The 121,389-nt window shown below is 34.4% G+C and overlaps 2 protein-coding genes and 3 pseudogenes across 3 annotated transcripts; 3 read left to right on the forward strand and 2 right to left on the reverse strand.

The window, feature by feature from the left end:
• Positions 1–16,399: 16,399 nt before the first annotated feature.
• LOC136030232 (pre-mRNA-splicing factor SYF2-like) lies at positions 16,400–37,257 on the reverse strand. The gene is made up of 5 exons (XM_065709053.1): positions 37,144–37,257; positions 27,519–27,659; positions 25,851–25,975; positions 20,446–20,613; positions 16,400–16,717 (listed from the first exon to the last, which is right to left on the reverse strand). Exons 1-5 carry the CDS (start codon positions 37,201–37,203, stop codon positions 16,552–16,554), a joined length of 660 nt encoding a protein of 219 aa, XP_065565125.1. The 5' UTR covers positions 37,204–37,257; the 3' UTR covers positions 16,400–16,551.
• A 14,659-nt stretch (positions 37,258–51,916) lies between these two features.
• Positions 51,917–119,408, forward strand: LOC136030202 (uncharacterized). Of its 2 annotated transcripts, XM_065708984.1 has the most exons (11): positions 51,917–52,077; positions 67,459–67,681; positions 69,656–69,865; positions 71,955–72,137; positions 79,738–79,886; positions 85,440–85,633; positions 101,388–101,587; positions 105,332–106,074; positions 109,402–109,669; positions 114,652–114,827; positions 118,920–119,408. In XM_065708984.1, the coding sequence occupies exons 1-11, from the start codon at positions 51,944–51,946 to the stop codon at positions 119,152–119,154; spliced, it is 2,715 nt and encodes a 904-aa protein (XP_065565056.1). In that variant the 5' UTR covers positions 51,917–51,943; the 3' UTR covers positions 119,155–119,408. The 2 variants fall into 2 exon arrangements, with proteins under 2 accessions (XP_065565056.1, XP_065565064.1); XM_065708992.1 differs by lacking the exons at positions 105,332–106,074; positions 118,920–119,408 and having other exon boundaries at positions 114,652–114,792.
• Positions 94,201–94,999, forward strand: LOC136030214 (cytochrome c oxidase subunit 1-like; annotated as a pseudogene).
• On the forward strand, positions 96,699–97,523 carry LOC136030210 (ATP synthase subunit a-like; annotated as a pseudogene).
• LOC136042323 (NADH-ubiquinone oxidoreductase chain 5-like) lies at positions 98,864–101,113 on the reverse strand (annotated as a pseudogene).
• Positions 119,409–121,389: the final 1,981 nt, after the last annotated feature.

The following is a 121,389-nucleotide window of genomic DNA, read 5'->3' on the forward strand; positions in this document are numbered from 1 at the left end:
GCCGAAAAAGAAAATCTTTGGCAATCTGTTATCTTTCATCTGCAAAAAGTGCCCTTGCTATCTCAATTTTTCTGTCAGAAATCGGGACTAAACCACACTTTTTGTATAGCCCATTGTTTTAGATACGGTTAGTCAGTCGAGTACAAAAACAATCCGCAGGTAATTTCTTTGGAAAACTTCTAGCAAATTTGCCTCCGTTTGTCGGAGTGCCCATGCTTAACAACTATACTAGACCACTGTCATCACTGTAGCTTCCAATATTTTAATCTCAGTTCGTAGACTTTTCTTCTAAACTTTTTTCATCTGTGAGAAAATACCCTGGGCCTCGGCTATTCTACTTTTAACTCCTTTACTGCACCCACCGTCTTTACTAATAATACTACCTAGGTAAGTGAAGCTCCCCCCTTGCCTGATCTTTTCGTTACCCAGCATTACCTTTTCATCTTCACTTATTCCTAGCCTTCGCGACTTAACATTAATTCTCAAACAAAATCTTGCACCCTGAAAGAGCAAAACCTCTAAAAATTCATTCATTTTGCTAAAACTTTCATCTAAGATGCTTAAGTAATCAGCATAATTTAAGTTAAGCCTCGGCACTGTTACTATTTTTTCAGAATAATAGAAACGGAAAAAAAGCAGATGAAAAACAAAAAAAAAATAAACAGAAGCAGGTCCTTTAAAAACAGAAGGCTTGTTTCTTCTTCCCATTCTTTTTTTGGAAAAACAGCTATTTCCATAAGAATAACAGTTGTTTTTTGTTTTCGCTGATCTTCCTTTTTTAGGATGTCGCACTCTGTCATCTATCCTGGGCAAAATTATGCGCTAAAATTCTCAAGCAAGCGAAAAAAAACCGCCTGGAAACCATCCCAAATCCACTAATCTATCTCTTTTTTTTAATCGACTGCAGCCACATACGGTACGATACGACCCCGACTGTACGTGTGATTCGAAAACCTATTAGAGGACTGGAGCACTGCACGATTTCGGTCTTGCCACTTGATGATGATGAACAACGTAGCATAAAATAAAAGAAACTTGACTAACGTTGCCCGGGCAACATGAAGTGCTGCGGCAACCTTTGTCCGGCTTCGCCGACTAAAGTGTTGCGAGAGCAGCACTTTGGAATTGTTTCTTCGCTATTGATCAGTAATAACATGATCAAAGGCTATTCCTCAGCGTTAAAAAAACAACAACAAAATAGTATCGAAAGAAGGGACTAAATTGACTTTGCAGCCAGTTGAAATTTATTCTTTTCAATCGTAGACATCGTCACGGATGAAAACTCGGAACAATATCTTATATAATCTAGTTGGTATTATAAGGCTATCCCTAACTTTTCAAGATCAAAATACCGTAGATGACACTTTATTAATTATTATGAAACTATCTCATCGTTTGTTCTTGTTTCTTCACTATCGGTTAAATGATTGAGTTGTCAGCCTATCGAAGTTTTTAAAATGGCATGTTCAAACAAGAACGCAATCAGTTATCACATGACCAAAGGCTATTTCTCAGCGTTGAAAAAACAACAACACAAAATAATATCGAAAGAAGGGACTAAATTGACTTTGCAGCCAGTTGAACTTTATCCTTTTCAATCATAGACATCGTGACGGATGAAAACTTGGAACAATATCTTATATAATCTAGTTGGTATTATAAAGCTATCCGTAACTTTTCAGGATTAAAATACCATAGGTGACACTAATTATTACGAAACTACCTCATTGTTTTACGTTATCGTTTGTACCCGTTGCGTAAACACTTAATTCTGTCAGATTTAAAGAGATCGAATACAATGTGCACCAATTTGCACAAATTTCTAGCTCGAAGTGAACAGATTCTTACTTACAAGTCCCTCTCCCGTGATAGACATCAAGTTCACCGGAAACAAATAAATGGGTACACCAACTAGAAAAAGTTGCAAACCCCTCATGGCTGAGGATGATTGTGGCCCAACTGCCGATTATTACTTACAAATTCCTTACTAATCCCCTACTAAAAAGCCCCTACTAAAAGTGGCAAACCCCTCATTGCCGAAGATGATTATGAGATAACAGCAGTTTCTCACCCAAAATGAACCAATTCTTACTTATAAATCCCTCTCCTGTGATAGGCATCAAGTTCACCGGAAACAAATAAACGGGTACACCAACTAGCATACTTGCAAACCCCTCATCGCAGAAGTTGAATGTATTCTAAGAGCAGATTATTACTTACAAGTCCCCAACATGTCTTACCACTGGAACCAAATTGGTTTAACCATCAAATACACTGGAAACAAATAATAGATACACCAACTAGTAAAAGTTGCTAGCCCCTCATTGCCGAGGTGATTATTACCTAATAGCTGACCGTTGCTTACAAATCCTCTATATTTCTCACAATTTGTATCGGCCAAGATTTCGTTTCAGTGTGTATTTTACTTCTGAAGTTGTCAACCCTCTTGAAATTTTCAAACTGGTATACCTCATGAAGAAATTTTTGGACCAAAAAATGGATGTCATATTCTTTGATCAGCTCATCAAGAGCTATCGATTGCCGTCAAAAAAAAAATTCTATCTGTCTTAGTTCAAAAGTTGTTTTTTTTTTGCCGTAGGCCGACTTTCTAACGTCACAACTTAGAAAGGAGCAAAGGATAAGCTCTAATTTCTTTAGCAATGAGAGAACTTTTAAAGTTTATTAGGTACATCTGATACCATTTCTCTACCGCAATCCCAAGTCCGAAAAACCGTATTACAAACTCAGTTGAAATCACGAGCAGAAATGGGTAGAAACAATAGATGGCAGCACTTTCGGATCCGTGGGAAAATGTCACATTTTTGCTTCTGTAAATTTTTCTATTTATCATTCAAAGAAGATATATTTGCTATGGGGCCAGGTAACTGCCAAATATATTTAACGCTTATAGATTTTAGTCCATCTTCAATTTGAAAGTGGTGCCTGCCTGCTTGCCTGCTAGAACGGACCTTTCCACTCGAAAGCAGAAACATGCTTTGATGAAACGAAAGCTTGGCTGCACAACTTCAGATACTCCTCTCTGACATAGGCTATATAACTCCACTTCACTTCGCACACCATAGGCTCTGGCTCGTGGACAAGCAAAAACCATCCTTTTTGGCCCCAGGCAAGAGTTCTGCGGAGCTTTCCAAAATGTAATGTCATATTCATCAATCCGGCCTGAGGTCCACACTTCTCGTAAAAACCACACAGGTTACACCCTTACCAGTTCCCAGGAATAAGCTGAGATCGGCGGCATAGGAAAAAAAAAACGGGACAAAACTAAAGTGTTGCTCTCGCAACACAATTAACTTTTCTTTCAAATACAAAAGCACCGAATTTTTGAATAAAATAGAAAACAAACTCCACTATGATTCACAACTAACTTTCACTTTACACTACGATCAATACATTTTTTATCCATTCAGTTTTGAGATTCAAACTTTTTCCTAATTATCAAGTTCAAACTATGAACTTGTCACTTAGAAATATTCTTTTTTCAAGGGTTCTGTCAGTTGTACTAACACATTGCTTGCGAACAAAGTAGCAAGCCATACTAAATGCCTGGTCACTGGGTAAACTCGCGACAGAGACCACGAGATGATCGAAAGCATATTCTGTGATTCTGGATTTAAAGTCGGGATGTGATTCTGGATTTAAAAGTCAAACGGATCACTCAACTAAAAGAACAACAAGTCTGGTAAGTGGCTGAGCGGAAGTTTAAAAAGAACACTCTAGACTGGGGCTGTTCATCTCAATTTTAAAAAAGGCACTAACTATCAATGAAATTTTTCGAAACAGTCCTCAATTGTTTTCTACGACCATCCAGTGACCTGTGGGCGCTTCAGGGAAACATGGCTAGCACAAATCTGTGCTAATCATGCTAAAGATAAAACATGCTTTGGTTTTTAGGGCAAGGGACTGTATTCCTCCAGATAGATGTTTAAGATCATGGCGATTTCAGTGGTGTTCTTTTTATTTCAATCCAACGCTATTTTACTGAGGTTTCGGGCCTTTTCTCGAAAACAAGGGAAATTTTTTCTCGTGCTCCAGATTTACATTGAAATTTAATGTAGTAATTGTTAGCATTTCTGAATTAGCATCAAATAAGTTTCTGAATATTGTTTTTCTAAAAACACATTTTTTATTTTCATTTACTATAGGCAAAGATTCGCTCATTACTAGGTTGTAGCTACTGCTGTATCCATGATGTCTAAAATTCGTTAAACACGGACACTGATAAATCATTAGAGCCACCTTGTGTACTGACTGGTACTGTAAACCCCTTTTCACTTCTTTGCAAACTCCCTGACCTTACTTATTTTGTTCAAAGATCTCAGTTAATGGTACTGCAAGCTTCTTGCTCAGTTTTGGGCCAACTTTAAAGTAAATATTGAGTCTTAGGCTCTCAATCTCTGAAGGATGTCTTGGAGTTAGACTAGAGCTTCTTCTTAGCTGACAAAGCATTAGTTCCGAGGGCTAACTAAATAAAAAAAGTTAATTACCGACTGGCCATTTTGGTGGCACTCAACAAGATAGACGAGAACTCTCTCTTCATAGGCTTCGACTCTGTTTTTTGGATTCTGACCTGCTGTAATATCTGATCTTTGGGCAGAGGGTGGTAGTCCTGTTTTGTTTAAAACCAAAAATAGTAGTCACCAACTTCACTCAGACTCTTTGGTTCTTCAATATTTCCATGCTTACCTAAACAAGCTAGCTTGGATGAGCTGCTGAGTATGTTTGTGAGTGACTGCCTAGCCGCCACTCTCCCTACCAAATGGATAAAGCTTCAATTGGAATTTAGGATTGTGGACGAAGTACTTCATCAACTTGAATAAGAGCTGATCCTTGAGAGAATTTTTGAACTGGTTAGTCGACCTTACCTTCCAGAAGCTTACCATCCCTTTATCAGCATATAGTCTTTGCTCGATATTGGATGGATAGATCTACTGGCAATTTTAGCTGCCTTTCCAAAATTCATAAATAACTAGATGTGCTCTGAAGAATCTATAATTCCTGCTCTGCCAGTTCCAGTTCTCTGCCTTAATATCTCAAACACTAAGGTCATTAAATTTCTAAAGGGCGAACTTTCTCTAGAGGGAGGAACGAATCACGGTTTGTGTGCTTTTCCAGTGAAACCTCATGACATTAAGTATATGACTACTCAGCCGTATGTCTTCGTAAAAACCTTCAAATATGTCATGATTGACATTCAATATTTTCAGTAACTTCAGGGCTTAAGCAACTTCTACAGCGCAGCATTTATTGACACAGACACTACGTCTGTACTGTTGCCTCCAGAATAAGAGGTAGTTTCAGTCCAATTATCAGGCCCACTTTCTTCATCCGACTCGTCAGGATCATCCATTTCAGGTGTGGTGTTAGCAATATCTTTATCTATGCCATCGAGTAGGTCATCTACAACTGCACCAAGCTCTTGCTCTTAACGAGAGTCTCCATTGTCACCAGATTCAGATTCCACTACTTGCTCTATGTCAATTCCTTCCAAGAGCTTGAGAGCATTGATCACACAAAGATGAAGGCAATGACCAAAGGATGAAGACCTTAAGGTAGCGTGCTTTAACATTTGAATCAGAGTCAGATACTACACAAAATACTTTGTCTTCAATTGCATGTTTTTTCATGGTCATTCTGATAGCTGCAAGTGTATTTTCAGTTGTGTGTCAAACTTCCAAGCACCGGAAGGGTAAAATACAACTCTGGAAGGCCCATTATCTGCTTATTTGCTTAATATACACAGTTGACGCCAGGCACCCCCTTGTGCATATGACCAGCAGTCAAAGGTCAACGAAACTATTCTGGCCTCTCTCATATCTGCTTTAATTTTCAGAAGTTTCTTTTTCTGCCTTGAAGGACGTACCTCTTGATAAGATGCCATTTATGCGTTGTAATACGGTGGTTGCGGCCACTTTTCTTGATTTTCAAGCCAATATATTTTCTTTGTTGTTCAAGCCAATGTAGGTTGCTAGCTACCGCTACAATCCGGATAAAACAGCAAAGTCTATGCCAGAAAAGTTCTTATGGACTAGAGTTCGTTTTTACTATAAACAGCCACGATACCAATAAAAGTTACATAATCCCCTTTATTAATTCTAATGGTTAACCTTATAGTTAAATTACTATAGACTACTAGCTGGGACACATCATTAGAATAATGAGGTATAGATCTGAATACGGATTGTTTTTCCCATGGACAATTATGTGTTGCATGTTCAAGAGTCAGTAAACCTGACAATCTATTTATGTGCACAGACAATGGGACAGCGAAGAATGTTGTATATTCGCATGTTTTACGTAGTTAAAAACATATATATATATATATATATATATATATATATATATATATATATATATATATATATATATATATATATATATATATATATATATATATATATATATATATATATATATATATATATATATATATATATATATATATATATATATATATATATATTGTTTATGGTAAACATGTAGGGGTGGCGCTTCGCACCACCTAACACCTAGTTGGTGGGGGCATATATATATATATATATATATATATATATATATATATATATATATATATATATATATATATATATATATATATATATATATATATGTTTATGGTAAACATGTAGGGGTGGCGCTTCGCACCACCCCAACACCTAGTTGGTGGGGGCATATATATATATATATATATATATATATATATATATGTATATATATATATATATCTATATATGTAAAAATAAGTTGTCTGTCTGTCTGTCTGTGGATAAGGTGACGTCATGTTTCTGTGTCTACATGACTGACGTCATGTTAAAAAACTAAAATAAGGAAACAAAAAGAAAAATAAAGGAGAAAAACAAAACTAAAAAAATAAAAAAAAAACTAAAAAGAAAAAAGAAAAAAAAACTAAAAAAACTAAAAAAATGTAAAAACCAAAAAAAAACTAAAAAGAAAAAAAGGGGAAAAATACAAAATTTATTTCATCATTTACCATTTCAAAAACGAATGTATATACAGACTGGGACACCGGAATACAAATGACGACCGGGACACAGGGACACAACTACAACGGGGACGCCGGGGGGGGGGCACAGGGGGATATATAAATGACGATGGGGACACAGAGAATGTTCGATTAGCAATCACCATCAACAAAGCTCAAGGGCAATCATTAGAATCATGAGGTATAACTAAAAAAAAACTAAAAAAAAGGCAGAAAACTAAAACCTAAAAAAAGACGAATTCAAAAACGAATGTATATACAGACTGGGACACCGGGACACGAATGACGACCGGGACACCGGGACACAAGGAATATCAATGACGCCCGGGACCCTCAAAGAGAATTCACAGACTGGGACACCGGGACATAAATGACGACCGGAACACATGGAATATAAATGACGACCGGGACACCGGGGGGCACACGGGGATATATAAATGACGACGGCGACACAGGGAATCGTCAATTAGCAATCACCATCAACAAAGCTCAAGGGCAATCATTAGAATCATGAGGTATAGATCTGAATACGGATTGTTTTCCCATGGACCATTATATGTTGCATGTTCAAGAGTCGGTAAACCTGACAATCTATTTATATGCACAGACAATGGGACAGCAAAGAATGTTGTATATTCGCAAGTTTTACGTAGTTAAAAACATATATATATATATATATATATATATATATATATATATATATATATATATATATATATATATATATATATATATATATATATATATATATATATATCTATCTATATTCACAGGTGGGACATAGGGACACAACTACAATGGCGCGTAACTAATATGGCGCGTAACGACTTACGCGCGCGGGGGGGCTTGGGGGGGGGGCGCGAAGCGCCCCCACCAACTAGGTGTTGGGGTGGCGCGAAGCGCCACCCCAACAGCTAGTGTATATATATATATATATATATATATATATATATATATATATATATATATATATATATATATATATATATATATATATATATATATATATATACTAGCTGTTGGGGTGGCGCGAAGCGCCACCCCAACACCTAGTTGGTGGGGCGCTTCACGCCCCCCCAAGCCCCCCCCCCCCACGCGCGCAAGTCGTTACGCGCCATATTAGTTACGCGCCATTGTAGTTGTGTCCCATCTGTGAATAGATATATATATATATATATATATATATATATATATATATATATATATATATATATATATATATATATATATATATGTTTTTAACTACGTAAAACATGCGAATATACAACATTCTTCGCTGTCCCATTGTCTGTGCATATAAATAGATTGTCAGGTTTACTTACTCTTGAACATGCAACACATAATTGTCCATGGGAAAAACAATCCGTATTCAGATCTATACCTCATTATTCTAATGATGTGTCCCTGTGTCCTGGTCGTCATTTATATTCCCTGTGTCCCGGTCGTCATTTGTGTCCCGGTATATCAGTTTGTAATTTCTCTTTGAGCGTCCCGGTCATCATTTATATTCCCTGTGTCCCGGTCGTCATCTGTGTCCCGGTCTGTAATTTCTATTCGAATAATCCCTGTGTCCCGGTCGTCATTTATGTATCCCGCCTGTGCCCCTGGCGTCCCCATTGTAGTTGTGTCCCTATGTCCCGGTCGTCATTTATATTCCCTGTGTCCCGGTCGTGATTTGTGTCCGGGTGTCCCAGTCTGTAATTTCTCTTTGAGGTTCCCGGTCGTCATTTATATTCCCTGTGTCTCGGTCGTCATTTGTGTCCCGGTATGTAATTTCATCAGTTGACAAACATGACGTCAGTCGACAAACAACTTCATGACGCATACAGCTCAATCCTTATAATGACGTCAGTCGACAAACATGACGTCAGTCGACACACAAACATGACGTCACTCGACACACACACACAGACAACTTATTTTTATACATATACTAGCTGTTGGGGTGGCGCTTCGCGCCACCCCAACACCTAGTTGGTGGGGCGCTTCGCGCCCCCCCCCCAAGCCCCCCCGCGCGCGTAAGTCGTTACGCGCCATATTAGTTACGCGCCATTGTAGTTGTGTCCCTGTGTCCCACCTGTGAATAGAGATAGATATAAATATATGTTTTTAACTACGTAAAACATGCGAATATACAACATTCTTCGCTGTCCCATTGTCTGTGCATATAAATAGATTGTCAGGTTTACTGACTCTTGAACATGCAACATATAATTGTCCATGGGAAAAACAATCCGTATTCAGATCTATACCTCATTATTCTAATGATGTGTCCCTGTGTCCCGGTCGTCATTTATATTCCCTGTGTCCCGGTCGTCATTTGTGTCCCGGTGTCCCAGTTTGTAATTTCTCTTTGAGTGCCCCGGTCGTCATTTATATTCCCTGTGTCCCGGTGTCCCGGTCGTCATTTGTGTCCCGGTGTCCCGGTCTGTAATTTCTATTCGAACAATCCCTGTGTCCCGGTCGTCATTTATATATCCCGCCTGTGCCCCCGGCGTCCCCGTTGTAGTTGTGTCCCTGTGTCCCGGTCGTCATTTATATTCCCTGTGTCCCGGTCGTGATTTGTGTCCGGGTGTCCCAGTCTGTAATTTCTCTTTGAGGTTCCCGGTCGTCACTTATATTCCCTCTGTCTCGGTCGTCATTTGTGTCCCGGTCTGTAATTTCTCTTTGAGTGTTTTTTCTTTTTAGTTTTTTTTTTAGTTTTTTACCTTTTTTCAGTTTTCTTTTCCTTCTTTATTTTTCAGCGTCACTATGAAGTACATATCGACGAACCTTTGTTTTTTTAACTTAAATCTGGTAGGCATTGATGACCTTATCCAAGTCAAAATCCCAAACCCAATCATCATCGCTATCATTTTCAGTTTTGATATGTTTTGACTCTCGCTGTCCAGGTGGATTTTCATCTAACTGCGCGGTTTTGCGTTCTTTAGCCGCAAGACTGTTTTCTTGCTGTTCTTGTGATTCCTCGGAACGCTTTCTTTTCTTACTTTCTCTATCAGCAGCAAGTTTTTTGGCATAAACTCTTTGAGCAGCTTCCTCGGCTGTTGCCATTGTAGGTTCTTCAGTCATTTTACAATTAAACATTTTTCCGTGAACAAATGTCTTAAATACCGTTAATGACGTCACCGTCAAAGCAAAAATGACGACAACTAATTTCATGACGTCAGTCAACACAGAAACATGACGTCACCTGATCCACAGACAGACAGACAACTTATTTTTATATATATAGAAGATATATATATATATATCTATATATATATATATATATATATATATATATATATATATATATATATATATATATATATATATATATATATATATATATATGTTTTTAACTACGTAAAACTTGCGAATATACAACATTCTTCGCTGTCCCATTGTCTGTACATATAAATAGATTGTCAGGTTTACCGACTATTGAACATGCAACATATAACTGTCCATGGGAAAAACAATCCGTATTCAGATCTATACCTCATTATTCTAATGATTGTCCTTGAGCTTTGTTGATGGTGATTGCTAATCAAACATTCCCTGTGTCGCCATCGTCATTTATATATCCCCCCTGTGCCCCCGGCGTCCCCGTTGCAGTTGTGTCCCAGTCGTCATTTATATTCCCTGTGCCCCGGTCGTTATTTGTGTCCCGATGTCCCAGTCTGTAATATCTCTTTAAGTGTCCCGGTCGTCATTTATATTCCCTGTGTCCTGGTCGTCATTTGTGTCCCAGTCTGTAATTTCGTCAGTCACATTCCCGGTGTCCCGGTCGTCATTTGTATCCCGGTGTCCCGGTCTGTATATACTTTCGTTTTTGAATTGGTATATGATGAAATAATTTTTTTGTTTTTTTCCTTTTTTTCTTTTTAGTTTTTTTAGTTTTTTATTAGTTTTTTTTTCTTTTTAGTTTTTTTGTAGTTTTTACCTTTTTTCTAGTTTTTTTTTCTTTTTTAGTTTTTTACCTTTTTTTATTTTTTTATTTTTTAGCTGTTTTAGTTTTTTTAGTATTTTCTTTTTAGTTTTTTTTGTAGTTTTTAATTTTTTTAGCTTTTTTTTCTTCTTTTGTATTAATGCTAAGGCCAAGGTTCGAACCTGGAACCTCTCGGACCTAGAATCTGGAACATAACGCTTTACCAAATCAGCTACTTCGGCTTGAATACATTCGTTTTTGAATTGGTATATGATGAAATAGTTCAGATGTCAGATGCTGACAGACAGACAGACACACAAACAAACAACTTATTTTTCTTAAATACTTATAATGACGTAATATACTAAGCATCGTCATAACAAACATGACGACAACTAACTTTATGACGACATACAGCTTAATCCTTATAATGACGTCAGTCGACAGACAGACAAACAACCTATTTTTATATAGATAGGTAGTTCGTTCTTTAATATAAAACCGGATTCAATATAAAATTACAAACAGGAAAAAGACTATAGCTTTTTCTTATTTGGAATAGTAAGAGACGAACTTCAGAGAATTAAGCACCAAACTAAACCCAATACTTGCAATGGTTTGTTCTTTACTAGGTTTCAGCCATCTCTAAAGCCATGGAAACGATGAAACTTACGCAATCCCCATTTATAATTAACCAAAGCGATTCCTTTTATAATTTTCTTAGTGTATTAGCGAATTTACTATCATGTCTTGTATGTAACATATTTTTCATACGTCTTCGATGGTACAATGGTAAGCATACCCGCTCGCAACGCGAGTGACCGGGGTTTGATTCCCCTTTCGAGGGAGTTTTAATATATTGACTTTAAATATAACTGTACAAGCCTATACTGTAGTTAAGTTGCCTATATAAGTTAGTGTAGGCAATAGTTCGTTCTTTATTATAATTGCAAAAGCACATAGAGGTGACAAATTCCTAATGCTATAAGAACAAAAGTTACTACAGTGCAATAGAAAAATGCAGTTTTTCGCTAAAAATTTATTATATTTTAAAAACAATTGTTTTAGTTACAAAAGGCTTTCAATCCATCAATTGCCTTTAAAACGAGCTATTAGACAGCTCTCTACAATGTTCCAGTGCCAAGCTATCTGTAAAAAGAAGAACAGATGCCGCATATGAAGAATATCGTGGTTGCAGCTACTTTTCTTGATTTTGAAGTCAATATATTTGCCTTGTTTTTCAAGCCAAGGGGCGGTAAGTTTCCTACACATCGGTTTCGGACAAGGCGGTTCTAATAGTGTACTTCAAGGCTTTTTTTTAGTGGAAACATTCAAAATGTGTTAAAATTGTAAAAAAACAGAACAAAAGAAAAGCACCTAAATAAGTCGATCTTTTGTCTTCTTATAGATACCTGCTCAGGCATTAATCACTTAGAAGAAAACATATTTTGGGGGGAGAGTGGTCTCGCAGCTTTACTATGAATTTTTGTTTTATGAATGTAAAAAGAACTATTTAAGGCAGTTCTATGGTTTTAGGTTCAAGTCACTTCAGACCTGGGTTGGCTAACCTTTTCGGATTACCTGAGTTTATTCACGACAATGCAAATTCAAGCTTAGGCTCAACCTTTGCCTCCCTGGATTGTTTATTCCTTGTTATTCAAGATCACCCCTGACTTTGTTTCTTTTCATTTTCTTTTTGTGTTATCCAAACTCTTGGACCGTTTGCCGTCAGAGAGCAGCGCAAAATTTCACTGACCTTCATCCGCTAGACAATAGTGCAAAGGCAAGCGCTCAGTAAAATGAAAATTACAGAAAACAGAAATGGAAAAAAACACACACTAAGACAAAATAGAACAGAAACAGGTCGGAAAAAAACAGATGACCTGTTTCTGTTCTGTTCTGTTCTTTTTTTGAAAAACAGAAATAGTTTAGACAAAAACAGAAACAGTGCCGAGGCTTAATCTAAGCCCAGAAAGTTTTAATCCCCTAATTGATTCCATGTTCTCCCGTTGCCCTTGCTGTGCTTCTTTAGACGAAGTCCATCAAAATGGTCCAAGTAAATGGAGATAGAACGCAACCCTGCTTAATTACTCATTATATACAAAATCAGCTGCTTACCTAATTTCCTACCTTGACTGCAGCAAAGTTATTTTCGTAAATAGGACTAATCATTTTAATGTGTATAAATAAAAGATCAGCTGAATCAAACCTTACCCATAATCTATGAAATTGAGGACTCGAGGTGTTTGATGACTCAGATACTTCTCAATTATTAATACAAGAGTGGAAATTTTGTCGACACACCCTCTATCCTTCCTTAAACCAAACTGTTCTTCCCTCAAGACCTAAAAAGTACGATCATACTAAATATTTGTTACCTACAGAAACCAAGCTAATGCCTCAACAATTACCACGCTCACTCTTATCACCTTTCTTACAGAGGGGTTTCATCGGAGTTTTTCCCAAAATCGCCAGGTCCTTCCCCATGTTCAAGAATCATATTCATAATCTTCAATAGCTTATGACTGACCTCATAACCATCATATTTGAGAAGCTCATTTACCACACTATCAACATCAATCCTTTTAGTACTGTCACTAATTCTTCCTAACAAAACAAATCCCCCTTCAAATCCAAACTATCACACCCTTTTCATTCTTTTCTTTATCTTTCCTTGTAATTCTACCACGGTTTAGCACATTTTTTAAATCTTACACCCATCTCTCTTATCACTAATTTTGGTCCCGTTCTTATCTTTAACTGGGACAGGTCCAGACTGACTATTGCCTCTCAATTTATTAACATGCCAGTACAACATATTACTATTATGCCATCTGGCTATATCTCCAGATCTTCGAAAATTTTACCACTGTGTTATAAAGTTCAAAACAACACGAAGTGTAGCCACGGCATAAAGTATTTATGCTCCACTTTTAAGATAGGCGGGTCTACTTCTGCTTCTTAATCTTTGATTTTTTCATCAATCATTGGAATTTGGATTATTTAGGCATGGTAAGGGGTATATGACTTTATTATTATTTTATGCACTAATTACCTGCAGTTACTTTCTTGTAATTACTAGTAGTTTGAGTCAAATCCTGCACCATTTGTATGCTTAGAACCAAATAAATTTAATCAATATTTAACCTGTTTCTTTTTCTCAAAAACTCAACAAGGTTACGTCTCCTTCTAATTAGTTTAGGCAGCCTCGATACCAAGATACTATCCATTGTTATTAAGAATTTAATAACTTCATAACCTTTAGCGACAATAGAGATCGCGCATCTCACAGAACAACCTTACTTTACAACATATGGTGGCAAAGGCGAATTAAATAGGTGAATTGAAACTGAATATTTGTGGGCATCAAGTCATGGCTAATTGTAGAAAAGCCAAGACAGATAGTCCAATTGAGCGAAGGCAATTCTGGCATTAAACCCCCTTATTAGGATTGTATAAAAATGATGGTAGTTCATTTGTTGATATATATGTCTATCTATTATCTGTCCATGCTTGATTCCTAAGGCAATAGAACTCTAGATAGCCATAGGCAACAGTCAAAGGCAAATCCAGTTGAGAAGGCAAGATATGTTCTTTAATTAAATCGAGGATGGCTTTGTTAGAGGGGGGAGGGGAAATCAAAATAACTTCCCTTACGGTGATATATGAGGCATAAAGAGGGGCCAGGTCCATGTTTCACAGGATTTGAAAACCAGTCCCATTAATGGGTGGAAATATCAAGTGTTATGTATATCCACCACCTCCTCCTGCAGAAAATAGTAGGGGCAAACAGCGTTAGGTAAAAAATATATAGAAAAAGCTATCGACAACGGGGGGGGGGCAACAAGTTACCAATCAAAATAGACCATGTAGAAGAAGATCCAGCTGTTATTGCTGCGGCAACCATGTTGTGGTTACCAGAGCTGTATCGTACTTAGGACCTTTATGTAGATTAAAATGTTGCGATTTAGAAAAAAATTAGTGAGTCACTTATTTTATGGTGTTTTAAGATCGAGGGTGTTATGGTGTTTTAATTCCCTTTATGGTGTTTTAATTCCCGGACCTGCGTTACAGGTCATAAGCTTACAATTTTAGGAGAATTTTCCTTAAAATTTAGCATAAGAGATAGGGAAGTTCCTATTAGAACAATAGTATGTAAGCAGCTACCTTTCCAGTGCATTCTACGAGTAGGCGCGATAAGCAAATATAGAATTATGTGGGATCCAATTGCAGAAAATATTCCCCAAGTCAGACCCAAATACTAGACAAATTTGTGCGGCATCTCAAAATAACAGCGAAACTCCTGAATATAGTTTATCAAATTTAACAATGAAAAACGGACCTTAGGAAGGGCTTAACAAATGGACCTTAGGAAGGGCAGGAAAGATTAAAATACAGATATAAAATCCTTAAACATTCCGGAATTGAGTAAAAATCTTAGTAGTCAAAAGGAACTTGTAATGATACCTCAAAAACGAGAAAACTGTGGAACGACAAAGACTGAATTTTTAATGCCTTTGAGTAAGCTCATTTTCCAGAAAATATTAAAACCCAAGTAGAAAATATTTATGGGAATATAAACGGATTTTTGCAAGACATAACAAGGTTAACAAGCTTAATTACACACAAACACCTACCGACGGTCCACAGATGAAGAGTCAGACTCTTACCTTCAGACTCTTACCTTTCAATAGGTAACTTTAAACTCAAAAATTTTATTTATTTTGAGTCAGCACAGATCGAATTCTTTTCATGTATTAATTCTTATCAAAATTCCTTTTTAGAGACGGATTACTATTAGCCAGAGTCACTTCTTACCGACAGTTCGTTGCTATGAACAGTTTGATTTCATTTCGTCCCTATGGTTTAGTGACTTTTCCACATTTTGCAAAGATATCCGCGCATCTTGGTTGACTTTCTTGTTTTATATCGTTTGTATTTCTGTCTCTTGTTTTGTTTCTAAATTTAACACCCATTTACGAATAAAATGAAAAAAAGATCCCCCCCCCTTAAATTGGCTGCTCTAATCATTAGAAGAAAACACTTTTGGTACCCTTTAGGATGTAAAATAAGGGAAGTGGCTTGTAAATTCCAATATTCGATGAAAATAAATAAAATAACAAATACGTCGAAATGGTACACGTGGGATATCTAATTTAGACGGAACCAAACTAGGGACAACATTTTAGAGGTACAAATTCCACCCTAACCCCCTTTATCAGAGGGAAAATCTTCGAAACATGAAATATTCAGGGTTGGTACAATTCAAGCAAGCAGTGGAGGAAAAATTTTTAGCAATTTTTTTGTTCTTGATATGTTTTTTTCCCATTTCAGTTCTTCACCGCATCTTCTTTTACACAGTTCTTTTACATTTTACGATCTACAGACACAACTAAAGGACCCATTCACCTCAACTAACGGTGCAATGATAGCTTCTAAATTAATTTTAAAATAAGAATGACAAAAAATTAAAGAAAAAAACAATTGTTCATTGTGACAAAATTGATATATACAAACATTCAAACAATTATTAAGCAAACATTGATCAAAGCATTAAACAGTACGTTTGTTAGAGTAAGACTAAACATAAAAAATGAAATGATAGGTTGGCCAGATGAAATCAAATAGCTGTTCCTCTTTCGAGATTTTGCTTGATCTCCTTTGTGTAGTTGCCATAAAATCTTTCCAACTTTTTGTTGAATCTTGCATTTCTTTCATTGATGTAATCGATATCTGCATCTTCATCATATTTCCGTCGACGGCTAAACTTTTCCCTTTTTTCTACCCTGGAAAGAGGAATACAGTTACTGCGATAAAACAGAAGGTTATGGTGACCTATTAAGAGAAAGTGCTGCAAGTGAACGACTAAGCCTTTTGAGTCGAAGCTACACTTTTTGGACAAGTGAATTTTCTTACTTAGATATTGGGCCAGGGACCCCAGCTATTTCAGATAAATGTCCTTCTATTCTTTTCATAGTCCAGCATTTTTTTTTTTTTTTAGCTTTCGTTTCCCTTTTTCGTTACAAACTTTTTCAGGCCTTAAGCTGATTATCTAAGGCTCAAAGAAACAACACATGCAGTACGATTAATCAGTTAGGCTAGAAAGATTTACGTCTTTTTGTATGAACGGGAAGTTCATGGATTCTCTTAAACAGAATTTTTCGCCATTTACGATTGGTAAGAGCGCTTTAGAAGGGAGGTACTTGTATACTTGTATATGTGCCAAGAGAAGGCTTATTATTTATCATTTCGTTAATTATTTTTTTTAGTATGATTTTCTATGCTTATATTTCCTGGCTATTGTTTTTTCTTTATCCACTTGGTTATAACGCAGGGGTCACGTCTCTCCAAATAGGCTCTCTAATTGTGACAGACTGAGGTGGCTACTGAGTGTATGAAATCGAGGCAGTATCAGCTAAGAGCGATTTTAAGTTTAAGTTTTCTCCAGAACAGTTATTCCGCAATGTACTAGCAGTCTCCTCGTAGTTTCTATAGTTATTTTCTTTAGGACTGAAGTGTTTGCCTCAGTAATACTACTTCCACTCTCTTAAGTCTATAACACTTAGCTTCACAAACTTTGTCTCTACATAATAAAGTCAAGGAAGTTGAATCGTAGCAGGGTTTATTTAAGGCTACTTTAAGGAATACTTTTGGAATAAAAGAAACGCATTACAAATTGAAAATTTTTGTTCTAATTGTTGAGTTATTGTTACGAAAGAAAACGCTGTAGTTCCTTTCTCTTGAATGTATTAACGGCATTCGTGAGTTAATCGAATGGAAGGGAACATAATGCATACTGAAGAATTTTTATGACAAAAAAAAAAGTTCAACCGCACTAGGGGTGCCCAATGACGAGAAGGCAGCCTCCAAAACAACCAAGCCGATGTTGCATTTGTGTAATTGCTGTAGAATGCTCCAAAGATAAGCCTGTTAAGCGTCAACTACTTTTTTTGGATATTTTAAAGTTTTTCAATTTGTTAGCATAGAAGGTAAAGAAACAATACTATCAATTTTTGAAAATGAAGAATTCAGTGCCACTGAGAGGAGAGGAGGTGGGACGACACAAAGGCATACTTTGTACCTCAGTCACGAATTTTTTTTTTACCTTAGACGAAGGAACAATCTGAAGTAGTATCTAATTGTGTTTCGATTATGACTCCACTTCCTACTACTGTTAACCAACTAAACTGCTAACTGTTAACCTACTACTGTCCCCAATTTTCTTTAATTTTGGCTTTGCATGGCAACTCTTTGCGTTTTGATTATGTTCTTTTGTAAAATGTATGCAAACTCCTTAGGAAAAGCCTTAAGTTTGAAGCTCTCACGATTGGTCACTGATTTATTCTTTGCGTTGTTTTCTGTTCATGAATAATCATTTCTACTTTCTAAAATCTCAGAGCTATCCCATGAAAAACTGAAACAAAAACCCGAACGACAAAGTTTCTATTTCCGAATTATTGCACTCACTGGGATATTCAGTGCAACTGTATTAAGGGGAATGGCCTCGGCTCACCTTCCCTCCAAAATTTCGTGATTTCTACGATTTTTCAATAGCTTCTAACAAATTTTCAGAAAAATTAACTTTGGAGGAAAGATTCTTCTTTAAGCTAAGTAAGGTCAATAATATAATTGAAGTTAAACGTCAAGAAACCCTGTTCTTTGAAAAACAAAATAGGCAAAAGACGAATTTCGCTCAAAATAAACAAGCACGCAGCAGAAATAAAAGATGGAAAACCCCTCTGTACTGGGTGATTTCAATTTTGGAATTAGAGGTATGTGTAATTTATGAATTTTAGACAACAGAATACTTCACCTATTGTGCTACAACAAACAGGAACAAACTGTTAATTGGCACAAAAACGAAATAAAGTTGACGGTCATAGTGTGCACAACAGCACACATAATAAAGAGTAAAGTACTTAATGTCTTTTAAGTCTTCTTGCATACAATTAATGATAGAAATAAATTTGAATGAAAACTCAATCGCATTAATCATGGGATATAAACCCATTTCTTAGAAAGAAATTTCAGGGCACCAAGCTCAGTTTTGCGTTTTTTAGTGCTGTAGTGGCACAAGTTTTTTTTTAAATAAAATCGAAAGTTCAATAATTAAGAAACCAATAGTTAGAAATCAGGCCACATGAATCTAGGCCAATCAGAAAAGATTCGAAAGAAGAATTTTACATAGTTTTTAGCAACTTACATGAATTTTGAAAAAGAAACTGAAGATGCACAGTGGCTTCATGACAAAGAGTAAGTGTGAGTATTTACACATAATATGGACTCTATAGAAATTATACAATTGTTCATCACTAAGAGTTTTCATAAAAAAAGGAGAGAAAATTAAAGCATATAGGTATACAAATGTCATGAGAAAAGCTTAAAAAACTTCGGAAAAAAGGCCTTTAAAAAGTATGTGAAGAAACCCTCATAAAAATCCGTTGCAAGAAAAAAAATAAATAAAAATTCAGCCGTCCAGAATTGTGAACTTAGAAATATTATGGAAGCGTGAGGCCTTCATAACAGACGTTGAGCACCAAATTTGAAGAATCTGACCTCTATAAAAACTTTTACAAATCTGTATCACCAACTGTGCTCAGAAGTAAAATAAAAACACAGCGAGATAAAAAGAATGTCCGAGAAATTTTGAAAAATGTCAGAACAAAAGAACATAAAAAGTAAGGTATTTAAGAATAGGTCTATAAAGATGAAAAAAAGAAAAGCCTCTCGAAAATCCATAGCAGGAGGAAAAGAAGAAAATTTAGTCATCGAAACTTTTGAATTTTGAAATATTACAAAAATAAGAGGCACAGGCTTTATGACCCAAACAGCAAACGTAAAAATTTTCCCTCTGAAGAAATTTTACAACTTTATATTACCAACAGGGTTCATAAGGAGAATAATAATACACAGAAATGCAAATGATGGAAAAATTTTTAACTAAAGATATCCGAGACTTGACTTTCCCCATGCGTTACTAACAAGTCTATCTTTTGGCCAGAATCGCATATCGAAAAATTTCTTCACTATTTCAAACATTCATACTAAATGACCTTTATAGCAAGTTTTAATAAAATTGACTTAGGGCATGGGCAATGCATGTTTAAATAAAAATATCCTATAGTTATGTTTGAATCTCATATTCTAGAGTTATTAAACCTGATTTGATTGGATTTGTATACAGTTTTTATTCAACGCAAAATGTTTTATTAGGATTCTTCCAAAGCAAGAATTACAGTTTTTGAGGTGTAAATTCTTTCAATTTTTTTCTACTTTTATTATTATTTTGTGAAATCTTTTAGAAATTTAGTGTTTCGTTTTTCTTCGTTTTCCTGTTGATAAAGGCTACATCGAGCTAAAATCTTCGGAAATTACTTAATTTGTTTCCACTGTCGAAAAGTCTTACTCATTATTTATAAATACAGCTGTTTTTGAATAACTTATAGATGGAAAGACAGTATGACTTACAAAAGTACTTAGACTATCCAATGATCACATAAAAAGCAGCACTTACTGTTTTTCCAGATCTTGCACCATTCTATCAATTGCTTCTGGCGTATCTTTATGCAGCCCTTGCACAATGGTGCTGGAATTAGCATAAAAAGAATCACCAAGCTTTTCTCTCTGTCGTTCGTAGGCCTCCATATCTGGTTTTATCTGCTTCGTGAGACGGTCATATTGTCTAAGAAAGAACAAAAATTATAGCAAAATTTGGTAGAAACTGAGCTAGTTCAATGGGAAAATCAGGCAATATCTCCGTCCCATAGAATAAGTAAACGTAACTTGAAAAAAAAAACAAAAAAACAACTGTTCCAAGATTCTCGACATAGGCACATATAGGTCCGAGCCGTAGAAAGGGTATTAAAAAATTTTTCCGGGGAAAGGGGGACAATGCAATACAAATACAAAAAAAGAAGCATGAACAATTCAAAAAAGGACGCCGTTAGTTCCATATCTTTCAAAATTTTCTTTCCGTCCGACTAATCTAAGGGGGGGTATACCCATCCTACTTAGTGTGCCTGTATGCTTGAATAAGGAATAGATAATATAAAAAAGACAGAAAACCAAAATGATATTTTTTCAAAAAAAAAAAAAAACAGAGATATTCGGGCCGCTTCCAGCATCCCTTTTTGATCGTAAATTAAACGTCTCTGTCATGCCTAAATCACATCAGACATTTTTCTTCTTCTAAAGCAATGGTCAAAAATCATTTGATGACCGGTTTTAATGGGGGGGGGGATCAGCATGGCAATACATCCCACTTTCCCCATGATCTACATAGGCCTAATGACCGTCCCTTTGAGAACAGGTTAGAAACAGAGTTGACAATTATATCCAGAGTGAGGAAGTGTCAGCGTCAGACACAAATTATAGATATGAAAGCGACGATATAACTAGCATATAAAAAAAGGAAAAAAAGTTTACATCAGTAGCTCAAACCATGTGAAGTATGTTCAACACCAGTTACCCAGTGGACATGTCAGTATAAGAGGCGAAAGCACCATGTCCATTGGTTCTTACATATCATGATTTTAAGAAGAAGCAATAATTTTCGTTGGTTCTGGAAAACAACATGGAAAATAGCTTCCAGTTGAACGTCTGACAGCTGATTTTCAGTTTACCGTCAGGAAAACAGCAAGGAGAAGTGTTGTTTACATAAAAAGCAAGCTACGATATAAACGATGATTAAACAAACGCTTTGCAGAAGATAGCACTTCAAAAAATAAGAAGCTATATTTGTTTACTGGTGATAACAATAAAAAATAGCATTTGTTCTAGGGGGACATTGACCACCCTCCCTTCTTTCCGACCCCCCTAAGAATTAGATTATATTTTAAAGTTTAGCTAATTACTGATTTTTTTTTTTTACTAATACGATTTAGAATATACAGGTTAATAAATAATTAGACAGCAATGCATATTCGAGATGTAATCGAGTCGTACTAACCACCTTCAAAATTAACAAAAAAAAGTTCTTTTCCACAAAAGAAGAATTTTCAAAGAAAAGTGAAGAGCTACATTAAACGAAAGATGGGCAAAAATGAAGTCAAGTAGCAATTCTAGTGTAACTGAATACTAATCACTATCAATAAATTAGTAAAGCCCAAGATTGACAGATATTACAATAAATAATCAAATCAAACTTGAAATGGACAAAAACAACCACAAACAGGAGCAGGGCTAACGCCCCTTATGTCTTCTTTAGACCAGAATGTCAGTTTGCCCTTTCCTGAAAATAATTTGTGCTTTGAGTTGTGTTTTTATTTGTCAGAAGATCAACGAAAAAAAAAAGACTATCAAGAGAGAAAATCACAATAATAACCAAGAATACTGAAAAGAACTAATGCAGATTGACAGTTTGATATATTGATATTTATTCCTGAAACTCTCAGTAATTGTTGTATTTAGAAACATTATAAAAGAGAAAATATCTAAAAGGTTATTTTTTAAGTTTGACTTGATTATTTGCTGCAGTTTCTGTTCAATTAAGGTTTCACTTATTTGTTGATAGTAATGTATGTTCATCTTGGATAAAAATATTGCATTTAGATTTAGTTCAATATACCCCTTAACATACCTGGAATGTTTCAACTTCATACCCTTAACCACCCCTGAGGTGTTGCAGATACACCCTTTTGACAACCTGGATTCACTTTTTGATTTAACGTTCAACATCTCCCTCAACATGCCCTGAAATTTTCAACTTTATACCATTAGCCATTCCTAAAAATTGTAGATGCTCCCTTTTAAAGGTCTCAATGCACAAAGTTTCTTTTTAGTTTAATACTCCCCTAAAAATATTCTGAAGGTTTAAAATTAATAAAAAATAGCTCTAAAGAATTAAAATTAACAAAAATAATCTTGGATGTACATAGTATTTTCGGCTTAGCATAACATCCCCTGAAAGTTCCAAGGCAATACCCTATTCTGGTACTATTACTACATATGTTGCATCTATACTATTTTGACAACCGGAACACGCTTAAAATCTTATAAATTAGTTCAATAGTTGTAGTAGTAGCAGCACTACGAGTAGTAGCGGTAGTTATATCAATAGAAGTAGCACTAGCAGTCACAGTAACAGTCGTGATTGCAGTAGTAGTCGCAGTCACAAGTAGTTGCAATCGCATATAGTCACGGTCGCAGTGGCAAGTAGTCACGGTCAAAACGGCAAGTAGTCTCCGTTACAGTGGCAAGTAGTCGCCGCCATAGTAGTAAGTGGTTGCAGTAAAGTCACAAGCAATTGCAGTCATAGTTGCAAGAAGTCACAGTCCCAAGTAGTCGAAGTAGTCACAGCCGTAGCTAGTTACAGTCGTAGCTGCAAGTAGTTGCAGTCGCAGCCATAGATAGTGGAAGTCGCAGTCTCAGTCACAATTAGTCACAGTCGCAAGTAGTCGGAGTCGCAAATAATCACAGTCTTAATTAAATGTAACAGTAGTCACAGTCGCAGGTAGTCCCAGTTTCAAGTAGTCGCAGTCGCAAGAAGTTATAGTTGAAATTACAAGTAGTTGCAGACGCTGTTGTAGCAACAACCGCAAGTAGTTGCAGTCAAAAAACAGTCTCAGTTGCAATCGAATGTAGTCGCAGTTACAAACTTACACAGTCGTAAGTAGTCGCAGTCGCAGCTATGACAGTAGTAGTAGTAGTAGAAGTATCCACAAAGTGTCTCGTGGTAAGTTCAACATCCCATTCGACGTGTCCTAAAAGTTTCAACTTAATACCCTAAACCATTCATAAGAATTTGCTGATACGTCCTTTTGAAACCTGCATACTCATAGTGTGTTCTGATTTAGTTCAGCATCCTCCTCAACATTCTTCGAAAGTTTCACCTGAGTATCCTTAGTCTTAGTGGGAGTAGTAGTGTGCATAGTGGCTTTTTTTCCCCTCAATATCCCAGTCAATATGCCCTGAAAGCCTCGACTTAATACTCTAAGCTGTTCCTAAGATATTGTTAACGTGCCCTTTTGACAACCTGTATGCATATTATGTGTTTTTATTTAGTTTAACATCCCCTAAACATTTCCCAGAAGTTTCACCTTAATACCCTCAGCCTTTGTAGTAGTAGTAGTAGTAATATGCACAGTTTCTTTTAGTTAGTTCAACAATCAACACACCCTGAAAGTTTTAACTTATTATCCTAAGTTGTTTTCCAGATATTACTGATATGTCCTTTTGAAAATCTGAATGCATAAAGGGTGTTTCCACTAAGTTCCCCCTCGACATTCCCTGGAAGTTTTACCTTAATGATCTTAGCCGTTTTGGAGACCAAGGATCAAACATACCCCCAATCCCAGTAAAACAAGAGCTAAGAGCTCATATGGCACTTGTTACGAGGCAAGAAGAGCTAAGAGCCAAGAGATCATATGGTATGAGCTCTAACAAAATTCTATGAATCAATAGATTGATTTAAAAAGGAAAATAAGAGGCTTAATACCGGTCAGGATTTAAAATAAGAGCTCTGAGTCACGATGTCCTTCTAAATATCAAAATTCATTAAGATCCGATCACCCACCCGTATGTTATAAATACCTAATTTTTTTCTAGTTTTTCCTCTCCCTTTAGCCCCCCAAATGGTCGAATCTGGGAAAACGACTTTATCAAGTCAATTTGTGCAGCTCCCTGACACGCCTACCAATTTTCATCGTCCTAGCACGTCCAGAAGCACCAAACTCGCTAAATCACTGAACCCCTCCCCCCAACTCCCCCAAAGAGAGCAAATTCAGTACGGTTCCGTCAATCACCTATCAAGGACATTTGCTTATTCTATCCAACAAGCTTCATCCCGATCCCTCCAATCTAAGCGGTTTTCCATGATTTTAGGTTCCCCCACCCCAAACTCCCCCCAATGTCACCAGATCCGATCGGATTTAAAATAAGAGCTTTGAGACACAACATCCTTCCAAATATCAAATTTCTTTGAGATCCGATCACCCGTTCATAAGTTAAAAATACCTCATTTTTTCTAATTTTTCAGAATTGACACCCCCCCCCCCAACTACCCCAAAGAGAGCGGATCCGTTCCGGTTATGTCAATAATGTATCTAGGACTTGTGCTTATTTTTCCCACCAAGTTTCATCCCGATCCCTCCACTCTAAGTGTTTTCCAAGATTTTAGGTTTCCCCCTACCACCCCCCCCCCCCCGATGTCACCAGATCTGGTCGGTATTTAAAATAACAGCTCTGAGACATGATATCCTTCCAAACATCAAATTTCATTAAGATCTGATCAACCGTTTGTAAGTCAAAATACTTCAATTCTTCTATTTTCTCCGAATTAACGCCCCCCCCCCAGATGGTCAAATCGGGAAAACGACTATTTCTAATTTAATCTGGTTCGGTCCCTGATACGCCTGCCGAATTTCATCGTCCTAGCTTACCTGAAAGTGCCTAAAGTGGTAAAACCGGGACCGAGAGACCGACAGAATTTGCGATTGCTATATGTCACTTGGTTAATACCAAGTGCCATAAAAACCTACATGTGAACAAAGGACAACTTGTATAACTTACAGCCCTCGGCCCAAAGAGTTGTAGGATGTCTGTAATTCTCAGAGCTATGGTTACTGATCCTTTCAACTATTTTGAACAAGACGGATATTCGACAATTCTGAACAAGACAAATATCCCAAAGTTTTGGCCAGATGTCTTTGGGGACAGTTTAGCAAATAGGGGCCTAAGAGTGGGCTCGTTGCCCTCCAATCACCATTGAATCTTAAAAGGGGCACTGGAGCTGTCATTTTCCAAGTCCAAAGAGCATCCCCTAAAGTTTCTGCAGCAAATCCTTCCATACGAAGTGGCCTGGGAAAAAATAATAATACACTGAAGCCTTATTGCTCTTTACTTAAGCAGCGTTATTATGCTGTCTATTGCATTAGACTTCAGCAAGTGCAGAGTCACACTAATCATTGAGTTGTAACTTACCTGACTGTTGCCTGTGTGTAATCAGAGAAACCAGGATCCGGATTTTTCTTCTTTTTCTTTCTTTCTAATTTTTCAGCTTCATCTGCTCCAATATCAAGTAATTTGACCCGATCATAGTCCTCACCCTAAAAATAACAATTTATTTTTAAAGCTTTAAACCGTAAACAATAGTTTGACCCTAATACATAGAAACATTACATTATTAATGTTACTTATCAGAAAAACTGAAAAAAAAAGCTTTTTTGAAAAATGTACACAGTTAGAGCCAGTCATTTCTGTTTTTGACAAGATTCTGTGAAGCTGGTCCAGAAAAATAATGAATTGATCTGGATACAGGATAGTTTCACACTAATGAAGTGAATTATATGGGAAGGAAGTATGTCGAGGAATCCAAAGTTTACAGGAGGAACAAAAAATGAAAATCAAATAATAATTGTAAATTATGTCCAATACTAGCTTTTTAATAATCAAACCACCTTCATAAATAATATTATCAGATTTAAAAAAAAAACATTTTCCTTCAAAGAAACAAACAGCAGTTCTGTTCACAGATTTATGAACAGATGAGAACAATTTTACACTTTGGGACTGAATTATTGCTTTAACATATGGAGTTACCTGCACACAGGGGGGGGGAGGAGAGGGGAAAATCTCCGAATGTTTGTCAATTCCAAAACCCTTCCCAAGGATAGATAATCCATCAATTTAAGGGTTGAATCTGTTTGAAACTATGCATCCCACCCAACCCTTTCAAGATAACAGGGTCAAAATAGGCAAACAAGTTGTCATTTCATTTTGCTCATCTCTTTGTGTCATTGGTGAATATGAATATGTTTCCTTTGTGCAGCAGAGCATTTAACAAGTATATGTATAACACTTTTCTTTAGGAGATAAATTACTGTCTATATATATTCCGCCCTTTTATCACATTATGCATAAAAAAATTGTCTTTTTACCTTTTCAGCATGATGAGGATATGGTCCCTTTTAGACACAATATAGTTTTAGCCCATTTTAACGGCTAAACCTATGAGAGAACTATTATTTATCAAGCTACTATCTACCAAGAAAAAATAGAGCAATACAAAAAAAAATATCAATATATGAGAAACTAAAACGAAATTGAAAATTAAACACAGCTTTAACACATAAAACCGAGGTTTTTCCCCTGGATTCTTTCTAAACTTTTTAATTCCAGAGCCCCCCTATCCCCCCTAAAACTCCTTCCTAAACTCATATTTTGGAAGTATCAACATTAAAAGTTCTTATGGTTCAAACTATACAGGTAATTAGTATTGGAAGTTGACAAGGCATGTTTTGCAGCAAGCAAAGGCCAAAAGCAGAATAAGGAGTTTGTACAATCAAAATACTATCCAATTGCTACATTTTAATTTAATTTTTTTTTAATATTAATTCGAAAACTCAAAGCGTTCATATCTTGTATCATAATTTAGACTAATTGAAATCATTAGAAACCTGATCAGTATCGGAAAATCTAATACTGATCAGTGTTAGAAAATGATATGAAATCATTAGAAACTCTCTGTGCGACATTGACAAAAGCAAGTACTGCAGTAAAAAAGGGGCATAAGGGAGAAAGTGTTTACGGAATCCCTTTTTGTTTTCTGGATCACCCTCATATTTACTGAAAAAGGAGATAAAAACAAACCCTTTCAGTAGCTTGTTTTCTTTTTTCTTCTTCTTGAAGTGTCCATTCGGCTCTCTGCTTTCTTGCTTCAAAATTTGACGGTAATTTCTTCCTTCTGTCTTCTTCAACCACTTCTTGATGGTTTAACTGTCTTGCTTCATTCTAAAAAAAAAGAAAAAAATAGAATGAAAAAATGTTCATCGCCATACAGACAGTTGGGAATGGGCCCACTCTGAGTATTGGTCAAAAGACAACATTCCCTGGAAAAAGTGAACAATATTGACTTAAAAATGCGCTTTTCACTGATCTTGCACCCCCCCCCCTTCCCAAAGGATGGACCAAACCCTGTCTCCACATGTGTTAATTGCCATATGAAAAATGTCTACTCTTTCCACTTCAGCTAAATGTTACCTTAAAATATATTAAATCACGTTTTGGAGTGATTCAGGTTTTTAGCACCCTGTAGATTCACTTCATCTATGTGATTGCATAAAAATTACCCTGCAGAATAAAAAAAATCTTATGGAACACCCAAAATTATGCAAATTTTCAATTCATGCGAATAATGTTACCCCCTTCCCACCCACCCAAAATAACACAGTAAAACAATTATCAAAAGTTTATCGCGCAAGAGTTCTGACGACTGAAAAATTTGACTGCATATTCTACTTTTTCAAAGTTTAAACTACAATCCGAAATTTGATTCTTAAACAGAGAAACTGAAAAAAAAACATTACAAATATTCCTAACATCCGCTAATAATAAAACTATGCCAAGTGAAAAAAAAAGGTGAAATTTATTCAAAAAATGGTTTAAAAAAGAGATTTTCAAAGAAAAGTAAAGAGCTATATTAAAACTTAACACAAGGAAAAACAAAGTAATATATTAATTTCAACTTAATACAAACAGAGATCACTATCAATGAACAAAGGAAACCCAAAAACAGAAACTAAAATAAAATAGTCAGCTCAAACAGATAACAAATATTGCTATAGGTGAATAGAAGCCTCCTAAAAAAGTACATTAAAATGAATTATCAAGTCAAATCTAATACAAGCAAAAATTACCACAAATAGGAGTAGGGCAACCACCCCCAAACCTTCCAAAGGTCAAAGTGCCATTTATATTATACTGGAAACAATTTGTGCTTCAAGTATGGTGTTTTTATTTATCATAATATCAACAATAAAAATCAAAAACTAATATGTAAAATGTGAATGAAGAGAAGATCTTGCAATAAATAGGTCAGAGTATATGCTTAACACAAGAACAATAATGTATAAAGGGAGTAGTATTATGTGAACTGTTGTTACTCCTTAAAAACTCATATTTGTCCCAGCAGATTTATCTGATTAGCCAAGCTGATTGATGTAGGTTATCTATAAACAACAAAAATTAGAGAGCCTAGAGCCAATCCTTGTGGAACTCCGAATAATGTCTTACTAGCGTTCAGCAATTATTCATACAACATTACATCTTGGTTCCTATCACAAAGAAAAAAAAAACTTAGAAAACTGAAAAGCATTCCCATGGATTCTGTATATTGAAAGTTGAAGCAAAAGAAGGTTACAGTTAATATCATCAAATGCCATCACAAATCAAGATAAAACGCATCTGCTTTGTAGTCACTATTCAAAACAATTACTAATAATAGTAGTCCAACAACTTGATTTGTTGTCCTTTTCTTCTGAAACCCATAGTGAATATCGCTTAGTAAATTTTTATTTTCGATGATTCATGCATCATGTTGCGAATGTCTAATAATCTAGACATTCCAAAATTTTGATACTGGTCAATTATTATCTCATTTGTTTATATCACCACATTTAAATTGTGGTGTAGCTGGAAAATGCTGGGAAACCAGCCTTGATAGAAAGAATCACTAGCTAGGGAATTTAACCAAACAGAAATTACTGGGAAAATGTCTTATCTCATAACTTCTAAAATCTCTAATCTGTATTTTTATGTGATGGGGTCCTACTGAATTACTAAACAGACTATGTAACAAACTCCTAAGCATCAATAAATCAGTCAGATTTGAAGCCAAGTTAAGTAAGTGTTAGGAATTAGGATATTGTTAGCCTCAATTGGGTGAACGAAAGGTTTCTTTCAAGGAAAGGACATGACAAATTCGCCAACCATAAAATCTTCAGTAATTATACGGTTTCACTGCTCTCCTAAAAAAGATGATAAAATAATAGCATTCTCATTTCATGCTACTAACAAGCTCCATATAATGATGCTGTTCAATACTGTGAAATCTGTATTTGCTTAGTTAGCAAAACCTCGCTTCAAAATCCATTTTCCCCATTCATTTTCAACATGTCTTGCATCTAAAAAAAATGTTAACAATTTGTCACTGCTGCTCCATCAAAAAATGGTGAACCTTGTGGAAAAATGAGCATGGATTGAATAAACAAAAAAAGGTTGCAGTTTCATTCATTAGAAGTTTTTCGAATAAAAGTAAAGAGCAACATTAAAGCTCAAAGCAAACAGGGATCGTCCTGTATTTGAGGAGCACTGTCACCCACTCAACCTCCCATTCTTTATGTCAATGTTTAACTTGTAGATAACAGAAAGCATTTAAAAGGGAAAAAAATTGATTCAGTTGGTAACCATAGGAGATATTTTGACTCATTGCCTTTCAAAACACTTAAACTAAAGTGTTATTGTTTAACGCAAATGCAAACAAATAAAGCCATTCATTTTCAAAGCATCATGAAAAGGAAATTACATAATATTCCTTTGCCTATTACAACATTTGTTCTTTAAGCATTGATGAAAAAAAAAAAAAAATCAAATTTAGCACAATGTCAGATATTGGGTTTTGTGTATCACACCAGTTTGCCCTGTGTAGATTTATACTCCAACTAAACCAATAAGAAATATTGTTTGCGTATTTTGAAAAGTTTGAAATCGTTTTTCACCTATTACCTTAGGGTATTCGTGTCTTGGATATTAATGTCATGTGAGGTGAGATAATTATTTGCCACTTACTGCATTGACTGTTTTATATACACGTACGTTCCCAGAAATTCACAAGCTTAGTGAATGTCGTGTTGTATCAGTACCACTCAAAAAACGCAACATTAGTTGAATATCGCAGTGATTTCCAAGAAGTCGACAATGTCAGACTGAGTATTACCGTTTTTGATATGTGATAATTATTGTTTTGCCACTGTGAATTGCATTAGATGTTAGATTACAGACAAAGATGGAAATTATTCTCGTATTTGTTTGAGAGACTTTGAATCAACTAACAGCTTCTTGTCTTTCTTTTTAAGGGGGGTCAAACTCTCTTATAATCCCTATACAATCTTATGATCTTTTACAATCTCTGTGCTATAAAATTAAAAATTATAAATTACATGCTGGGGCAGAGAAAGGGTTTAAACAATTTTTGTTTCTGATCTCCCAAAATATTTTGTATGGTAACATTCTAGTAGGGCAGCTCTACATAAGGAAACACCTTAATGAAGTAAAAACAGTACTATTCGATTCTTATTTTATAAGATATTTTATTTTCCAAACATGATAGTAATTACCCTGAAAATGCACCCCCACACCTTTACTCCAAACAACTTAATACAGCACGAACCCTCTGAGGCCAAAAAACTAAACACACTCCTTCTCCATCCCAATATATTTAAAGCATCCCTCTTTACATCCTCCCAAGCTGTTCCAATTTCCTTTAAATCCTTCCTTATGACCTCCTCCTATCCAATTTGGGGATGAACTGCTTTTTGTTTGGCCAAAAAGGAAACTCTTTGGCAATCTGTCATCTTTTATCTGCATTCTTGCACCTTGAACATTCAAAACACTAAAAGTACCAGTAGTAACATTAAAATGCGATTTTTTTTATGTAAATATTGGTATCAAAATTCTGTTTTTTTAGAGTTTTGGTTACTATTGAGCCGGATCGCTCCTTATTACAGTTCGTCACCACTGAATGTACTGCTTGATTCCTTCTGTATGCTGTTTCTTAGCCTATACTAATCAATTCACTTAATAATGGGATATCCACCATACAACTAATATAAAATATTATACTTTATATACAGAGAAAAAAAATCCTTATCCAATCATTTTATATAGAAATTTTTTTTTAGCCGACTAGGTGGCTAATATTAATGAAAGTTCTATATACATTTCAGCCTGAATTAGCAAATTAAACAGTAAAAATAGAATTAGAGATACACTATAAAATTAGACAACTAGTTGGCTATTAAGATCCCTGACATACATAAACTTTACTTTAGAAAAAGCCAACTAGTCAGCAATCAATAAATGTTCTAATACACTTATGGAACTAGCTAACTAGTTGGCTATTAAAATCTCACTAATATAAAGCTTTCAGCCTGAATTAGCCACATACTCAGCTATCCATAAAGTTTATAATAGCCTATATAGTAGAATTAGCTAACAAGTTGGCTATTTAACTATTTATTCTTGGTGTTTGTGAATATCCCACCTAATCATTACATTTCTGTGATTTGTAAGTAATCATTGTTTTTTGGCAATTTTTTGTTTAACAACTCTGTTTCCACTATACTAACAAAAACTACTACCTAAGGTTCTTAGCTTTAAAGCGGGTGCCACTAAAAAGCCTTGCTGCTAATGTAAGAGAAAGAAACTTTACCAATAATATATTCTATTTTCAGGTCACGGGTTTAAGCTACAAGCTGAATGGAAGAAGGCCAGCACAATATTTGCCCCATTGCTCCCAAATATGCTCTTTGTTTGCAAGAATCTCAAGATATTGTTCATTCTTGTTTTGTTTCAGTAAAAAATGCTATCCTTTTCTATTCAATTTTCGCCAATAAATTTTCTTAGTTTATGCATATCTTAGTGTGAGAACTTTCTGAGTTGCCATCAACATTCACTGTCTACACCTTTTCAGTTTGATTTCCACCCTCAGTGCTGTCTACTCACTAGATCTCTTCACAGCCTGCTTCTTTGCTTTTTGTGCTTCAATTTTTTCTTTTCTGCCTTTTCTTTACCTTCCTTGTAGGAGAGGCAACTTCAATCTTGGCTTTCACTGATGTATCAGTGAGCACTTTTGTTCTACCCTCCTTTCTTCCTTGAAGCATTTTGTTTTTTTTTTGGCAGCGCTGGGATGTGGTTGTACTTGTTCAGGTGTGAACAAGTGCTTTTTTTTTACTTTTCAGTATATTTTTTCAATTTTTGAAATTGAAGTCATTTATTTATTTATTTTGAGAAGTAAATATGGACTTTCCCATTTTTATACTAGTATTCTTTAAATATTGTGTTAACCTACAGAGATCCCAATAGCCTAAATTAGCCTACAAGTCCTGTTAGCCTAAAGTAAATAAACATTTCTATTGATTTTTGTAATGCTAATAGGCTACTGTGGTATGGCAAGCAAATGGAAACATATTAGCCCAGTAGAGGGTATGGACAAGTGTGCAGAATGTGAGGACAATCAGAATATAAGCACAAATGTTATGAACTGTGATGCATGTGTGCAGTGGTTGTGTGCAGATTGTCTTGATCTTTCAGAGCCTGAATATATCATATTAACAAAGATGACTCACTGCATGAGCTGTGACTAGAAATGCCCAATGTGCAAGGACAACCCAAAGAGTGCTGTAGATGCTTCTGAAAGAGCAAAAATTGTGGACAATAGCATAAAAAACTCATTGAGTAGCCTAGACAAAACAATTAAGAACCTGGATTCAAAAATCAAAGAAGCAGTTAAGGGCTCTTTCCAATTTAAAAGCTGAGCTGAAATTGGCACTAAATTTACAAGCCTTGAAGAAAGAGTCTGCTCTTTTGAGAGGTACTCAGGTGCTACTGCAGACAAGCAAGTACTGAAAGACCTAGCTGCAGCTGGGGCAACAGCTCTGGGGAAGCCCTCAATGAAAAATTTGAAAGCCAGGTAAAGACTCTAACCTATGAAGGCTGTGATAGACAAAAAAGAAGAGTAAATATAATGGTCTTTGGAGTTGATACTGAACAGATGATGCAGAGCTTCTCCATGAATCCCAAGCTAACAATTACAATCTCCCTAGTGTTCCTGTATCAAATGTCCACTGTCTAGTGAATCCAAAGGCTTCTGGAGCCCCAAACCCTCTATGCCCACCAACAACTCTGTCCCTGACTTCAAGACCAAAAACTTGATTCTCCGGAAATCATTTGAGACAAAAGGGAAAGTACAGTCCAGAAATGATGTGTCAAAAAATGACCAAAAAAAAGAGAGAAATTATGAGGAACTGCACAGAAGACAAGCAGAAGGTAAAATCAGCTTAGTGATTAAAGACAACAAGATCATCCCAAAAAACTCTCAACAGCCTGCAGTCTCCCCAGGGTTGCAGGTAATGTAGAGAGAATTGGTGCTAACCAAAACTATATAAATAGTAATGCTTATAGAGATTATAGTTTACATATGTTAAATTTAAGCCCAACATTTACAACAGATGATGAATTATTTGCCAGTGCTATGTCAAGCATTAGTAGCACAAAATCTTCAAGTAGTTCTTCTTTCTAATCTTGTTAGTCAGAGCTAAGTGGCATTAATTATGGCTATATTGTGCACAAATATAAACTGGTAGTGCTTTACAGTAATGTAGATTCCATCACCACCAAAATAGATGAAATTAAGGCTATAATGTCAACCATGCCTGAAGTGAGTGTGTTGCCTTTACTGAACCTAGACCAAAGAAGACTTTGGTGTCACTAACTGATGAAAAAATCCAGATCCCTGGGTTTACAATGGTTTGAAACCTTGTAAATCCTGGAGTAAGAGGAATTGTCTTGCACATCACATCAACCCAGAAGATAGGAACTCTTGCAAGGGTTCTGAAATGCCACAACTGTTTTTTTCTACTAGATTTCTACTTCTCTTGATAAAAAACAAAGAAGACCAGCATCTAGGCAGTGGCTTGCAAAGTTTCTAACTTGTGAATAGGCCCAAATCTGATACAAATTAAAGCTGGGATTTGAGAAAGATTGATTAAAACAAAATTTTTGCAGTCAAACATGATCATACCAGCAGCATACCACTGCTGCTAATTTTTTTCCTAGCTGCTGCCAACCTTCCCTTATCAGTATGGTACTGGGGTCTAGCTATATAATAGAAATCGTTAGCTAATTTTACTATGTAGCCTATTATAAAGTTTAGTCATAGCTGAGTAGTTGGCAAATTCAAGCTGAAATGTATATATACCTGTGATCTTGATAACCAACTAGTTAGCTAATTATTCTGTGTATTAGAAACATTATTGATAGCTGACTAGTTGGCTATTTTAAACTAAAGTTTATGTATACCTGGAAAATTAATAGCCTACTAGTAAGCTAATTCTAGTGTAGCCTCTATATATATATACATATATATATATATATATATATATATATATATATATATATATATATATATATATATATATATATATATATATATATATATATATATATATATATATATATATATATTCTGTTATTAGTTGAATAATTCAGGCTGAAGTGTATATATAGGTGAGATCTGATAGCCAAATGGTTACTACTACTACTACTACTAATAACTCACTGCAGCACCAAGCTGCCTGAGGCCAACACAGCTATGCACACTCCTCCTCCAACTTAATCTATTTAAAGCCTCCCTCTTTACACCCCCCCAAGAAGTTCCCATTTCCTTTAAATCTTTATTTATGACATCCTCCCAACCCAGACAAGGAGGACCTGCTTTCCATGTAGCCCCAGATGGTTGGCCAAAAAGGACAATCTTTGGTAATCTGTCATCCTTCATCCATAGATTGTGGCCTAGCCATCTCAACCTTTCTTTCATTTTAGCCCCAGAAAGTGGGATTGAACCACACTTTTTGTACAACCTACTGTTTGAAATATGGTCAGTCAGCCAGGTACCCAGAACAATTTGTAGGCAATTTCTCTGGAAAACATCTAGTAAATTTTCATGTGCTTTTTTGAGTGCCCGTGCTTCAGAGCCATATTTGACCACTGTCATCACTGTAGCTTCCAATATTCTAATGTTGGTTTGTAGAATTATCTTTCTATTCTTCCAAACTTTTTTTAACTGTGAAAAAACACCCTGAGCCTTAGCTATTCTACTTTTAACAATTCACTGCTCCCACCATCTTTACTAATAATACTACCAAGGTAACTGAAGCTCCCAACCTAATCAATCTTTTTGTTACCTAATGTCACCTGTTCATCTTCACTTATTCCTAGCCTTAGTGACTTAGTCTTCTTAACATTAATTTTCAAGCCTATTTTAGCACCCTGAACTTGTAAACCTTAATAGACAATTAGTTAGCTAACTCTACTGTACTGTATATTAGAAACTCTAGTGATAGCTGACTACTTTGCTATGATAAATTAAAGTTAATAAGCTATATACCTGGGATCTTAATAGTTAATCATTTAGCTAATTAATGGTAAAATTCTAGTTAATTGACGCTAGAAAGGGTTGAGGTTAGGAAAATGAAACTTTCAGGGATGAATCTACACACTAAAGTTTGTCCCAGGAAGGTATTTTGGAGCAACTACCTCCACTACTCCTTCTCCCTCTAGAGAGCCCTGACCTTTGATGACCTTTAAAAATCTGTGTATTATAAAAGTGAAACCTTGCAAAATAGATCTTCTGCTTAATTGAAGCACAACAAAATTGTTTTCAGCTTTGTAGCTTTCCTCAATTTTTTTTTCAAAAAAAAAAAAGATATGCAAATACATTTCCAAAATTTTGAAAAAAAGCATAGATATGGCTCAAAATTCTACTCAAATAACACCAATTGTATTTTCAGAACTAAAGGCAGAGAAGAAGCAACTAATAACTGAAATTGAGGTAAAATGTTGTTTTTTCAAAATTTCATTAGGCAATAGACCTGTAATGTAGGCAAATTTCAGGGCCATCTAGAGGGAGAAGGAGTGGAGGTGGGTACTTTTAAAATACCTTCCTGGGACATACGTCAGCCTGTAGACCCATCCCTGAAAGCTTCATTTTCCTAACCTAAACCCTTTCCAAGACAGCAAGAAGTCAATTAACCAGAATTTTACCAATTAAACATTTGTATTATAAAATTTGGTAAAATTCTAGTTTAGTGACTTCTTGCTATCTTGGAAAGGGGTTAGGTTAGGAAAATGAAGGTTTTAGGGATGGATCTACAGACTGAAGTAGGCTATGTCCTGGGAAGGCATTTTGAAGTACCTACCTCCATTCCTTCTCCCTCTAGAGGGCCCTGACCTTTAAAAATATGTGTATTATAAAAGTGAAACCCTGCAAAATAGATCTTCTGCTTGAATGAAGTACAACAAAATTGTTTTCAGCTTTAGAGTAAGACAACCAGTACTGGGACTCTTTGATCACTCTCCCTATTCTGGGACAGAATATTTGGTTGGATTGCAATATGTCCAATACTGGGATAAAAGACAACAGGTGTTTTGGAAGCAACCCAGAAAAATGTATAGATTGGGTGTTCAAGATTAAAGTCTTTTGTCCCAGTATTGGACATGTTGTAATCCAATCAAAGATTCTGTCCTAGAATAGGCAGAGTGATCAAAGTGTCCCAGTACTGGTTGTCTTACCCTACTAGGCTATAATAAATAATGCAAGCCTGGGGTATTAATAGCGAACAAGTTAGCTAATTTAATAATGTATATATAATTCTAATACTCTTTTTCTGTGCAAGTCCCTTAGCTGCTGGATCCTTTCTATCATAGCCAAGTTTGACATTTCACAACCATTAACTTTGAATTCCTCTGTAGAGTAGACACAGGGTGCGTTTGTTTACTTGTCCGATTACTAATCTGATTAATCCAAGCGTTTTTTTAGACACATATGACGTCAGAGGTTAGTCGGATTATCCCCACAAACGCTCAGGATTACTTGTCCGTGGGCTGGCACTTTATAACCCCCAAATAAAAAGATTATTTGAGGATTGTGACGTCAATGCTATATATTTTTTTAAATGGATAAACATGTGAAATCGTTAAGTCTAGAGAAAAGACAAGGAAACTGTAAATAATAGAAATAATCTTAGCTTTTCAGTGACCTGTAAGTAATATTATGCATATTCCTTAGTATCTAAAGGGTTTTTGGTGTTCTAGGCCTGTCTTGCATAGGCTAAGCTTCATAAGGAGTCAGAAGAAAAGTTTTTTTGTTATTAAAAAGGTTGATTCTTAGGGAGGCAGCTATCACATTGGTGAGTTAGTCAAATGTTATTATATCAAACAGGCCTAGTTTCTAAACCATCCTATAATTATTAGTTGGAAAAAATTTAGAATGATTAGGCCAATACCTATAGCCTTTTATATAGTCTATATTTGTTGAGACTGCTATTTAAACTGGATTTTTAAGATACAGTAGGGGTAAAATTTTACTTTAGCTACTTTTGGCTATCTTTGAAAGAGGTTAGGCTAGGAAAATGAAACTTTCAGGGATGTGTCTACAGGCTAAAGTATTTCCCAGGAAGGTATTTTGAAGTACCTACTTCTACTTCTTTTCCCTCTAAAGGGTCCTGAAATTTTTGGGTGCCTTATTTTTTTGGTTATCAGTTTCTTTTTCTCTGGCCTTAGTTCTTAATTATTCTGGTCTTAGACAACTCCTGTTGATTGAGCAGAACTTTAAGCCATAACACTGCTTTTTTCTAATTCTAAAAATAATCTTTTATGCCACCTCATTATAGGTTAAATATATGGCTTATATTATTTATTCTCCATGAATTTTTGTTTTATTTGATTTCATTGATGTCAGTTGCTTTCTGTTAAAAATATATTTATTTTTTTACATCAAGCTTCTTCTTTTGTGAAAAAATTTGAACTGTTTTTCTTTTTATATTCTGTATAAAATGTAAAGGAATACCTGGCCCTTCATTTCACAGATTCAACTGAAAGTATTAGAGGCATCTTACATCAAAATTCATTTGACACATTTTAATGTTTTTTTTTTTTTAGATGACATAGGACACCATTAAAGTTTTGCATTTGCTTTGCTAAAAATTGTCTTAAAAAGTGCCAAGTTTAGAGAGTTATGTTAATATTTTTCTTGCTGATGAGTATAATTTTTTTTTAAATTCCTTCTGTTTAAAGAATTTTAGAGAGATTCTGAGCCAACCATGGGTATATTGTTGTTACAAATGATTTTTCTCAAATGGGGTTGTGGAAAACAAGTAGAACATATAATTTCTCTTTTTTTATTATTTCAAAACCAGAATATCACAAAACTAAGCATTAATATTGCTGATTGTACCTTAAGTAAATACAATCCCTGATGGAGTTTTGTTGATACCTGTTTAAAAATTTATTTGTCTTAATGAAATACATATTGTTTGTGGGACAGCAATGAGCAACTATGACTTGAGTTATTTTTTTTTTTTTCAATATTTTCTTTTTTCCAAATAATTTTTGTTCTCTGGTGACATTTGTATTCCTTCCTAAGTGGCTGGCACTCTAGGTTGAGAATCCTTTATCCAAAGGGCACAGGTTTAATTTCTGGCATTAGCAGTTTATTTGGTTTGGGACGAAGGTCAGTGATGTAACTCTGTAAGTTCAGCCAGAATTGGCCCAAACTTAACAGGTTACCTAGAGAAATCTGGGGTCAGTAAGCAGGAAGGACATGCAAAAGCATAGGATGACTGGCCCCTAGCTTCCTATTGCACTTCCTGTCTAAAGGATTACCTGGTCCTTTACTAGGCTTCTGACTTAGCCATAGGAGCTTTCTTTTAAACCCATTAAATATAAGTACAAAGGAAGAAATGTCAGTAAGGTGGTCCTTCCTTTTCCATGAATTTTTGATGTACAGACAACAGTGTAGGTCATAAGAATTGGCTGGTGAATGTTTTGCAAGGTTTAAAAATTTAGGGCAATTGCTCAGGTTGGCAACTGAGCACAAAAGTAAAATTTTGTGAATGGTTTTTCTTTGTGAATGTCATATTTATGTCATGTCCAGAATTTTAAAGTTAATCTTCATTGTTTTTTTTTTAATTTCCATGGCCCTAGGACTTTAGTGTATTAAAACCTACCTATGTCCATCCATTTTCTTTTAAACAGAGAGGAGTTCTATGTTTCCTAGCTCCAATAAATTTATATGCAATTTTGAGACCAGGGTTACAAAGTAGGTCAAAACTTGCAAGTGGAACTATGATATGACTAATTAATTTGTAAGAAATGTATATCAATTTAAAGATTAAAAAATTATGTAGAAAACAAACAAGACAAATAAATAAAAGTATCCCTTTACAACCATTTAATTAAGTGTAACAAATGTAGATTATCCCTAAGATTGAAATGAACAAAGCTTCAATTATGAATCTGTTTTCTTTAAACAGACTGAAGGGACAAACCTCCAAGCTATGACAAATTCAATCTCACTTTTGATCTCTTTCCTTTTCAATAGGAACTTTCTTTGGATTTTTTTTCAACCAAGTAAAAACATTAGGGACATGATCAGGTATAAGTGACCTTCCACTAAGCCTACATACCCAGGGGAAAATTGTGCAGGTATACTAATAATTGGTAAATTTTTTGTTGTTCATATGTTTGATTTACAAATAAAGTGAACATACTCCTTGATGCCCTTTTTTATTTTTTACAAACATAATAAGTGCTTCAAGTACAAGTTTTTGAGCTCTTGAAAATGACCAAAGTATACTCAAATAGTTTTTGGGTATAAGAAAGCTTAAAACATTGGTCTCAAACTTACTGTTTCATTATTAATCCATTTTTTACATGTTGTATAATCTATGAGCACTGATTTTCCACAATTAAGTTGGATTAATAAATTTTACAATATTATGCTGTATTTCTTCTTCTTTGATGCCAAATTTTCAATTAAGGTATGTGTTTTTGGTCATTTTTGACAAAATAATGTATGTTTTTCACTGCCAAAATTTGTTAGGTTAAGTAAGGTCAAAAAGTGCTTAAACTTGAACTAGCAAAATAAGCAATTATTATATTTGTAAAGAACATACAAAAAGGCATCAAGTGGTATATTCATTTTATTTTTAAATCAAAATATGAACAACAAGAAATTCACCTCTATCATGCCTAATTTGCAAACATATAGCCCAAATTATATATTTCCAATGTTTTCTGCCACCTGTTACTTGTTTTTCCAGTTCTTGTTTTGTCACAGTTGCCTCAATTAACAGGTACAAGGGTTGAGGGATAGATTGGCAGAATCAATAGAAAATATGTAATTTCAGCTATAGATTTCCATATTAGCAGGGTTGGGGCTAAAGTAGAGCAGGGCTGCATGTAGAAAGCTATAATTATTATGTAAATTACAAAGAATCATCTTTTTTTAACAGGTTTTCTTCTATAGGTCTACAGGTCCTTCTCTTGGCTTATACCACATCAAGCATTATATAACCAAAGAAGAATAAGTAGCAAAAAGCTATATATACATAAGCACATGTTATTTAACAATGACTTCTCTAGTGCTTAACTATGACCCCTTAGTAATATTAACAAGAAACAAGGGTAAAACTGGTGCAAACAGTATTACTGGCTTTCATATAAAGTGAATATACCACTTGATGCCTTCTTATATGCTCTTTACAAATATAATAATTTCTTCTACTGCAAATTCAGATTTAAGCACTTTTTCACCTCTTGACCTCTTAAAAATGACCTATTAATGGAGTCATTACAAATCTGTAATAGTTTAGAAACAAATTTGGGCTATATATTTGCACATCAGGGGGGTGGGGGTAAAGCATAGCATATATTATATACGTAGACTAACCATTGCTGGTTTTTTTTTAATGTGTTTGTGCACATCAAATTTTAATGAAAAGAGAAATCACCAGTGCAACAGCACACACAAAAAAATTCAAGCAATGGTTAGTTTACATATTTAATATATGCTACACTTTACCCCCACCCCCTGATGTGCAAATATATAGCCCAAATTTGTTTCTAAACTATTACAGATTTGTAATGACCCCATATATAGGTCATTTTTAAGAGGTCAAAAAGTGCTTAAATATGAACTTGCGGTAGAAGCAATTATTATATTTGTAAACAGCATTACAAAAGGCATCAAGTGGTATATTCAAATTATATGAAAGCCAGTAATACTGTTTGTACCAGTTTTACCCAATGGTAAAACTGGTGCAAACATAAATAGGTAACAGAAAAAGTGAAATTTAGTGTAAATGACAATCAGGAACTGGATCAAGGGGGCCAAAAACAGGGCTATATAATTGGAGTTCAAAGAACGTGGTGATTTTTTAGTGAAAAAAAAAAGCAATTCCCTGGCTAATTTAGGACTTTGAATTAATTAGCCTACCAAAATTTTCCTATCCTATGCAATTGAAATAATTTTCCCTTTTCAGAGCATTAAGACAATTTATCACAATAAAAAATATCCAAAGCATCTTGAATGGAATGACTTAAAAAGGCAAATGACAACAACAATTTGGAATCTTACAATTAACACAAATTGTATTAGGCTACCCAGCTCTGAAATAATTGCTGAAGCTGTATTTGCCTGTAAAATTTGAAACAGGCCCAAAGTCCTAGCCTCTTCCTTGTCAAAACTTCACATAGTATTAAAATAATAATTACACGTGACCAATGTTGTTATTATTCGCAATTAATCTTGCCGTTTTCAGTAACACGTGGCCAGTGTTGCGTTCGAATCGACTCGAAAAAGTCAACTTAAAAGTTGACTTTTTTCTCTGCTGCCGTTTTATTTAGTAAAAAGTTGACCTAGAAAGTCAACACAGAATTGCGAATCGAACGCTTCAATGGCGAAAAATTTAGAAATATGAACTTGTTTAGTCTAAAGAAAAGACAAGGAAATTGTTAATAGGCCTAGTGGAAATAATCTTAGCTTTTCAGTGACCTGTAAGTAATCTTATGCATATTCCTTAGGATTTAAAGGGTTTTTGGTGTTCTAGGCCTATCTTGCATAGGCTAAGCTTAATAAGGAATGAAAAGAAAAATTTTATGTTGTTAAAAACGTTGATTCTCAGGAAGGCAGCTATCACATTGGTGAGTTATTCTAATATTACCAAATCTAACAGGCTTAGTTTCTAAACCAACCTATAATTTTAGTTGAAAAAATTAAAAATTATAGGTTGGTTTGTAACTTTATATTATAGGTTAGTTAAAAACTAAAAATTATTGGCTTCTTTTCCCAGTAAAATTGGTGCAAACAGTATTACTGGCTTTCAAATAAAGTGAATATACCACTCCATGCCCTTTTTTATCCTCTTTATAAATATAATAATTGCTTCTACCACAAATTCAGATTTAAGCACTTTTTGACCTCTTAAAAATGACCTATATGTGGGGTCATTACAAATCTGTAATAGCTTAGAAACAAATTTGGGCTATATATTTGTACATCAAGGGGTGGAGGGTAAAGCATAGCATATATTAAATACGTAAACTAACCATTGGTGTATTTTTTTTATGTTTGTGCTGTTGCACTGGTGATTTCTCATTAAAATTCAATGTGCACAAACACATAAAAAAATATGGCAAAGATTAGTTTACTTATTTAATATATGCTATGCTTTACCCCCACCCCCCCCCCCCCTGATGTGCAAATATATAGCCCAAATTTGTTTCTAATCTATTACAGATTTTTAATACCCCATATTTAGGTCATTTTTAAGAGGACAAAAATTGTTTAAATCTGAATTTGCAGTAAAAGCAATTATTATATATGTAAACAGCATTAAAACAGGCATCAAGTGGTATATTCACTTTATATGAAAGCCAGTAATACTGTTTGCACCAATTTTACCCTTTTCCCTAGTTATATAGTCTGTATTCATTGAGATTGCTGTTTAAACTAGATTTTTAACATAAAGTAGGGCCAAAATTTTACTTTGGCTACTTTTGACTATCTTTGAAAGAGGTTAGGTTAGGAAAATGAAACTTTCAGGGATGTATCTGCAGGCTGAAGTATGTCCCAGGAAAGTATTTTGAAGTAACTACCTCCATTTCTTTTCCCTCTAAATGGTCCTGAAATTTTGGGTTATCAGTTTTTTTTTCTCTGGCTTTAGTTCTGAAAAGACAATTCCTGTTGATTTGCCATACTGTTGTTGCCATAACACTGGGTTTTCTAAATTTAGAAATAATCTTTTATGCCACCTCACTATAGGTTAAATATTTGGCAGATATTATTTATTCTCCCTGAATTTTTTTTTTATTGGATTTCATATGATGTCAGTTGCTTTCTGTTAAACATACATTTATTTTTAAAAATCAAGCTTCTTTTGAGAAAAAATTTGAATTATTTTTCTCTGAAAAATATCACTGAAATATAAAGTGATATAAAATATGAGAAATATATGAGTGATATAAATATCACTGAAATTTTCTCTGAAATATCACTGAAAGGGGATAGGTTAGGAAAATGAAACTTTAAGGGATGGGTCTACAGGCTAAAGTATGTCCTGGGAAGGTATTTCAAAGTACATATCTCTACTCATTCTTGCTCTAGAGCGCCCTGACCCTTGATGACCTTCAAAAATAGGCTATCTGTGTTATAAAAGTGAAACCTTACAAAATAGATCTTCTGCTGAAATGAAGTACAACAAAGTTGTTCTCAGCTTAACAACTTTGCTCAATCCCAATTTATAAGGTTTTAAAGATATGAAAAAACATTTCCTAAATTTTGAAAAAAAAAAAATGTTGATATGGCTCAGAATTCTACTCAAATAAAAGGAATTGAATTTTCAGAACTAAAGGCAGAGAAAAAGCAAATGGTACCTGAAAATTAAGGTAAAATGTTGTTTTGTCAAAATTTCAATAGGTATAGACCTGTCATGGAGTCAAATTTTAGGGCTCTCTAGAGGGAGAAGAAGTGGAGGTGGGTACTTTAAAATACCTTCCCAGGATATACTTTAGCCTATAGACCCATCCCTGAAAGTTTCATTTTCCTAACCTAACTTCTTTCTGAGATAGCAAGAAGTAACTCAACTAGAATTTTACCTTTTATCTGTCTGGTAAAAAACATCCTTCAAATTTTAGATATGCTCTAATTATACAGGGGCAAAAAAATTGCTTTTTAAAATTGCCATTATGAGGTAAGATATTAGCTAAAATGCCTGTATAAAGCAAACTAGCCTACCTAGGGAGTCAAAACACTTGAATTTGCTTGCTGCTTCTTCAACAGTGGCAAAAGGTCTGACAATGAGTAAAGTATGGAATTTAAGTCAGAAACGCCTTTTATGCTTTTTCTATTCTCACCAAAATAAAACACAAATCCCATGTTGACTTGCACAAAAACCTCAAGATAAGTTGTAGTAATTGGTCCTTTAGCCTGATGTAGCTGCTATTTGCTGCTATGAGTGCATAGTTTATAATGGGAGCTTAAAATTGTCTTGGCAAGCTGCATGGTTGAGTATACAACCCTCTAGGCTATACTCTCTTTCTTTATGTGCATATTATTGTTTAAAAATGATCAAGCTTCACATTAATCTCCTTTCATGACCTATAGTTGAAATTTGCTAGGGAAATATTTATTCCACTAAAAACTCACCACCTATTTTTGAACTTCAATTATACAGCCCTGTTTTTTTTACCCCCCTTAAGCCTGTATCCAGTTTCTGATAGCCATTTAAATTTCATTTTGTCTGTTGCTCATTTCTTGTCAATATTACTGAGGGGTCACAGATAAGCACTAGAGTCCTCATTGATAAATAATATGTGCTTGTATATATATAGCTTGTTGCTACTTATTTTTCTCTGGGAATACAATGTTTGATGTGGCATAAACCAAAGAAAGGACCTGTAGGCCTAGAGAAAAATATGTTAAGAAAACCGATTTTTATAATTGCACAATAATTATAGCTTACATAATTTTACATGCAGTCCTGCTCTACTTTACCCCCAACCCTCCTAATATAGAAATATATAGCTGAAGTTACATGTTACCTGTTGATTCTGCCAATCTATCCCTCGACCTTTAACTCCCTGTTAATTGAAGCAATTGCAACAAAGCAAGAATGGCGGAAAAGGTAACAGGTGACAGAATATATTGGAACTACATAATTTTGGCTATATATTTACACATTAGGCAGGTTGGAGGTAAATTATAGTATAAAGATGCATGTTTTTCCCTTTGGTATGTAGGCTAAGTAGAAGATCACTTGTACCTGATGCTGTCCCTGTTGTTTTTAATTGGATTAGAAACATCCAAAGAAAGTTTCCTTTGAAAAGGAAAGGTGAGATTGCCCAAAAGTGAGATTGAATTTGTCAAAGCTTGGAGGTTTGCCCCTTCAGTCTGTTTAAAGGAAAATGGATTCATAATTGAAGCTTTGTTCATTTCAATCTTAAGGGTGACCAATATTTGTGACAATTCATTAAATGGTTGTAAAGGGATACTTTTGTTTATTCATTAGTCTTCTTTGTTTTCTAACAGTTTTTTTTTAATCTTTAAATTGATATCCATTTCTTACAAATTTTTATTGATACCAGAGGTCCATTTGCAAGTTTTCACCTACTTTGTAATCCTTGGTCTCACAATTACATTTAAATTTACTGAAGCTAGGACACACAGAACTCCTATCTATTTAAAGAAAATCAATGGATATAAGTAGGTTTTATTGTATTTAAGCCCTAGGGCCATGGCAATTAAAAACAAAATAAAGGAGATTAACTTTAAAATACTTGACATTAAATAAGCATAATAGCCACAAAGAAAAACAAATAACAAAATTATACTTCTGTGTTCAGTTGCCAACCTGAGCAACTGTCATAAATTTTTAAATCTTGCAGAACATTCACCCCCATTACATTCACAAGCTATCTCTCATGACCCACAAATTTGTCCATACATCCACATTTCAGGGAAATGGAAGGACCATCACACTGGTATTCTTCATTTCTACTTATATTTAATGGGTTTGAAAGAAAGTTTCCATGGCTAAGTCAGTAGGCCAGTAAAGGACCTGGTGGTCCTTTAGCCAGGTAGTGCAATAGGAAGCTAAGGACCAGCCAGCCTATTCTCTTGCATGCCCTTCCTCCTTACTGTCCCTAGATTTCCATCTGTACTCATTTAAAGTTGGGCCAATTCTAGCTGAGGTTAGTCATATCACCAACCCCTATCCAAAACCAAATAAACTGGCAATGCCAGGAATTAAACCTATACATCTTGGACAAAGCGTTCCAACCCAAAGTGCCTACCACTTAGCAAGGAACACAAATTTGACCAGAGAACAATAATTATTTGAAAAAAATTGCTATAGTTGTCCCACTACTGTCCTATAAATGCTATAGGCCCATTTTATTTACACAAATCAATTTAAGACAGGTATCAACAAAACTCCATCAGGGATTGTATTTGCTTAAAATACAATCAAGCTATGTGAATGCTCAGCTTTGTGATATTCTAGTCTTGAAATAATAAAAAAAGAGAAAATTTATATTTTCTATTTATTTTTCACCAACTCATTTGAGCAAAATCATTTGTGACAGCCAAATGCCCATGGTTGGCTTAGAACCTCTCTAAATGCTCTGAAACAGCAGGAATTAAAAAAAAATATACTAATCAGCATTAAACTGTCCCTTAAATTTGAACACGTGTATTTAATTTGAAAATGATGCTACTGCTAGTCAAGTTACTGTGCTGTTCCCACTGGCTCTACTGCAGTTAAAAATGGGCAGTTACCACGCAGTAACTGCAGTTACTGAAAAACCATCAGCTGGAACACACCCATAAGCAATTATATCTGTATATTATATCAATTATATATCTTATATTATATTATTATATTATATATATATACATAAGCAATTATATCAATTATATCTGTAAAGAACATACAAAAAGGCATCAAGTAGTATATTCACTTTATTTTTAAGTCAAAATATGAAAAAAACAAAAAATTTACTCCCGACCTGCCTAATTTGCTAATATATAGCCCAAATTTTAAATTTTAAATGTATTTTGCCACCTTTTAGCCAACTTATTTTTCCAGTTCTTGTTTTGCCACAGTTGCTTCAATTATCAGGTACTATGGTTGAGGTATAGATTGGCAGAATCAATAGGAAATATGCAATTTCAGCCTTAGATTTCCATATTAGGAGGGTTGGTGCTAAAGTAAAGCAGAGATGCATACTTCTCTAGTGCTTAAGTATGACCCCTTAGCAATATTGACAAGAAATGAGTAACAGAAAAAATTCAATTTGGACTAAATGGCAATCAGGAACTGGATACAGGCTAAAGGGGGCCAAAAACAGGGCTGTATAATTGGAGTTCAAAGAACTCCAATTATACAGTGATTTAAAAAAAAATCACTGTATATAAATGATTTTTTAGTCAACTAAACGCTTCCCTTGCTAATTTAGGACTTTAAATTGATTAGCCTACTGGAATTTACCTATCCTATGCAATTGAAATATTTTATCTTTCCAGAGCATTAAGACAATCCATCACAATAAAAAAAAAAAAAAATATCAAAGGCATCTTGAATGGAATGACTAAAAGAAGACAAATGAAAATCACAATTTGCAATCTAACAATTAAACTTCTGGCCACACAAATTGTATTAGGATACCCAGCTCTGAAATAATTGCTCAAGTAGCTTTGCAGTAACTTTAACTAATATTGCAATAACTTTATAAGTTTTTTCTTAACCATTTTATTATCTACCTATCCCCCCACCCAGTAAAAGATAAAACCCACCCACCCACACAAGAAAAAAGCCAGTTTTAATAAGGATAATAACATAGTTTCTAAGTCTATTTTAGTGCAACCTACCCAACAACAAAAAATCTGGCTCAATAACTCACCACACTGGTACACAAAAGTGGTGCCTTCATCCTGGATCCATCTGAACACATACTCCATGATTACCTATAATTGAAACTTTTGCCCTCTTTCCGAGTTAACTTGAGACGAACGTACAAAATGTAAAAGTTGTTAAAAGTCAACTTTTCATTAACTTTCAGTCAACTTTTACAAATCGAACGCTAAAAGTTAACTCGGAATCACAAATAAAACGTCAGAATGCTGGTTTCAGTCAACTTGGAATGTGATTCGAACGCAACTCAGACAAGTATTTGTTGCTATCTTTTAGGGGTTAAACCTCGATTAGTAAAAATCCCATTGGACAAGTAAACAAACGCACCCACAGTTGCTATTTAGCAGCGTTTTTAGTTCTATTCAAATACAGCCAAAAAGATTGTGAAAAGGTGATGGAAGACGCCGAAGCCACGATGAATTTTCGGTGGCCCACCGCTGATGAAAGACGCGCCGGCACAGAAAAAATTTGGGCGGTGAGACGCCGATCTGTCTATATTTAGAATTTAGTTTTTGCAGTGATTGGTTGATATCTGTGAGCTAATTGAGTAAGCGTGCTAAGTAACTTTATAAACGTCTTTCAATATAATTTCTAATAAGAAAATGGGAATAAGAGCTTATAGACAGAGAAGGCAGTGGCGTACTTACCGCATATGGAGATTATGTCCAACAAAGATTTCACAGTATTTTTCAAAAAGTATATACCGTTACTCTTAGCAGTCCTATTGATTCCTTGCACTGTAAGTTAATAATTTATTTGAAGTGGCTTTCAGCAATAAAATTACCACATTCCCAGATATTATTTTGTTTGTATGTATCTATTGAGATTATTTACTTTTAAGATCTATTTCACGACATGAAAGCCGCGATTTGTCAATCCTTTGATCAATGCATCCTTGCTATTTAGTTTCCTGTGTATTTAATTGCAGAATTCTTGTTTTAATCTTGGCATTAAGAATTATCTGTTCCCATCTTTCGAGTGATTAAATGAAAAAAAACGAGTTTTTCAGCTGAAAGTAAGAAACAACTTAAAACTCAAAAGAAGCAGAACTTGTTCCGTATAAAAAGAGGCTGCTCTCCTTTTCAGTACCTTGCTCTTCATGCTAAACGTTTTAGTGCTTTTTAAAAAAGCCTCTTATTCTATTTAAACTGCCCTAGTGTTTAAAGAATCGTTCTCAAGAAATTGGGACAAACAGTCAAACTTTAGCGAAATAGCAAGGTATAAAAGAGGGGACAAACCCTATATATATTAATAATTTCTGCTCGTTCGAGTTTTGTTCCCTATTTTCGGTTAAAACAACCTGCTTTTCATTTAATTTCTGATCATTTTATTCAAATAATACCAATAAATAAGGCTCTCCTTTCATAAAAATTTCCTTCCTCTCATGGGAAACACTTCCGTGGAAAGTTTTTCCCACCCCCACCTACACAATGACCTAAAACCTTTCTTTCCTAATATCTTTTGTATAATTATCCAATTTTTTATTTCATTAATTTTCCTTTGGCTTCTCAATTTTACTTATGTGGACAATTTTTCAGAAGGAAATCACCGAGAGGGAATTTCTATATGGGGAACAAGCAGGATCCCTTCTTACTCAGTCATTCAACTTTGCACGGACACAAATCATTGCTTTACACACTAATGGGCTTAGCTCTAACTCGGCCTAAAATTAAAAAAAAGTCAAAGAAGGGTGAGGTTGGTTAGGGACTATGGAGGGAAGGTATTTGTTAGGCAAAATTTTAAATGGCTAGGAGTCATAAGAAATTGGGTCCGCTTCAAGGGGGAGGCCATGGGACCCTCTCGTCCCCACTTTTGAAGCCAAACTCGGTAAAACCTTTCAGGAAATTTTTTGAAGAGACCCAAGTAGAATCGAGTAACACATGTTACTTAACATAGGCCTCTTAAGGCAATTTACATCCGACAGTTGAGCTTGCCAAATAAAATCTTAAGCTTAGATCAAAAGTAATTGAAAAGGGACAGCTCCTGTCCCTTGAACTTAGAAAAAAACCTTTTAGGAGATATTTTTTTATGAATAATACCTCTTTTGGTATATCTCTTAAAAAAGCAACAACAATTTCACCCTCACCCCCTCCACTGTTGACCACAATTTGAAAAACTCGTGCTAATTTAGCCGTCCATTCTTAATTCTGGTTTCTACTGAAGAATGCTGAACGGCCTCATAAACGTCCACCTTGGAATAAAAATGAAAATTAAGCACTTGAACGTCCAACGCTGTCAATTCAACTGCTTCAATAAACGAATATCAATAACGCAGCTAATTACAACTGATAAATTAGAAAGGGCTAATTTAAATAATAAAACTTATTAAAAATATAACTTTCCGAAAAAGAAGTTTTTCAAAGAAAAGTAAAAAAACAAATTAAAATTAATACCAGCAGAAATAAATTGTTACAATAATTAAAACTTAATACGACCGTAAATTACTTTTAAACAATAAATGAAACCTGAAACGAAGAGGAATAAAAATTAACTATAATAGTAAACATAAAGATAATAGGTACAATAATAGGTACAAATATAAATGATAAATTAATCTTAAAACGGGTAAAAATCAAAGTGAATATTTAAGTGAAATTTAAAAAGAACAAATTATTGGCTACTCTCCTTTTCCCATTAACAGTAAAAGTCTAAGGCATGCTCCATCATTTGCGCTTTAGTGAAAAAGAATTATGTTACAGACACTTTCCATATTTAAAACACTGACAAAAAAACAATCAATAAAATCTTGGTTTGATGAGTTTTTATGAATTAGTATCATTATATATTAAATATTCAATTTATCCCATCAAAGAACTTAATTTGTCCAAAGAAAATAATAGGCAATAGGCAAAATTTAAATAGGCAAACACAAGCATTAATTTGATTGGTACCATAAAATTATTTCAGTTGGTCAGTTGGACTTCTGTATTTTGAGATGCCTTGCATTCTGGCCCAATATCTCCTTAGTCACTTGTTCTTATGACATTTTCAACCTTAGTCGAACTTTGGGCAAAGTTTCTGAAACCTTCTAAGAACTGCAAGCAGAATATTTAAAACCTGATCTCCAATTTTACACTGCAAATTCTGACGTTGTGCTTTTTAACTTGAAAGGTCCATTTCCTCATGAAGTTGTACTTGGGAATGCAAAGACCTACCCGTCTGACCAAGTCGTTTATCTTGGTATTCTTATTGGGAATATTATTTCTCATACTTGTCATTTCCTAATATAATCTGTGAAAAATGTTGTCATTCTCGTAGTTATCCATAGTGTTTCAAATGACACGTGGCCGGACAAGTATTTGCTGTCATCTTTTAGTTGTTAGACCCGGATAAGTGGAAATGCAATCGGACAAGTAAAAGAACACGGGGTAACAACCTTCTGGAGGATTCTTACAAATGTTGATAAATTAGAAATCCACCCCAATTTTTCCCCGTTTTCAAAATTACCTACTGAGATATCCAGCTTGGACACCCAATTCAAAACTCATCAACAATATTCACAAGGCAGTTCTTAATTAGCTGTACCTTGTCATAGTTGTATAGTGATATTTTGCTTCCGTTATTTTTCTTTGTAGGGCTCTGTCATTTTCTTTTTGTGCAAAGACGGGTTTTCAGTAAATTATAATAATAATACGTTTGATCTGTAGTAAAAACTCTTGTTACACTACCCACAACAAACCCGGGTAGGAGCGGCCTCCTTAACGTTTAATGGCAAACTATTTGAAATTTGATATGCATGGCTACCACCTTGGGCTTCCTATTATGCTCATAACCCTATGTGTATTTTTCCTTATTGGGTTTCTGCCAAGTCTTCTGTCTTTACAAGCTTACAGTAATAAAAGGTAATAAGGGTGGGCTTCTAGTGGGTGACCACTTCCAAAGAAAACATGTTAAAATAAAAGTAGCTTAGTTACCTGTCATTTGATTCCTTATTTTGTGATCTTTTTAAACATTACGGTCATTTTTTGGATAGTGCAAGACTAAGTAGCCTAATGCAACTCAACCCCTAATGGTCAAAGATATAGCTCCTAACCAGATTCAGCATTGAATTTCACTTCATTTCAATTACCTTAAATCACAGCCTGAAGTGAAATAAGGACTTTTGATCCTGTTGAATCACTCCTTGTGATGAGTTTCATACATGGTTTATTAGATTCAGGTGCATACCTGTCAAATCTCCACAGTATGTCACTCCACTCAGTATCCAGGTGGCATTTCAATACATCTGTCAATTCAGCAGAAACAGTGTTCTCCTTGAGGTTGTTCCAGAAGATCTCAATCTAATTTGAGAAGAAGCTGCATCTTGCTCCAGTCCTTGCATGAAGTTTGCAGGTTTGTTTTGGGTGTCCTTGTGTTATGTGGGAGGGGTCAGTCTCCAGGAGCTCATTTTCCTGATTGGTAGAGAGGAGTTTGTGTGCCTAGATCATGTCCCCATGTTTCCACTTGTAGACTAAAGAGGGGAGGTTGAGTTCACTCAGTTTTTCACCGTAGGGCTTGTTTTCCATACTGGCAATCAGCTTAGTGGCCCTTTATTGGATTTGCTCAAGAACTACCTTGTCCTTTTTGAATTGAGGGGTGGCCAGGATGGTCCCCACCTCCAATCTTAGTCTTTGTAGAGTTTGGTGATTACATGTCTACTTCTGCTGGTAATGATGTGTTTAATGATGCCTAGGGCTCTGCTAGCATTGGCTGAGATCTTCTGTGAGTGGGAGCTGAATTTCAACTGGGACTCTACTACAACTCCAAGGTCTCTCTCCTCCTGAACATGCTCCAGTATGTGGTGACTCCCAGGCTTTTGGGTCATATGGTACTGTTGCTTAGGGTTGTTATGTCTAAAGTGTATGATCTTGCATTTTTCAGTGTTGAATTTCAGGAACCATCTTTTGACCCAGGAGCACATGTGGTTGAGATCAGTTTGGAGAGATTGGAGGGCAGAAGGGGTGTTGGCAGGACCTATGAGTTTTGAATTGTCTGCATAAAGAGTGGTTTTGTTACTGGTGATAAGGGCTAGCTCATTTATGTATATATTGAACAGGGTAGGGCTCAGGACACTGCCCTGGGGGACCCCACTGGTGACTTTGACTTCATCAGAGAGTGCATGACTGTTTGGTACTGTGGTCACTTTCACTTGCTGTATTCTGTCCTTTAGAAAATCCTTGATCCAACTGATCACTTCTGGACTAAGAGACAGGGTATATAGCCTGTGAATGAGGTAGCGGTGTCAAACTTTGTTGAAATCTTTGGCTAGATCCAGCAGGATTATATCCACTGATACTCCTTTCTCTAGTAGGTCAGTTACAAGACTGTAAGATTCAAGAAGGTTTGTATTCACCAATCTCTTAGAACAAAAACCAGGTTGGCTGCTCCTGATGAGTGAGTTTGCCTCAAGATGGTTATTGATATGTTTGTTGACTATTCTCTCCATGACCTTGCATGCCACACAGGTAAGGCTGATAGGTCTATAGTTTGCTGCTGAAGTTTTGCTACCCTTCTTATGAATTGGGATGACTATTGCCTTCTTCCAATCCCTTGGAAGCTTTCCTTGTGTTAGCAACAAGTTAAATAATTTTATCAGGGGTGCTGATAAAGCAGGGCTTAGTTCCTTCTGCAGTTGTGGACAAACCATCATGTCCAGTCAATTTTGTTGGCATCAAGCTCCTTAAGCTGTTTGGTTACTTCTTCAAGTGTGACTGGTGTGTGTAACATTAGGAAGGGAGTGTGAGCCTGTTCTGCTGGGGGGAGGGTTGATGGGGGTCAGCCTAAGAAAACACTGAGGCAAACTGCTGATTCAGAAGGTTAGCTTTTTCAGAGGCACAGGAAGAGACTGAGCTGTTGAGACAGAAACTGAGCTTAGACTGAGCAAAGTGTGAAAATTAAGGCCAAGTAGCCTAAAAATATAGCCCATCCCATTTCTTTATTGTCTTTCATCATGTGATGCTTCATGTCTTCTTTGCTAAAATAGTTTGCTTACATTCTTCACCTGTAAAAAACACTCTGCCAAGTGATAGCAATAGAACTATTTATTAAAAATATCATTTAAAAAGGTGGATATCAGTAGAAGGAAATGTGATAGCCTATTATGATTAATAGAAACAAACTGCATTTTCTAAAATTAGAATTTCATTGTTTAGTGTTTTTTTTGTATGTATCTTGGTGCTATACCTGAAACCACCAGGGGTGAGAAGGGGAAGGGGTGTAGGTGCATTGTACAAAAAGCAATTATAGTATTTGGAATGAGCATAAAATATGGAATCTAATGGTACCATTTTTATTTTGCTAAATCGTTTTCTTTAGGAGTGGGTCAACCACTATAAATTTATTGTAACAAGAATAGGCCTAGGACACAATAGAAAATGTTTTCCAAAGGTCAAACAGTGGCTCTTTGGACTAACCTATTTAGATATATAAATAATACTAAAGGTGGGCTACTTATCTGTTATAGTGCTAACATTCAAGTTCTTCATGCATTGACACACTGTAGAACTGGTTTCTTTTGTTAGCCTAGTTTCTTTCAGCTTAGCATGAGAGAAGACAATGACAAGTGACAAAATAAATGGGAAATATATAATTTGGGCTATATATTTGCACATTACAGGGGGTGGGGTAAAGTATTTGGACAGTATAAAGTTAGAAAACAATTCTTACTTCATAATATGAAGAATACTTGTACTAAAACATTTTGCATGCAGACCCACTATACTTTGCCCTCCCCCCCCCCTAATGTGCAAATATATTGCCTAAATTTGCTTTTAAAGTATTATTTTTTCATCATACTTAGGTGTATTTCATTATGATTAACCTAACTTCACTTTTTGAGTGGTGGTGCTACAACAACTAACTACAATACTAAATAATAGCCTTTACCCTAGCCTAGGCTAATTCTTCACAGTGTTTTATCATGTGATGGTTCATGTCATCTTTGTAGAAATGGATTGCTTATGTTCTTGACATGAAAACTACTCTACTAAGGGATTGCCAATGGATTGTTTGATAACAACATTATTTAAAATCTCAATAGCAATAGAAGGAAACATAATATTTATGAGCTGAATTTTCATTGTTTAGTGTTTTTTAGTTTTGTGTATACCATTGGTCTACATCTAGGACCACTAGGGGGAGGGACAAATTCTAAGACAAGTGAACATAGTATTTAGAATGAGCATAAAATAAGGAATCTGATAATTCTATTTTACTAACATGTTTTCTTTATGAGTTGTCAACCAATAGAAGTTTATTGTAACAAGGATAGAACTCAATACAAAATGTTTATCAAAGGTCAAACAGTAGCTTTCTGGGCATTCTATCCTAAATATTATAGAGAAATAGAACCAAGGGATAAAGTTTCTATCAGTCAGCTTAGATAAAACTTCCTAAACAGCTATAAATAAGAAAATTAATTGTTTAAGCAGCTCATCTCCCCTTGACATATGAAACCAAGAAAGGAAAGGATATAATAAATGAAAAATAAAATCAAGGAAATATCTTCTGTGTCTCTATTTATAGCAAAATTTCTGTATATATATTTTTTTTATCTCAATTGGCTCTTTAAAGGATTGCAGTAGGCCATTTACAATAGATATTAAAGTTGCCTCTCAGAAAGAATTAAGTGTTTAGGTTTTTTGAATATATGATGGGATATAGCTGAACCAGAGTAGTTTTTTTATTTTCAAATCTCAGGGACTTATCTATGAAATTTTGTGGCCATGCAATTGTTCCCCTAGTTGGTGATGGGTCCTACCAAGGTTAAATTTCCTACACAAACATGGAACTTAAAGAGGCAATTGAGATAAAAAATATGTATAAACAGACATTTTTTTGTTGTTTTTTTTTGCGTTGGGGGTGGGTGGGTTGGGGGACGGGGTTACCTTTTAGGATATTTCCATGGAGGAATTTATCACAAGGGAAGAGAATTTCCATGGAAGGGGGCACATGATTTTCTATCATTATTAAAAACAAAGAGAAAATAAATAAAAAAAAGTTTTTTCAACTGGAAGTAAGGAGCAGCATTAAAACTTAAAACAAGCAGAAATTTTTACTTATATAAGGGGGTTTATTTCCTTTTCAATACCTTGCTCTTTACACTAAAGTATTTTTAGTAATTTTAACTATTGATATCTATGGCCTCTGTGATTTAGGGGGTCATTCTTAAAGAATTGGGACAAAATTCAAGCCATTTCATTCAGCATAGTCGAAAAACTTGATAAATGTGTCTTTCAGGATGACTTAACCCCCCACAGTCCCCAGGGGAGGGGCTACAAGTTACAAACTTTGACCATTGTTTACATATAGTAAGGGTTATTGGGAAGTGTACAGACGTTTTCAGGAGGACTTTTTTCCATAGAGGGGGGATGTGTTGAGGGGAGGGGGTTAATTGGGAGGATCTTTCCATGGAAGAATTTATCATGAGGGAAGAGAATTTCCATGTTGGGGCTGCAGGCTTTTCTAGCATTATTTAAAAAAAAACAATGAGAAAGTAAATAAAAAAAAAACTGTTTTTGCAGCTGGAAATAAGGAGCAGTATTAAAACCTAAAACGAACCGAAAATAAATAAACAGAAACGAACCTAAAGCGAACAGAACGTATATAAGGGGGTTCGTCTCCTCCACAATACCTTGCTCTTGATGCTAAAGTATTTTTAGTGATTTCAACTATTTACTCTATGGCCTTTGTGTTTCAGGGGTCATTCTTAAAGAATTGGGACAAAATTCAAGCTTTAGTGTAAAGAGCAAGGTATTGACTGGGGGGGGGGTGAACCCCTCATATACATAATAAAAATATACAAATATGGAAGTTTATTATGTAAGTTAATTCGTAATTTATGTATGTTTATTACTAGTAAAATCGTTTGTAAAAAAATAAAAATTCTAGTTACCTTTTTAAGTAACCAAAACTTGGAGAGCGACTAGGCCTCCTTCCCCACCCCTTTTTTATCAAAATTGTCTGATCTAAACTGAGAAAGCCATTTAGCCAAAAAAATAGTATGCAAAATTCGTTTTTATTATTCATGTACAGTGAGCCAGAATCAAAACATGCATTAGTTCAAAAACGTTCAAAAATTAAATTAAAAAAAAACAAAACAAGTTTTTTTTAACTGCAAATAAGGAGCAACATTAAAACTTAAAACGAATATAAATTATTCTGTATATGAAAGGGGTTGTCCCCTCCTCAATGCCTTGCTCTTTACACTAAAGTTTTTTTTTATTGGTTTAAAAAGTAGAGTTGTGAGAAAGAATCAAACTTTAGCGTAAAGAGTGGGCATTGAGGGGGGGACAACCCCTTTCATTTACAGAATAATTTATTCTGTAAATAATGCTAAAAAAACTTGTTGTTTATTTTATTTAATATGAAAAACGTAAGTATAAAGCTAAAAAAAGTTTTTTATTTATTTAATTACTGTTAAATCTAACACCTTTTTCTTCTTTTTTTGATGAAAGTGGGCACTGGTCTTTGTCCACCAGGTAAGGTGTTCCTCAGCCAGGTACTTCGGGAGCTCAAGTCCCTTTTCATTTATAACTTCTATATAATGCATGGTTTGTCTTGATATCATTTGGTAAAATTATGGGGATTTTTTTTTAATTCTACAGAATTCCACCAGGTTTATTACTTTTACTGGTGGTGCTCTTTCATTGTGAAGTATGTACCAAGCTAACCACCACACATTCAAATAGTAGCTTAATTTTGATTACAATTGATTCACTATCCATACAACAGCACATAAACGTTCTCAGATGTGTGCTTACTTCTCAATGTGATTAAAAGTTTGGCTCCTTTGATCTTCCATATTTGGCTCATTGATCTTCCACATTTGGCTCCTTTGATCTTCCTCATTTGGCTTCTTTGATCTTCCACATTTGGCTCCTTTAACCTCCACATGACTCGTTTTCCAACCGTATAAGGGTTTCTGTATGCAGCCCTTTAAAGTTATATAAGACCACCTAGCAATGATGCAGATTATGTGCCAAAATCCTAGCCTTTGTGACTCATATGTTTACATTAAAAAAAAACTTATGTTTTTCATAAAGACATGTCTTTACCTTCCTCTTCGATTGGTTAAGTCATGCCTTCAGTTGCAATAGACAGATCTGCCGCTTTCGTATGTAATGGTTTGAAAAGCATGTGTCCAAGCTTCCCAATAGGAAACTATGCTTCTCAATATGTTCCATTGGGTACACGTCAATGGCTATATGAGTATATCTCACATCTTCTTTGACTGGCAACCTAGGCTTTTTCTTCTGTTTTGTTTTGGTACTCTTTTTAGGGTTTCACTTTAGAATGGCAGAATTAAAAATATCAGAACAAAATTCTATTCATTGGTCATTATTTAATCTACAATTGATCATAATGCATCAAAAGATAAAAATAGGTAAAACTCAATCTATATATATAAAAATAAGTTGTCTGTGTGTGGATCTGTGGATCTGTGGATCAGGTGACGTCACCTGAAAAAACTGGATCAGGTGACGTCAAAACTGAAAAAACTAAAAAAAGGCAAAAACTACAAAAAAAACTAAAAACTAATAAAAAAAATAAAAAAGCTAAAAAACTAAAAAAACTAAAAAAAGGCAAAAACTACAAAAAAAACTAAAAACTAATAAAAAAGCTAAAAAACTAAAAAAACTAAAAAAAGGCAAAAACTACAAAAAAACTAAAAACTAATAAAAAAAAAATAAAAAAGCTAAAAAACTAAAAAAACTAAAAAAAGGTAAAAAACTAAAAAAACTAAAAACTAGAAAAAACTAAAAAATAGGAAAAAACTGAAAAATAAGCTAAAATAAAAGTAAAAACCAATAAAAAACTAAAAAAAAACTGAAAAAACTAAAAAAAGGCAAAAACTACAAAAAAAACTAAAAACTAATAAAAAAAGTAAAAAAGCTAAAAAACTAAAAAAACTAAAAAAACTAAAAAAACTAAAAAAAGGTAAAAAACTAAAAAAAATAAAAAATAAAAAAAAACTAAAAAAAAGGAAAAAACTGAAAAATAAGCTAAAATAAAGGTAAAAACCAATAAAAAACTAAAAAGAAAAAAAGGAAAAAACTAAAAAAAATTTTCATCTAAAAAACTAAAAAAAACTAAAAAAGGTAAAAACTAAAAGAACTAAAAAAGAAAAAAATAAATGACGACACTCAAAGAGAAAGCGACCAGGACAAAAGGAATGTTCGATTAGCAATCAACAAAGCACCGGGACACAGGGAGTATAAATGACGACCAGGACATAAGTAAAAAAAAAAACTAACAAAACTAAAAAGAAGGTAAAAACTACAAAAAAACTAAAAAGAAAAAAACTAAAAAAAGGCAAAAACTACAAAAAAAACTAAAAACTAATAAAAAAGCTAAAAAACTAAAAAAACTAAAAAAAGGCAAAAACTACAAAAAAAACTAAAAACTAATAAAAAAAATAAAAAAGCTAAAAAACTAAAAAAACTAAAAAAAGGTAAAAAACTAAAAACTAAAAAAAACTAAAAAAAAGGAAAAAACTGAAAAATAAGCTAAAATAAAGGTAAAAACCAATAAAAAACTAAAAAAAAAACTGAAAAAACTAAAAAAAGGCAAAAACTACAAAAAAAACTAAAAACTAATAAAAAAAGTAAAAAAGCTAAAAAACTAAAAAAAATAAAAAAACTAAAAAAAGGTAAAAAACTAAAAAAAATAAAAAATAAAAAAAAACTAAAAAAAGGAAAAAACTGAAAAATAAGCTAAAATAAAGGTAAAAACTAATAAAAAACTAAAAAGAAAAAAAAGGAAAAAACTAAAAAAATTTTCATCTAAAAAACTAAAAAAAACTAAAAAAGGTAAAAACTAAAAGAACTAAAAAAGAAAAAAATAAATGACGACACTCAAAGAGAAAGCGACCAGGACAAAAGGAATGTTCGATTAGCAATCAACAAAGCACCGGGACACAGGGAGTATAAATGACGACCAGGACATAAGTAAAAAAAAAACTAACAAAACTAAAAAGAAGGTAAAAACTACAAAAAAACTAAAAAGAAAAAAAAACTAAAAACTAATAAAAAAACTAAAAAATCTATAAATCTAAATAAACTAAAAAAGAAAAAAAAGGAAAAAAATAAAGGAGAAAAACAAAACTAAAAAACGAATGTATATACAGACCGGGACACCGGGATACAAATGACGACCGGGACACAGGGAATATAAATGACGACCGGGACACAGGGACACAACTACAACGGGGACACCGGGGGAAACAGGGGGATATAAATGACGACCGGGACACGGGGACAGGGAATGGTCGATTAGCAATCACCATCAACAAAGCTCAAGGGCAATCATTAGAATCATGAGGTATAGATCTGAATACAGATTGTTTTCCCATGGACCATTATATGTTGCATGTTCAAGAGTCGGTAAACCTGACAATCTATTTATATGCAAAGACAATGGGACAGCAAAGAATGTTGTATATTCGCAAGTTTTACGTAGTTAAAACCATATATATATATATATATATATATATATATATATATATATATATATATATATATATATATATATATATATATATATATATATATATATATATATATATATATATATATATATATCTATATTCACAGGTGGGACATAGGGACACAACTACAATGGCGCGTAACTATTATGGCGCGTAACGACTTACGCGCGCGGGGGAGCTTGGGGGGGGCGCGAAGTGCCCCCACCAACTAGGTGTTGGGGTGGCGCGAAGCGCCACCCCAACAGCTAGTAAAAAATATAAATAAAAAAAAATTAAAAGGAACATAAAGAGAAGTGAGGGGGAAAATCGAACAAATACAAAACGTAGGCAGCACCTGTACAAATTAATAAGAAGAGGGAAACTAAAAGAAGGGAATTGTTCCCCCGAGGTATCATGTTGACAGTCACTATTGGTTCTTCTTGGGTCTGTATTGTCCCATCCTCGGGAGTTCAGGGCTGTCAAGCAAATGATGGTACTTCACAAAAATGTTTTTTGAGGAAAGGGGAGCTGGCAAAGATTTTTTTTCAGCTAAAAAATGAACCTTGGATGTGAAGAAAAATTTGTTTAGTGAGGAAGAATTAGCAACAGTACTAAAAGGATTAAAAAATAGTAAGGCTACAGGTGCTGATACTGTGATAAATGAGTTTCTTAAATATGGTGGCTCTGAGGTTAGGAATAAGCTACTGAAGACTATGAACATGATTTTTGAAAAAGGGGAAGTACCTAATGATTTTAGGAAAACCTTAATTAAACCACTGTATAAGGAAGGTGACAAGAGTGAGTGTCGTAATTACCGAGGCATTAGTCTGGTCTCTGTAGGTAGCAAATTCCTGAGTAATATGATACTTTTTAGACTGAGAGATTCTGTAGACAAAGTTTTAAGGGAAGAACAGTGTGGTTTTAGAAAAGGTAGAGGATGTGTCAACCAAGTTTTCATTCTTAGGTTAATAATTGAGAAGTCCCTTCGTCTTCAAACACCTTTTGGTCCTTAGTTTTATCGATTATGAGCAAGCTTTCGATTCTGTTGATAGAAGAGCGTTAGCAAAGGTCTTATCTTTATATGGTATACCAGAAAAATATATTAAAGTGATTTATGCTATGTACGAGCATAATACTGCTGCAGTTAATGTAGGAAATAACGTTAGCAACTGGTTTTGTATTAAATTAGGAGTTAAACAGGGTTGTGTTCTATCCCCCTTTATATGGATCATTTTGATGGACTTCGTCGTAAGGAGCACAATAAAGGCAATTGGAGACCACGGAATCAAATGGGGAGGAAAAACGCTCCTGGACTTAGATTATGCTGATGATTTAAGCAAATTAGATGAAAGTGTGAGCAAAATGAATGAAATTTTAGAGGTTTTGCGACTTCAGGGTGCTAGAATAGGCTTGAAAATTAATGTAAAGAAGACTAAGTCACTAAGGCTAGGAATAAGTGAAGATGAAAAGGTTACGTTGGGTAACGAAAAAATTGATCAGGTTGACAGCTTCACTTACCTTGGTAGTATTATTAGTAAAGACGGTGGGAGCAATGAAGTTGTTAATAGCTAAGGCTCAGGGTATTTTTTCACAGTTAAAAAAAGTTTGGAAGAATAGAAAGATAAGTCTGCAAACCAAGATTAGAATATTGGAAGCTACAGTGATGACAGTGGTCAAATATGGCTCTGAAGCATTGGCGCTCCGAAAAGCAGATAAAAATTTACTAGATGTTTTCCAGAGAAATTGCCTACGGATTGTTCGGGGTACCCGGCTGACTGACCGTATTTCAAACAGTAGGTTGTATTAAAAATGTGGTTCAATCCCGCTTTCTAGGGCTATAATAAAAGAAAGGTTGAGATGGCTAGGCCACGATCTATGGATGAAGGTTGACAGATTGCCGAAGATTGTCCTTTTCGGCCAACCGTCTGGGCTACACGGAAGGCAGGCCGTCCTTGTCTGGGTTGGGAGGATGTCGTAGGTAAAGATTTAAAGGAAATGGGAACTTCCTGCGAGGGTGTAAAGGGGGAGGCCTTGAATAGATTAGGTTGGAGGAGGAGCGTGCGTAGCTGTGTTAGCCTTAGGCGGCTTGGTGCTGCAGTGAGTTATTATTATTATTATTATTATTATTATTATTATTATTATTATTAGTAGAAGTAGTAGTAAAAAATGAAAATACACAAAAAAGGTATTTTCTAAATCCAAGGGGTTATTTTTTTTTTTCTAGTTTTTTTACATGTACCTTGCTACCCCCTCCCCCAATTGGTGCCTTAGTGCGAGGTTATATTTTCCACATGCTGTAACTCAGATGTTTCACTGTTAAGTGTACATCAGAGTCTATATTTATGCCTTCTTGGAATGGAAGGGTCTGCAATTTTAACATCAAACATATATATATATATATATATATATATATATATATATATATATATATATATATATATATATATATCAACACCTATATTGTAGGTATATTGTAGCGCCACACCTATATTGTAGGGCGCTTCGCGCCCCCCAAGCCCCCCCGGGCGCGTGAGTCGTTACGCGCCGTATTAGTTACGTGCCATTGTAGTTGTGTAATAGATTGTCAGGTTTACCGACTCTTGAACATGCAACATATAATTGTCCATGGGAAAAACAATCCGTATTCGGATCTATACCGCATTTTTCTATTTGCCCATGAGCTTAGTTGATGATGATTGCTAATCGAATATTCCCTGTGTCCCCGTCGTCATTTATATATCCCCCCTGTGCCCCCCGGCGTCCCCGTTGTAGTTGTGTCCCTGTCCCCCTTGTGTCATTTATATTCCCGGTGTCCCGGTCGTCATTTGTGTCCCGGTGTCCCGGTCTGTAATTTCTCTTTGAGTGTCCTGGTTGTCATTTATATTCCCTGTGTCCCGGTTGTCATTTGTGTCCCGGTGTCCCGGTCTGTAACGTCATCTTATAATGACGTCATACGCAAACCCTCTTTTTACAAAAAGACATAAAAAAAACAAATATGCATACAACTTATTTTGTATATATATATATATATATATATATATATATATATATATATATATATATATATATATATATATATATATATATATATATATATATATATATATATACATATATTGTAATTTTTCATTTTCCATTTATTATTCCTACTTGACATCCAGTCTATAGCACCAAATCTATAGCTGAGAGTCATCATATATTTCTCAGGTGTCAACATTGGGTGGAGCTTCCCATACACCATCTCAGTCTTCCTTGGGGTTTGCCAGCTATTTCTTATTAATTGCGTCAGAGATTTCGTGTCAAACAATAGCACAGCCTCTAGTTTGGATTGACTTGCTAGTCTATCCTAGTCTAGCTAGTCTAGTCCAACCCTGCTAGTGAGAACCTGCAGGCTCGGGCCCCCATACTGTTTGGTGGTCTTGGTCACGGATACAACCAAGTTCTATCCTCTTCACCCTTTCCCTGAATCTCCACTTAGAATCATGAAACCCATCTGCCACTATATGCTGTACCATATAGTTTCAATCTATCCTATTTTGGCAGTATATTCAACAAGGCACCCACCCTCATACCCTCATGTCCAGACAGTGGGCAGGACAGCCAGTAGCTGGTTGGGGACGAAATTGGTTGTAGCAGGCCTTTATTTGTGGATAGGTATTGCCAAGGCAATACCTATCCACTAGTTTTTCGAGCTTGTCTCCCCATAGGCCTATGTCATTTATATATATACTAGCTGTTGGGGTGGCGCTTCGCGCCACCCCAACACCTAGTTGGTGGGGGCGCTTCGCGCCCCCCCAAGCCCCCCCGCGCGCGTAAGTCGTTACGCGCCATAATAGTTACGCGCCATTGTAGTTGTGTCCCTATGTCCCACCTGTGAATATAGATATATATATATATATATATATATATATATATATATATATATATATATATATATATATATATATATATATATATATATATATATATGGTTTTAACTACGTAAAACTTGCGAATATACAACATTCTTTGCTGTCCCATTGTCTTTGCATATAAATAGATTGTCAGGTTTACCGACTCTTGAACATGCAACATATAATGGTCCATGGGAAAACAATCTGTATTCAGATCTATACCTCATGATTCTAATGATTGCCCTTGAGCTTTGTTGATGGTGATTGCTAATCGACCATTCCCTGTCCCGGTGTCCCGGTCGTCATTTATATCCCCCTGTTTCCCCCGGTGTCCCCGTTGTAGTTGTGTCCCTGTGTCCCGGTCGTCATTTATATTCCCTGTGTCCCGGTCGTCATTTGTATCCCGGTGTCCCGGTCTGTATATACATTCGTTTTTTAGTTTTGTTTTCTCCTTTATTTTTTTCCTTTTTTTTTCTTTTTTAGTTTATTTAGATTTTTAGATTTTTTAGTTTTTTTATTAGTTTTTAGTTTTTTTTTCTTTTTAGTTTTTTTGTAGTTTTTACCTTCTTTTTAGTTTTGTTAGTTTTTTTTTTACTTATGTCCTGGTCGTCATTTATACTCCCTGTGTCCCGGTGCTTTGTTGATTGCTAATCGAACATTCCTTTTGTCTCGTCATTTATTTTTTTCTTTTTTAGTTCTTTTAGTTTTTACCTTTTTTAGTTTTTTTTAGTTTTTTAGATGAAAATTTTTTTTAGTTTTTTCCTTTTTTTCTTTTTAGTTTTTTATTGGCTTTTACCTTTATTTTAGCTTATTTTTCAGTTTTTTCCTTTTTTTTATTTTTTTTTATTTTTTATTTTTTTTAGTTTTTTACCTTTTTTTAGTTTTTTTATTTTTTTTAGTTTTTTAGCTTTTTTACTTTTTTTATTAGTTTTTAGTTTTTTTTGTAGTTTTTGCCTTTTTTTAGTTTTTTCAGTTTTTTTTTTAGTTTTTTAGTGGTTTTTACCTTTATTTTAGCTTATTTTTCAGTTTTTTCCTTTTTTTTAGTTTTTTTTTAGTTTTTAGTTTTTTTAGTTTTTTACCTTTTTTTAGTTTTTTTAGTTTTTTTAGTTTTTTAGCTTTTTTATTTTTTTTATTAGTTTTTAGTTTTTTTTGTAGTTTTTGCCTTTTTTTTAGTTTTTTTAGTTTTTTAGCTTTTTTATTAGTTTTTAGTTTTTTTTGTAGTTTTTGCCTTTTTTTAGTTTTTTTCTTTTTATTTTTTTTTGTAGTTTTTACTTTCTTTTTAGTTTTGTTAGTTTTTTTTTTACTTATGTCCTGGTCGTCATTTATACTCCCTGTGTCCCGGTGCTTTGTTGATTGCTAATCGAACATTCCTTTTGTCCTGGTCGCTTTCTCTTTGAGTGTCGTCATTTATTTTTTTCTTTTTTAGTTCTTTTAGTTTTTACCTTTTTTAGTTTTTTTTAGTTTTTTAGATGAAAATTTTTTTTAGTTTTTTCCTTTTTTTCTTTTTAGTTTTTTATTGGTTTTTACCTTTATTTTAGCTTATTTTTCAGTTTTTTCCTTTTTTTAGTTTTTTTTATTTTTTTTTTTTTTTAGTTTTTTACCTTTTTTTAGTTTTTTTTAGTTTTTTTTAGTTTTTTAGCTTTTTTACTTTTTTTATTAGTTTTTAGTTTTTTTGTAGTTTTTGCCTTTTTTTAGTTTTTTCAGTTTTTTTTTTAGTTTTTTATTGGTTTTTACCTTTATTTTAGCTTATTTTTCAGTTTTTTCCTTTTTTTTAGTTTTTTTTAGTTTTTAGTTTTTTTAGTTTTTTACCTTTTTTTAGTTTTTTAGCTTTTTTATTTTTTTTATTAGTTTTTAGTTTTTTGTAGTTTTTGCCTTTTTTTAGTTTTTTTAGTTTTTTAGCTTTTTTATTAGTTTTTAGTTTTTTTTTGTAGTTTTTGCCTTTTTTTAGTTTTTTTAGTTTTTTAGCTTTTTTATTTTTTTTATTAGTTTTTAGTTTTTTTTGAAGTTTTTGCCTTTTTTTAGTTTTTTCAGTTTTGACGTCACCTGATCCAGTTTTTTCAGGTGACGTCACCTGACACATCCACAGACAGACAACTTATTTTTATATATATAGAAGATGTATGTGCGATTAATAAATAAATGAACTTGAAGGCCACTATTCTCAGGGGCACGATGAGAAGGTTGTCATTTCTGTGTCGTGTTTTTATCATTATTCTACTAGTCAAAAAAAGAACAAGTCACCATCTGAAGGATTCAAAATGGAATTTGCAACAGCAGCTGTTAGTATTTTGGAAATAGTGTTGAGAGGTAAATTGTGTGGTATATTAAAATTGGAATAGCTAGCAAATTTATCAAAACATTCTTAAATTTAGGCTACCATTCTTTATGTTCGACCTTTGGTGAAATCAGGAAAAGAGGGTTTTGCAAACAACCTGATAAATGAAGCAATCGAACAGTTAGATAAAGTGATTGAAGACAAAGGTTCAGTGGAATAGTAGTAGCAGTTTTTCTTAGAAGGAACAGTAAAAACAAGAGAACCAGGAAAAAATTTGCAAAAAAACAACAAAAAACTAAAACTGAAAAAAAAACAGAGAAGAAGGTTTTGGGCATGATGGGGTAGCTCTTAATGCAAACTAAAAAAAAGGTTAATCTTCTTACATCTTTGTATGAGACAATAAGGATCATATCTAGCCACAGGACTCTGTTTTAGGTCCCTTTCAAGGCATTTTCATAATGGTCAGAGAAATTTTAAGCCTCTTATAAAGTCAGATCATGCATTGATTCCTTGCCATATGAGATGTAGATCTTGCCTGTTTTTGTGCTTAAGCACAAAGTTTACTTTGTGGTTAATGGTATATGTAATGATTGTTTATTATTTTTTTTAGGCATATTGATCGTAACAATATAGTGCACAAGAATGGAAGTAAAGACCATCAGAAACTAGTCCTAGTAGTTGTAGATGCACTTCAAAGAGATTTTGTGCTTGAAACCAATGACATACATGTGAAAAAGGATTGGCCATTTTTAAGATCCTTATTTACTAACAGAAAAGCATGTATTTTTGAAGGTATTGCAGATTCTCCCACTGTCACAATGCCACGAATAAAGGTAAGGGAATTTATTTCAAATTGGAACATTAAAATATTCTATTAATACGCTCAAGCATCTATTAGTGATGGGACAGTGTCATAATATTTCCCAATGATCATACCAAGTCTGATCTTGCATCACATTCCCTATTGCAATATGATTACTGAGCGCTATATCACCAGTACATTTTATCTGCATAGTTGAAACACATGAGAGTGTAACAGCCTCCAGGGCCATATTCAGGATTTTTTTTTTTGGGGGGGGGGGAGGGTGTGATTACAGAGAAAATTAAATAACGTATCAAATTTTTCTTACATTGATTTTTGTTGCGTTTTTATTAGTTGGCCAGATATATAGGGGGTGGGGTCACCCCCCCCTGAATATGGCCTTGACAACCTCTAATTAATGTTAAAATTTTATCATTCTAATTTGAATTACCCTTAGTATGGGAGCCACACTAGAAATTGTGACAAGTCCACATACCAAAACCAATAGTTTAGAGAAGAGTCATTTTCTATGGAATCAATAGTACTGAGTAGGGATCTGGCAGAATTTCGTTCTTCTTGAGAATTTTCAGTCCAAATTCCGCTTATGAAAAATCTAGTTATTTTATTATTCGTTTGGGGCAAAGAAATTTATTCTTTATGAATTTTAATGCCTAAGAACGCATCATACAAGAAGTCGCTGCTGAATAATTTGCGAAGTATTGTTAAATCAAAATGATTCACTTAATTGAAAATATTTGAGGTAAAATTTAGACCATTAAATAGGGTATTAGAGGCTATAGTAAGGAAGGGTAATTAAATATTTCTCCAATTCCTTCTCTTTGGCTTGTAGAATGAGTTTGATTAATTATAAATTGTCCAAGATGCGATTATTTTCCCTAAATTTTTGCATAGGTGCCTGGTTTTATCTACATGGTTTTCTAAAAAATTAATTTCATTGTCTTTTCCTAAAGTATAAAAAGATTTTTAAAGTTAACTATTATTCTGCTGTTTGGTTAAATCAAAATCATAACTTTTAAAACTGTGTTTATCGTATTACCTTTAAAAATATAGGTTTAAAAATAAATAATTTCAGTCTGATTTCCAAAAGGAAAGGTCAATTGGAAATCACATTTCTTAATCATCTTTTTTATTGCGGGGTCCCCAAAGACTATGATAGCTTAGAACGAGTTAACCTCGTTCACCACAAAGATTGAACTAATAAAGTATTAATATTGACAGAATGCTTCGCTATTTTTCTAACAGAATTTTGCCAAAGGTTGAAACAATGAGTATATTCGGATAAAAAATGTAGCCCAAGTTTTAGTTAAAAAAGAAAAACTTGGCACTGGAATAGTTTTTAGCATCTGAATACTATCCCCATTCTCATGCTGATTCAATTTCTCTAATTCCAGTTCCCCCTGTTAGTTTTCCCATATCTAGTTTAAGTTTGCTGTCGTTCTGTAACAAGGCTAAAAAATTTGAAGCATGGAGCAATACCAAAAAGTCGCTAAAGACCAAAATAAGCATTCTGTAAAATTGCTGACATATATAAAAATTTAAATAAATAAAGGTGAAAAAAAGGATGTGAGTAAGTAAATGCCCTGCTCAGTTAATTTTTTTCATTATTTTGAATAGAGTTTAATGAGCTATTGGGATTTAAAACACAATTTTTTAGTCAGCATATTTCACAATGATTCTTTAGCATAAAACTGGAAACTTCTTCAAAGAATTTATGTTTGCTTTGATTTTTCTAATCTTTATTTTAGCCTTCATAGAGCATCCGAGGGAAGTTTTTAAAAGAAAACAATTCTCAGAGCTCGTGAAAATACATCCTGTCTGTATTGAATAATATGTCTATTATACATCTAAATTTAAGGGGAATATGGTTTTAACCAGAAAGTAAAATACATGTATTTAGAAATGTATATGTCTCAATCATGATCGAAATATTACATTGATAAACAAGAAATATTCTTAAACTTTTAAAGCTGTTAATTTCTTTCAGGCAATGGTTAGTGGGACAGTACCGAATTTTGTGGATATTTTATACAATCTACAAAGTGAAGAGTACTTCGAGGATAATCTTATTGATATTGCCATTCAACACAAAAAGGCAATTCTATTCTATGGGGATGACACTTGGGTCAAAATGTTTCCTGGTGCATTTCTGCGTTACGAAGGGACAACCTCTTTCTTTGCTTCAGACTATACTGAGGTAAATATTTTATGAACAATTCAAAGCATACATGGTGTGGATTTAGCCCTCTCCTTGTTAGGAAATTTACTATGAACGCTAGATATGGGACGCTGTTGGTAAATTGCTCGAAAATAGGTCAAGCTTTTTTTGGCTACAAGTTTCATTAAGGTGGTTATAGTGTAGCAATTATAATGTCTTCAAAACCATGAATTTTTACGGTTCGTAAGAAAACTCAATTTTTCCCAGAACCTATGGGGATGCCAAAGTGTTCGGAAGAATGCTATATTTTTCTGGTTTGGATTTCAGTAATGAGTGGCTTGAATGTTGATGCAATACAGCAGTTGCAGTTCCAAAGAAAGATTGTACACCAGGAAAATATCCATTGGACTTTGTGTAACTCGGAAAATTAGAAAAAATGAAGTATTTTTAATTACGAATGGGTGATCGGATTTTAATGAAATTTGATATTTAGACTGATGTTGTGTCTCAGAGCTCTTATTTTAAATCCCGAACGAATCCGGGGACATTGGGGGGAGTTGGGATGAAACTTGGTGAGAAAAATAAGTATAAGTCCTAGATACTTGAAATTTCCTTGTCAAATTCCCCCACCCGCTTTTAAAAACTTCATACATATGGATATGTTCTAACTTATTCGATTCGACATCTTCCAGAATTATCTGGTGAATGGCTCTAAATGATTCAATGGTAAACATGAAAATCAGTAGGGCTTGCAAGGTTTGTTATACATAAAAAACACTAAGCACGTATTTCACAGATGATGGTGGATTTCCATTATACTTGTTATGTAGGGAGTTCTGTGCTATTGATTGCGAAGCTGGGGCTCATGTTACGAAATAGAAGTTCAAAATTGATATAGATTATTTTTATTTTTCACAAGTTACGTGAAATAATAAGAGCCGATGGAGGAAGAAATAAAACTTAAATAGCAAAAATTCGAATGGGTAACGGATTTAAGAGGATTCGATGTCTTAAGTATCATTTTGTGAGCCTCAACGTCGGCTTACTGTTTCAAAGGCAAAGAATCCATTAGCAATTCCTCCCAGGGACTACTATCATTGAAACCTATTGAGAATTTGGGATTTGATTATGAAATGTGATTGAAAAGACCATGAAATCGTGCCGGCAAAATTTTCAATCAAAGCGGGTTGAACCACAGAAAATTCGGAGAGCTGTTAAATTGATCAAATGACATTTCTTTTAAGGGGATTTTTGGAATTTTCGTATCTGGTATACTGGAACGTTTTTAGGATAACCCTTTCCTGAATTTTAAAAAGAAAATTCTGCTCCATTTAATCAAAAAACCAAAACTTACACTTCCTAGTGATAAAAGTTTCCCCAAAACTAAATATCTATTTCCGGGACAAAACAATAGAAGTTACAAGGTATTTCTAAGATTCTAGGGAAAGTAGGTTTTCAGAAAGTAGGCTTTCCAAGCTCTACAAGTTATGGCGAGACCGCCCAATCAGTTCTAAATAGTTTGGCCACACAAGCTAAAATGTTTATGATGGACGAGATAGGCTGGTCCTTTACGGTATCGAATCGCCACTTAAAACAGCGAAAAATTAAAACCAACAAGTGTGATGTTACCACCTCCTCAATCCCTTCCCCCAAGGTTCGAGCTTCTTTTGTGCTTTGCTAAAGACTAATGCATGGAAGGAACAAGGAGAATACATATGCAGGGTGAAAATTGATCTATGTCTCAAAGTGTTGTGTGAAATATTTACGAGATATTCATCACAACATTGTGGAAGAAAAGGATGAGGGGGGCAGGGGAAAATGATTGTAAGTTAACGAAAGTATTATGAATGATGGACTCGTTAGAGCTTTTTATGTAAAATTATGGTGATGAATAATAATTTTAAAGTGTTGTATAAAAACCTATAATATTTTGGCTATTTTACATTTGTCATATTGAATAGAAATTTATTGATGAAGCAGAAAATTTATAATATGTTTTGTGGGCTACAAATATCTTAAATATGTCGCATTCAGACTCTTACCCTGTGAAAAATTTGGGAACATTCACTATGTTGTAGCGGTTAATTCTGTTTTATACCAGTGAAGTTTACCATTAATTGTTTTTCAGGTAGATGTGAACGTTACTCGCCATCTTGATCATGAGCTTACCACTACAGACTGGGACATAATGATTTTGCATTATCTAGGACTCGATCATATTGGTCACATCCACGGTCCTGCGAGCTTTTTAGTGTCAGAAAAACTTTTGGAAATGGATGCAGTCCTTGAAAAAATATATACGGGTTTGAAGGTATTCCTTATAACGTTACTAGAGTTACTTTTCCATAAATCAGCTCCGTAAAGGTAATGATACCATACACTGTATACTTTTTAACTTTCCAAAGGATTGAAATCATCACGAAAAGGTAGTCAGGGGAAAGGTAGACCATGCTATCTTTTCCCTGTTGTTACTCCCCCCCCCCATAAAAAGGGAACCAGTGTACATACCAATATTGTGGCGTGGAAAATAAAGCGAATTGAAACAATAAACGCGAATAAACTAATAGATGGGATTGACATTGAAAAATAATAGGAATAACTGACATTCGAGTATAGCGATGTATCGAGGTACGACAGAGTTGAGATATATTGAATAATTTCATTGAAAATGAGTCTTTGTGGTGTTAAGGGCTATATGTTTCATCTAGTTCATCTGCTAGACGATCATCCAATGAGTCATTCAAATTTAATTGTGCATCATTTTCGTTTGCGATTTGTTTTGATTCTCGCTTTCGCTTATTTTCTTACCCCAGATTTAGCTGGGTATCATTGTCTCATGCGTCATAGATTACATGCATATGCGTTTAAATGTAAGTCCCTCTGTAAATGCTTATGAATTTGATGTCATACGTATGGAAAATCCATTTCCAAAATTAAGGCTATAAACGAATTTTACTAATGTCGTGGCCTATTTAGACCGACTTTTTTCAGAATAGAGAACGTCAGTATACCAATTTTCAGAAAAATATCAAGACATTCTAAAAAAAACAAAAAAAAATACAGCCATACATACACATAATGTGTGTATGTATGTATTTGTTACCATGAATGTCCGAGATCTGGTTAATGTCGACATTCAGCAGTGAATGTCTGAAGTTCCCTTTCTCTGCTTGGATTCAATTAGCTTTGCGAGTCAACTTTTTCAGTCTTTTGCAAGTTATGACGGTAAAAGTTAAAGCTAGGTTGGTTTAGATTATGTAGTTTAGGTTAGGTTAAATTTGGTTATAAATATCAGAAATGGGTTATAAACTAAACCTAAACCAACATAACCTAACGAAACCTGACCTGTCATCGTCAAACCTTGTATTAAAGTGAAAAGTTGACTGGCAATACTGACTAAATCCAAGGAGAAAAAAGATATTTCGAACATTGGCCAATTTCGAACATTCACGGTAACATATTTATTATATAAAGGGGCTTTGCCGCTGGGCAATGCCCGGCGGAAAATCAAAAAATTGATTTTCGTTTTTCCTTGTCTTCTAACTGCAGATAATGTGAATTTCCTCTTGATGTCATTGCTTTAGGCTAGGTTTGATGCAACCATCCTGTGCAGAGTACTAACAAGACATATTATTTTAATAAAACGATGTTTTAAATTAAGACACGGATGTAATCTATCTATATATATAAAAATAAGTTGTCTGTCTGTGGATCTGTGGATCAGGTGACGTCATGTTTCTGTGTTGACTGACGTCATGAAATTAGTTGTCGTCATTTTTGCTTTGACGGTGACGTCATTAACGGTATTTGAACGCAAAACCGCGCAGTTAGATGAAAATCCACCTGGACAGCGAGAGTCAAAACATATCAAAACTGAAAATGATAGCGATGATGATTGGGTTTGGGATTTTGACTTGGATAAGGTCATCAATGCCTACCAGATTTAAGTTAAAAAAACAAAGGTTCGTCGATATGTACTTCATAGTGACGCTGAAAAATAAAGAAGAAAAAGAAAACTGAAAAAAGAAAAAAGGTAAAAAACTAAAAAAAAACTAAAAAGAAAAAACACTCAAAGAGAAATTACAGACCGGGACACAAATGACGACCGAGACAGAGGGAATATAAGTGACGACCGGGAACCTCAAAGAGAAATTACAGACTGGGACACCCGGACACAAATCACGACCGGGACACAGGGAATATAAATGACGACCGGGACACAGGGACACAACTACAACGGGGACGCCGGGGGCACAGGCGGGATATATAAATGACGACCGGGACACAGGGATTGTTCGAATAGAAATTACAGACCGGGACACCGGGACACAAATGACGACCGGGACACCGGGACACAGGGAATATAAATGACGACCGGGACACTCAAAGAGAAATTACAAACTGGGACACCGGGACACAAATGACGACCGGGACACAGGGAATATAAATGACGACCGGGACACAGGGACACATCATTAGAATAATGAGGTATAGATCTGAATACGGATTGTTTTTCCCATGGACAATTATATGTTGCATGTTCAAGAGTCAGTAAACCTGACAATCTATTTATATGCACAGACAATGGGACAGCGAAGAATGTTGTATATTCGCATGTTTTACGTAGTTAAAAACATATATTTATATCTATCTCTATTCACAGGTGGGACACAGGGACACAACTACAATGGCGCGTAACTAATATGCCGCGTAACGACTTACGCGCGCGGGGGGGCTTGGGGGGGGCGCGAAGCGCCCCACCAACAGCTAGTAAAATATATATTCGTTATTCGTTTTTTAAGTGTCAAATAAGCAATAGTATTTGAGTTGAGAAAGTCCGGAGTGAACTCAATTCCTTCTTTCTGTTGGCTTCATGAAAAAATCATCTCTTTTATAACATTTGTCTTCTTCTGAAACTCTTAAATATGTCGTCGCTTGTACGAATTTTTTCGTAAAATTAAGGCTCTAACCGAATTCCTAGCGGGGTACTGAAATACCTTAGAGAGCTTTTAAACGGCTCATTTGAATGAAAAAGCTACACATAGTGCCTTTTCTAATTAACAAAAGAAAATATTTAAAATAATGATTTTGATAAAAAAAACTCCATCTTCGTCTACAAGATGATGAACGACGTCATAATCGTTAGTCACAAAAGACGGAAAACGCTAAAACTATGTGTTGACATATATTATAATGATGTCAATAGCTGCGTTTTTGATCACTGTTCATTGAAGCTGTTGAACTGACAGCGTTGGACGGTCAAGTGCTTAATTTTCGTTTTTACTCCACGGTTGACGTTTATGAGACCGTTCAGTGTTCTTCAGTAAAGACAGGAATTAAGCATGGACGGCTAAAGGAGGTCGGGCTTTTTAAATTGCAGACAACAGGTGAGTAAAATTGTTCTTTTTTCCAAGGGAAATACCAAAAAAGGTATCATTCATAAAATATTCCCCCAAAGTTTTGTTTTCAAAGGTCAAGGGGGAGGGCGTGTGCTCCCTCAATTACTCTAGATCTAAACGTGAGATTTTACTCCATTAGCTCAACTGATGGGTGCACATGGCCCCAAGTAGCCTAAGTTACGGGATTTTACTTGGGTCTCTCACATTGAAATTTTCCGGTTCATATTGAAACATAAGTACTATTTCTGCTATTCCAAAAATAAGGGTTATGATTATGCAAAGATTTTGAATTGCTAGTTTTTGGGACTGAAAGTGGTTAACACATATTTCGTAAATACTTCAGTAAAAACAGGAATTAAGTATGGACGGCTATAGTTGCGCGAGCTTTCTAAATTGCAGACAACAGGGGAGTAAAAGTGTCCTTTTTCCCTCATGACGCAAGTCATCTCAAAAAAAGTGTTCTTTTTTCCAAGAGAAATACCAAAAAAAGTATTATTCATAAAATAGATCCCCCAAAAGCTTATTTTTTCAAAGTTCAAGGGGGAGGTCCTCCCTCAATTACTCTAGGTCTAACTTGAGATTTTATTCAGCGAGCTCAACTGCCAGATGCACATTGCCCTAAGTAGCCTAAGTTATGGAATGTTGCTTGGTTCTCTTCACATTAAAATTTTCCTGTTCACATTGAAACATAAGTACTATTTTTATTAATTAAAAAATAAAGTTTATGATTAAGCAAAGATTTTGAATTGCTAGTCTTTCGGACTGAAAATGAATAAGACATATTTCATAAATACTGCACACAAACTTAAGGTTTTGAAAACTCACCAAAGAAGAGAGGGGGTCCATTTCTTCCCAAGGCTGGCCCAACAACTTTGTTGCCTCTTATTATGCTATTTCCAAAAACATAATCAACCTCATTGTTAGAAATATGAATAGATTACTGTCAGCTATTAGTACTTTATGGAGTTCTGCTAGCATAATAATTTTTTAGGGACTGGGAAAATTATCATCCCTCTTGTCTTCACTCAAAATGGTTAAATGATGTTGTATATTTGTACCCTCCTGTCTTCGGTCAAAATGGTTAAATTATGTCTTATGTTGGTATTGAGATGTCCTTTTATTAGCAAAAAAAGACTTTTTTCGACCCATTAAATGTAAGTAAAAAATGAACAAAGCTTCAATTATGAATCTGTTTTTAGAACAGATAGAAGGTGTAAGTCTCCAAACTTTGACAAATTCAATATCTCTTATGGGACTAGCCAGGGAGCCTAATGTAGGTAAAAATTTTTAGTCTATATTAGCTTCTGGTATGAATAAGTCAACTATAAAAAATGAACATCAATCTAAACAGAAGACAAAAACATTCTTGTACAAAAAAAAAAACAAGGCAAATGAATAAAGAAAAACACCCTTTTACCTTCATTACATAAAAGACATATGCATTTGTCTGCTTTCAATATAGGCGGAGTGCTCCACTACTTTTCCCTTAACAGAAAGGAAATTGGTAAAATTCTAAACAAGTCTGAACAAATTCTAAACTTCTTGCTATCTTGAAAAGTGGCTAGGCTAGGAAATACAGGGCCAACCTACTGGAATTTAGACAAAATAAAATTCTATCTCAAATTTCAGTTTCCTTTTCTCTGGTTTTAATTTTGTAAATACAATTCATGTTACTTGAGTAGAATTTTAAGCCATATCAGTATGTTTTTCTTAACCAAATCTAATTGCAAATTTTTGAACTGTTATAAATTGAGACTGAGCAAAGTTGTGAAGCTGAAAATAATTTTCTTGTATTTTACTTAAGCATAAGATTTATTTTGCAAGGTTTCACTTTTACAAAATAAATATTTTCAAAGGTCATCGAAGGTCAGTGTCCTCTTGAAGGGGAAAGAGTGGAGGCAGGTATTTCAAAATATCTTCCCATAACATACTTTAGGGTTATGATTAATCTAGGGTTAGTCTGTAGATCTATCTCTGATAGTTGATAGTTCTGATAGTTAGGACCTTGCCTAGAATTTTACCATATTGACAGTTATCTGTATTTGATATCCCCCCTCCGAAAAAAGACACAGAAATACAAATAATAAAAAGATATCACTATGTTTACTGCCCAGTGACATGTTTTCCATTATATACAAATAAATATAATAATCCTAGTTGTGGGAAATTGCTGGTGACAATCCTAATTATAATTTGAAGTTTTAGAATTCCCTTCTTAATTAAGTTTCCCCCTTTCCCAGGGTATATTTTAAGCCTACAATTCATTTTGAAAGTTTCAAGCTTCTCAAGCTAGGAAGGGTACCATCAAATAGCACTTTCTTCTGGTCTATAAGCTAAGCTAAAGCCTCAAATAGCCTAATAAAATCTTTCTAACATTTCTATCAATTGAAAACACAACCTTGATAAATTATTGCAAGAGGATATATCCTTCCTTAGCTTGGAAAGCCTTTTTGTGTCTTTCTTAATTACCCGAAGCAAGACCTATCAGAGATTACTGCTCCTTTCACTTGCATGCATGCAAATTTAATTGATTGCAAAGTTAATGTGTTTGTATACTAAAACTTTTTTTAGGCTAATTATGCAATGTCCTACTTTCATTTTTTGAGCAGAAACTTAAGTCATTTTATACAACAGTTTAATTCAAAACTAGTCTGTAGGCTAATCAACCTGACACCCTTGACTCAAGGGCAAATCCTTTTTTTGTCTTGCACCTAATATTTTTCATGCTGAAAAGTGTCTTCAAACCTTCACCTTTTGCTTGAAATTACCCAACTGAAATGCAATTTTCAGCGAAAACTGAATCATCATCTAGGAAATTGCTCAACACGTGTACCTTTTGACAAGAAAATATATTACAGATATCTTTTGAAAAGTTGTTTCTTTGGAATATGATGTCATATCTGAGCGACTCCCACTTCCTGATTCCCTGCTATTCGTTCGTTACTAATCCAACTATGCTAATAATGTGTGTAATTTTGGTTACAGCGGCAGCTGCAATCTAGTACAAGACGAACACGTCTCATAGTAACATAAAAATGTTCTGAAACCCGTAAGAATTTTTCGGATCGAAACACAAAGTCCACCATTTGAACTGCCTAGACCGAAAACCCTTCACAGGAAATTTACGGTCCCTTGGCTTGAACAACAAAGAAAATCTGCTGGCTTGAGAAACAAGAAAAATCGCTGCTACCAAATGAATTCTGGACGGAAAGGTTATTTGGTATTGTTTTGGTATGTAACACCATAGAGAGTCGTTTAAGGCTCATTTTGAAGGAAATTGCTATATCTACTGCCTTTTGTGCTTAACAAAAAACAATATTTAAAATAGAATATTCATTTTACGAAAAACTGCATTTTAGTATAAAAAATAATGAATGACATCATAACCGTAGGTATAACTATAAATGACGTAAAAAGTAAAACCCATGTTATAATTGTAATGACTTTAGCACCGTCAGTATATAATGACGTCGTCCCATAGGCGAAATGGAAAAAAGAGAAAAAAATAAATAGAAAAAAGTAAGGAAACATTTCGATCTGTTTTTGTAGCAGTAGCTACATCGTGGTTGTAGCGGTAGCCACAATCTAGTAAGAGACGAGCACGCCCAATAGTGATAAATAAATTGTCCAAAGCCCCTAAATAGGGAGTCCGATCGAAACAAAAATTACACCATTGGAGTCTTTTGGCTTGAACAACACGGGAAAACCATTGGCAATGAAAAACAAGGAAAGTGGCTTCAATCATGATATTCTGCATCGAAAGCAGCTTTTTTCTTTCTTTTTTTTCCACAGCTTGCGGGGCCCTGGAGCATCATAAGGAGGCGTATAACGGCTCATTTTAAAGGATTGCTATATGTATGTGCCTTTGTAATTTACAAAGAAAGTATTAAAAAAAAATTAATTTCCTTACGAAAAACTGCATTTTCGTATACAAGATCGTAGCTGCAGCGATAGCTGCAAGCTAGTAAAAGACTAACGCGGCCAAAAGTTACCAATAAAAATAGCCTTAAACCCCTAAAAATGGTATCGGTAGAAATAAAAGTACACCATTCGAATCATGCCGTTTAAAAACCATATACTAGAAACTTACAGTTCTTTGGTTTGAGCAACCTGGAAAATCCATTGGTGTGAAAACAAGGGAAATCCCTTTTTTATTAGAAGTATCGTTTTTCCGTTTTCTTTTTCCTCCACTGCTAACGGGTGCACGTGAACATGTTAGCAAGCTGTTTAAGGGCTCGTTTTAAATGGAATCGCTACATCTACTGCCTTTTGCAATGATAAAAAATAATACTATCTAAAACAAAGTCAATTTTTGGCCAAAAAGCTGCATTTTTGTATACATAATGACGAATGACGTCATAACCGTAGGTTATAACCATAAATGACGTAAAAAGTAAAAATAGTTTGCAATTGCATGAAGCCGTATTAGAAATCTTCCTCCTGACAATCTAAAATGCAACATATTTAAGGTTATTTTTATTACAATATGCTAATATCATATTGAATTTTCAGGTAAGGAACGAACCTTTCACATTATTGATGACTGGTGATCATGGAATGAGCCCTGGTGGCAGCCATGGTGGAAGCTCCCTTGAAGAAACCCAAGTTCCTCTTGTTTTCGTTAATGATGGTTGTATTCAAAGATTTGCGTCTGGCAGAAGGTTATCTTAATTTCTTTTTTCTGATATAGAGAGCATTTCCAGAAACCACTCTTTGGTACACCAAGATACTGACAGGGGGGGGGGGGGGGAACTGTGCTGACCAAAGGAAATGTTTAACGCGAGACCAAGGGATGGTTAAGTCACATTGGAAAGTCCAAAATGATTTGGATCTCTGCTGGGGATAATTGTTGGGCTTTGTCTCACTATCTTACTTATGGTAAGCTCAAATAACTGCTGAAAATGAGCTCTCTAAAGGTTTCCTCTGCCCTTTGGGCTTGTGTTCCAATGTATCTGGATCAGAAGAATCACTTCGGGATAATTTGACTATTTTTAAGTTAAAGTGTACGTACTTATGGCCGTTAGTCGGTTTTATGTCCTTCTGCAATCACACGGTATTCTACATAAATCTTAATATTACTTAAAGAAGTGAGCTACTGAACTGTTAATTATCTAAACTTCTCATGACAATTTTGTGCTACGTGTTTTGTAAGCATTAAAGTAATTATTCCCTGGAAAATTTAGAAATCAAATCAGATATAAGTTATCAAATGCTTTAAATGCAGGAGCATTAAGCTTAAGAAACGACACCATACCTTGGCCCCAATGCCGCCTATACCTCTAGAGCTGTGTTTCCCAAAGTTGACTGGGCTCTGATCTATCTAACGAAAATTCCGTTCTTGAGACCCACCTTTTTGCTGTCTTTGAGAAAAGAGGTCGTAAATTTTACACTCTACAAGTAGATGACTCTACCGACGTGCGAGACCTATCTCAACTGTTCGCTTTTGTGGGTTATATATGGCAGAACGACGTGCATGAAGATATATTGTTGTGCAAGCCGATAAGTCGTGAAACTGCTGAGGTAATTTTCAATGCAATTGATTCGAAAAAGCTTTACAGTAGAAGAACTGTGTCGGTATATTAAAAACAAACGCTTGTAAACCCACCTTTTTCAAAAACTGTGTGAAGAAATGCGTTGCCACGATGCATCTCTTCTTCCGCATTACACCGCTGGTTATCCGGTGGAAAAGTACTGACGCGGTTAGTGGAATTGCGTAATGAAGTTACAATTTATTTGGAAGGAAAATCTGAATATATTAAACATCTACTTGACGACGAATTCCTTCTCAAACCCATTTATTTGGCGGATATTTTTTCAAGGTTTAGTGGACTCAATTTGTATTTGCAAGGCTCAAACGGACCAGACATTTTTGCAGTTAACGATAAAATTCGAGCGTTCATGAAAAAGCTTATGCTTTTTCTTTTTAATTTTGACAAATATTTTTGAGAAGAAATGATAAAACTTGATTCGTTGAGTTGGATTTGTAGCACATATCAAGACAATTTACCAACTAGTATGTCAACAAAAACTGGTGAAGAAGTCATTAGTTTATCAGATCCGTCTCTGAAGAATAGTTTTAATCGTAAACAGTTATCGTAATCCTGGTTCACAGTTGCTGTTAACTATCCTTGCCTGTTTGATGAAGCTATGAAAGTCCTCATTCTCTTTACTAGCTTTTATAAGTACCAAAATTAATTGAATATATGAAACTATGAATATATGAAGTTGATGCTGAAACTCTAATGAAGAAAGATCGAAAATAAATACATCTTTCAAATAACTTTGTAAAAAAATGCTTGCGGATGTATTATGTAAGTAATAAAGAAGCGATTTAAGCCGTGCTCCTTATTTTAACAGTTTTTCATTTATATTGGTACCACTTGTAAAGATGTTTGTTTCTTCACTTCAATTAGAACAGATAAGCCAGTTAGAACAAATTAGTATGGTTTGGGAACCATTGCTCTAGAGTCGCCTGGCGTATCGAAGAATAGCCTTTAGTTGTCTCTGTGGCTTTTTGAAGTTAAGATATCCTCCTCTTTTGGAACAAGTGAAACATTTACTAACATATTTGCTCTATTACTAAAGATAATAGTGGGAATAAGATTTCCCTTTTTACTTAGTTTTTCCTTTTTTGTATAATATGAATGTCAACTTCGTGAACAAACTCGGAAAATAAAATCAGTTCAACTTCTGGATAGCACAGTTCACAGGTGAAAAATATATTCCATTATTTTGTCTATATGCTCATCAAGGTTTCCTCGGTTCAAACGAAGAAAAGTTGTATTAAGAAAAAACAAACTTGAAGTAACGTGGATTTAAAAAAAGAAAAGTCTAATAAGACAAAAAAAGAAAAACTAAACAAACCTTCAAAATAAAAGCAGAACAAAGATGATAATGTATACATACAGCGGAAATTTGATATTGAATTAGCTCTTTTCAGTCCAGAACCTAACTAACCTGACGTAAATATATCAGTGAAAAGTCTGATTTCTAGTGTTTTTTTTTTCATGGTTGTTGGTCAGATCGGCTTTAAATATTTCATACTACATAAAGAATTCTATACTTAGGTTAAATAAACTGATGTATTTAATGCAAAACTAATAAAAAAACCAATAATGATTTCTGTAGGAAAACTGTATATTTTTCAGAATGTCACACTAGAAACAAATGTCCAAAACTTAATTTAGAATGGCTGATACTAAGCTTCCGCACAGTATTCAAGAAAATTTCTTGGAAAGTTACCAAAACAGAAGCTTTGAGCAAGGTGGATTGTATTCGGAGTAACTACATTCGGTGTCAACCAGGTGTGTTGGTTGACACCTGGACGCCCAGGTATCCAGGTAGTTTAACGCTGCTACAATTTTATCAAACAGTTCGGGGTAACGAACTGTAGTAAGGAGCGACCCGGCTCATTAGCAGCCAAAACTCTAAAAAACGGAATTTTGATACCAATAGTTACATCAAAAGAATCGCATTTTAATGCTGATTTTAAATATATAAGTTTCATCAAGTTTAGTCCTACCCATCAAAAGTTACGAGCCTGAGAAAATTTGCCCTATTTTAGAAAATAGGGGGAACCTAAAAGTCATAGAATCTTAACAAAAATCACACTATCAGATTCAGCTTATCAGAGAACCCTATTGTACAAATTCCAAGCTCCTATATAAATGTGGAATTTTGTATTTTGTGCCAGAAGACAAATCACGGATGTGTGTTTATTTGTTTGTTTTTTTTTCTTTTTCCCAGGGGTGATCGTATCGACCCAGTGGTCCTAGAATTTTGCGAGAGGACTCATTCGGACGGAAATGAAAAGTTTTAGTGCCCTTTTTAAGTAACCAAAAAAGTTGGAGGGCACCTAGGCCCCCTCCCACGCTCATTTTTTCCCAAAGTCGTCGGATCAAAATTCAGAGATAGCCGTTTTATTCAGCATAGTCAAAAATCCTTATAATTATGTTTTTGGGGACGACTTACTCCCCCACAGTCCCCGTGGGAGGGATTGCAAGTTACAAATTTTGACCAGTGTTTGCATATAGTAATGGTTATTGGGAAGTGTACAGATGTTTTCAGGGGGATTTTTCGGTTGGGAGGGGTTGGGAAAAAGGGGTTATGTGGGGGAAACTTTCCATGGAGGAATTTGTCATGGGGAAAGAAGATTTCCATTAAGGAGACGCAGCATGTTCTAGCATAATTTAAAAAAACAATGAAAAAATAAATATGAAAAAGTTTTTTCAACTGAAAGTAAGGAGTAGCATTAAAACTTAAAACGAGCAGAAAATATTACGCATATAAGGGGTTCACCTCCTCTTATACCTCACTCTTTACGCTAAAGTATTTTTAGTAATTTCAACTATTTATTCTACGGCCTTTGTGATTCAGGGGAAAAAATTTAAGCTTTAGTGTAAAGAGCGAGATATTGACGAGTGGGCGAACCCTCTCATATACGTAATAAAAACACACGAATATAGAAGCTTGTTACGTAAGCTAATTCTTAAGTTACGTATATCTTTAACTAATGAAAACGTTCGTAAACGAATTAAAAGTTCTAGTTGCCTTTTTAAGTACCCAAAAAATTGGAGGGCAACTGGGCCTCCTCTCCCCTCTATTTTCTCGAAATCATTCGATCTAAACTATGGGAAAGCCATTTAGCCAAATAAATAAATATGCAAATTTCACTTTAATTATTCATCTGCGGAGATCCGAAATCAAAACATGGATTAACTAAAAACCGTTCAGAAATTAAATAAAAAACAAGTTTTTTTTAACTGAAAGTAAGGAGCGACATTAAAACTTAAAACGAGCAGAAATTACCCCGTACATGAAAGGGGCTGTCCCCTCTTCAACGCCCTGCTCTTTACGCTAAAGTTTTTTACTGTTTTAAAAAGTAGAGTTGAGAGAAAGAGTCAAACTTTAGCGTAAAGAGCAGGGCATTGAAGAGGGAACAGCCCCTTTCATATACGGGGTAATTTCTGCTCGTTTTAAGTTTTAATGTCGCTCCTTACTTTCAGTTAAAAAAACTTGTTTTTTTATTTAATAGAAGACAAGCTCCGTTTTCTGAGCATCAAAAAAAGTAACGTACAATTCAATTACAGTGAAGCACAGTTTCTAAGGGGGCTATAGCAAAAAAAAAGAATAAAAAAAGAAAAGAAAATCCCGCTACTTTAGAAATTTTAAGTTAATTCTTCACTCGTGTTCTTTGAAGAGTAAATTTCGTCAGGCCTGATCTTAGAAATAGAGTGTTCTTGAAAATTTTGCGAGGACTTGTCTCGAATGTAATTCTTTATATTACTTGTCTTTTATTTTTTGGTGCTTACTTGAAAACTCGACCATCGACCCTAATTTGGCCTGTGTATCCATTGCTCAATGTTGGTTCATGTTGCATAAGAGCTCTTGGAATTAGCAACATGGTTACTATCCTCCAATTTTACTAATTCTATTTATTTTAAAAGTATATCAGGTGAAAATAATTTCATAAAAGAGGGTCTGAAGTCTTCGGCAATAGTTTCTGATCAATCACATAATGCGAGGTACTTTAAAAGCCCCTCTTGGGCCCTAATAGGGGCTGTAGATCCATTCCTGTAAGTTGCGTTTATGAATAACAACAACTTTATGCTACTGCAATTCAACTTTACCAAGTTTCGTGTAAGTTAAAAGTATGCTAAGTGGTAAGTATTTTATGAATGGAAGCCAAAAACCCTTGGTAGCAATTTCTGACCAAACAAATAGCGTCCTAAATGGATAAAGTAAAAGAAGATACAGAAAAATGGAGCTGGGCTATTTTTATACTTGAAATTTCGTTTCTGTATTTTATTTTAAATCTGCTTTGGTTGTCCTGTAGAAAAAGTTGTAGAAATTTGTCTTGTAGAAAAAAGTGAAAATGTTTTCGTTAATAGTCTTTGTATGTTATGTATCTCAAGGCTGCGTTCAGAAAAGCTATGGACTACATCCTTGAATAAATGTTAGACGAGAACCCTTTTTCTCTACTGACTACAAAGAAAATGTACATTTCTGATAATTTTAAGAAGTTAATTTAATAGCCATTATATGCTTTGTGTTTCTACGCCATTTCAAGGGAAGTTAGGGTTTTCGCCCTAATTTTCGTTTAAAACTCCGTTCTCTGTATCCTTTAACTATTCCAGCTCAATTAAAAACTGGTCTTGACCCTTTATTTTTATTTTTCTACATTAAGGTTATTGATAATGATTTTTGATTTTCAGGGATTTGGGCACATTTCGCCAAATAGATGTAACTCCTACGCTTGCAGGACTCTTAGGTGTCCCCAATCCTAAAAATAATTTGGGAGTTCATATACCGAATATTCTATTCAGTGAACAAATCTTTTCTGTTGAGCATCAAGCTGTGCTTATGCTGGAAAATTTGAAGCATCTTTACAACATCTTTGCCACTCGAGGTATAATTTTTCTTATTACTCGAGGGCTGTAGTCAAATATATTTAAATTGTTAAGCTGTGATATCTACTATTGTAATATATTGCTTTTTGCCCCCTTTGACGCCAGACAGAACTTATTGCTCTGTATGTTACAGTTATTAGCATGTCTGCCATGACAAATGCAAATTGTTTGCGATTAGCGTGGCTATAAAATATTTTTTGCAATTTTCGCTTGCTGGCTGTTGCGAATAATAAGGGAATTTATGTAACATCAGTTTTACTTTTGGTTTAAAAATAAAGAGGCTCGTATCGTTGATTGCACAACTAATAAATAATGGTAATCGAACTTTTTGTTTGGCCAATTTCCAATTTATAAGTTCTAAGGTTGTTTGAAATATAAAATTTTCTAACAATTTTTCTAATCTGAAATATAAAACATTATATTAAAGTACCAAAAAAAAAAGATTGTATCATAACAGGAGGGCAACGATGATGTTTTTACGCTTTTCTTAAAAACCGTTTTTTCTTCTCTCAAGTATTCAAATGAACTAAATAAATATTAAAATGGTAATTCCTAGTTGAATTCTATATAGCACATTAAAATTTGATTACAATAAACTGAATCAAATTTGTTTACAAAAAACTAGAAAATAAAAGAAACACCAGAATGCATCTGGCAAGGCATAATACAAGAAGGCATACAAGCACTAAAAACAAGACGACACTAAATATGGATTCGAAAAAAAGAAGAAGAGGAAATAGAGAATTCAGGGAAAGTGAAAGAAAATCTAACACCTTTCAATAATTGCACATAATACAAAAACAATTTAAAAAAAATCTAAATTAAGTAGGAATTCTTTCACATATTTCTTGAGCGTACCATATTTTTGCATTAAATGGTAGCAATGAGATGGCGTTTTCACTTTTTGGAAATTGTCATAAACGAACAAGAATAGGATTATAATCTCGACTGTGCTGGAATGTGGAAATATCTTTTGATCGAACGTTGCGATTGAGAGATCTACTCAGCGGGTTTTTAGAAGAGGGGCAAGAGTATCTGAAATAAAATAGAAAAGAAACAAAATAGAATAAAAACAGAAGAGAGTTTCGAAGGAGTAAATGTTCCACGGTGGTTCTCTGAAAACATAGATTGAAATAATTGCGTCTTTACTTTCCAAAAAAGGTGTAAGGTGCCCAGTGTTCTGCTAAAAGGATTGTGTTGCAAATAGCGAAGAGTGGCGTGTTGGAGTGTCCAAAGACCTAGTTTGTGCCTCCGTCTTTGCGGATTAAAGTCTTTGCGTGACTCTCTTTTAAAGATAGTGCTAAGTATCAAGCTTTCTGCTAAAAAGCTAGTGAGGTGTGGTTTTTTGGAAGGGCCCATTTTTTTTTTTTAGTTACACAGATCAAAAATTCTCGCATTATCCTGGTTTAAACATGGCACAAGATGCTTACCTTTGTATTTAAAAGGTGGGGCTATTATAGGGACCTATGAATCACTTAGTTCTCCAATCGTAACGGCTAAAAATTCTTGTGTAATTCCAGCTAAAAAAACGTCCAACATGCCTACTGCTGTGCGAGAATGTTGACAGTGGGAAGGGTGGGCGAATATTGGATGAACTGTGACCTTCCTTCCACTTTTACAAATGTAGATTGAAAATCTTTATGCGGTTCTGCTTCGAACAAAGGGAAACTTGTCTGCCTTTCTGCGAACAATTTGACTAGTGGAGGTTTATTGGACTGTCCACGGCCCTACATTTTGCCTCTAATCAAACTTGTTTTGAAATTTCTTATTGATTCTGGTTAAAGGGTGATCAAACTTATGACTCTTAAACTTAACTCTGAAACTTACTGTCTCTCAAACTTAAAACTCTAATCAAACTTATCCACGTTTACACTGAAAAGTTGGTGGAGGAGATTGCTCTTGGAGGGGCTTGGCCTAATTTTAGTCTTGTAACATCGCAGATTGAAAATCCTTCCGATATTTTTATTAAACAAGGTGCAACATTCTTACCTATTTACTAGAAGCTGATGGTATGAGGGGCGGAACGACATTGGAAAGCCTCTCGTCCACTTTGATTCTCCAGTATGATTTGAAAATCCCTGTGTAGTTCTGGTTCAAAAAAGCTTCTACACGCCAGATCTTTTGCTGAAAATTTGGTGGTGGAACGGCGAGGGAATTTTCGAGGGGCCAAGGACCCACTTTTTTCCTCCGCAATAGGCGAATTCGTTGGCCAACGATGAAAATGAGGTAATTCACAGCTTATGAAAAAAAGATGAAAATTCCTAATATTTTGACTGTGACCTTTGCTCAGCTGTACTCAGTGGAAATAAAAAAATAACCGTATAAAAAATATCTTTTTGAATATTTATCTCTGGAGGTGTCTGTTTATCCTGTCATCAAGTAGTTGGTAAGAAGGATAGATTCTTTCAGGATTAAATAATTAAAAAAAAACAATTTTTTCAACTGAAAGTAAGGAGCGATATTAAAACTTAAAACGAACAGAAATTACTCCGTATATGAAAGGGGCTGTTCCCTCCTAAACACCCCGCTCTTTACGCTAAAGTTTGACCCTTTCTCACAACTCGACTATTTAAAACAATAAACAAAACTTTAGCGTAAAGAGCAGGGCGCTTAGGAGGGAACAACCCCTTTCATATACGGAGTAATTTCTGTCCGTTTTAAGTTTTAATGTCGCTCCTTACTTTCAGTTGAAAAAACTTGTTTTTTTTTTAAATTTACTTCTGAACGTTTTTCACTTAATAAATATTTTGATTTTGGCTCTCCGCACATAAATAATTGAAACGAAATTTGCATATTAATTTTTTTGTGGCTAAATGGCTTTTCATAGTTTGGTTGGAAGATTCTAAGAAAAAAGGGGTGGGATAGGAGGCTTACTTGCCCTCCAATTTTTCGGTTACTTAAAAAAGGCAACTATAACCTTTAATTTTTTTTACGAACGTTTTTGTTAGTAATATATATACGTAACTTACGAATTAGCTTACGTAACAAGCTTCTATATTCGTATATTTTTATTACAGAGAGGGTTCGCCCCCTCGTAAATACCCCGCTCTCTACATTAAAGCTTAAATTGTATCCCAATTCTTTAAGAATGACCCCTGAATCACAAAGGTCGTAGAATAAATAGTTGAAATTACAAAATTTACTTTAGCGTAAAGAGCGAGCAGGAGGTGATGAATCCCCTCATATGCGTAATAATTTCTGTTCGTTTTAAGTTTTAATGCTGATCCTTACATCCAGTCGAAAAAACTTTTAATATTTATTTTTTCATTGTTTTTCTTAAAGGACGCTAGAAAACCCTGCACCCCCTTCATGGAATTTTTCTTCCCCCATGATAAATTCTCCATGGAAAGATCATACCACGTAATCCCGCCCCCCCAACCAGAAAAAATCCCCCTGAAGATTTCAGTACACTTCCCAATACCCGTTTCTATATGTAAATAATGGCCAAAGTTTGTGACTTGCAGCCCCCCCCCCCGGGGACTTTGGGGGAGTAAGACATCCCCAAAGACATAGTTATTAGGTTTTTTGACTATGATAAAATGGATATCTCAAAATTTTAATCTGATGACTTTGGGGAAAACATGAGCGTGGAAGGTGCCCTACAATTTTTTTGGTCACTTAAAAAGGGCACAAGAACTTTTAATTTCCCGTTAATGAGCCCTTTCGTGACATTCTAAGACCACTGGGTCGATACGATCACCCTAGGGAGAAAAAAAAAACAACAACAAATAAACACGCACCCGTGATCAGTCTTCTGGCAAAAATACAAAATTCCACATTTTTGTAGATAGGTGCTTAAACTTCTACAGTAGGGTTCTCACTTATAACAGTTGCTGATTACATCTCTGTTTCAGCAGAAGGCCGTGCAAAAAGAGGGTATATAGGGTATGTTTTTTCTGTAGTATGGCACATATTAAGGGTCTGTTCTCTTGAAAGTTTATGAAATAATTACTAGCTCAAACAAGGCTCGCTGGTTTTGTCCTAACTAATACAAAATATTTTTTGAAATATTCATGTTTATTTACGACCTGAAAGCATTCAAAATCTCCCCCTCCCTCTTGAATTTATAAAAAAAGAAGAATAATTAATGATACCACATACTAAACATCTTTTTTTTGCAAAGGAATTGGACTTAGTTCAGAGTAAAAGGCACTTACCACAAGCTCTATGTACTCACCACTTCTTAGAGGTCCCTATTCGCTTCAAAATACTTAAATGCACTTATTAATTCTGAAAACTTTAATGCGGAAGCAATGAATAAAAATAAGCACTTCTAGCAAGTAAAGTCAAAACTATGATTATATTGTCTTTTGTTATTTTCTTCATTGTTTGTTTTATGCGTTTACTGTGTTCAGACTTCGGGCGATCAATATGATTAAAACAGAGGATTGAAATTGTTGAAGCTATAGAGTTAGGATTCTAGCCTTGTCTCCCCTACCCTTAAAGGACGGATGCCTGGAAGGCATGGAAGTATTTCCCTAGATTTCATGCTAGCATGTACTTAAAATAAGTTAAACTGGCAACAAATTATATTCAAACAATTTCTTTGCTTTCATGTGATTCTCTTTTATGTGTTTCTTTCAGGCTTTGCATAGTTGTTTGATCCTGACATTTCTTTACAATTAATTAACCCTACTGCTAGGAAAGGTTTATTTTCCATTACTGTTGTTTCTAATTAATGATCAAACTTTTAGATTATAACTTACCAAATTCGAAATCTTAGTAAGTATTTTCAAAATGAATTATGATAAATTAACCGATAAATTAGCGAATGGTTTTTAGTGAACAGGCCTTTGACGCGAAGGGATCGCTAAAACTGAACGAAATATCGCTCGTTAAAAATTGCGCCCTCACCACATACCCAAAAATAAGTTGAACTTACCTGATTCAAATAAAGTTTTTTTTTTGAATAGCTTTTCTTTGATGGAGACTTAATCATTTTAAGTCTAGTACTTAATTTTTTCATTATTTATTCAGTTTATATTTTCTACATTATTTTACATTATTTTATTTATTTTTACGAGGTCCCAAAAACTGTATTTTTATTTACCTACTAATATGTGTCAAATTTTTTTGGCAAATCAAAGATTGCACATAGCTTACGAGTTTCTGATGGACATAAAATTTCCATAAAATCTGTCATTGCTCAGAATTCTGAAAGGATCTATAAAAATCAGCAACGGGCAATGATCTAGGGATTGGTGTCCTTAGCAGCAACAAATTTTCTCTCTTTGGAAACTTCCAAGAATTACACTTTCCCTACGAGTTTTCAATGGACATGTAATTTCAGTAAAGACTGACGTTAGTCCGAATTTCGGAGGGCCTCTTGTAACTATCGACGGTGAACAATCAACAATGGTCCCAGTAGCAGCCTGGACTTCTCTTAAATAGTGTTCATGTTACTGTTCCACTAATAAATAAGGAACGTGAAATGGGAAAAATTATTTAAAGATGGTTTATCAACAAATATTTACCGTTAAAAAAATGTTCAAGCTAAAAGTACACGCTTTGGAATTTCATTCCTTCTCTTAATAACTGAAAACTACACTCTTTACTTCTGGCCCTCCAAAAAATCTTTTTGACCCCCTACAGTTTGGTTAGGTTCACCTATGACACCAACACGTTTTAACCAGCGAACAGCACATAGGGATTGGGTTGTAGGTCTATTTCCTCCACCGTCTGAAACACAAGAATTTTCGGATCACTTCATGAAAATATGTGAAACATACTCAAATGAAAACAGAACAGTAGCTATTGCGGAACAAATTCTTATTTGTTACTTTTAAATCTCGAATCTAAAAGGATTCCAGGGAGTGTAAAAGGAACCATCCCTTATACTCTAATATCTTTCGACTCGGTTTGTGGATGAGTATGTTCCAGAGCCCAATTATCGTTAGTGATCACTAATTATTTTATTGTTTTCGTCCTAAGACAACGAATTATCCTGAGTCTTGATCCAGGGGTAGTGGGTTCGCCCTCATCATAATAAGACAAAGGATAACAAAATTATAAGCAATTCGTGTTACTACTAGTGCAGGACGGGCTACAATACTAACCCCTTTCATGTTTTATAAGCATTTTAAGGGTTAAACTTGTTCTTATCTGCCAATTAAGCCTGAAGGTAATAACATAATTTTAATGGTCATTATTGATATTTGAGTCTTGGAACATACCCGCTAGTTCTAAAATATTTCATTTGCGGTAAAATATTGTCACTGTCCTGAAAGAAGAAGACGATAGTGGCAGGATCTAAATATCTACTATTCAAAAACCTAAGAGAGGTGAGGGTTTTCTCTAAGCTAGAGTTCCAAGTGTTCGAGGAAAATTTAAAGAAAGTCTTATTCGAATGAAAAAAATTGTTACTATAGTATATTGTCCAGTGGGCTGGGACTTCCTTGTTACTATTTTTAAACTTATTGAATACGTAAAGGTCATTAAAGATATAGATAAAATATATTTAAAGCCAAATAAGCACATAAAGAAAAAATTACATAAATGTCTCTTTTTCTTAGTTTTATGAAAAAAACTTTGAAAATCGTTTATCAGCGAATATTTATCGTAAAAAAAGCCAAACAGAAACTCAACTTAATAATAATATTAATAATAAAAAAAAACAATTGTCAAGTCCCTTGCTTGTATTTCTTGATTCTACTCTTGTTTATGATTTTGCAGCTATTTTTTGATTCTTATGTTGCTTATGATTTTGCTGCTGATGAGCTGTTTCCTAAGGCTTAACAAGCGTAAAATCTCATTATATTAAATATATATATATATATATATATATATATATATATATATATATATATATATATATATATATATATATATATATATATATATGTATATATATATATATTTTGAAGATTCTAAATGAGGGATTTTGGAAAAAATTGTAGCATGTACCGTTTAATGTATAGTTTTCTAAAAAAAAAAGGCTTCCAGGCCAAGTGGCTGATTCCACTCAATCTCTCTCCAAAAGATAAGAAATAGATAATTTTATTTTATTTTAGGAAAGAAGGATATGAAAAATCTATTTACCTTAATCGTATATAGATGTAAAAATGTTCATTAATTGAAGGAAAAACTAAATATTTAATGTAAGTCAGATATTATCTACTGTTGAAATAGAATAGAGTTATTTTATTACGGTTAACCTGAGAGAAGAACTCCCTCCTTCGCTACGCTTCAAAATGAAGCGTAGCCTCCGGGGGGGGGATTCTTCTCCCATATAGGTGTTAAAGAGTAAGCTAAAATAAGCTACTGGGCTCATACCCCAATGATAGAGCAATCTCTCTTTAAATGATTAAGTGGTTATGCCTATTTTTTTCTTATATTTTTATAGTGTCCTCCCACTCCTGGCTAGGTTTGTTGCTTAGAATGGAAATAAATTCTTTAAGCTTTATCCCTATCATAATTGAAGAAAGAAAGGAAAATAGATTAAAATATTTTCTAATCCAATCAGTAGCCTCAGTCATCTTTTTAGCGAGTATTCTGAATCAATCATTTTCATTCTTAATTCCTTTTGCCCTACTAATTAAGATCGGTGCGGCCCCGTTCCATACATGACTAGTAAGTATTTCTAAGTCCATGTCATGAAGGGTCTTATCTCTTTTAATAACTTTTCAGAAAATTGGACCTCTTCTCGGACTGGCTATAATACAATTTACAAATTCTTTTTTTATTTTTATTAGAGCATTGATTGGCGGATTAGGAGGAATTAACCAATCCAACCTTCGGCTGATTATAGCGTTTTCCTCTGTTAGACATTTATCCTGATTAATAGTTAATATAAGTAGATTTTTCTTGATATTAATTTATTATATAACTTTTTTGGTTATCCTATATTTTGTAGTAATTTTACTGCAACAAAAGGGGACATACTCCCTCGCCCAAAGGAATAATAATGTCAGATTAATTTATAAAGCTTCGATTACATTCAATCTTCTCTTTTTAGCCGGACTACCTCCCTTCTTGGGATTTTTTATAAAGTGAATATCTCTGGAAATAAATATTTTACCCCCTCTTCTTGTATTAGCCCTTGTTATATTCTCACGTTTCTCAGTCTATTTCTATTTTAAATTGCTATAAGATCTCTTTTGTTCCCCTCAGAGGTAAAGTCTAAGCAAATAGAAATCCTGGGTATTCTATCAATAGGGTTTAATATTTTTCTTCCTCTATTCTTTTTGTAAAGCTTTAAGTTAATTAAACTATCAGCCTTCAAAGCTGGAAATAAGAGGTTCTTAAGCTTTACTAATTTACTTAACATAGATGACGGTATTATCTACATAATTACAGTATCAACATAATCCTTTTTATCAGGCACCCCATCTCTACTTATTATATATGAAATGTAAATTTCTCTTTAAGAATCAAAATCTTACGTGCACAAAACACTTATATACAAAATTACCAAACTTGCAATAAAAATAATTTATAACTGATTAGGCCCGGGTTAGAAACAACTCAAGATTTGCAATCTTATATTTTTTTTTTAAACTACTGAGCCATAAATTGAACATAGTAAAGGGAATAATCCTTAACTAAATTTACAATTTAGCACCTATAATCGGCCACTTTACTTATGCAACGTTGATTTTATTCTACAAATCACAAGGATATTGGAACTTTATACTTTATTTTTGGGGCTTGAGCGAGTATAGTTGGGACTTCTTTAAGAATGCTTATTCGAGCAGAATTAGGTCAACCAGGTTCCCTGATTGGTGACGAACAAGTATATAATGTTATTGTGACAGCTCATGCATTTATTATAATTTTATTCATGGTTATACCAATCTTGATTGGAGGATTTGGTAACTGACTGGTACCCATTATATTAGGGGCTCCGGATATAGCCTTTCCACGATTAAATAACTTAAGATTTTGAATACTTCCACCATCCCTAACTCTTCTCTTAGCCAGATCTATAGTTGAAAGAGGTGCAGGAACTGGATGAACAGTATATCCCCCTCTTTCCTCGGCCGGACCTTCTTTGCTCATGCTCATGCCGGACCTTCTGTAGATTTAGCTATTTAGCTGGAGTTTCTTCCATCTTAGGAGCTGTGAATTTTATCACTACTATCATTAATATACGGCCTCAATCAATATCTATTGATCGTATACCTCTTTTCGTTTGGGCAGTGGGAATTACAGCCGTTCTTCTCCTCCTATCACTTCCAGTCCTAGCGGGGGCTATTACTATATTATTAACTGATTGTAACTTAAATAATTCTTTCTTTGATCCCGCAGGTGGTGGAGACCCCGTCCTTTATCAACATTTATTTTGATTTTTTGGGCATCCTTAAGTATATATTTTAATTTTACCTGGATTCGGAATAGTATCCCATATTATTAGTCAAGAGAGAGGTAAGAAGGAAGCGTTTGGTACATTAGGTATGATCTATGGTATATTTGCTATTGATATTCTTGGTTTTGTTGTTTGGGCCCATCATATATTTACTGTGGGAATGGATGTGGACACTCGAGCATATTTTACTGCTGTAACTATAATCATTGCAATTCCTACGGGAATTAAGATTTTTAGATGAATCGGGACTTGACACGGGACACGACTTACTATAACTCCCTCTATACTGTGGGCCCTAGGATTCGTATTCTTATTCACTGTAGGAGGACTTACAGGGGTTGTGTTGTCAAACTCCAGAATTGATATTGTTCTCCATGATACTTATTATGTCGTTGCCCATTTCCATTATGTCTTATCAATGGGTGCTGTCTTTGCTATTATAGGAGGATTTTTACATTGATTTCCTCTAATGACTGGATTAAGAATGAATCCATTTCTTCTTACGGTACATTTCTTTATTATGTTCTTAGGAGTGAACTTAACTTTTTTCCCTCAACGTTTCTTAGGTCTCGCTGGAATACCACGTCGTTACGCAGATTACCCCGATACGTATGCTTCATGAAATGTAATTTCTTCATTAGGAAGAGTTATATCTATTATTGCTACACTGATATTTATTTTTTTGCATCTGAGAGGCCATGATTGCCAAACGAATTAATGTTTTTTCACTTAATTTAAGATCAAGTGTGGAATGAAATCATCCTCATCCGCCTGCTGATCACTCTTATGAAGAAATTACTATGATCTCTACATTTTAAAGTGGCAGAAACATCTATGCATTGGATTTAAGCTCCAAAGATGGGTAACCCATTTAAAAGTGTCTCAATGATTCCAACTGGGCTTACAAAATGGGAACTCGCCTCTCATAGAACAACTTTTTTTTTTCCATGACCATGCTTTGCTAGTAGTAATTTTAATTACTTCTCTTGTCGGCTTTTTCTTAGCTGCGTTATTTTCTAATAAATTTCTCCATCGTTATCTACTTGATGGTCAGGCAATCGAGACGGTTTGAACCGTTATTCCTGCTATTATTTTAGTAGCTATCGCCCTTCCTTCTATTCGGCTTCTTTGTTTAATTGATGAAATTCATAATCCTGCTCTGACTATTAAAGCAACAGGACATCAGTGATACTGATCTTATGAATACTCTGATTTTGATGATATTCAATTTGATTCATACATGATCCCTTCAAATGAACTTTCTACTGGTATGTATCGTTTAATTGATGTGGACAATCGTATACCAGTGCCCTATAATCAAGCTATCCGTCTGATGATTACTTTAGATGATGTTCTACATTCATGAGCCGTACCATCTCTAGGTATTAAGATGGTTGCAGTCCCAGGTCGACTTAACCAATCCAGAATTCTAGTGAATATACCCGGAGTATTTTATGGGCAATGTTCTGAAATTTGTGGATCTGGACATAGTTTTATACCTATTGTGGTTGAAGCTATTGGAGAAAGAGACTTTCTAAAGTGACTTGAGTTACAAATTTCATAGGGTGGCTGAAGGTCAAGCGGTAGCCTCTTAAGCTCTCTTATGGTAATTACCCCCTATGGCATAGAGACTTAGTTTACTAATAAATATAAGGTTGTCAATTTTAAGAAGCCAGTGGCAGTCTCTTATTCCTCAAATAATACCGCTTCCTTGAGTTATAATCTTCCTTGTCTCTATAGCTCTGTTATGAGCTATTATAATTATAGCTTTTTTCCTTTATCAACCACATTCGGTTTCTTCTTTTAAGAGCTTCTCTAATCGAACTATTTATTTGAATTGAAAATGATAAAAAACCTCTTTTCAGTATTTGATCCGACTTCCTCTTTTTTATCTAACTGATTAAGAATATTGACTCCATTCCTATTTATAGTGATATCTTTTTGATTAATCCCCTCAAGACCTCAATTTTTAGCTAAGAGAGTTTTAATGGGATTGAATCGGGAGATGTCTCTCCTTATAGGCCCGACTAGATTTGGTGCTAATATCCTAGTTATTGCCCTTTTCTTATTTATTTTATTTAATAATTTTATTGGTTTATTTCCCTATATTTTTACTGCTACTAGACATCTAACGGTTACTTTAAGACTCGCAGTTCCACTCTGAATCTATTTTATCATGTATGCTTGAATTAAGGAAACTACAAATGCTTTAGCCCATCTTGTACCTTTAGGAACACCAGCACCTTTAATGCCTTTTATGGTGGTAATTGAAATCATTAGAAATATGATTCGGCCTATTACACTCTCTGTCCGGCTTGCGGCCAATATGATTGCCGGCCATCTCCTATTAACTCTTTTAGGAGCTCAAGGTACCCTGGAAAATGTCTATATTACTACAATTGTAGTCTTCTCACAAATTGTCTTATTGATACTGGAATTCTCTGTGGCTATTATTCAATCTTATGTCTTTATGACTCTAATAACTCTCTACGCAAGAGAATAATGAATCAATTAAATCACCCCTATCATCTAGTTAACGTTAGACCTTGACCTTTCGCTACAGGCATAGGAGCTTTTGCAATGACTTCAGGACTTGTCAAGTGATTTCATTCTTTTGATAGAATGCTCTTCTTTACGGATTGGTCACAATCATGTTTGTTTCATATCAATGGTGACGAGATGTATCACGAGAAGCTACTTTTCAAGGAATACATTCAACGAAGGTTGGATTACGATGAGGAATAATTTTATTTATTATTTCTGAAATTTTCTTTTTTGTCTCTTTCTTTTGAGCATTTTTTCACAGAAGCTTGTCACCAAATATTGAAGTTGGGGCCTTGTGGCCCTAAATTGGAGTAGAAAGCTTTAATCCATTTCAAGTACCCCTGCTTAATACTAGTATACTTCTGGCTTCAGGAGTTCCAGTAACTTGAGCCCACCATGCCTTGATAGAAAATAATTTTGATCAAGGTCTCCAGGGACTTCTGATTACTGTGTTGCTAGGATTATACTTTTCATTTCTACAAGGGTTGGAATACATAGAAGCCTCTTTCACCATTGCGGATAGAATCTATGGATCTACATTCTTTTTAGCAACAGGTTTTTATGGTTTACATGTACTTATTGGTACTATTTTTCTCATAATTTGGATTTTGCGTCATGTTAAGTGCTACTTCTCACCCCAACATCATCTCGGGTTTGAGGCTGCGGCTTGATACTGGCACTTTGCTGACGTTGTATGATTGTTTCTTTATCTTTCTATTTACTGCTGAGGGAATAAATCTTTCTAGTATAAATATTATACTTGACTTCCAATCAAGGGATCCTATTAAGGAAATACTTATTTTAATTTGATTGAGAATTTTTACACTTGTTTTTATTATGTTAACCCTAGGGGTGTTTGTAAATAAAAAGTCTCTCTGGATCGCGAAAAAGGTTCCCCACTTGAATGCGGATTCGATCCTTTAAATTCCTCTCGTACCCCCCTTTTCTATCCGGATTTTTGTTATTACTCTAATTTTTCTTATTTTAGATGTAGAGATTACTCTGCTCCTACCCATAGTATTTTTGAACATGTCTTACCCAACAACCTACCTGGTTATCTTCTTTTCTTTCATTCTTGTTGCGGGAGTGTTTTATGAGTGAAGGGAAAGTGCTCTCAGATGAATTAAATAATTGTCGACTTTATTAAAGATTGCTTTATTTAGGAGAATAGTTTAAATAGAACATTGGCTTTGCATCCTAAAAGAGGAATATTCCTTCTCTCAGAGTGAGAATTGAGATTATTAAGTCCAGTTTCGACCTGAATTTAGCCCGCTTGGCCTCCACTCTTTAGCAGAAGCTAATTAATAGCGCTTCATTGTTAATGAAGAGGAAGGGATGACCCCTGTTAAGAGGTAGGAAGAAGGATGGGAGCTGCTAACTCTTCAACCGGGTAGTTGAATTCTACTCACTGTCTGTTTATGTAGTATATTTAATACAATGCATTTTCAATGCATAGATGGACAAGTGTCCTTTAAATATTTCCAGGAATTATCCACCCTAACATCTTCAGTGTTGTGCTCTTGTTAAGCTATAGAAATATATAAATAATGTGAATAATAAAGAAGCTAAGATAAGTACCTTATATGGGGAGGAGGTTAAGAATGAAAATAGAGATGAACCCCATGAACTATTCTCATAAACTAATGAAGGTCCCGCTTCTTCTACCCAACCACAATCACCCTCGTGATAAAGGAGATCGCCCATAGCTAAGGGTATAAAGCTTGTCCGCCCTGTAATAAATGGTAAAAATAATATTCTACTTACATAGTGTCTTAGACTTAAACTAAGTGATTTGATAAAGTAAGGTAACATCACCCCTATTCTGATAAGAGAGAGAAGAAGAATTTTCTCAAATGCACCTAAGATGATTCTTACATCCCCCAGAAAACATCAATAAAAAATATATCCTCCTATAACTGCCGGCCCCTCAGTAAAGAAAAAAAAGGTTAGTTAGATAATCCCCTTCTTCGTCCCTATACTGGCAGCTTAAATTATAGTTATAGGAACATAAACATATTATTGCAATTCGGGAAGAATAAGTTCTTGTTAAAAGACATGAAACTAATATGAGTATGCTATGGATTAATATGCCTAGGTCCTCTGAGGATTCAATTATTAAATCTTTTGAAAAGAAGCCCGATAAAAATTGAAATCCCATCAATCTTAGAGAACACACTAAGATGATATAACTAGTGTAAGGGAGTATCTTGGATACCCCTCCTATTCGACGTATATCTTGAACGCCTAATGAATGAATTACGACCCCTGAGCATATAAAAAGAAGGGCTTTAAAAAGTGCATGGGTAAAAAGATGAAAGTAACAAAATAGCGTAAGCCCTAAACCTAGAGAAAATATTATTACTCATAGCTGGCTCAATGTAGATAATGCGATTACTCGTTTTGAATCGTTTTCTCCGAACGCAGCCAACCCTGAAAAAAAAGAAGTTAAGGCCCCTATGATAACAAGTAAGCAGCACCCTCTCTCTTCAAACGAAGGAGACAAACGAATCCTCAAATAGATTCCGGCTGTTACCAGTGTAGACGAATGAACTAAAGATGAGACGGGGGTTGGGGCTGCTATAGCTGCTGGTAGTCATGCAGAGAAAGGCAGTTGAGCTCTTTTGGTAAAAGAAGATAAGATAAAAAAGAGCATGATTGATAGGGAGAAATATCTAAACAATATGTAATCCCAATTCCTAGAGTGAAATATTAACCCCAGTGACCATAAAATTAATACATCCCCCACTCGGTTTCTTAAGATAGTAATCATTCCTCTAGAAGAAGAAGTATAATTTTTATAAAATATGATTAATAAGTATGAGGTAATCCCCAATCCGTCTCAACCTAGCATTAGTCTTAATCCGTCTGAAGATATGATTAGCAGAACCATAGATGAGATGACTCCTAACATTATGTATATAAAGCGATTTAGAAAAATTTCGTCGCTTATATAGTAAGAAGAATAAATTATCACTTAAGAAGAGATTAGAAGCACTAAAAAAATAAATGATAGTCCTAACCAATCTAAACACACTTGATAATCCAAATGTAAGAAGGATGTTTTTAATAAGTAAATTTCATCCGATAAAAACAATAGGAATGAGAAACAAATACTCATTACTCCGGTAATTAGTAAAATGTAACCATATACGAAATATAAGAATACTGTTAGAGATGATTCTCCTTTAGTTCCACAAACTAATATTCTTTTTAAACTATAACAGTAAACGAGAATTAGAGTGAGCAAAGGGATGAGATGTGCTCTCCCAATTAGATATTCCTTTAAGCTATATTCTAATCAGCTAAAAATATATAATCTCTCCCCGTGGCTAGTACTAGAGTATAAATAAATGCAATAACAAGATGAGAAAAAACATAAGATTCCAGATAGGGCTACTACTATCCAATCTAAACTGAATACACCGATAAAAAAAAATATATTTCGGAAAAGAAGTTAAGTGATGAGGGGAGTCCTATATTGAAAAAAACTAAGACCAAGTCATCAAAAACATAAATATGGGAAAAGAGAAATTGTTCTGCGGGTAAGAAAGAATCTACGACTTCAGATACGCTCATAAAATAAATAGATTAAATAAAATAACCCAGAAGAACAGACCCCATGGGATACCATTATTAGAATTGATCTTATATTAGTATAAGTACAAGATATGAGTATACCTAAGATAACAAATGATATGTGGGCTACGGATGAGTAAACAATTAAAGATTTGATTTTGGATTGACGTAAGCAGATCAAGCAGCTGAAGATTCCACCTACTATACATCTTTTGGGATAAATATTAATGCAACATAGAGTAAAAGAAAAAAGTGTTTTCCTTTTTTTAGATTTCTTGCATCTACTATTGATTATAATTTCGAAGGTGATTGATATTTTATATTCCAAGGTCTATCTTCTCATTCCTTTGAGCAAAATTTTGATCTCTTGAAGACTAAACTAATGGAATCATCTTCATCAATAGAGACAAGAAGAGAGTGGCTCCAAAAAGCCTTCCTTTTTGCCAAAGAAATTCAATCTGAACTCGGTAAAGGGTCGAACCTCTATGACCTTTGGACAATGGTGATTTCAGCATTCTCAATGTTTTTGGTAGGTTGGTCTTTCTTTTGGCTTGTCCATTGTATTGTTTATTGTTAAAATTATTCATTATTCAAACACTGGTTAATGTCTAAGGTTTGTTTCTAAAAGTGTTCATAATGATTTTCTTAGTAATTTAGTTAATTGAATTTATTGTAAAAGAAATGATCCAAGTGATGGATTGATGTTAAGAAAAAAAAAAGTGAGATCGTTTTTTCCTTAGAATTATTTTTTTTCTTCTCATACAAAACCAAAACACATCTTCTACAAAATGCCGCCGCGCTAAGAAAAACTTTGCAGTTTTGTAGACGCACGCGAGTACTAAGTAATAATTTATATTCCATTACATATAACAACATAACCATAATCAGCTCAAACTTCAAAGCGATCTCTCATTTAAACAATCAACACATTGTTCAACCCCCCCCCCAAAAAAAAATCTTTCAACCCCCCCCAAAAAAAATCGCCCTATACCATACTCTACAGACCCCTTCCCTGCCCCCCTTCTGAAAAAGGGAATTACTCTCTAGCAAATAATCTTTTAACTGAAGTAAAGACCGGTGTTAAACCCAAAGGGAGGGGCAAAAATTAGGAGGGATTGACAAAAAAATCAAATGAAATTGTAACTACGCAGTCATACAGAATATCTTGAAAATCTAAATGAGGATGCAAATATGTTCAAGGATCGTAATTTAAATATTAAACTGACTCGTTCGGTGAGCATTTTAGAAAAATAAGCTTTTTGAACAAATTGATTGATTCAGATAAATACATCTATTGATTCAAAAAGATAGTGTGAAAGCATTCATAAAAAATGGAGCTATGGAAGGCGAATTTGGAAAAAAAAAGTTTGACATATCTCCACTTTCAAATTTATGCGCTCACGATAACATAGAAGCGAACAAAACTCCATTTGTTGAACCCTTGGAGGCTTTCTTAATCCATTTCATAAATTATTCTAATGATCTCAGTTTTACAAAATATACGTGGATACAAAGTGCATTGATCGATGGAGAAGATTAGAAGTTTGAATTGACAAGTAATGAGAAATAAAACTTGATTAAATTATCTTTTGATAATTTTGTAAAAAAAAAGTTTTTCAGAATACATCTCTAATTCAATTTTGGAAAAATATTAAGAGCGAAAACAATATTTTGTCCAATAAAGCTTAAAAAGTATTCATGCCATTTGCAAAATTTTATTGATATGAAACAAGATTTTTTTCATTAGATGAAATGAAAAAGAAAAGTGGCGGTCGTTTGGTTGTAGAAAAGGATCTTGGTGCAGTCATCTCATCATTGACACCGATATTTGATAAACTTTGTGCTAGCAAGCACATTCATGTCTTTAAAAGACAATAGTATGATTGTTATTCGTTTTCTTTGTTTGGAAGAGTTTATCTTAATACATTTTGTCATGAGCGCCGGTAAGAGGGGAGCATGCTCCCCTCCCCCTGTAAATTTGGAACTATAAAGTAATTATAAAGAAACCAAAGGACAGAGAGAAGAATAGGGAAAAACCATGGAAAGAATGTGCGTTGCCCCATTATTGGCTGCCTGTCAATAGATTTTGACCCTTAATAAGGAAAATATAAGTTCTAATATGTGACTGAGTGACCCCTTTCTAGTTTTCCATAAACATTTTTCTATATTATTCGGTTGGAATAAAAAAAAGAAGAAAAAAAAAAAAAATCAAATTCTTCATAGGAATGAATGGTAAGTAAATAACGATCTTTGTCAATAAAGAAAGTATAAGAGCCTAACTATTGATAACATTAAGTCAAAGAATCAGCTTTTGATGATGATCCTAAAGGTGTATTCGTTTATTAATAATTAGTACAGTTATTAGCGTACGAGAAAGTTCATATAATTATAGAAAACACAAGTAAAATAAACCTAAATAAGGGGTAATTCCGGAAAAGAAAATATGCCGTCAACCTTTGCTTGCATTGGAAGAGTACCCATGAGCTGATATATGAAGTCACTATAATCAGAAATGTTTCCCTTGAACGGAATGCTGGGATGTTCTATATTTCCCCCCAGAACGGATACGTTTTTTGTGTTTTGATATCATTTCTTTTCCAGGAGTCATCGTATTTATCTAGTAATCACTTTGAAAAAGATTAAATTTTTTAAAGTTATGAAGTATATAGGTGTCAAATATATTGGTTTTTAGTATTAAAAAATAAAATTAAAAATATTCAATCAAATATCTTTATTTGGTCTTCTTTATCTTAGTTTTAATGTTTTTCTTTGAACAAGCTACTTTAATAATCTGTTACTTCTTACAAAGACTGAAACTAAAGGCATTAAATATTTTTGTGTTTGATAACCAAGTTCAAAACTGTCGATATTGTTAAAAAAAAATATCCGTCCAACGCTTCGGCATTGCTCAACAGAACTAAATGCTAGGAGTTTATATCTTAGTTTTGTAAGAAGGTTATTGTCTTATGTATATCTGTAATTACTTAATTTTTTCATTTCGTATACTTTTACTTTAATTGACATACTTTTTTCATTGCCTTTAGAAAAATGTTTGTCTCTTAGCTTCATTAAATGAAAAAAAAAACAAAAAAAAACAACAATTTTTTCAACTGAAAGTAAGGATCAACATTAAAACTTAAAACGAACAAAAACTATTACGCATATGAGGGGGGTTGTACACTCCTTCACACCTCGCTCTTCACGCTACTGTTTTTCGGCGCTTAAAAAAAAAGTTTTTTTCCAATTAAACGATCCTTGTATTTCAGGAGTCGTTTTAAAGAATTGGAGAACAATTCAAATTTTAGCGTAAAGAGCGAGGTGTTTAGGAGGGGGCAACCTCCTCATATACGTAATAATTTATGTTCGTTTTAAGTTTTAATGTTGCTCCTTACTTTCAGTTAAAAAAACTTGTTTTTTTAAATTTAATTTCTGATCGTTTTATTTTTTAGATAACGCCAGGATATCTAGCTCCATCTCCACGAAAATATCCCTCTTCCCATAGAAATATTCTTTGGACAATTAAATCCTGGCGAAAATTTGCCCCGAACAATTACCTTTAACATTTCCACGCGTAAAATTGAATCGATAAAGAGAAAGCAAGACATATAAAGAAATCTTGTAAAGGAAGTATAGAAAATTCACCCAGTATAAAATTTCCCCTGAAAAGTTCACCCCCTGGAAACCTCCTTCTCCATGGAAAACTCTCCCCTTGGAAATACTTCCAGCAGAAAATTCGCCCTCCCCTCGCCACACGAAAAATGTATGCATACTTTCCAGTAACAAATCCTACACCTAAACAATGGACAAATTTTTTAACTTTAAAACTTTTCCCCTGGGGCTGTTGGAGGGGCTGTTGGATCTCCAAAGACATAGTTATTGAATTTTTCAATTATGCTGAACAAAATAGCTATTTCAAAATCTCGATCGGACGATTTTGGGAAAAAAGTGGCGTGGGAGGGGGCCTAGTTACCCTCCATTTTTGTCTTTTATTAAGCGCACAGAACTTTTCATTTTCGTTAGAATGAGCCCTCTCCTGACATTTTAGGCCCACTGGTTCGATACGATCTCTGCTATAAAAAGAACAAAACAATAACAACAAATAAAAACACATCCGTGATACTTCTTCTGGCAAAAATAACAAAATTCAACATCTTTGCAGATATGAGCTTGAAATCTTTACTTTAGGGTTCCTTGATTTGCTGAATCTGATAGTGTGATAGCATATTTTCAGAAAGTATTTATAATCTCTTTAGTTAATTCACTATACTTTCAGGTCTTTTTCTGCAGCTGTATAATGATATTTGGGGATTCTTGTTGCCCAAGTGTAAGAAAACCTTGTCCTAACTCACCTTTCATCCTGATTCTAACTGGACTCGGTTGCATTTCATATGTGATGATAAGCACCTATTTTTCGAATGAAGTGTTTGTCACTCCCCCTATTATTATTTGCTTTTTACAAAGTGGAGTGACTGCCTATCTCTTTTCCTTATTGCATAGCCTTTCGCTGACGAAAAATTTAAAAGCAAATGTCTTCAGTCTTCCACAGATGTTTACATTATTCGGTATTGTTTATCAGGGCTTTAGCCTTTTCTCCAGCAGTTTTGTTGAAGAAGAGCATCAAACCTGGTATTATTTAGTCCCAACTTTGCTATTATTAATTTCATTAAAGAATATTGAAACAACTTTCACTAAGATTGATTCAAATGAGGGTATGAAGGTGGTTCAAAATAGAGACTTTTTGTCTATTATGGGAACTGTTTGTATCCATCGGATTGCTAAATTTTGGAATCAGACGGGCGATAAGTGGGCGAGGGAGATGGACATTGAAGATTGGCTAATTGGAGAAGATAATTATGTTGCGCTGATGGTATTTTTCTGCATGGGTATTGTTGGCATTTGGTGCCTGGTTGTTTGGGAGGAGAAGAGGAATTTGAAGAGGATCATTTTTTCTTCTGGAATGATAGCAGTTCTAATTTATAGATATCTGGATTTTTTGGGGCTTCACACTAGTCAATGGTAAGGGAACTATTTATATTTTTCCTTTCCAACGTAGGTGCTTCGAAATTATAAACAGTTTTTTTTTTTGTTATGAATTAAGTAGTCCATGAATTCTTATTTTAGGCAGTACTTTTGAGAGGAAGGTTGCAACCTTGAAACGGTAAATTGAATATTGTAGTGAAACTTGTTCATTATGTGAAACTCCAGACTAAGTGGATTATATCATTTTTGTCTCATCCTGTATTTAAAAAAAAATATATATATATTTACGGTATAGATTATTTGTTTGCTGGATATATGCACTTTTCATGTTATTTTTTAAGCTTTATGATTATATTCTGTACTTTCTATGTTGTATTTTAATTAAATATCACCTTTCCCCCCTCATTCTTGAAGCTCAATTTCAATCACATATTCGAATTTTTGTACCGGTATCTTGTGTTTGTTTTGTGCAAGTGACTTGATACTAAACTAAAAAGCAAAAATCCAAGGAGTTTCAAAATACAGACTAAAGTTCTGTGAAACCTAGCGAATATGGGGCGTCTGTGTTCTCACTGAAGCCACTACTCTATTAGGATAGTCACTTAGCAAGTAGTCCATCTCTTTGACAATATTTCTATGATATGCTTCTGATATCTTGTTCTATCTTCACTTCTTTCGTGACATATTTTATGTTCCAGTTCTAATTTGCAGTACTGCACCGCTAGTATATTTTTTTTTTTTTTTCTAAATCAGTCTGTCTTAAATGCAGTTACTCTGTTGAAATAAAAGAGTAAATATTTAGGGTTCAACTTTCGAAAAATGAAAATCTAGATGTTAGAGACGTGAGGGGAGGGGGTAGGGGCTTAGGTCATTCTTATCCCACTTTCCCAAATATCCAAAATTTGTTTTCCTTAATTCTCTATATTTTTCATGTAATTCAACTGTTTTTTTGGTCTATTACAAACATTTTGCGAAAATTTTCGAACGGCAGGTGATGGGATCTGTCAAATACTAGCTGGAATAATATGACGATCCCCCCTCTCTTTAATGAAAGGTTATTTCTTCCAAAAAACTTTCAAATCGGTATCCTCTGATAAAGATAGATGAAAGAAGACAGGCAACTTAAAGAAAATTAATTCTTTTTCGCCTCACATGAATTTTATATTAAATAAAACAACTAGCGCTCCAGACTGTATATTGTTAATTGGCTGAATTAAAAAATTTGTTAATTGGCTGAATTAAAAAATTAATTACGACTGTAGCACTTCAAATTTTACCGAGTTAAATCCAGAAAGCATTGATAGTTTTACAATTTAACTAGGAAGTGCTAAGTGACACTATTTTGGTTTTAGCTTGGATGCACTTTTTTGGTTTATTAAGATTTGTATGGAGATATTAGATATAATTATTTTTTGTTCGATTATTCTTTGTTTCTAGAAAAAATTAGTGAAAATAGCATTTTTTTTTAAAGTTGAATCTTCTAGGCGACAATTTTTATGGATTCATAGATATCAATATTTACCTAGGGGAGGGGGAAGGCATTTTCACTCTTACGTGTATAGGTTTAAATCTATTAGGCTCCTGTAGAAAATAAAATCTAAAAGATGATACGTTTGAAAGTTTTTGAGTTTGTAGAAATTTTTGCTCTTGTAGCTAGAAAAGAAGATAATTGATATTATATTTAAACAAATAGAAGGAATAAAAAATAATGCCAAGAAAATACTGTAAATTTCACATGATTTTAAAGGCTTTGGGGGGGGAGAGGGATGCTAAATATGAAGTCTGGTTAAGTAGAGATAATAGTTTCCCTCGCTAAAGGTAAACAAAGTATTGATTATTTTGAAACGATCCTTGAGATTGCATTGTTAGAACCAGCATAACATGCAAACCATGCATTAGAATCATGTATTATACAAGCTTGGACTAACCATGTGAATTTCAAACAGAAGTCAGTGATGGTAGAAATTTTAATATTTTGACCTGAGAACCTATTTCTAGGATCATCAGGACTCCTTGCTTTCTGTCTTAAAAGAAAATCTGATATCAACCCTGGATAGGTTTGATCAGACGTTTAGACATAATTAGACCACTCAATTTTCTTAAGCTAGATCGATTGTAACTTTGAGTTTTGTAACGAGTGTGAAATTGTAACAAGTCTTTTTTCTTTTAAAAAATTCTCTGGGAATTTTTGGTCTGGGACAAACGATCCAACTGGTTCTTTTGATAACACGGCTTGCATGCTGAATAATGTATTGGGTTGTTTTTCAAATAGAAGTCTAAAATCCTAATTATAAGTTTGAAAGCCTTATTGTGCGTTTTCTATTTATATACCTTTCTGATGAATTTCCAAATAGAATAGATTATGGGTGCTCAGCAAATGTGAAATTTACATGAGATATAAAAAATAAACATCAAGTCACTCCAATTAACTACCCTGTTTATATTTAGAATTTGGTATTTTTTATTCAAAAATTTGATTCTAGATTTGATACACTTTTAATTCTTTCAATTTCTGAGCTAAGGACAAGGATTTGGTTTGTTTGAACATTAGATGACATTTGTGAGCGACTTGCTCTGAAAATTCAAATGGGGCCCAAATTTCTCAGCCAAAACGTCATGAATATGTTTTTGGTTTTTTACTCAGATATTTCCTCTGAAGTGAAAATAATTTCTTGTTTTCGCTGTTTAGATTATAAGTTTATTTTGACTATTTAATATACGTTTTTGATGTAAATTATCACTCTATTGTATTTTGTATTTTTCTGTCTCTTCGTCGAGATTCGTTCATGCAATGCTCCCGTTTTTTTATAACAATTTTTGGAAGAACTTTTACTCCTCTGCCTGTACCCATCTTACTTGTACATCCTACCTTCAGCAAAATCAATTTTTTATAAAGAAACTTCGAGTTTTAAAGCACCATTAAAAAAGGAATTTTTTTTATAAGAAACTAGACATATCTTAATTTAAATCGGTTAACAGCTGTAACAAAACTAGAAATTAAAAGATTATTTGAAAGATCGACAGAATAAGGAACGTCTCTTTTCAAGTAATCTCCACAGAATGAGGGCCAGGTAAACTTTAGCCTCAGAGAAGACTGAAAACTAGGCGAATATTCTGAATTCTTAGATTTGAAAATCTCTCCCTCACTTTCCTTGCTTCGACTACCAAAATTAGTAAAAATGCACAAAACTATGGCTGATCAAAATTTCTGATTGAATATTCAAATTTGTCTAAAATATAAATTTCAATCTGCTAAACAATACATTTCGATTAAAAAACGAATAGAAATACAGCTTTGTAATTTAATTTTGTGATTCTTATTTTATTTGTGATGTGTGATTCATTACATTTTTTCTTGTCTAGGTTGGTCTACTTGCCAAGGTCTGTCTATGTACTAGTCTTCGTTTTGTTTTTGATGGCAATTTTCGGAAGAACTTTTACTCCATTGCCTCCACTAGTCTTACTGTTAGTCTTATTGCGAAGGGCTCACAACGTACCACTGCTTCTATTGCAATTAATTCAAGCCAGATTAGTTCAACGACCTCTCACCGTCCTGCTGCAGTACGAGAAAGGTTTATTTTTCCTTTATGCAGCGTACAGCTGGTTGGGCATGATGTGGTTTTTCTATCAGGTGTGTAAAGACCATAAATGTTTACCTTAGATTCCTTATGTTCGATTCAGTTAAAATTATTCTCTTTGGAAACATTTTATAAGTGTAGCAGGATTAAGATCTTGCAGCCTCCACTAGGTGAATTAAATTTCTCCTCCTCTTAAATAGCCTATGTTGAACCGAAATACGATCAATACCATAAAGGGGCCAAACATTGAGACCCTTAACCTAAAATTTACAACTCGGGATGGGAGCCCTTTGTGGTTCTAGAATAAGGGTCCGTAATCGGGGCCAATTTTTCTTATAAGGCTTTGAGATTCCTAAATTTTCTTAATTAAATCAATAGATTTATTTTAACCTAAGAAATCAAAAATTCTTGGTACAGTATAGATTTATCCTATAAATAAGACGAAGAATATAAAAGCTCAAATTTTTTGGGTTTTCCTTTTGTTTACATTAATTTTTAAAACTACGAAAAACAAAAAATTATATAATTGCTAATTACGAAAACGCACATAACTATGCAACCGTTGATGCTAGGGTGTCAAACCCTTGGAATTCACTTTAAGCCCATGTATCAAATTAAAAACCCGGACCAGTTCCTAGAATTTTTTGTTTTTGAAAATCTCCAAAGTTTCATTTTTAGAATTTTTTTTTCTTCACGCATTATTTTTGTATGCATATGCAGAGCTTCAGCTTAAAATGACGATAGGATCCATTTTTAAGTATTTAAAAAAATGTCGTTATATTCAGAAAATTATGAGTGATCCTCAAGCTTCGGTCCCTAAGGTTATATATATATATATATATATATATATATATATATATATATATATATATATATATATATATATATATATATATATATATATCTCTACTTCTCGTGTTTTCATGTAACCTTTGGCATTGTTGTTTGTGTCTCGCAATATTTCTTCCAAGAGATCCATTAGGTTGCGTGAGATATTATAATTCAAAGGATGTTTAAGGCGTTCTTCAACAACTCATTCGGGATCTAACAAGTACATTTGGCTCTATGGAGGTGTTTCAAATCACCTTCAGGGGCTTGTGATGGATGTGCCCCTAAATTGATTTTGTGATTAGTTTGTCCAGGTGCTTTGAAGCTGAAGACATTACGACTATTGATGGTTCGATCATGGCTTATGTTGAATGATGCTAAAGCAAAACATTAGTTCAAGTTTCAGAATTGTTACTCTTTAAGTTTCTTTTATTATTGTTATTTTTAAGTTGCTCTTCAAGTTTCAGAATAGAACTCTTTAGAGAGCAAATGACGTCCTATAAAAGGCTAAACCAATTCACTTGGAAATTGTGGAGCTGGCAATGCAAACTGACTAAGGAAAGAGCAACCTCCAAATGAATCACTTTTGTTGGCTACTCTTTCCTTGGGAAAATGGAGGACTCCACAGTGAATACATACAACCCTGAAGGGTTCCAGTGATTTTTAATTAACACTTGCGCAGTTTACTGCGTCTTTATAGGTTTGTACTGGATTTTGCGCAACAGTTTATTGGCGTCGAAGATTGCGCCGGCGTTGTTCTTCAACATAAAATTTCTTTCTACTTCACTTTCGTTTTGATTGGTTCTGGTCGCGTGTCCTCTAACCGCACAATTCTTTGTTCTTCACTTTCATTTTGACATGTTCTGATTCTCATTACATTTTTTCAATGCCTTTTACCTTAGCTGCTCGGATTGGTCTTGTCACATTTGAGGATCTAGTTTGTTCTTTTCACCCGTGAATTAAAACCCCATCTCTCCCACAGAAAATCTATCCCATATGAAATTCCTTCCGAAAACCTTCCTGTGAACGATTCCGCCTGAAATATTTTCCTTAGCATACTTATATTTAAGAAAGACTTTAACTTCTGACCATTTTCCAAACATACCGGAAATCCCTCCGTAGAAATTTTTTTGGAAATACCCCCCTCTCCTGTTGAAAGTTGCTCCCGTGGACAATCCCCCATGGATAAATTTTCTCGCAGAAAATGTCACTATGGAGAGTTTTTCCCGTTGAAAATCCCCCTCCCCTTGGAAAAATCCTTCAGGCAACTCCAACCTCTCTAAACTTCCCCCAGACAACATTGGAACATCTGCACATGTAAAACTGACTTGGCAAAGAATAAGTAAGACAAATGAGAAACTTCCAGGGGAAATTTCCTCCCAAAATTTCCCTCATCGTGGAAAGCCCCCCTCCCTCGAAAAATGTCTATTCTTCCCAATAATATAGTGTACGTAAACAATGAACAAGTTCCTAATTTACAACCCTTTTCACAGGGACTATGGGGGTCATGCTATCCCCAAAGCCATCATTGATGGACCTTTCAACTATGCTCGACGAAACGGCAATCTCAAAACTTTGATCGGACTACTCTGGGGAAAAGGGGCTTGGGAGGGGGTTTGTTGCCCTCCAATATTTTTGGCTCCTTAAATAGAGCACTAGTACTTTTAATTTTCATTCAAATAAGCCCTCTCCTGATATTCTAGAACCAATGGTTCAATAAGATCATTTCTTGATAAAAAAAAAAAACAAAGAAAAAAACAAAACAAATAAACGCGCATCCATGATCTTTGTTGTGGCAAAAAGTACGAAATTCCACGTTTTTGCATTATGGGAGCTCGAAACCTCTACTTCCCCTAGGATGTTTTTCCGCAGAAAATCTCCCCTTCCCACGGAAAAATCCTCCAGACAATTCCAACCCAGCTGAAAATTCCCCCCCCCCTGAACATCTCCCCCTGTAAAATTGTATCAGCAAAGAGAAAGTAAGACAAATGAAAGTAATTCATATAGGAATTTTGTCAAATTCCCCTAGGGGGATTTGGAGGGTCATGCTATCAGCAAAGGCAGAGTTGTAGGACATTTTAACTATGTTGAACAAAACGGCTGTCTCAAGTTTTGTGTAAAAAGAGATATTGGAGGGCGGCTAGTTACCCTCTAATCTGTTTGATTATAAGGCACTATAGCTGTTAATTTCCGTTCGAATAAGCCTTCTCCCACTATTTTAGGATCATTGCTTCAATACGATCGTCCCTGGGAAAAAAAAAGCAAAACAAAAAGTAAATAAATAAATAAACATGCATCTATGATCGTTCTTCTAGCAAAAATACAAAGTTCTACGTTTTTGCAGATGGGAGCTCGAGCCTCTAGAGTAGGGTTCTCTGGTACGTTGAATCTGATGCTACGATTTTCACGATTTCTTGACTTTTTGGGAGTGTTTCGCCCCATTTTCTAAAATCGGCAAATTTTCTCAGGCTCTTAACTTTCTATGGGTAACGCTAAACTGAGAAAATAAATCTTGTGTATTTAGAATAAGCATAATAATCCGCTTCTTTTGATGTATCTATTGGTATGAAAATTCCGTTTTTTACGGTTTAGGTTACTATTGAGCCCGCTCGCTGCTTACTTACAGTTCATTACCACGAATTATCCGATAGAAACTCCACAAGCTCCATGAGCTCTTCCTAGTGCTTAGAAGTTCACAGTATTTTTCTTGATATTTTTATCTACCTTTGGTCATAGGGTGAAATCTTAGGTTGACGAAAGCCACCTAATTCTCTCATTTTGGAGAGGTGTACCACCCTCCCTCTAGGTCATAAAAATAAGAGAGAAGAAAATCGAGAAGGAGGTTTTTTGAGGCCAACGAAAATTCTGGATGCAACAAAACGGATATTTCGAGAAGACAGCTGCTTCTCTTCTTCAGCAATATTAGAGAAAATAAAAATCAAGCTCAAATTTTATGAGCGAAAATACGAATGATTAAGACAAAAAAATAATAGTAATAATAAAAACAAAACTAATGATGTGGAGATCGATACGAAACGAAAACTTTAATTGGAAGAAATAAAAATTTGACAACGCCGAAAAAAATAACAGGTAAAATACTAAATAAAAAAAAAAAAAAAAAAAAAATCAAAAGAAGGTCAGCCAATCACCCAGAATCTGACAACTAACAATGTTCTCATTTAGAAGCTAGACAAGCGAATAAGATTCTTTCAAGGGAAATAAATAACAAAACAGGGAACTACGTCACATTGTCCAATTTTAAATAAAGGTTGTTTAGCACAAGATCTTTCAGATCTGAAGGGTCAGGGATCCGTATCACTTCGTGAATGTGAAAGTGACATAGAATTTATTTGGGCAATGAATAAATTATTAGATTCTTGTCTGAGAAAATTAAATTAAGAGTATCTTATTTTAAAATCACCCGTGTTCGTGTTAGAATCCAAACCTCAATGTTTATATTTGTGTATTTCAAACGCCTCTTATTATTGCTAGGCCAAAACCTCTTCATGAGAAATTAAGCTAGTCTGATCAAATAAATTATTATGGTGCAGGTGGTCATAGATATGTTCAGCAAGGGGCGAATACAAATTTTCAAGTTTTTCTCTTTTTGAGGGCATTTATCAATTGTCATACGGTGCTCAGATATTCTTTCTCTACGGCGTCGTTCCGTCCTAAAATGGTTTTGAGATTATCTCCCTCTAGATAATAATTTGTCAATGGCAACAAGACACTACGGCTCTTCTGACATGTGTGTTGTATTTCGGTTCAAAATCATTTGCCTAATGTATACTGATGAACATGTATCTGTTGATGGAATGCGAACAAAGGCCTAGACTCCAAACGTAAGTAAAAATGACACTAAGAAACTTCGGGCGGTTTAAGTTTCCTGTGAGCAGAAAATACATGATTGGCCACGAGGCCGCTCTCTCTTAGAATAACCAATCCAACAGATACACGCAAAGACTGTATTGGCTAGATAAGGCTAGATAAAGTGTATTCCGCTCGTAAAGATCTCATAAAATGATGTTGCTTTTTTTCTATAGTATTCCAAGGTCTTCGAATACGACTGACATAGAACATGGTTATTGAGTGATTTTCTGTCAATTCATAATTCTTTATTGATGATTTTTTTAATTATTGTACTGTAATTGTCAATCAGTGAATTGAACATCATTTCTTTTTCTTATATTTGTTCTTTGTTGTGTAGGGTAACTCGAATAGCCTTTCTCGGATAGATGTTGCAGCTGGATATATTGGTGTTGGCAGCTACCAACCATTTTTAATTGGTATATTGTTGCTCATATCAACGTTTCAAGGGCCTTTGTTGGCGTTCGTTTTTTACCTGAAGAATTTGGAAATGACCAATATGAATGAAAATGAATGGTTTGTAGATTGCCTCAATTTCCTTTTCAACGATCGCTATTGATGCCATAAATTTTGCAATTGTTAAGAAACCTAATTTTGTCCAAAAATGTGATGACAGTATTTTACTAATTGTTTGAAAAAACATGGAATTTTAATTTATTGTAATTGCAATGTAATTTGTTATTTATAAACGGAAAATGCTGATGATTGCAGATCATTTCTTTTTCTTATATTTGGTAGCTTGTTGCTATTGAATAAGTAAAAAAGAAACAGGTTTTTTTACATACAAATGAAATTGAGCATATATTTTAAAATATAGTGATAAGTTAAAGTTCAAATTGTATCAAAAAAGAAAAAAAAATATAAAAAATTATTTTTTGTCTATATAATGAAAGCAAGTAGCAACCAATAAAATAAAGAACAGCCTAAGAGCTTACAAAGACAAGAATTTTCCTAAGTATTGGGTAGACTGACCTTCCCCCAATCCCTTCGCTCTTATCACCAGTTTAATCACACTGGTTCCAGAATTATTTATTTACAGGATTCCCTTTCACCTAAATTAAACAAAAAAACAAGTTTTTTAAATGAAAGTAAGGAGCGATATTAAAACTTAAAACGAACAGAAATTACTCCATATATGAAAGGGGCTTTTCCTCCTCAACGCCCCGCTCTTTACGCTAAAATTTGACTCTTTCTCTTAACTCTACCTTTTAAAACAGTAAAAAACTTTAGCGTAAAGAGCAGGGCGTTGAGGAGGAAAAGTCCCTTTCATATACGGAGTAATTTCTGTTCGTTTTAAGTTTTAATGTCGCTTCTTACTTTCATTTAAAAAAACTTGTTTTTGTTTTGTTTTAATTTCTGGACGTTTTTGAATTAATGCATGTTTTGATCTTGGATCTCCGCACATAAATAATTAAAACGAAATTTGCATATTAATTTTTTTTGGCTAAATGGCTTTTTCATAGGTTTAATCGGAAGATTTAGAGAAAAAAGGAGCGAGGGAGGAGGCCTAGTTGCCCTCCAATTTTTTGATTACTTAAAAAGGCATTAACTTTAATTTTTTTACGTACGTTTTCATAAGTAAAAAATATACGTAACTTACGAATTAACTTACGTAGCGAACTTCTGTATTCGTATTTTTTTTATTGCGTATATGAGGGGGCTCGCCCTCATCGATACCTCGCTCTTTACACTAAAGCTTAAATTTTGTCCCAATTCTTTAAGAATGACCCCTGAATCACAAAGGCCTTAGAATAAGTAGTTGTAATTACTAAAAATACTTTAGCGTAAAGAGCGAGGTATTACGAGGAGGTAAGCCCCTCATATGCGTTATAATGTCTGTTCGTTTTCAGTTTTAATGCTGCTCCTCACTTTCAGTAGAAAAAACTTTTCATATTTATTTTTTCATTGTTTTTTTTTTTTAAATAATGCTAGAAAATCCTGCACCCCTCCATTGTAAGTCTCTTCTCCCATGAAAAGTTCCTCCATGGAAAGATCCTCCCACGTAACCCCTCCCCTAAATCCCCCCCCCCCCCAACCCAAAAAATCCCCCTGAAAACGTCTGTACACTTCCGAGTAACCATTACTGTATGTAAACACAGGTCAAAGTTTGTAACTTGCATCCCTTCCCACGGGGACTGCGGGGGAGTAAGTCGTCCCCAAAGACATAGTTATTAGGTTTTTCGACTATGGTGAATAAAATGGCTATCTCGAATTTTGATCCGGTGACTGGGGAAAAAATGAGCGTGGGAGGGGGCCTAGGTGCCCTCCAATTTTTTGGTCACTTAAAAAGGACGCTAGAACTTTTAATTTCCTTTAGAATGAGCCCTTTCGCGACATTCTAGGACCACTGAGTCGATACGATCACCCCTGGGAAAAAAAAAACAAAACAAAAAAACAAACACGCATGTTTCATTTGTCTTCTGGCAAAAAATGCGAAATTCCACATTTTTGTAGATAGGGGCTTGAAACTTCTACAATAGGGTTCTCTGATACGCTGAATCTGATTGTGTGATTTTTGTTAAGATCGTATGACTTTTATGGGGTTTTCCCCTCTATCTTCTAAAATGAGGCAAAATTTCTCAGGCTCGTAACTTTTGATGGTTAAGACTAATCTTGATGAAACTTATATATTTAAAATCAGCATTTAAATGCGATTCTTTTTATGTAATTATTGGTATCAAAATTCCAAATTTTAGAGTTTCGGTTACTATTGAGCCGGGATGCTCCTTACTACAGTTCGTTACCACGAACCGTTTGAAAACTTGGATATTAGCGATATTAATGTCCCTTTTCAGTGATGGTTCTTCATACCATAATTTTTTTTTCACAATGAAAAGAAACCTATTCCTCTTTAAAAATACAATGACAGTATTTTGGTAATTTTTTTGGAAATGAAAAAGCTGTCTTTCATGATTCATGATGTGAAAAGGATTTGCAATTACAGATAACATCTTGTAGCTATTAAATAAGTTAAAAACTAATTTTTTGGATGAAGATATAAATGAGCGATAGGTTAAAGTAGATAAATATTTTAAAATTACTTGGAAAAATGTTTTAAAAACAGACAGAAGTTAAATTAGTAAACAAAAAACTTTTTTTTTGTTTGTAACTTGAGGAGAGAGCAACTAATAAAAGAAAGAACAGCGATTAGACCAGTCTATAACGATAAAACTGGTGCTTAATATGTGGAGGGATGTCATTCCCTTTATTCCCATTGCTCTTAACGCTCTTTTAGTCACAATGGTTTTAGAGCTAAAGGATTCACTTACAAGATTTTTCCTTATATAAAGAATTTGATTATGAGTAGAATAAGTGAATCTGAATGGTTTCTAAATTGTTCTATTTCCCTTTTCAGTTTGTAAACGATATTGATCTCGAGAAAAAGCAGAAAATGTTTTTAATTAAAACGTCCTAAAATACCAGCTACTATGAGAATCTGTGGAATAGACTATTCAATGTTATAACTATATTTGGTGGTAGTAGTTAGTTTCTAGAATACCCAATGCTAAAGTGTCAAGAAACTGATTCATATCCGAGCATATATTTCTTACCTGAATAGATGAAAGATCCTACAGAAATAGGATTACAGGTAAACAACTGCCAAGCATCTAACAAGAATGCTGGAAATTAGCGATGGTTACAGAAAAGAACACATTACTAAACGATTTTCCTGCTTCAGACAAACTAAGAAAATTTTGCTGGTGACACGGGAAAAAAACCGCAAGGAGCTCGTAAAAAAGGGTTAGAGCCAAGTATATGTTTAGTCTAGTATAAATCAATGTAACATTGTGCCTAAGATACTAGATATAAATAATGTTTCCCCCGGCAACAGAGCCAATATTCTATGCATAATTTGGTGAATTGGTGTACAATTCAAGTACATTTTTGAAATTAGAAAAGGTGGAAACAAGGAAAAGTGTTTTTTTTTCTATTTGCGTACTGAATCTAGTAAAATGTACGTAGCTTAAAGAACAAACCAATAATAATTAGGAATCAACTATGGCTAGGAGAAAGAGTCATAAGTATAAAATTGCCGAACTTCCTTTTTTTCAATTTTTTTATTAAACACATGTCTACGTCTATGTCAAATGATGGGAAAGATAGCGTGATAGTAGAATTTATTTATTGAACAGCAAATTGTGTAACAGCGTGTAACAGTTGAAAGTTTGTACTGAGTTTTATCAAGTTAATAAAAGATAGCCAACTCATGATTAACCGAATGTTAATTATGTTAAAAAAAATGTTTAAGCTTGTCAGCCGCCACCCCTAAAAGAAAATACGTTCTACGTTTTTACATCTTCTGCATACCAATCTTGGGGATATTTAAAAATGACATAATCCTAGGTATAATTGAAAAAATTAATATTTGCAGAAACACATAAAAGAAACATTAAAACCGAAGAATGAAGGATGAAGATTGAAAAATTAACTAATAAGTTATAAGAAAACAAAATTAATATCAAAGAGGGACATGGAAATGGTTCTGCACAGCTTAAAAAATAACTTTAATTCTTATTTTGATAATTTATTACAATATTTTGTTCCCTTTACCATTTTGATGCCTTGTTCTCTCGAAGCAGGTTCTATTATAGCTTTTTTCTTTTTCAGGTCTAGTCGATTTTGGTATTTGTGTTTACTGCGGTCGTTTCCTTTATGCCTCCATTTTGTCACAGTAATCATTTTAAGAAATCACATTTTCATTTGGTCTGTATTCGCTCCAAAGTTGGTTTACGAAGTGACTTTCACGTTATTAATGTTTTTGATTACTTTTATTTCGGTATTTAAAAGAGGTACATATTACTTTGTATTTAATTTGTGTAAATATGTTCAGTTGGGCAAATGAACTTGCATTATTTTCCCAAAAATGTGCAAAATGAAGGACTTTCAGTAAAGAAGACCCAGTGAAAAACGGGATAGGGAGCCTTTGAAAGATAATTGAGTGTATCCGAGTGAATAACGTGAAAACATAATTCTTTTTGGCGAGTTTCATAGTCAATATTTCAGAAAGAAAAGGCGATGGAAGTTCATACAAGAAAGGAATGGACATCACTGTTTTGGTATTCATCCTTCTTTTAAAATAAACCAGATCTATATAAACCTTGTGTGTTGTTGGAGTTGTTTCGCATAATTATTATGCCAAATATTAAGAACATCAATTATATTTTACGCATACGAGAACAGTACATTGACATATTAGAAGATCATCATTATCTTATTCCCGCCATCTAGGCAAGAACTTCGAGACAATGAATGTCAATTAACGAAAATGTAGGGGGGGGGAGGAGAATTTTTTTTATAAAGAGATAGAAAAGGATATTTTTTTAAAAAGGGTACTTTTCAAATGAAGGCATTTATTTTTTGTTCGATTTATTAAAAATGAAAATAAAAGCAATATTATCCAAAACTAGCGAGTCGGGGAGGAGGCAGTTACCCCCCCCCCCTTCCTGCCTAATTGGCACTCCTGGTGGAGAGAATTCATGTCAGCGAGTATATTCAGCTAGTCTTGGGTGAAAATTTGTCAACCGATTTCAAGTCTATGCTTGGTTTTCCCCTAACCTGTCAGGTTTTTTAAGACGAGTTTAAAAAAGTACACAGTATGTAAACGTCTTCAACCGAAGAGGTGACCCCTCCCCCTATCTAAAATTCCCAAAATAAACGTTCTACATTCCTGCATACAAATATTTTACTGTTCGGGGCATGCTGCACCTTATACAAAAACAAAATCTAACATCATATACCATTAATTTTAATAATATGGTCATTTCAGCTCCCAGTATGATTCCTGTAATTTTTTTTTTATTTTATACCAACCATTATCCTTAGAGCTGTTTCGAAGAAAGATTTGAAACTACACTTGCCACAAAAAATAAATATCTTCTTTGGATTGCTTTTTGTGTTTAACGATTCCGAATCCGAATGAGAAAGCGAAAAATTCTTTAATGCATAGTTTCTTATTTATAATTTGTTGGTCTGGGGCTTTCGGGCCGGTGCCCCTCTCCATCCCCGAAAATTAAAAATTTCTTGAATTTACTGCACTATAGGAGGAAGGGGCGACCTTGCCTCCTATCTTCCCAAAATGATTTCCTGCACGCATGTCTGACTTTATGATTGAAACTAAACTCTGTTGCAAATACTTTCTTTTCTTACTAATCTTCTTTGATTTCCTTTTTTACAACAAATAATAGACAAAGAATTATCCGTTTTCTCCAATTTAAATTGGCAAATTTTTATAATATTGTATTTAAATTGATCGCCTATTAGTTGAACAAACAGTGAAGCAGCGAACAAATGAACCGTATCTTACAAGTTAAGAGAAGCAACATAAAAACTGTGGTTGTGAAAATGATTTATTTTCTTACTGCTCCTTCCCATATTCTTTTCTAACAGATTACTAACAGATAATAGATAACTTTCCATTACTTTCAAGAAATCAAATAAAAAATCCAGCTTTTTTCAAATGAAAGTAAATGGCGACATTAAAGCTTGAAACGAACAGAAATTATTTCGTATTCGAGGGAAGGGGGCGGGCTGCCTCCTGCAAAACCCCATACTTTGTGCTTATGTTTTAAAGTTATGTGCTGAAAGCATTGACGAGTGCAACAAATGAAGTTGATGGGCTAAAATAAAATATTTATTTATTAAAAATAAAGTATGTTAATTGCCGTTTACACCTTAATAAATCTGAACTGGAAATTATATTGCGTAAGCAAATTTACATCAATAAGCTCTCCTCTTCCTGAGCCTGGATGAAAAATTCTTTAAGCTTCTTCCAGTCGTCCTTGTGTTTGGACATCCATTCCTAAAGCACTGGGGATAAAAAGTCAAAATTTAGCATGAAGAGTAGGGCTGTGATTAGGGGGATTTTGCTATTTCCTTTGAAAAAAAAAACTTATTTTGTTTTAGGCCTCGATGTTTTAGATTGTTTTTAGAACCAAATTTTTCCACCAAAGTTTAACCTTTGCAGAACAATTAACAAAAAAACGAAAGTCTTTTCTACTGAAAGTAAGGAGCAGCATTAAAACTTAAAACGAACATAAATCATTCCGTAGATGAAGTGGGCTCCCCCTCCTCAATATCC

Source organism: Artemia franciscana, chromosome 1, assembly GCF_032884065.1.
Source record: "Artemia franciscana chromosome 1, ASM3288406v1, whole genome shotgun sequence".
Lineage (NCBI taxonomy): Eukaryota > Metazoa > Arthropoda > Branchiopoda > Anostraca > Artemiidae > Artemia > Artemia franciscana.

Bases quoted from the DNA above. Each gene is read 5' to 3' on its own strand.
- LOC136030232 (XM_065709053.1), bottom strand. From the start codon at position 37,203: ATGTCAAACTTGGCTATGATAGAAAGGATCCAGCAGCTAAGGGACTTG. The intron at 25,976-27,518 runs GTTTGTTTTTAT...TGTTATTTTTAG, and splicing joins GAAAACAAGCTACTGAAAGG to GGTGAGGACTATGATCGGGT. The intron at 16,718-20,445 runs GTAAGTGCTGCT...TCCTCTTTCCAG, and splicing joins GTGCAAGATCTGGAAAAACA to GGTAGAAAAAAGGGAAAAGT.
- LOC136030202 (XM_065708984.1), top strand. From the start codon at position 51,944: ATGGCAAACTATTTGAAATTTGATATGCATGGCTACCACCTTGGGCTT. The intron at 85,634-101,387 runs GTATAATTTTTC...TTATATTCCAAG, and splicing joins CAACATCTTTGCCACTCGAG to GTCTATCTTCTCATTCCTTT. The intron at 109,670-114,651 runs GTGTGTAAAGAC...TTTGTTGTGTAG, and splicing joins TGATGTGGTTTTTCTATCAG to GGTAACTCGAATAGCCTTTC.